General features: G+C 37.7%; 1 protein-coding gene across 1 annotated transcript; it reads left to right on the forward strand.

Annotated features, from left to right (window-relative positions):
• The first annotated feature begins 8,260 nt into the window (after positions 1 to 8,260).
• Positions 8,261 to 82,391, forward strand: ZNF365 (zinc finger protein 365). Its single transcript, XM_053691673.1, has 4 exons — positions 8,261 to 8,976; positions 36,097 to 36,277; positions 76,109 to 76,146; positions 82,139 to 82,391. The coding sequence occupies exons 1-4, from the start codon at positions 8,261 to 8,263 to the stop codon at positions 82,389 to 82,391; spliced, it is 1,188 nt and encodes a 395-aa protein (XP_053547648.1).
• The last annotated feature ends 61,788 nt before the right edge of the window (positions 82,392 to 144,179 follow it).

Here is a 144,179-nt window from a genome sequence, read left to right on the forward strand (position 1 = left end):
GCTGTTGAAGGAGAAAAGGGTGAATCTCCTTGCATGGCCTAGTCAGAGCCCAGACTTAAACCCAATTGAATATCTGTGGCATGACTTGAAGACTGCAGTCCACAAACGGTCACCATCAAATGTAATGGAACTGGAGCAGTTCTGCAAAGAATAGTGGGCAAATATTGCACAGTCTAGATGTGTAAAGTTAGTAGAGACATATCCCAACAGACTAAAGGCTGCAATTAAAGCAAAAGGTGGTTCAACAAAATACTGACACAAGGGGGTGATCCTTTTTCCAACTCAGTGATTCTGTTTTTAAATTGTCTTTATTTTTGCCTGACATGTTGGTGTTTTATCTTTCACTGAGATGTTATAAGTTGCACTGAGTAATTACAAATGGATAAACAAAAATTGTGTCTGTCTTTATTTCAGGCTGCAAAGCAACAAATGTGATTATTTTCAAAGGGGGGGGGGGGTATGATTCTTTTCAATACCCACTGTATATACATACATTACATACACATATGTAGACATGTATATGTATGTATCTCAATGTTAAAGCCTTTTGCAGACTTTTTTTTTCTAACATCTGGGACCTCATATCTTTGAGCCCTTATAACTTTTTTGTGCAATATTTTTTTATGAGGTTGTATGAGTATTATTGTACTTTGTAATGTATTTTTGATGTGTTTTGTGCCAATTTTTTATTTTGCAAAACAGTTAACCAGAGCTATGAGGTCACGCTATCCCTTTAATTCATCACATGTGTGCATTGAATGTGGGTAAATGTATCATTAGCATTAGGATGCTTTGTCTTATGAGAGAGTCCAGTGAATATAAAAGGGCTCCTTTTATGAAGCTCAGATGTGAGCTTGGGAGCGCCGTTGGCTGCGTCTTAACCCACTTTACCACATGTTCTGACCGGGGAGATATATCACCACCCTGAGAGGGAGGTTTTGAGAGGTATTTTGTACTTAGAGACTGGTAATCCATCGGAGCTACCTGTGCTCCTACATATATTACTAGCCTATTTTGTATATACCCAATGATACATTTTGGACTACGAACTTGCAGACTGGGGAGATGTCCCCTATTTTTTTAATCTATTTAATCTTTTTGATTTAAGTTGGATTGTATTGATACTGTTTTAACAGAAAGCTGAGACTTTAAAGTGATGTTAAACCCTGGCGCTTGTGAAGCGCTAGGATTTACCAGTGAAACAAATAAAGGGGACTTTCAGTCATGAAGTATAAAATACTTCATGCTGAAAGTTCTTTTATTTGTCTGAAGCGTTCGCCTCACTGAACTCCTTAGGCATCCCACGGCAGAACACTAATTTGCTGTGAGGGGATCTTAGCCAATAGCGTGGCTAAGAAGTGGAAATATCACCTAGTGTTCTACTGTGGGCTGTCTGAGGAGCTCAGTGCGGCAAATGCTTCAGACAAATAAAGGAACTTTCAGCATGAAGTATTTTATACTTCATGACTGAAAGTCCCCTTTATTTCTTTCACTGGTAAATCCTAGCGTTTCACAAATGCTAGGATTTAATATAACTGTAAGATTTAATGTATTTTGAGTGTGCTTAAATATTTTTTGACTGGCCACATTTACGTTGACATTATATTTTAGCTGTAGAAGTGTATGGGCAATAGCGCCCTCCTTTTTTCTTTTTTAAGTGTATTGTTTTTTTTCCTATCTAGAAAGCAGATAGGTATCTGCGAGTGGCTTAAGAGTACTTTTTTGAGTTTTGCGCTACACTATCCACTTTTTCACCGGCCCGGGGAGATTGCCAGACGAAGAGCATGTGCAGGGGGTTGTGTTGCACACTAGCTTTAGGGGCTGATTTATCATCAGTCTGTACGACATGATACGCTCAGTGTATCATGTCCGACAGACATCGATGAATGGCGACAGCATACGCTGTCAGCATTTATCATTGCACAAGCATTTACTGCTGTTATATTGAGGTGTATACCTCTCCAGTCTATTTGTTTGTATTTTTTTCTTTCTATTTTTGTATGTCTCTAAGGAAATAGACACTATTTTAATAATTTAATGAAACCAGGCAATTATTGTGTTTGTTCAGATGTCAATCAGCCATTGGTTGGGTTGACAGCCCCCAAAAAAAACCTTCTGTGGTAAATCCGAGATATACAGTGTAAAAATAGCCAAAAACTGTTTTTAGTAGAGATAAAAGGTATTAAAAATTATTTTTAAAAAAAACAGATGATTTTTTTGATGGTTTGGAATAATGTTATTGAGCAAAGTATCTAATGCCAACAAACAGAAAAGTACCCAGTGCTTGTTAAATATGTCACACAAGTTCTCTGAACATGAATCAATTTGCCAAATTCCTAAAAGTGTATAAAATCAGCAGTGCCCTAAGGGATAAAGTGTGATCAACTCTGTATTTACTACAATGTATCTATACAATCTAACACCAAGATTACGAGTTTTGCGTTAGCCTTAAAAAGCAGCGTTGAGAGGTCCCAACACTGCTTTTTACCTAACGCTGGTATTACGAGTCTGACAGATAGAGGCTCACCGCTCACTTTTCTTCCGTGACTCGAGGCTACCGCAAATCTCCTTACGTCAATTGCGTATCCTATCTTTGTAATGGCATTTGCCTAAAGCTGGTATTACGAGTCTTGGAAGAAGTGAGCGGTAGACCCTCTCCTGTCAAGACTTCGACCGCATTTAAAAGTCAGTAGTTAAGAGTTTTATGGGCTAACGCCGGAACATAAAACTCTTAGCTAAAGTGCTAAAAAGTACACTAACACCCATAAACTACCTATTAACCCCTAAACCGAGGCCCCCCAACATCGCAAACACTATAATAAAAATGTTTAACCCCTAATCTGCCGACCAGACATCGCCGCCACCTACATTATACCTGTGAACCCCTAATCTGCTGCCCCTAACATCGCCGACACCTACATTATATTTATTAACCCCTAATCTGCTGCCCCCAACGTTGCCGACACCTACCTACATTTATTAACCCCTAATCTTCCGACCCCAACGTCGCCGCTACTATAATAAATTTATTAACCCCTAAACCTAAGTCTAACCCTAAATCTAACCCCCCCTAATTTAAATATAATTTAAATTAAACAAAATTAATTTAACATAATTAAATAAATTACTCCTATTTAAAACTAAATACCTATAAAATAAACCCTAAGCTAGCTACAATATAACTAATAGTTACATTGTAGCTAGCTTAGGATTTATATTTATTTTAACTAGGTACAATAGTTATTAAATAGTTGTTAACTATTTAATAACTACCTAGCTAAAATAAGTACACAATTACCTGTAAAATAAAACCTAACCTAAGTTACAATTACACCTAACACTACACTACCATTAAATAAATTCCCTTATTTTAGCTAGGTAGTTATTAAATAGTTAATAACTATTTAATAACTATTGTACCTAGTTAAAATAAATACAAAGTTGCCTGTAAAATAAATATAAATCCTAAACTAGCTACAATGTAACTATTAGTAATATTGTAGCTATCTTAGGGTTTATTTTATAGGTAAGTATTTAGTTTTAAATAAGAATAATTTAGTTAATTATGTTAAATTAATTTTGTTTATTTTAAATTATATTTAAGTTAGGGTGGGTTAGACTTAGGGTAGACTTAGGTTTAGGGGTTAATAAATTTATTATAGTAGCGGCAACGTTGGGGTCGGAAGATTAGGGGTTAATAATTGTAGGTAGGTGGCGGCGACGTTGGGGGGGCAGATTAGGGGTTAATACAATATAACTAGTGTTTGCGAGGCGGCAGTGCGGCGGTTTAGGGGTTAATACATTTATTAAAGTGGCGGCGATGTCCGGTCAGCAGATTAGGGGTTAATAATTGTAGGTAGGTGGCGGCGACGTTGGGGGCGGCAGATTAGGGGTTTATAAGTATAATGTAGGTTGCATCGACATTGGGGGGCGGCAGATTAGGGGTTAATAAATATAATGTAGGGTTTGGCGATGTTGGGGGCAGTAGATTAGGGGTTCATAGGGATTATGTAGGTGGCGGTGGTGTCCGGAGCAGCAGGTTAGGGGTTAATTATATAATGTAGGTGGCGATGATGTAGGGGCAGCAGATTAGGGGTTAATAAGTGTAATATTAGGGGTTTTTAGACTCAGGGTTCATGTTAGGGTGTTAGGTGTAGACATATTTTTTATTTCCCCATAGTAAACAATGGGGCTGCGTTAGGAGCTGGACCCTGATTTTTTGCAGGTGTTAGGTTTTTTTCCAGCCAGCTCAGCCCCATTGTTTTCTATGGGAAAATCATGCACAAGCACGTTTAGCCAGCTTACCGCTACCGTAGGCAACGCTGGTATTGAGGTGAGATGTGGATCTAAATTTTGCTCTACGCTCACCTTTTTGCGGCTAACGCCAGGTTTAAAAAAACCTGTAATACCAGCGTTGGCTTAAGGTAGCGTTAGAAAAAAAAGCCTTGTTAGAAACGCACCCCTGTTAACGCCAAACTCGTAATCTCGCCGTAAGTGTGTAACCATCTATAATCTATTACAATACAAGTTTTAGAATAAAAAAATAAAATCATTGTAAAATATGACATAAATCACAAATACAATTAACACATATTTGAATCTGTGTATTAGGAGTGCAAAATCCCATTGCTATTAATTCCTCTAAGAGTTAATCTCAAAGTTCATTAAGTGATTTCCAGGCTAAACGAACCTGATCTGGCCTTATGATATTTGGAAATGTAAATAGAATATTCAGAATGGTTGGATTAATTAGTTAGAAATCTGAATATTTTAAGTTACATGTGATGTACTTCTCATATCTTCACAAACAGTACATTTAAAAGCCCTCCGTATTTGGAAATAAAAATTCAGTGGCACTCGAAGAAATATTCATTTGTTTATGCAAGATAATGTAAGTGACAGTACTAAATTATTTGAGTGTTAAGGCAGCTGTCTTAGGTAACTGTATAATGAGCAACCTATTTTTTAGGTTATATCCTCTAAATCCTTTTGTGCTTCAAAAATAATTTACTTCATATTATTTGTCTGTTTTGGTATTTATTAATTTTTTAATTTCCATGAAATATATTTCAGGTTTTCAATAAGTAGATTCATGTCACTACTGATGCAGCCTTGCTTAGAATTCATTGTATATAAGTTATTTTCTGATTTATAAGATTTTATTTTGCCTAGTAAAATATCTCATTGGATTTATTAGAAAGTCTTTGTTCAGTTAAGTAAGCAATTTAATCTATACATTGTTATATCTGCTAAGATCATTAAAAATTATACTAAACCCAAATTTGTTCTTTCATCATTCAGATAGAGCATGCAATTTTAAGCAACTTTCTAATTTACTCCTATTATCAATTTTTATTTGTTCTCTTGCTATCTTTATTTGAAAAACCAGGAATCTAAGCGAATGAGCCAGCCCATTTTTGATTCAGCACCCTGGATAGCACTTGCTGATTGGTGTCTACATTTAGCCACCAATCAGCAAGCTCAACCTGAGTGCTGAATCAAAAATAGGCCGTCTCCTAAGATTACATTCTTGCTTTTCAAAAAAGATAGCAAGAGAATGATTATTTTTTTTGATAATAGGAGTAAATTAGAAAGTTGCTTAAAATTGCATGCTCTATCTGATCCATGAAAGAGAAAATGTGGGTTTAGTATCCCTTTAAACTCTTAACTAAGACTGGTAATGTATCTCAGAGTAGAGATAAAACAGATTAAAGCAGTGTTTACGTTTTTTCTAAATAATGCTTCATGATTTTAGTGTGTTGGTGTTGTCTTTATTACTTGTTTAAAGGACAGTAAACATCTTGTAATTGCAATACTTTTTTGTTATTGCTATAAAATAACAGATCAGTCCTGCCTGCACATTTTAAAAACAAATTAGCAACCTTGTTTGCATAGTCTTTTTTTAAATACCTGTTTTATGCCTGTCCCTAATTGTCCTCTGCAGGAAAATAGATAAGGAGAAATTTAAGTATAAACATGGCAGCCCCCATTACTTTATAACTAAAGTACTTTATATAACAAAACCTTATATCTTCAATATTTAAACAACTTATATAACTGTAAAACATACATCTACATATTAGTCTAAGGCTAATCTTTGCTTTAAATACATCATTATGTCTGACATGTAGTTATTGTTTTATATCTTGTTAAGAAAGAATATACTAGAAAAATACTTGCGTTTGAGTTAACAAGTTTACATTCCGACAGGGGCGTATTACTGCCTAGGCAAACTAGGCACGGGCCTAGGGCGGCAGCTTGGAGGGGGCGGCGATTTTTAGATCCACTGTGTAGTTTGTATGGAGTCTGTCATATTTCTAATACATTGCATGTGGTGTTTGTGCACTGATAACATTTAAACTACAAAACCACACCAAAGAGTGTTGTTTGTCTAGAGCACATAATCCGGTATGCATAGCATTACATTTACGGCTCTTTGACACGCCCCTCAAGCTGCAGTTGCACTGACTGATCATTTTTCAGCAACAGATGGACGCCGGAGTGAGCGCTAAAGCTGGAGGCGCAACCTGCTGAGGTAGGGGTCATTGTGGTGTATTTTGCGTTCTCGCAAGATCGTTGTGAGATTAGCCTGGTACAGGAGCACATTGCTAGCCATGTACTGTTTTATGGTGCTGATCGGGGTTCTGAGTGAGGCATGAGTTGATTAAGGTACCAGGGAAGGTAAAAAGCAGCTGCTTAGTCCTTTACATGGTCCCCAACCTTCTATATGCTTAAAACATTCGGTGACTGACCGCCTTTTAGTGGTCTGTCACTGAGCGTTTTAAGTATATAGAAGGTCGGGGACCATGTAAAGGACTAAGCAGCTGCTTCTTACCTTCCCGGTACCTTAATCAACTGCATGCCTCACTCAGAACCCTAATCAGCACAATAAAACAGCACAGGGCTTAGGGCTAGCAATGTGTTCCTGTACCTACCAGGCTAATCTCACAATGATCTTGCGAGAACGCAAAATACCCTTTACCTGCCTTCAATGCTGGGACACTCCTATCACGTGTTTCCTTTGTAATTGGAAATATCCCACTTGTTCCTTTGCCTGCCATACTGACCTGTTCCATATTTTTACCCCTCTCACTGAAACACCTCTGCCTAACTCACTTACTCCATGCTCCAATTTCTGACCCCCATATATTAACTTCTCCACTGACTATTTTACTGACGGCTGTCCCTGCCCTCATCCTCTCAATAACTCCTCCTCAGCCTGCCCACTCAGTGTAGCATTTTACTTATATATCTCAACCCAGTCCCCAAAAGCATTTGCTTACCCCATATAGTTAGCCTTTTACCTGCCCCAGAACATTCACAGTTCCTCTATATCTGCTCCCTCACTCACTAAACCTGTGTGTCTCATCACTCACACAGTCCATTCCTACACACTGTCCTCTTTACCTTCCCATTTCCACATACTGGCCTCCCTATTTAAAACAGCCCTATAAGCAGAGCTTCTGTTTCACCATTATATTTTTTAATGGTCTAGCCTGTAATTACCCCTAAACTAACGAGCATCGTAGTGGTAAGTGGGTTTATTTAAATAAATAATATTTATTTTTTCAAATAATATATATAAATATTTACTTTGGAAATGCAAAACAAAAAATAAAATATAAAAAAGTAATGTTACACCATGACCAAAAAACATTATGTCTAAAACATGTCCTAAAATCGTGGGGAGGCGAGGGGGGGGGGGGCAGCAGAATTTTAAATGCCTAGGGCAGCACTAAACCTTAATATGCCACAAATTCCAAGTAAATATTCTAATAGTGTGGGACACTCTTTTTAACCATCCATTTGTGCTTTAAAAATAATTTAGTTTAGAACACTTTATGCCAATGGACACAGTTGTTCTCAAACTACCCATCTATTTTTATGCTGCATAATGCTATACATTCTATGATGAAAACTACCTTAAATGACAACAACCAAACAAGGACCACTCAAGTTTACAAGAACCTACTATGCAAGGACTCATAACATATAGCATACCAGACTCTAGACCCTTAGACGCCCTCTATGGGATTTCCCCCAAAAATTACAATATACTTAATAAAGGACTACCCAATATCTGAGCATTATTTCCAAATTGTTGTTCTTCTTTTGTATTTTTACAGTTTTGTACTTACAATTTTTGTTTCAATAAAGCTTTTTTGAACAAAAAAAATTGTTTATATTATTCATTTTCTGACTATTTTGGTATTTATTAATTTTTTACTTTCCATCAAATATATTTCAGGTTTTCAAGGGGATGCAACACAAAGCTTTTGAAGGAAACAAGTCCACATGGCAGGACTCCTTAAGAAACAGTAACTCATATAAACCTTTTCGTTGCCCACAATGTGGGGAAAACACGCGCTTTAGGACCCTCTCCTCTTTAAGAGCACACTTAGACTACATGCACAGCTATGAGGAACGATATTTTTGGGGAAAATCGGGTGTTTTCTGTTCCATGAAGGAGATTGATCAGAAATTACTTCTAGAATCTCTTAATGATGACAACAATGACAATGCTTTGAAACGAAAATCATCTTCAACGTTTTGCGACCAAACAAACGAAAGAAAGATCAATAGTCCTATAGAAATATCATCTGATAGGCCTACATCTCTTATTAAAAGCCCATATTCTAATGATTCCAATGACATTCATAACTTTGTATCTGGATTTCCTATTACACGGACTAAGCTAAATTTAGATCCACAAAGAAAAGTAGTGTTCAATGAAATTTTAGAAACAGTGGACAAGACAATAGAAAAGAAAATTGATAAGTTAAACAAAGAGCTTTGCCAAAAAACGTCAGAGCTGCTGGAAGTCCGGGCGGCATTTTTTCAACTTTCCCAGAAAAAACAGGAAGTTCAACGTCGGGAAAGGGCCCTCAGTAGACAGGTGGATGTTGCTGTTGAATTGATTGCAGTACTTCGACAACGATTAACAGAGTCTGAGCAGGAACTTCAACGTAAAGAGGCGTAAGTACAAATTTGTCAAATTAAAGTATTTATCAAATTAAATTGGTTAACCCTTGATTTAAATGGATACTGTACTATAAATGTGTTCCCCCTTAATGTGTTGCAAATTATTTGTTATATCTTTTGCAGAGTATTAAATGTATGGGAAATGTTTCCATTATTTTTTTGTATTTGAAATAACTGTTTTTGTTTGTTAAAACTAACATCCATTGTTCTCAAGGACATGCCCATAAAAATGGACTGAGCCTGCAGGTAAAACAGACCTGCTAGTGTTATCTGTCTAAACACCAACCCCTGGGGCATGACAATTGACAATGAGCACAATCAGCTATTTCAGATACAAAAATTGATCTCTTTCTCCTGTTGTCTCCAGTTTATATAGCTTTTCTACACAGAATATGTTTGCTCTTCATATTTTCAGTATAGGTGGTGGTTTCTATGAGCAAAGTCAGTTGTTTCAAATAACAAAGAAAAAGTGAAGGATAATTGCAAACACTTAAATATAATCCAACAGGTAAAATGGACCATTGGGAACACATTAAAGGAGAAAACATTTTTAAATACAATGTCCCTTTCTGCCTATATTTTGGATATTATGAACTTCTCAACCAACTTTTAAACAATGCAAAATATATCAAAATTTTTATATAAGCATATATTTTTGTTTTGATTATACTTTGTTTAAAATGTGCTCCTCTGCCTTGCGTAGGATCAAATTTTCAATATGGTTTCCGACAACCCTAATATAGGAGATGACTAGGGCCACCCTTGCCAAGGCTACGGGCCCCAGGTATCAAGCTGCAGAGATTACAAATTGACAGCCCCTGCTTTCACAGGCTTAGGGCTCCATGTACTTAGTAGAATAAGCTGCTCCAGAGCCCTTGTGGGGAAGGTTTGCACATGTGAGTCTGCTTCCTGCAATGTAAGAAGCAGCGGTCCTTAGATGTCAGTAAAAAGTTGAGCTGAAAATGTGGATATTGTTTTTCATAGCCGTACATTTTTATGTGCCCTTAAAGGGACATGAATTACCACATTCTTCTTTCATGATTCAGATAGAGCATGCAATTTTAAACAACTTGCCAATTTACTTCTAGTATCAAATTTGCTTGATACTCTTGGTATCCTTTATTGAAAAAGCAGCAATGCATTGCTGTGAGTTAGCTGAACACATCTGTAAGACAATGACAAGAGGTATAAATGTGCAGCCACCAATCAGAAGCTAGCTCCAATCTCCTGAACCTTCCTAGGCATCCTTTTCAATGCAAATTAGATAATAGAAGTAAAATAGAAAGTTGTTTAAAATTGTATGCTGTATCTGAATCATAAAAGAACATTTTTCGGTTTTATGTCCCTTTACTGAACCCAATTTTTTTCTTTTGTGATTCAGATAGAGCATTCAATTTTAAGCAACTTTCTAATTTACTCCTATTATAAAATTTTCTTCATTCTCTTTATATCTTTATTTGAAATGCAAGAATGTAAGTTTAGATGCCGGCCCATTTTTGGTGAATAACTTGGGTTATTCTTGCTGATTGGTGGATAAATTCAATAAAAAAGTGCTGTCCAGAGTACTGAACCAAAAAAAGAAGCTTAGATGTCTTATTTTTCAAATAAAGATAGCAAGTGAACAAAGACAAATTGATAATAGGAGTAAATTAGAAAGTTGCTTAAAATTGCATGCTCTATCTGAATCACGAAAAAAAAAATTGGGTTCAGTGTCCTTTTAAGGTTTCTAGAATATTGATCTGTTACCCCATGTGTTAGGAAGTGTTAGGAGGTTTGCCATTTATGCCTTTAAGAATAAAATACATTAGCATAAAACAAAAGATTTAGAAACATATGTCATTCAAATATATACAGGAACAAACCCCTTTATGCAAACTCATTGGGTCTAGAAAAAGTTTGGATTTCTGAACATTTGTACATTTGTATCTATAAAATGGGAGAGCGGGTGGGACCAAGTATAAACAACAATATCTTATATCATTTAGTTTTATATCCTTTGTAATACATTTGTATACATAGTACAATCAGAAAGATCGCACAGTACTATAATCAGAAAGGTAGTAGTTGGAGGGAGCGCAAAAGAATAGGCTTAGGTGAGAGAGCTAATACTTATAAAACATATAGGTAATCCAAATTGATAAATTGGATATTAGAACTGCATAAAAATATATATATTTTATTAAGCATGTATGAAATACAAAAAATACAAATAACACAATAGGGTACCCTATAAAATATATATATAGAAAAATGAAAAATCGAAAAGTTATATAGTACAGAGCTAGTAGTTTTACACAAATTATGTTGTTTATTCATCCAAGTGATAATGATAAGTCCAGGTGATGATAATAAGTACCAGAAAAAAAGTGTATCCAGAAAATAATCAATAATTACTAATAAATAATCAATATTACTAATTAATTAATAAACTAATAATAAAGCAAGCCCTGGACGTCACCTATGCAGGGGAAGGGCAGTTGACCCCTGTATAGGTGAACAAGAGGGATAGGTTGGTGGGGTTAGGGGGAGGAGACAGGCGGGGCTTGAAGAAGAGGGATAAAAACGGTGGGGGTGGCCAATAAAGTGCGCCAAAAATAGTTGGAAAAGAGGGTAAGTTTGGAAGAAAGCTCCCTCCCTCCCCTATTTAAGGATTGGATGTGATTGTCGCAGCTATGTTGGCGGAGTGCTTGCTTGGTGGAATAGCATTTGTATGGGTACCTACTGATTTCAAGAGAGGAGTAGGTGGAAATTTTATCTGGTGGAAAATGTGGCTGCTATGGGGCAAGCACTAGTTGGGGTTTTAATATGTTCAGTTATTTATGGTTGTAATGTAATTGTTAAAGAAATAAAAGCTGAAGCCTTTGTAACCCAGATTTCGAGTTGTGTTTTTATTGGGAAAGTACCTATTAGAGGGGTCATGTCCCAAAATAAAATTCCCCAAAAAATGAAAATAAAATGTGTCTTTTGTCATTTATCACATCATTTGTGGAAAACTACTAGCTCTGTACTATATAACTTTTCGATTTTTCTATATATATATTTTTATAGGGTACCCTATTGTGTTATTTGTATTTTTGTATTTCATACATGCTTAATAAATTATATATATTTTTATGCAGTTATAATATCAAATTTAACAATTTGGATTACCTATATGTTTTATAAGTATTAGCTCTCATACCTTTGGTGCGCCCTCCATCTGTATCATTTTATGTCTAGATTTTTTAGGGAATCTGGGAGCTTGTGAGAGTTTGTAAGTGCAGGCGCTGTACTATTTTCTTTTCCTTAGAAAGGTAGTAGTTGTTTTAAATAAATACAGACTAGCATTTACATTTAATAACATGAAAAACAAACTTTTATGATTTTCTAGCGGGGAAATTGTATCTTTTTTTAAATATTAATGAAAACATTTGGCTTTCAGAATAATTCTGGATTTTTAGAATCCTGGATTTAGGAATATGTACCTGTATTTGTATGTATTTCTACATCTAACATCTATCATCTATCTATCTATCTATCATCTATCTATCTATCTATCTATCTATCTATCTATCTATCATGTATCTGCATACAAGAACACACAAACTCACACACGTTATATATAAATAAATATATGTTGTTTTGCTCCTCCTTTTTAAATTCAACATATTTTGTAGGTTTCATTTTAAGCTTTCCCAATAATAAAAATATTTTTGCTATAAATCAAAGCATTTCATTATACTGTTGTGGGTCATATAATTAATTTTTTTTTTTACCATTAATGTTGCCTAGCATGGTAAATTATTCTGATATGAATCACTGTTTTATGTGACTCTCTTGAAATGATTTTAAAGCACTTATAGAATATAAAGTGTGCTTGGTCTACAAACATATTATTTATGCTCTAAAACCTTTTAAAAGCAGAAATTGTTATTATGAAATTGCTTAGCATATGGAAAGAGACAACTGAAATTACAGCCGCTTTATGCTTACACAAACCAAAGCTTAAATGATTGTGAACTGAAGCCACTGAATCTATCTGATTAAGCAATTTGTAGTCCGTTGTACACATAAGCTTTTTATATTTATGCACTTATGAGTAAAGCTGAAGTTCAAGGTATTCATTTTATAAAAATAATAGATGGAAAGAGATTAAATAACGTATTGTACAATAGCATAACAAATGTTCTGACTTACTGTACTGAATATAATTAAATTACCTATATTTCTATATATTGCTGAGGTCAACATAAATCTTAATTAAATATTAAGGGCTATATTACGAGTGGAGCTCTATTTATTGCTCCCACTTGCGCACTAACTGCACTTCACTTCAGCTTTTTGTGTGCCTCAAGTAGCGATAGGGTTGCCACCTCAGCCATGTTTTCCTGGACAATTACGAGTTACACATGCTGCAGGGTGTGCAGGGAGGAACATATATTGTGTTTCTGGACAGAACTATTCATATTCCTCCCTGCAAACCTTGCAGCATGTGTAACTTATAAGTGTTCTGTATTTTAAGGGACGGGTGGCAACCCTAAGTGCGTGTATTACAAGTTGAAAGTAAAAAGTTTTCACTCGCGCCCTATAAGCCGATGTCCGCAAAAAGCCAAAGTTACAATATCGCAACCACGTTAATGTATTCTCCCACAGACAACACCCAACAAGTCATGCAAACCTGATCACATTTTCTTAAGTGTGCTAACTCAACACGAAATAATATTTCACATTCCAATATTTTTAACATAGCAGAATATGTTCTATTTATTCATAAATACATATTTCCACATATATATGATTTTTTTGGTACTATATATATATATATATATATATATATATATATATATAGATATAAACAAATATGTATATAGTAATATCTATTTAAAAATACTTAGAACATATTCCCCTATGTGAAGGACATTGGAATTTAAAATATGAATATTACATAAAAATGATTTTACATGTTTTGAGCTACTTAACTACGACGGGCTTTAATGCACTTTTTATAGGTCTATATATGTATACATTTGTATATATGTGTTTATATATAAATATATATATATATATATATATATATATATATATGTCTTTAAATACATATATAAACATATAAATACATAAATACATATATAAACATATAAATACATATGTACACACATATATACATATTGTGGGCTTGATTATAATTGGAATGCAAAAATATTAGCACAATCTTGCAATAACATTGCTCAAGTTAAATCAATACTTTTGTGCACATATTACAAGTTGAAAGTAATTTTTTTAGCGCTAGAGCAAAAGTCTACAACTTCTAGTTGTATAGGTTTTCTAAATCCCTCACATAATAGACTTTGATGCGGCTGCGTTGAAAAAATCATGTCGGCTATCAATTAAAGTGATGATAAACTTCAGACTATAATGAATGTTGCAATATTAGTTTGCAAGTAAAACCACTTTTTTTTTTTAAAAGTGTATATATATTTTATAATAAAAGGTTTAGAATCCTAATTGGTATTGTCTGTTCCTCCGCCCCCTTCCTTTCCTCTTTTGGCTGGGCTGTGATCTAAAGAGCAGTCAAATCCACTTTCTACATAGGCTTTCTAAGGGCTTTAATGAGGCTGGACTTCAAGATTGTCAAATGACACACACGCTGATTGGATGTTCACTAGAATTGTCATTAAAAAACTTAGAACATATTCCCCTATGTGAAGGACATTGGAATTTAAAATATGAATATTACATAAAAATGATTTTACATGTTTTGAGCTACTTAACTACGACGGGCTTTAATGCACTTTTTATAGGTCTATATATGTATACATTTGTATATATGTGTTTATATATAAATATATATATATATATATATATATATATATATATATATATGTCTTTAAATACATATATAAACATATAAATACATAAATACATATATAAACATATAAATACATATGTACACACATATATACATATTGTGGGCTTGATTATAATTGGAATGCAAAAATATTAGCACAATCTTGCAATAACATTGCTCAAGTTAAATCAATACTTTTGTGCACATATTACAAGTTGAAAGTAATTTTTTTAGCGCTAGAGCAAAAGTCTACAACTTCTAGTTGTATAGGTTTTCTAAATCCCTCACATAATAGACTTTGATGCGGCTGCGTTGAAAAAATCATGTCGGCTATCAATTAAAGTGATGATAAACTTCAGACTATAATGAATGTTGCAATATTAGTTTGCAAGTAAAACCACTTTTTTTTTTTTAAAAGTGTATATATATTTTATAATAAAAGGTTTAGAATCCTAATTGGTATTGTCTGTTCCTCCGCCCCCTTCCTTTCCTCTTTTGGCTGGGCTGTGATCTAAAGAGCAGTCAAATCCACTTTCTACATAGGCTTTCTAAGGGCTTTAATGAGGCTGGACTTCAAGATTGTCAAATGACACACACGCTGATTGGATGTTCACTAGAATTGTCATTAAAAAACAAAAAAGTTCATCCATGTGGGCCGACATAACATTGCAATAGAAGCATTACTATGTGCACTAATTTAACTCTTTAACAGATGGATTAAAAAACAGAGAAGGTACATATATACTTAATTTATATGGCATTTGATTAGTGAAGGTTTACCATCACTTTAAGCACTAAGGCGAAGGTCAAACAGTGTAGTTCTTCACTTACTCTCAAACTGTTATTTTATATTATAATATATGTATATAAAACACTGGAAACATACATACATATGTACACACATATACACATACATACATGCACACATACACATACAACTTCAAGCCCTTTCTAGCCCATCACCTTGTAATATACTATACCCCTTTAAATTACTGTTAAAACATTTATTTCAATAATAAACCTTTATTTTACATGTAATATGTGTAGCTATGAGTGAAATACTTTATTTCAATACATTATGTATTTGTTTTGTATATAATTATATATATATATATATATATATATATATATATATATATATAAAAAAAGTTGGTGAAGTGAGCGCCTGAGTGAAGGCTAAGGTGAAGTGGTGATATATAGAAAATTATAGTTTTTATTCAATTATCATATAATCTAGATATAAAGTACATTAAAATTCTTACATTAAAATGGTAAAATCATGGATCCATGAGTTAGCATACAGACATATATAAAAAATACATTATATCACCAGCAATAGTTAAAATGCATATGTATTATAACAACGTGGTGATGATATTGGTGTATTCTCCTAAGGGACAGCCCCTTATTGTTGATACTGTTTAAGATGCTATTGAGATCTCCCTTAAAAATAATTTGTGCCCTAAGTGATATGTCCGACGTGCCCTTGGGCAAAAGAGTATCTACATGAATCAATGTGGGGATCCGGTGCAAGATGTGGAACTCTCCAAAAAACAATGAGGATGTTAAAAATGTGGAAAAAATAAAAAACAAAAATTAAAAATTAAAAAGTTGAAAAATTTAAGGGAAAAAACTTTCTGGAAAAAATGAAAACTGTGAAAAAGTATATAAATATAATCAAAATGAGTGAGAGGTTTCCAGAATGTAGTAATGGACCATAGGTCCTCCTGTGTATCCTGTTAGTAAATATCCATTTGTTGGTGAAAGAAATCCTAAATGTTCCTGTAAAAAACAAAAGAAACAATAGTGCAATACAGCTTAAACACCTAGGCCTAGATTTGGAGTTCGGCGGTAGCCGTCAAAACCAGCGTTAGAGGCTCCTAACGCTGGTTTTGGCCGCCCGCTGGTATTTGGAGTCAGTGATTAAAGGGTCTAACGCTCACTTTTCAGCCGCGACTTTTCCATACCGCAGATCCCCCTACGCCATTTGCGTATCCTATCTTTTCAATGGGATCTTTCTAACGCCGGTATTTAGAGTCGTTTCTGAAGTGAGCGTTAGAGCTCTAACGACAAAATTCCAGCCGCCTGAAAATAGCAGGAGTTAAGAGCTTTCTGGCTAACGCCGGTTCATAAAGCTCTTAACTACTGTACCCTAAAGTACACTAACACCCATAAACTACCTATGTACCCCTAAACCGAGCTCCCCCCACATCGCCGCCACTCGATTAAAATTTTTAACCCCTAATCTGCCGACCGCCACCTACGTTATACTTATGTACCCCTAATCTGCTGCCCCTAACCCCGCCGACCCCTGTATTACATTTATTAACCCCTAACCTGCCCCCCACAACGTCGCCGCCAGCTACTTAAAATAATTAACCCCTAATCTTCCGACCGCAAAGCGCCGCCACCTACGTTATCCCTATGTACCCCTAATCTGCTACCCCTAACACCGCCGACCCCTATATTATATTTATTAACCCCTAATCTGCCCCCCTCAACGTCGCCGACACCTGCCTACACTTATTAACCCCTAATCTGCCGAGCGGACCTGAGCGCTACTATAATAAAGTTATTAACCCCTAACCCGCCTCACTAACCCTATCATAAATAGTATTAACCCCTAATCTGCCCTCCCTAACATCGCTGACACCTACCTTCAATTATTAACCCCTAATCTGACGACCGGAGCTCACCGCTATTCTAATAAATTGATTAACCCCTAACGCTAAGTCTAACCCTAACACTAACACCCCCATAACTTAAATATAATTTAAATCTAACGAAATTAATTAACTCTTATTAAATAAATGATTCCTATTTAAAGCTAAATACTTACCTGTAAAATAAATCCTAATATAGCTACAATATAAATTATAATTACATTGTAGCTATTTTAGGATTAATATTTATTTTACAGGCAACTTTGTAATTATTTTAACTAGGTACAATAGCTATTAAATAGTTAAGAACTATTTAATAGCTACCTAGTTAAAATAATAACAAATTTACCTGTAAAATAAATCCTAACCTAAGATATAATTAAACCTAACACTACCCTATCAATAAAATAATTAAATAAACTACCTACAATTACCTACAATTAACCTAACACTACACTATCAATAAATTAATTAAACACAATTGCTACAAATAAATACAATTAAATAAACTAGCTAAAGTACAAAAAATAAAAAAGAACTAAGTTACAAAAAATAAAAAAATATTTACAAACATAAGAAAAATATTACAACAATTTTAAACTAATTACACCTACTCTAAGCCCCCTAATAAAATAACAAAGCCCCCCAAAATAAAAAATTCCCTACCCTATTCTAAATTAAAAAAGTTACAAGCTCTTTTACCTTACCAGCCCTGAACAGGGCCCTTTGCGGGGCATGCCCCAAGAATTTCAGCTCTTTTGCCTGTAAAAGAATAAATACAATACCCCCCCCCCCAACATTACAACCCACCACCCACATACCCCTAATCTAACCCAAACCCCCCTTAAATAAACCTAACACTAAGCCCCTGAAGATCTTCCTACCTTGTCTTCACCATACCAGGTTCACCGATCCGTCCTGGCTCCAACATCTTCATCCAACCCAAGCGGGGGTTGGCGATCCATCATCCGGTGGCTGAAGAGGTCCAGAAGAGGCTCCAAAGTCTTCCTCCTATCCGGCAAGAAGAGGACATCCGGACCGGCAAACATCTTCTCCAAGCGGCATCTTCGATCTTCTTCCATCCGGTGCGGAGCGGGTCCATCTTGAAGCAGGCGACGCGGATCCATCCTCTTCTTCCGTTGTCTCCCGACTAATGACGGTTCCTTTAAGGGACGTCATCCAAGATGGTGTCCCTCGAATTCCGATTGGCTGATAGGATTCTATCAGCCAATCGGAATTAAGGTAGGAATTTTCTGATTGGCTGATGGAATCAGCCAATCAGAATCAAGTTCAATCCGATTGGCTGATCCAATCAGCCAATCAGATTGCGCTCGCATTCTATTGGCTGTTCCGATCAGCCAATAGAATGCGAGCTCAATCTGATTGGCTGATTGGATCAGCCAATCGGATTGAACTTGATTCTGATTGGCTGATTCCATCAGCCAATCAGAAAATTCCTACCTTAATTCCGATTGGCTGATAGAATCCTATCAGCCAATCGGAATTCGAGGGACGCCATCTTGGATGACGTCCCTTAAAGGAACCGTCATTAGTCAGGAGACAACGGAAGAAGAGGATGGATCCGCGTCGCCTGCTTCAAGATGGACCCGCTCCGCACTGGATGGAAGAAGATCGAAGATGCCGCTTGGAGAAGATGTTTGCCGGTCCGGATGTCCTCTTCTTGCCGGATAGGAGGAAGACTTTGGAGCCTCTTCTGGACCTCTTCAGCACCGGATGATGGATCGCCAACCCCCGCTTGGGTTGGATGAAGATGTTGGAGCCAGGACGGATCGGTGAACCTGGTATGGTGAAGACAAGGTAGGAAGATCTTCAGGGGCTTAGTGTTAGGTTTATTTAAGGGGGGTTTGGGTTAGATTAGGGGTATGTGGGTGGTGGGTTGTAATGTTGGGGGGGGGGTATTGTATTTATTCTTTTACAGGCAAAAGAGCTGAAATTCTTGGGGCATGCCCCGCAAAGGGCCCTGTTCAGGGCTGGTAAGGTAAAAGAGCTTGTAACTTTTTTAATTTAGAATAGGGTAGGGAATTTTTTATTTTGGGGGGCTTTGTTATTTTATTAGGGGGCTTAGAGTAGGTGTAATTAGTTTAAAATTGTTGTAATATTTTTCTTATGTTTGTAAATATTTTTTTATTTTTTGTAACTTAGTTCTTTTTTATTTTTTGTACTTTAGCTAGTTTATTTAATTGTATTTATTTGTAGCAATTGTGTTTAATTAATTTATTGATAGTGTAGTGTTAGGTTAATTGTAGGTAATTGTAGGTAGTTTATTTAATTATTTTATTGATAGGGTAGTGTTAGGTTTAATTATATCTTAGGTTAGGATTTATTTTACAGGTAAATTTGTTATTATTTTAACTAGGTAGCTATTAAATAGTTCTTAACTATTTAATAGCTATTGTACCTAGTTAAAATAATTACAAAGTTGCCTGTAAAATAAATATTAATCCTAAAATAGCTACAATGTAATTATAATTTATATTGTAGCTATATTAGGATTTATTTTACAGGTAAGTATTTAGCTTTAAATAGGAATCATTTATTTAATAAGAGTTAATTAATTTTGTTAGATTTAAATTATATTTAAGTTATGGGGGTGTTAGTGTTAGGGTTAGACTTAGCGTTAGGGGTTAATCAATTTATTAGAATAGCGGTGAGCTCCGCTCGGAAGATTAGGGGTTAATAATTGAAGGTAGGTGTCGGCTATGTTAGGGAGGGCAGATTAGGGGTTAATACTATTTATGATAGGGTTAGTGAGGCGGATTATGGGTTAATAACTTTATTATAGTAGCGCTCAGGTCCGCTCGGCAGATTAGGGGTTAATAAGTGTAGGCAGGTGTCGGCGACGTTGAGGGGGGCAGATTAGGGGTTAATAAATATAATATAGGGGTCGGCGATGTTAGGGCAGCAGATTAGGGGTACATAGGGATAACGTAGGTTGCGGCGGTTTACGGAGCGGCAGATTAGGGGTTACAAAAAATATGCAGGTGTCAGCGATAGCGGGGGCGGCAGATTAGGGGTTAATAAGTGTAAGGCTAGGGGTGTTTAGACTCGGGGTACATGTTAGAGTGTTAGGTGCAGACGTAGGAAGTGTTTCCCCATAGGAAACAATGGGGCTGCGTTAGGAGCTGAACGCTGCTTTTTTGCAGGTGTTAGGTTTTTTTTCAGCTCAAACAGTCCCATTGTTTCCTATGGGGGAATCGTGCACGAGCACGTTTTTGAGGCTGGCCGCGTCCGTAAGCACCGCTGGTATCGAGAGTTGCATTTGCGGTAAAAATGCTATACGGTCCTTTTTTGGAGCCTAACGCAGCATTTGTTTGAACTCTCGATACCAGAGTTAATTTTATGGTGCGGCCAGAAAAAAGCCTGCGGAGCGTTAATAGCCCTTCTACCGCCAAACTCCAAATCTAGGCCCTAGTTAGGGTATTAGAAAGGAGCTTACCAGTTAAATGTCAACGTGTTTTGGCCTGTTAACAGGCCTTTATCAAGACTCAAATATATACATATATTTGAAATTAATGAAACAATGAACCAGGGGCGTCACTAGGGGGGTGCGGGCCGCACCTGGGTGACACCCCCCAGGGGGTGACAACAAAAAAAAAATTTTTTTTTTTTTTTTAATTTTAAGGAAATTCAAAGAAATACAATGTTGAGATGCATAGATTATTTTATTAGAGGGTCTGGCATTTGTGAACATCAGTGGGACTGGGGAAGTTGTAGACACACCATTTTTTTGCACTTGAGCCAGTGCTGCAATTTCAACAAATAGTTTTCCCAGCTGCTTTTGCTTGTTTGTACTTTGCTTCTCCCCTGCCCAATTTCACTATGAATGTTGTGGGCGTGCCGTGGGGCTTGCAAAGTTGCGCTGCTAGCCTAAACCTGCCTGCCTATCTGTGCTCACTGCTCAGTGACATGCGGCCCAGGGCTGGGCACTGACAGACTTGGAACAGGGTCAGAGAGCAGAATTTTCATAGTTTGCACGCCTAAACCTTTTCTTCAGTGATTTATTTTAGAGTGCTCTGTTTATCTTTCATTTGATGTTCTGCTGAGCCAGGGAGCAGCTCTAGGCATGAGCTTTATAATTAATGCAGTGCAGTTTACATATTTTGTATGTCTGTGTCTGAGTTTTTGTGTGTGTGTGTGTGTCTCAGTGTTTTTGTGTGAGTGTCTCAGTGTTTTTGTGAGTGTGTTTGAGTGTGTTTCCGAGTGTTTGTGTGTGCATCTGAGTATGTATTTAAGTGTGTCTGAGTGTTTGTTTGTGTGTGTCTACTTTCTGGGGGGGGTGACACCATAACTTACCGCACCGGGTGACACCAACCCTAGTGACGCCACTGCAATGAAAATATATTTTCAATTTAACAAAAAGAAAATTTTGGAATATGCATAATGTTTTCCTGTTGTTAGACCAAAAATGGCATAATTATTTTCTGTATATACAGATCGTCAGCCATTATCAGACGTTAAAAGTGTCTTTGTGGGGGAAATGGGGATCAAATATCATGGACCTTTATAAAAAAAAAATGTATAACATTGTTAAAGACAATTTGCAAAAAGTATGCCAAGTACTCCAGACGTGCATGCTTCAGAGCCTACCTACCTGCTTTTCTAAAAGGATACAAGAGAATTAATTCAGTTTGATATTAGAAGTAAAATTTTAAGTTTTTAAAATTGTGTAGTATGGGGTAGATTTATTAAAGGGTGAGAGGACATGATTTGCTGTAGCGAATCATGTCCGCTCGACCTCACTAAATGCCGACAGCATACGCTGTCTGCATTTAACATTGCACAAGCGTTTCTGGTGAATTTTCACTGCAGAGGTTTAGATACACTCTGCATAGGTTTAAATACAAGGTAATCACAGAGGTAAAAAGCATATTAATATAACTGTGTTGGTTATGCAAAACTGGTGAATGGGTAATAAAGGATTATCTATCTTTTTAAACTATCTAAATTCTGGATTCTGGATGTCTACCCACAGACATCTAAAAGCACACAGACAGGAATCCATTTACATTCACATGAAAATCCACAAATACACACACACAACCACCCATAGACATCCACATGCACATGAACATCCACATGGACAATTAATTGGACACACCAATTTTATTATTGTTTAAAAAGAAAGATAATCCCTTTATTACCCATTCCCCAGTTTTGCATAACCAACATGGTTATATTAATATACTTTTTTCCTCTGTGATTACTTTGTATCTAAGCCTATGCAGACTGCCCCCTTATTTAATTTCTTTTGACAGACATGCATTTTGTCCAATCAGTGCTGACTCATAAATAACTCCACGGGAGTAAGCTCAATGTTATCTATATGGCACACATGAACTAGCACTGTCTAACTGTGAAAAACTGTCAAAATGCATAAGAGGAGGCTTTCAAGGGCTTAGAAATTAGCTTATGAGCCTACCTAGGTTTAGCTTTCAACAAACAACACCAAGAGAAAAAAGCACATTTGATGATAAAAGTACATTGGAAAGTTGTTTAAAATTGCATGCCCTATCTGAATCATGAAAGTTTAATTTTGACTAGACTGTCCCTTTAAGCTCATAAACATACACACAGGCAACCACACATGTTAGAGATATAAGCTTTGAAATAAAGTGTTTTAGAATGATCATTATATTAAGGCCAGCAACTGTTAAATAAGAATAAAATTGTGATGTTGTTAATATCTGTTTTCAAACTCGAATTCTGTATATACAGATCGTCAGCCATTACCTTCTTCACAATAATTTTCATTTGACTTTGATACAGGTTCAACAATGCAGAAAACACTGCACTATCCCCCTGAGCTTTACAACATTTATTTTAAATATACACCAGCTCAACAATTTAGGATCCATTAAAAAGTACTAAAGAATGCCACAAATAAAAAACCCAAAATACCTAATATGTCCCCCAATAAACACCTAATATTTAATAAATGGGCACTTTAAATAGTATAAAATATATAATAAAAGTTGCTTTATTAACAGAGGTCCCTAATGAAAGCAACTTCATTAAGAAAAATATTGACAAAAGAGGCAATACAGTAATACCTACACTCCCTTCACTCTCCCAGCACAGATAATTATTTTTTTTAAATATTTGAAGCACTGTCATTTCTCCCTTCCTTAAAAAATATAGAGAGAGCAGTGATGTACAATTTCCATACTGCCATGACTGCCCTTACCTAACTTCTTTTATCAAAAAAGGTATAAATGCTCAATATCTTCATATTCCTTTTTGCTACCGTTTGTCTCTATAACAAACTACTTTATTCAATTACTCCTTCCCCCTCACCACCTGCAGTGTTCATTAGCCCATCTCTCTTAACCTCACCTTACTTTTGTATTCAGGAACTTCACACATTGCTAAAGACTCTCTTTCCCCCTTGCACCTCATCCCAAAAACATTACTGCAAATCTGCATCTCATCTCATGTCACTCTCCCTCTTGCGCATACTAGCTGCTGGTGACATCTCCCCTAATCCTGGTCCCCCACAACTTCCTTGCCCTGCACACCCATGTGTGCTTTTCAATAGACTTAAAAACAAAACGCTGGTAACCTTAATCTCATTCCTCTTGCATCTAAAGCCACCACCCCCTTCACTTGTGCACTCTGGAACTCTCGTTTTGTATGCAACAAGCTCACTTCTATCCATGACCTCTTTATCTCCCACTCTCTCAATCTTCTGGCTCTCACAGAAACCTGGCTGTCTCCTTCAGACACAACTTCCTCTGCTGCACTGTCAAATGGGGGTCTCTACTTCAGCCACACTCCTAGGTCTGGTAATAGACAAGGAGGTGGTGTTGAAATTTTACTTTCCTCTCGTTGCACCTTTCAACAAATACAGCCCTTCTCTTCCCTCACATTTTCTTTTTCATATACCGCCCCTGGCTCCTCAACTCTATTTCTAGATCACTTTGCCGCCTGGCTACCTTATTTCTTTTCCTCAGATACCCCTGCACTCATTCTTGGCAACTTCAACCTCCCTGTTGACAATCCCACTGCCTTCTCTACAAAACAACTTCTGCAACTCACTTCCTCTTTTAGCCTGTCACAATGGACTGACTCTCCCACTCACAAAGATGGTCACTCCCTTGATCTGATTTTCAGCTATCAATGCACTTTTCACGGTCCTGCCTGGATTTGAACCTGGGACTCCTGGTTCTCACGAGTAGGTAGAAGCTCCAGGTTCAGGTTCAGCTGTCCATATGAACAATCCCATAATGGTTGCAGCAATGCTACAATCAGGCAGCTTGAGACAAGATGCTTTACGTCACACTAGGCAGTAAGGAGCAGGCCAATCAGGGGTAAAGGCCAAGCAAGCCAACAAATAGTAGCAAGTGAAGAAAAATTGGCAGCACTCCAGGAATTCAATAGATAAAACTCAATCTATATTACGGCAATTGTGCATTGTGTGTATATTTTTTAATAAAACATAATAGAGATTGAGTTTTATCTATTGAATTCTGTGACTGATGCCAATTTTTCTTCACTTGCTACTCCTGATTCTCAGCCTGTTTCTCTTTTCCTGCGCCACCAGAGGTATTTGTTTATGTTTGCAGCCTATTGGAGACTTGTTGCCTGTTGTGGATTGCTCTCTGGCTCCACCTGCTTGTCAGCTGCAGGTAGTTTGTAATCAGCTCTGCTATAAAAGGATGCTTCACTATTCACTTCCTGCCTTGACATTGTGATTGATTTCCTTTGTTTGTGCCTCTGTCCATGCTTCCTGAATTCCTGTCTTGTTGGTGGATTCCTGGCTTCTGAACTCTGCTTGCTGATTGACCATTCTTCTGGATTCTCTTTTTGCTTTATGAAAGATTGGACTGCTTTCCTGGTTACAGACCTTTGGCTTGTATTTTGACAAATCTCTTGTATTCTGTGTTTTTAGCCTGTTACAGTAATTCCTCTTCTGTGAGTACCTGTATGCTTCCTGGCTGCTGAGTTTACCACCTCTGCTGTGAGAACTATATAATTACCTGGTTGCTGAGTCTAAACACCTTGCTGTGAGAACTGTATGTTTATCTGGTTGCTGAGTCTAAGCAACTCTACTGTGACTCTTGTGTATCCTGAAGCAAAGCGTCTCTGCTGTGAGACTAAACACCTCTTCTGTGGAGTACCTGTATACTTACTTGGCTACTGATACTAAACACCTCTGCTGTGAGAACTATATAATTACCTGGTTGCTGAGTCTAAACACCTTGCTGTGAGAACTGTATTTTTATCTGGCTGATGAGTCTAAGCAACTCTACTGTGACTCTTGTGTATCCTGAAGCCAAGGGTCTCTGCTGTGAGACCCTGTATAATTACTTGGCTACTGATACTAAACACCACTGCTATAAAAACTGTATGTTTATCTGGCTGCTGAGTTTAAACAACTCTACTGTGACACTTGTGTATCTTGAAACCAAGTTCTCTTGCTGTGATACTGGCATATGCTCAGCCTGTTCCTGAAACCAAGTTCCCTTGCTGTGATACTGGCGTACGCTCAGCTTGTTCCTGAAACCAAGTTCCCTTGCTGTGATACTGGTGTATGCTCAGCTTGTTCCTGAAGCCACGTTCCCTTGCTGTGATACTGGCATATGCTCAGCTTGTTTCTGAAAACATGTTCCTTTGCTGTGATACTGGGGTATGCTCATCTGATCCTGAAACCAAGTACCCATGATGTGATACCTGAGTATGCTCACCTGATCCTGAAACCAAGTACCCTTGATGTGATACCTGAGTATGCTCATCTTGATTCTGAAACCCAATTCCCTTGCTATGATTCCAGTGTATGCTCTCCTTTGATTCTGAAACCAACAGTGCCCGTAGGGGTAGTTTGTGTTTGTTGAAGAACTTTCACTAACAGTGCCCGCAGGGGTAATCTGTGTTTGTTAAAGGACTTCTGCTCAAAGTGTTCTTTTTCATAATACTTTTGTTTGTCTATCATCAGGTTGGATTATACCTCGTATTGTTTTGCCTCTTGTTTCCTTGCATTATTTTCAGGAAAGTTTGTTCTAGAAAATACTTTCTTTGCTCTGTGTTTCTATTCTGGTATACTGAATTCTACTTATCACATTGATAATGCTCCATTCCCCTAAACCTGCTCAGCTGAGTGTGACAGAACTATCTCAAACTTCACAAACTCCCCTTTTCCTCTTTCTGACCATCATCTCCTCACTTGTAACATCACTTCCCTCCCTACAACTCTCCCTCCTTCTACCCCTCACACCAAACTTCACAGAAGAATCAAGTCATTAGATCAACAACAGCTCGCTAGCTCTCTCAAACATCTCCTCTCTTCCATCCCCTCCTTTTCCTGCCCAGATGCATCTATCTGCCACTATAACTCCACCCTTACATCGTTCCTTGACAATCTGGCCCCACTTACTATAGCTCGGAAATCATACACTCATCCTGAGCCCTGGCATTCTCCTCTGACACGGTACCTATGCAGATGTTCCCATACTGCTGAGTGACACTGGAGAAAATCTCGGAGTTCAGCTGACTTTCTTCATTATAAGTTACTCTTGAACTCTTACTATTCTGCCCTTAATCTATATAAGCAACATTACTTCTCTACTCTTATCTCTATTCTTTCTTCAAACCCTAAACGTCTGTCTCCGCCCACCCCCACCTCCTACTACAACTTCTCTCTCAGCTCAAGATTTTGCCAGCTACTTCAACAACAAAATCAACTCCATCAGAAATGAAATAAGCTCTCAACATACTACCGGTCTCCCACCCCCTCAAAAGCTCACAATCATCCAAAACCCACATAGCCATAAATTTAATTTTCTTCCCTTATACTGTCCTCTCGCCTCACTACCTGTCCCCTCGACCCCATCCCCTCACAGCTGCTCCCCTAGCTCTCTTCTACTCTTACTTCTATACTCACACACATCTTCAACCTCTCCCTCAGCACTCGTATAGTTCCCTTATCTCTTAAACATGCACTGGTCACACTTATCCTTAAAAAAACCTTCTCTTGATCTAACTTCCCTATCCAACTACTGCCCTATTTCCCTACCCCTCTTGCCTCAAAGCTTCCTGAAAAGCTAGTATATGCACGTCTATCCCATTTCTTTACATTAAACTCCCTCGTTGACCCACTGCAATCTGGATTGCGCCCCCTTCACTCCACAGAGACAGCTATTATTAAGGATACCAACAACCTACTAACAGCAAAATCCAAAGGCCACTTCTCTCTGCTTATCCTACTTGATCTGTCTGCAGCCTTTGATATTGTCGACCACCATATTTTTCTCCAAACCCTCCAATCCTTCGGCATCTGTGACACAGCTCTCTCATGGTTCTCTTCCTATCTTTCTAACCGTAACTTTAGTGTAGACTTCTGTGGGGCATCCTCTGCGCTGTTACCACTTTCTGTTGGGGTACTGCAAGGATCTGTCCTCTGTCCCCTTTTCTTCCCAATCTACTTGTCATCATTAGGTTCCTTAATAAATTCTCATGGGTTTCAATATCATTTGTATGCCGAGGACACCCAAATCTACCTCTCTGCACCAGACCTATCTCCTTCCTTGCTAATACGTGTCACTAACTGTCTTTCTCATATCTCATCTTGGATGTCCTCTCACTACCTCAAACTTAATCTCTCCAAAACTGAGCTCCTTATTTTCCCCTCTTCTTCCAAAATCTCCACCCCCCCATTTCTCTATAACTGTTGATAACTCCATCATTACCAATAACCCACATGCCCGATGCCTTGGGGTCACACTTGACTCAGATCTTTCTTTCACTCCTCACATTCAGTCCTTGGCTAAAGCCTGCCTCTTCTACCTTAAAAACATCTCTAAAATTAGACATTTCCTTACACAAGACACAATTAAGGTTTTAATCCTCTCTCTCATCTTTTCCCGCCTCGACTACTGCAACTCCATCCTTTCTGGTCTCCCTAGCTGCCGCCTAGCTCCTTTACAATCCATAATAAATGCCTCTGCCAGGCTCATCTTCCTTACACATCGCTCTTCATCTGCTGCACCTCTCTGCCAATCCCTTCACTGGCTTCCTCTTGTCTCCAGGATTAAACATAAAATTCTCACTCTGACATATAAAGACCTCAACTGCACTGCTCCCCCTACATCTCAGACCTTGTCTCCAGATACTCTCCCTCGCATCCCCTTCACTCCGCTCATGATCTCCTACTCTCCTCCTCTCTTGTTATCTCCTCACATTCCCGTTTACAAGACTTCTCCAGACTGGCTCCCATCTTATGAAACTCCCTGCCTCGCTCCACAAAACTCTCTCCTAGTTTTGAAAGCTTCAAGTGCTCCGTAAAGACTCTATTATATAGGGATGCATACAACCTACACTAACCTACCTATCTCCACTGCTATCCCCTTGAACCCCTTAGCATGTAAGCCTATGAGCTCAGCTGTTTGTAGTTCACCTTCATAAGAGCCGACTACAACAATGCAACTCCCCACAGGGCCCTCTACCCATTTGATCCCTGTAAATGTTGTCTTGTATACCGCCTATGTTCATAGCACTGCAAAATCTGTTGGCGCTCTACAAATACCTGATAATAATAATAATCAAAAGCAGTCATATTTAACCCTTTAATGTTAGTTACATGCAAAAATCTGACCCCATGCATACTGATTTCCTTATACTACTTTATTATGAAGCCAAGGTATAGAACTATTCCCTTATATCGCATAATATGCTGATAATTAAACAATATTTTATCCCTATCCATTAAGCCTCTTTCTGTTCCCAAGGAATCCAGCCATTGCATAACAGAGGAAACATTGAACCCCAGAATATAAGCTAGTTAGATAGAATGAGCTTGAAAAATAATTATGGAGGCATAATGTTCACCTCCTGTATATAATAAAAATCTATATTATTTTGTCACACTTTTAACATAGACACCCCTTCTGCTAAATTAACTCCTTCTGCTCCATCCAGTGGGTCTTACACCTAGACTACCCACCCCTCAATGCCAGAGTTGGGCATAAGAGAGCATATGTAGTACTTCTGTCCCATGTATTGCACTACTGTCTTGTGTACCAGCCATATAATCACTAAGAAGTACCAGCCTGTCTGAAATGATTCTGCCTAAGGAGTAGTAAGGAACAACCAGCTTTTTCAAAATAAAATTTACATCAAATATAATAAATGAGCTACACCAACACTGTTAAAGAACAACACTATTTATTAATGGATAGTTTTTCCTTTAAGACTTAGCTTAAAAAGAGCCCACATAACACACTTGCAGGGACTTCACTTGCCCTGAAAGGCTTAATTTAATATAAACATCACTAAGCAGCCTTAAAATTCAGCTCTCCTTGCACTCCTATCCCTGTTTGTGGAAAGTCCAGCACAATGAAAGAACAGCCCACTGCCCAGCCTCTCTTGTAGTCAAAGTAGACTTGCGTAGCTCAGTGTTGTTAAAAAATAGCAGCCACTGCACAAACGTCTGCCTACAGTCTCACCCTCATATCAAAGCAAGACAGATGCTATCCTCACAGCTCATTGTTGTGTTAAGTTAGTCTACTCTTTCTCCTGCAACTAGGATGTCAGTGACACAGGCACTGCATAAATCAAGTTCTCCTGCTTTATTGAAGTACATGCTATATATGTGAAAGACATGCTATATCATCCAGATATATAGAAAAAAAGGTATCTAACATGGCTGGAGCATCACATAATCTAAATGGCTTAACAAGTTACTCAAAGTGTACATAATGAGGGTGAAAAGCTGTCTTCCACTCACACCCTCTCTAGTACACATTAATTTATATGCACCCCTCATATAAATCTTCATAAGAATTGAGGTCCGTTGATTCGGCCAGTATTTTAAGGATGAGTGGGAAAGGGTACCTGTTACAGGTAAAAATACTGCTGAGAGCTCTATAGTCCCCAGTCTTTCTTTTCTACAAAAATATTGCTGTCCCAGTTGGAGACGTAAAAAGACCTGATAAAATATTTTAGCCAACTTTTTTTAAATATATATATTTAGAGGAAAATTCTACCAAAAGGTATCAAAGCTCCTGGAACTAAATCAACAGGACAGCCATAAGGACAGCTAGGAGGAAGATTATCTGCCCCTTTTTTCTCAAACACTTCAGAAAAGTACCTATATTGGTCAGGTAAAGTCTCCAGAATACTCTGATGAACACTGAAAATCATAGCAGACTGGCACAAACAGGAAATTTAACAAAAGATGGAATCAAAGCTTATACTGCCAGTATCCCAATATATTGAAGACTTATGGATTCTTAACCAAAGCAAGCCCAACATTTGAGGAAATAAGGAAAAATCAACAACATCAAACTTTTAAGTCTCTTTATGTTCGGAACCCATCTTGGCAGTAAATCGCACAGACTTTTAAAACAGGACCATAATTCATCGGACTGCAATAAGATAAAAACAGTTTGATTGGAGAAATCTTTGATTGAATAGGGACATTAATATTACTTGCCAACGTACAGTCAGGGAAACAGCCACTAGCACTGGAATCCATAATTACATCAGTCTGTGTTACCCTTGTGGACCTCTGAAAGGAAAGGGGATCTGATAAATATGATGCAACAGGAACAGAGGAAGTATTAAAAATCTCAGCTGCAGAATCCATTTTTTACCTTCTCTTGGATCCTTCTTAGGCCTCACTGGAAATCTCTCAGAAAATGACCAGCCTTGTCACAGTAAAACATAGGTTCAGTTTTCTACACTTTAAAAGTTCAGAAGAGGAGATAGAGCTTTTGTTAAATCCAATTTGCATGGGTTCCTATAAGGACACAAGTTCAGCATCAGAAGTAGGTATCGATACCGAATGCATTTGCAAAGGAAGGGAATTTTGTGTAAAGTATCTCTTCTATTGTCTCTTTAATTCCCAATATGGTATAATAAAAAACAAGGAGTTCACTCCGAAGTTTGTCCACTGATATGACAGCAACACATTTTTACATATTGAAAGGCCCTGCAGTGCAGGTTAGAAAGGCACTTAGGGAAGTATAGCTCTTGGCAATTAGTCCTGTTCTCCTTGTGTGTTCAATAATTTTCTCTGACAGGAGTTTTAATGAGCTGGTGATGTGGTTGAGTAGGAAGCCCAGGAAGGTTATAGATTGGTACAGAACAAACTAATGTGTCACAGTCACAAAATGTAAACTCACCATAAGATAATTGGACTAAATTAAGTTAATGAAGAAGAAGATTTTGAGTATAATATCTAGATGAACAAGGAGATGGAGATCTGAGAGATTGTTTTTTATTGTTAGTTGTATTATTGCTGAAAAGCAGCACAGAGCCAAGAACATAAAGGATGGTGAGCATGAAAATTTAAATTGCTGGTCTTTCCAACTAAAGTGAAGGTGCAGCAGTTTGTGAAGATTGATGAGAACTGTAAAGTACACATCTTTCAGGACTTGATGTACCATCGTTTTGCTTAGGAGTCAGTAGTCTGGGTAATGAAAAACATAGAAATATAAAGCCACCTAAGGTCTCCAATGCCAAATGGTCAGAAGTTATATGAGGCCAGGGGGTCGATCCGATATAAATCGTCGCCCGCAAAAGCCGGCGACGCCAATATTTACGCTGGTTTGGTATCACATATACGGCGTAACCTAGAAGTTACGCGCGTATATTTCTGCCGTCGCCCGTAGTTTTTTGGGCTATAGGCAGGTATACCAAACCAGCGCAGTTTGGTATCCAATATGCAGCGTAAGGACTTACGTGGCGAAAATGGAGAAAACTTACTCCATTTTCACCTCGCCACAAAAAGCAGCCGTAAGAAGCCTTACGCTGACTATTGGAGCCCCGTAACTCCCTAAACTGGCTGCTAAAATAAACCTAACACCTAACGCATGCGCAATGTCTATCTCCCTGTCAACCGCGATCTTCTAAAATAAACCTAACACCTAACGCATGCGCAATGTCTATCTACCTGTCAACCGCGATCCCCCCCCCCCGAAATCCCTAATAAAGTTATTAACCCCTAAACCGCCGCTCCCGGACCCCGCCGCCATCTACATAAACTAACCCCCTACTGTGAGCCCCTAAAACCGCCGCCATCTACCTTATCTATCCCCTAATTAGAACCCCTTACACCGCTGTCATCTACCTTATCTATCCCCTAATCTGACCCCTTACACCGCCGCCACCTATATAAAAATTATTAACCCCTAATCTAATCCCCCTATACCGCCGCCAGCTATATTAATATTATTAACCCCTAATGTAAGCCACTTACACCGCCGCCATCTCTATTAAAATGATTAACCCCTTATTTAATCTACCTACCCCGCCGCCAGCTATATTATCTATATTAACCCTAAGTATATTATAGTTAATATAGGTATTACATTATATATATTAACAATATTAACCCTAATTATATTAGGGTTAATATAGTTAATATAGTTACTATAGTATTTATATTAACTATATTAACTCTATCTAACCCTAACACCCCTAACTAAATTTATATTAAATTAATCTAATTCATTTATAAACTAAAATGTTCCTATTTAAATCTAAATACTTACCTATAAAATAAACCCTAAGATAGCTACAATATAATTAATAATTACATTGTAGCTATGTTAGGGTTAATATTTATTTTACAGGTAAATTGTTAATTATTTTAACTAGGTATAATAGCTATTAAATAGTTATTAACTATTTAATATCTACCTAGTTAAAATAATTACCCAATTACCTGTAAAATAAATTCTAACCTAAGTTACAAATACACCTACACTATCAATAAATTAAATAAACTACAAACATCTATCTAAAAATACAATTAAATTAACTAAACTAAATTACAAAAAACAAACAAACACTAAATTACAAAAAATAAAAAAAGATTACAAGATTTTTAAGCTAATTACACCTATTCTAAGCCCCCTAATAAAATAATAAACCCCCAAAATAAAAAAATTCCCTGCCCTATTCTAAATTAAAAAAATTTAAAAGCTCTTTACCTTACCAGCCCTTAAAAGGGCCTTTTGTGGGGCATGCCCCAAAGAATTCAGCTCTTTTGCATACAAATACAATACCCCCCCCATTACAACCCACCACCCACATACCCCTATTCTAAAACCACCCAAACCCCCCTTAAAAAAGCCTAACACTACCCCCCTGAAGATCTCCCTACCTTGTCTTCACCACACCGGGCCGAACTCCTGATCCGATCCGGGCGATGTCTTCCTCCAAGCGGCAAAGAAGAATTCTTCCTCCGGCGATGTCTTTCTCCAAGCGGCAAAGAAGAATTCTTCCTCCGGCGACGTCTTCCTCCAAGCGGCAGCAAAGTCTTCATTCTTCCGGCGGCATCTTCAATCTTCTTTCTTCGCTCCGCCGCCGCGGAGCATCCATCCCGGCCGACTACTGAACTACGAATGAGGTACCTTTAAATGACATCATCCAAGATGGCGTCCGCCGAATTCCGATTGGCTGATAGGATTCTATCAGCCAATCGGAATTAAGTTAAAAAAATCTGATTGGCTGATTGAATCAGCCAATCAGATTCAAGTTCAATCCGATTGGCTGATCCAATCAGCCAATCAGATTGAGCTCGCATTCTATTGGCTGATCGGAACAGCCAATAGAATGCGAGCTCAATCTGTTTGTAGTTTATTTAATTTATTGATAGTGTAGGTGTATTTGTAACTTAGGTTAGGATTTATTTTACAGGTAATTGGGTAATTATTTTAACTAGGTAGATATTAAATAGTTAATAACTATTTAATAGCTATTATACCTAGTTAAAATAATTAACAATTTACCTGTAAAATAAATATTAACCCTAACATAGCTACAATGTAATTATTAATTATATTGTAGCTATCTTAGGGTTTATTTTATAGGTAAGTATTTAGATTTAAATAGGAATATTTTAGTTTATAATATGAATTAGATTTATTTAATAAGAATTTAGTTAGGGGTGTTAGGGTTAGATAGAGTTAATATAGTTAATATAAATACTATAGTAACTATATTAACTATATTAACCCTAATATAATTAGGGTTAATATAGTTAATATATATAATGTAATACCTATATTAACTATAATATACTTAGGGTTAATATAGATAATATAGCTGGCGGCGGGGTAGGTAGATTAAATTAGGGGTTAATCATTTTAATAGAGATGGCGGCGGTGTAAGGGGCTTACATTAGGGGTTAATAATTTTAATATAGATGGCGGCGGTGTTAGGGGCTCACTTTAGGGGGTTATAGATATAATATAGCTGGCGGCGGGGTACGGGAGCGGCGGTTTAGGGGTTAATAGCTTTTTTATTGTTAGGATAGTGAGGGGGGATAGCGGATAGAGGGTTAGACGTGTCGGGCTTTGTTAGGGAGGCGTGTTAGACGTGTCGGGCTATGTTTAGGAGGCGTGTTAGACAGTGCGGGTGTTTTAGACTTTAGTCAGGTTTTATAGGCGCCGGCAGTTTCTAACGTGCCGCAAATTTGTACTTGCGCAGATTTCTGGTTGCGAGCTGAAACTGCGGGCGACGCCGGTTCCCTCGCTTGCGCCGCAAACTGCGATCTATATCGGATCGCGCCCCTGGTACTTCTGCAGTAAGACATTTTACCCCCAATGTCTTTTTGGTAAAAAGGGATAAAAGGAAAGAAAAGTGTATCTGATCTGTGGAAATAGAAGCTCATTTGGACCTTGAACGGGGCTCAGAGTAAAATCCTGAACAACTAATGTAATGGCCAGGAAAATAGCCTAATCATTTACAGGCTTTATGAAAAACCTGGTCCCTAAACACTCACTTTTTGTTTGTTCTAGCTTTGTCTCAGCTGAACAAATGGTGGAAGTAAAGCAATTGCCTAGAAAGCAACCACATCCTTTACTTTTCATAATAAAAAAAGGTCCCTGAAGACCAAATTTATATTGGTACTAGCCTTATCCAAGTTGGTAAAATGGAGACATACTGGTTAACCTTCATGATAAAAGAGTTATCATTAATCTCATATGCACCCTCCATCCACAATCCGAGCTGCAGTTTGGATTACTACAAAGTTTTCTGACTTGCGTACACAGGACCACTAAACGCAAAATCACAAAATGCATATACGTATATACTGTGAATCATGTACATGCTGAGAAGGAGCTGGTGCCTCAGAAAGTGTGCACATAAAAATAATGTTTATATTTAGATAATAGATGTGAAATGGAAAGTTGTTTAAAATTGCCTGCTCTATCTGAATCATGAAAGTTTAATTTTGACTTTACTGTCCCTTTAAGTATGGATTTATTTCAGTAAATGGCCACAGCCCCATTGTCATTTACGTCTAACATAATGCCACACAGTGGTGGAGGATAGCACAAAGGGCAAGAAGATGGTATCTTTTAAAGATTATGGCACAAATATGAAGAATGTAAAACATTGTTGAGGGTGTAGATATTTTACAATCAGCCTTTAGTCCATACAGAAGGTAAAATATTTAATAATTTCAGGCAGAAGGTTAATGAACTTTTGGCATGAGAAACCTTCAATGGAGGGGGTTCAGGATGTGCATAAGTGTTTTTTTTAAGTATTATTAAGCCTAAACTTCAAGAAATGTGTTAGACTATATAGGCCTCCTTTTTTAAAATGTATTTGTTCCATTTTTTTTAATGTATACTTAACATCTTCTGTTTCTTGCAGAGAAGTGGTTACCATCAACCATTTCCTGGAAGCAGCAGCTGAGAAGGAGTTTCATGGTAAAAGACGGCTCCAACAGTTTATTGAAAATCTCCTTCAAAGAGTGGAACTTGCTGAGAAACAATTAGAATATTACCAAAACCGACAGATCAAGAACAACCATATGGCACTTGGTGAAATTGTGGTAAGAAAAAAATAAATTTGAGATAAATCCTCAAAAATATTGTAGAACAGATAGGAAAATATTGAAAATGCATAGGAGCACCCTTTCTCATAGGTATCTCGTCATGGCTGATCAAGTGATAAATCTTTGAATATACCCACTATTATCTTAAATTCTTAATTTACTACACTTAGCATTCAAGAACAACCAATCAGAAACTGTACTAGGGAATGCATAGGATCTTAAAGGGACATACAACTTAAATTCAATTTTGAATAGAAGCTTTTTTTCAACAGATATATTTATAAAAATGCCTCTAGTAAAAGTTTTCATTGTAGTAGTGCCAACTTTTTTGCTTTGCATGGGGCATATTTAGCTATGTCATCTGTACCTGCATTCAAACACTGTACTTTCTCAGAGATATATAGGGTTGCCACCTCAGCCATGTTTTCCTCAACACTTATGAGTTACACATACTGCAGGGAGGAACATGTATTGTGTGTCTGGACAGCACTATTCATATTCCTCCCTGCACACCCTGCAGCATGTGTAACTTATAAGTGTTCTGTATTTTAAGGGACGGGTGGCAACCCTAGAGATATAGTATATTGTATTGAGAGTGGCCTATATTCAAAGACACTTGTGAGGTTTCAGAGCGGCCTCTTTGAAACACAAGATCATGTATGAAATTCATTGAGCGTTACTTTACCTTTCTTTTCCAGCATTTTGTTAGTCGGCATTCCTGCCATCAACATTAAAAGTTGCAGGAGATGCCCAATAAATGGTTTCTAGCAATGTGAAACACACTTGAAAAACAGTCGTCTAGATTACGAGTCTTGCGTTAGGGTTAAAAAGCAGCGTTGAGAGGTCCCAATGCTGCTTTTTAACGCCCGCTGGTATTACGAGTCTGGCAGGTACAGGTGTACCGCTCACTTTTTTTCCGCGACTTGAGCATACCGCAAATCCACTTACGTCAATTGCGTATCCTATCTTTTGTAATGGGATTTGCCTAATGCCGGTATTATGAGTCTTGGAGAAAATGAGCGGTACACCCTCTCCTGTCAAGACTCCTAACGCATTTAAAAGTCAGTAGTTAAGAGTTTTATGGGCTAACATAAAACTCTTAACTAAAGTGCTAAAAAGTACACTAACACCCATAAACTACCTATTAACGCCTAAAAGGAGGCCCCCCCCCGCACATCGCAAACACTTAAATACATTTTTTAACTCCTAATCTGCCCACCGGACATCGCCGCCACTGTAATAAATATATTAACCCCTAAACCGCCACACTCCCGCATCGCAAACACTAGTTAAATTTTATTAACCCCTAATCTGCCATCCCTATCATCGCCGACACCTACCTACATTTATTAACCCCTAATCTGCCGCCCCCAACGTCGCTGCCACTATATTAAATATATTAACCCCTAAACCTAAGTCTAACCCTAACCCCCCCTAACTTAAATATAATTTAAAATAATCGAAAAATGACTACAATTAAATAAATAATTCCTATTTAAAACTAAATACTTACCTATAGAATAAACCCTAAGATAGCTACAATATAACTAATAGTTACATTGTATCTAGCTTAGGGTTTATTTTTTATTTTACAGGCAAGTTTGTATTTATTTTAACTAGGTAGAATAGTTATTAAATAGTTATTAACTATTTAATAACTTCCTAGTTAAAATAAATACAAAAGTACCTGTAAAATAAAACCTAACCTATGTTACAATTACACCTAACACTACACTATAATTAAATGAATTCCCTAAACTAACTACAATTAATTACAATTAAATTATGTACGAAAAAAACAAACACTAAATTACAGAAAATAAAAAAATAATTACAAGATTTTTAAACTAATTACACCTAATCTAATCCCCCTAATAAAATAAAAAAGCCCCCCCAAAATAATAAAAATCCCTACCCTATACTAAATTACAAATAGCCCTTAAAAGGGCCTTTTGCAGGGCATTGCGCCAAAGTAATCAGCTCTATTACCTGTAAAAAAAATACAATACCCCACCAACATTAAAATCTACCACCAACACACACCAAACCCTACTCTAAAACCCACCCAATCCCCCTTAATAAAACCTAACACTAACCCCTTGAAGATCACCCTACCTTGAGACGTCTTCACCCAGCTGGGCACAAGTGGTCCTCCAGAGGGGCAGAAGTCTTCATCTGATCCGGGCAGAAGAGGTCCTCCAGAGGGGCAGAAGTCTTCATCCAGACGGCATCTTCTATCTTCATCCATCCGGAGCGGGTCCATCTTCAAGCCATCGGACGCGGAGCATCCTCTTCCATCCGACGACTAACACCAAATGACGGTACCTTTAAGTGACTTCATCCAAGATGGCGTCCCTTCAATTCCGATTGGCTGATAGAATTCTATCAGCCAATCGGAATTAAGGTAGAAAAAATCCTATTGGCTGATGCAATCAGCCAATAGGATTGAAGTTCAATCCTATTGGCTGATCCAATCAGCCAATAGGATTGAGCTTGCATTCTATTGGCTGATTGGAACAATAAAGAAATGTGTGAGAAGTAATGGAAAAAAATGGTGGTCATTTAAAACTCAAGTTTATAAGCATTGTGTCTTTGAAGTGATTGTTTTGTGTTTTTTTTTACTTTTTCAGCTATTATCAAATCTGCATTTTCTTGTTATCTATCTACTTTAGTAAAAACCTCTGTAGTGTGCACTTTTCTTGAGAACTATATGGTAGCACTTTTTGAAGAATGTTATCCATTTGCAATAGTGCTCAATGGCAGCCCTATTTCCTAACATATAGTGATCCAGAGTCTACCTAGGTATCTCTTCAACAAAGAATGAAACAAATTTGAATCAACTCAAAAAATAAAAAAAATAATGCTATGCCTTGGCTGAATCACAAAATACACATGAACAGATTGACATTTAGAAAAGAAGCATTCTTATATTTTTTATTAATAAAGCTACTTGTAATAAAAGTTATGTCAGTTTCATTGATAGCTTTTACTGTGCATCGAGCATATGTTGGATACCTGTCAGTCCGTTTAATCACTTCAAAGACACAATGCTTATAAACTTGAGTTTTAAATGACCACCATTTTTTTTCCCATTACTTCTCACACATTTCTTTATTATATAAGACACAGGGGTCTATGAGCAGGTAATAGAAAAAATATATATGGTGTGTGACCCATTATCAGGACACACACTTTAAAAGTGCATTTTCCAGTGAGATAATGGTTTGTTGCTCGAGCACTGACTGGAGAAAAATTTAAAGGTGCCTAAAGGGGATAGCGTTAATTTGATAATATTTCCAACAGCTCATACATTTGTTATTATCAATATTAAAAGAATACTATTTTATTCATTTAGTATCAAGTAAGGTCTAAGATGTATTTGCAACAGCACAATGTATTAAATGCTTTTTATTGGAGGTTTATATATATATATATTATTTTTAGTTATTTAAATATGTGCTTCAATTTTTCTTACTCAAGCATGTAGAGTTTATTTTATAAGCCATCAAACTATTTTATAAGACAAAGACACACTGCTGCAAAAACTGTGTATTTGAGCCATAAGACATGTAATTACTTCCAGCTGTGTGCAACCAAAACAGACAGTTATATTTTTACAAATCGGTTTATAGTCTCGCATGTATTGTTGCCACAACCTAGTTATCTACAGGAATCAAATTGTTGCAAAGTTCTTACTGGTAACACTCTAATATCCGGGTACATGTAGAGTGTTAACTGTGTATATCTTCAGCTGAGTGAGTTTTACACATACATTATTGGGTATTATATTTCTCCTTTGTAGGTGAATATACGTTCAAATAACCTCCAAAACTTTCAGTATTCCAGTATATTATATTGTATCACAGGTAAATAACATGAAAATATATATTGGTGGTCTCGAGCTGACTTTATGCAGTGGTGAAAACATCAACCCAGGTTACTCACGGTTATCCGGCCCCACTATGCGGGTAGTTAGAAAGTGTCCAGGCACTCCTCCTTCTCACCAGACAGCCGTTATCCAGTATAGAACTAGTTGCTTAAAAGATCTCTGCGGTGTATCTCACACACCAAAAAGGATCCAATATTACCACAATTGCGAAGAAATAAGCATTCACAGACCGAGCTAAATCAACACTGTGTATTTATTGTCACATCGAAAAAACAAAGGTTCCACCACTCCACACACATCAGCTACATCCAACGCGTTTCCTGCTGCTAAACAGCACTTCGTCCCTGACCAATTGTGGTAATATTTTATAAGACCATCACTGCCAATACCCATATATGTGTAGCTCAAGCTTTTATGTTAATAGTAAATGTTGTGCGGTTGATATTTTCCTAATGTAATAATAAATAATTCTAAAGAAAGATAGGATTCATATCTAGATAGGCTCAGTAGCTGCTGATTGGTGGCTTCACAAAGATGCCTCGTGTCTGGTTGCCCCTTTTCCCCATAGGGAGACAAAATACACATAGAGAGAAGCACAGTTACAGGAATGAACAACTATCTCAAACCCATATATTTAGTGTATATATATATATATATATATATATATATATATATATTTAGTGTGTATATATATATATATATTTATATTTTAATATTTGTATTTCAAAATGTTTTCTTGTGTTTTAAAGTATAAAGTATATACCCCACATTCTCAGGGAATAGATAAAACCTTTACAAAACCTCTGTTACAAAGAAATGCTCAGACGTTTTGTATTTTATTAATTAAAATAATACTAATTTATTCAGCCAGTATCAAAAAAGGTCTAAAATGTATTGTTACCAGCACAATGTATTAAATGCATTTAATTTAAGATGTATTCCATGCACTTTTATGTGAAAAGCAAAGAATAAGCCATATTTCACTTTTTACCTCAGGCTGTGAACAATGCCATATCTGACATAAAATGGAAGCTTATCACAATTTTTTTTTTTTTTTAAATTGACATATATTTTGAACTCCAAATGTTTTTATAAATCAAATATGACTTTTTATGAGACATCCACTATGTTAGATTGATCTGACATTGGGGGGGGGGGGGGGATTTTTTTTGTATTTGTTACTACTGTAATATTTGTTTTAGCTCCAACAAAGGCTAACTCAACCACATTTGTGTTTTTTCCCAATACACTTTTATTTACTATAACTAGGCCTTTCTTTTTTAAATGATATTTACTAAATAAACAATTTAAAGGGACATTATACACTCATTTTTTCTTTGCATAAATATTTTGTAGATGATCTATTTATATAGCCCAAAAAGTTTTTTTTAAAAAATAAATGTATAGTTTTGCTTATTTTTAAATAACATTGCTCTGATTTTCAGACTCCTAACCAAACCCCAAAGTTTTATGTGAATACCGTCAGCTACCTTCTCCAGCTTGCTCCTGTTTGTGTAACGGGTCTTTTCATATGCAAAAGAAGGGGGAGGGGGGAGTGTCTTATTTGCCACTTGCAGTGGGCTTTCCAGCTACCTTTTCAACAGAGCCAAACTGACAGCTTCTAAGTAAGTTTTTAAACAGTTTTATACTGGATTTTTATATCAATATCTGTGCATCTTATTCTTTATAGTAGTGTCTATTACATGCAGTTATATGAAAATGAGTGTATACTGTCCCTTTAAGGAGAATGTATCTGAACTCTAATAACCCTTTGCACGACTAAAAAAAGGCTTTTCAGGCCTATACAATACTCACTGTAGACATGTGCCAGTTAATCCCTGAAACTCACAGGTAACCAGAAATGTACATCTAATTGGGGGAGGGTGTGTTCTGCCTGTTACAGGCAAAGCTAACTTTTGTGCTAACTGTACATAAAATCCAGTTTGACCAAACACTTTTTTTTTAAATAATATATTTAGTATATGCAAAGGCTAACTCAACCACACTTGTGCTTTAACCCAATACACTGTTATTTACTATAACTAGGCCTTTCTTTTTTAAATGATATTTACTAAATACTCCTTTAATTTGTTATTTAGTAAATAAAGCTCATGTATAAGTGCTGGCTTGGGAAAGTCTATGGTTAAAACAGGGATTTTACACCATAAAATATGGCTCCCCTATTGTTGGTAGCCCTTATTTAAAACCCCTATAACATTTTTGGAAGTAAAATAATGTTAATAAGTTATCGCCTTATCTTTGAGAGAATGTAAAATAGTTTCATACCAACAACTATCCCTTTAAGGGGTTCAACTTATTGCATTGCAAAGTATTGCTGGCCTCTGGCACACAATTGGTTTGAAGGGATATGAAACCCAACATTTTTCTTTCATGTTTTAGAGAGAACATACAATTTGAAACAACTTTACAATTAATTTCAATGATCAAATTTGCTTCATTCCTTTGGTACTCTTTGTTGAAGGAGCAGCATTGCACTGCAGGAAGCTAGCTGAACACATTGGATGAACCAATGACAAGAGGATATTTGTGCAGCCAACAATCAGCTTCTAGCTCCTGGCAGGGCACGACTGCTCTCAGCCTACCTAGGTATGCTTTTCAACAAAGGATACCAAGAGGACGAAACAAAATAGATAATAGAAGTAAATTAGAAAGTTGTTTAAAATTGTATGCTATATCTGAAACATGAAAATAAATTGCATTTAAGAGAATAACCATTTAGGGACACACTCCCTGACTCACATGCGCTCCATAGACATACCCTTACTCACATTTCAATAAGAATGTAATTGTAACTGGAGAAGCCATTACAGTTTTGGTGACTTACACAGACACACATTTAGAGTCAAACATGTACACAGGTTCAAGATCACTCAGTCACCCTCTGTCAATCATCTTTTCTTATTTGCACAGTCAGAAATATTAACCCTTTACAGACATGCCAACAGTCCCTGAAGTTCAGGGAGTCTCCCTGATTGTAATAGCAGCTCCCTGATGCCAGCAAATGGAATGCAATCTCCCTGAAACTCCAAGTACCATGATCCAATGTGGCCCAAATCCGGAAAAGTGTTTCTTTAAGGAATGCCTTTAGTTTCTGGGACGTTATAGAACCCTCAAAGCATCAGTAACAAAAAAGCCCCCACTGATTTTAATAAAATATAACACAAATGCTACCTTATTTACTGCACGTAATTAAACTTTGTATTCTAAAATATTTAAGCATTCAACAAGCGTACGATCACTAGAAAATAGGTTTGTTGTATGTGGTTGTGCAATAAAGCTACTTTTTTTAATGGGACTTTAGTGGGAAGCTACTTTAATGATAAGTTTCTATCTTATTTAGGGTTTCAAGGTGTCCAATATATAACTGAGGGGGGGTGGGGGGTGGCGGCGCAGTAGCGGGTGAAGCCACCTCCCTGTAATGAGTTTCTGTAAGTTGGGTTTTTATTGGAGGTTTATATATATATTATTTTTAGTTATTTAAAGGGACACTATACCCAAACATTTTCTTTCATGATTCAGGTAGCGAATACAATTTTAAACAACATTCCAATTTACTTCTATTACCTAATTTGCTTAATTCTTTAGATATACTTTAATGAAGAAATAGCAATGCACACGGTGAACCAATCACAGGAGGCATCTATGTGCAGCTATCAATCAGCAGCTACTAAGCATATCTAGATATGCTTTTCAGCAAAGAATATCAAGAGAATGAAGCAAAATAGATAATAGAAGTAAATGAGAAAGTTGTTTATAATTGTATGCTCTTTCTAAATCGTGAAAGAAAAAAATTGGGTTTCATGTCCCTTTAAATATGTGCTTCAATTTTTGTTATTCAAGCATGTAGAGTTTATTTTATAAGGCCATCAAACTATTTTATAAGACCATCACTGCCAATACCCATATATGTGTAGCTCAAGCTTTTATGTTAATAGTAAATGTTGTGCGGTTGATATTTTCCTAATGTAATAATAAATAATTCTAAAGAAAGATAGGATTAATATCTAGATAGGCTCAGTAGCTGCTGATTGGTGGCTGCACAAAGATGCCTCGTGTTATTGGCTCCCCCAGGCAATTCCTCTCTGAAGAAGGAACACAGCAACCCCAGACAATCATTTTGGCCTTCATTAGGCCTCTTCAGTGAGGTGTAGCCATATTCCTCTAAGCACACTGAGCAAGAAGTCTATATCTGGTTGCCCTTTTCCCCATAGGGAGACGAAATACACATAGAGAGAAGCACAGTTACAGGAATGAACAACTATCTCAAACCCATATATTTAGTGTATATATATATATATATATATATATATATTTATTTTAATATTTGTATTTAAAAAAAAATTCTTGTGTTTTAAAGTGTAAAGTATATGCCCCACATTCTCAGGGAATAGATAAAACCTTTACAAAACCTCTGTTACAAAGAAATGCTCAGACGTTTTGTATTTTATTAATTAAAATAATACTAATTTATTCAGCCAGTATCAAAAAAGGTCTAAAATGTATTGTTACCAGCACAATGTATTAAACGCATTTAATTTAAGATGTATTCCATGCACTTTTATGTGAAAAGCAAAGAATAAGCCATATTTCACTTTTTACCTCAGGCTGTGAACAATGCCATATCTGACATAAAATGGAAGCTTATCACGAAATTCACTATTTTTTTTTTTTTTAAATTGACATATATTTTGAACTCCAAGTGTTTTTATAAATCAAATATGACTTTTTATGAGACATCCACTATGTTAGATTGATCTGACATTGGGGGGGGGGGATTTTTTTTGTATTTGTTACTACTGTAATATTTGTTTTAGCTCCAACAAAGGCTAACTCAACCACATTTGTGTTTTTTCCCAATACACTTTTATTTACTATAACTAGGCCTTTCTTTTTTAAATGATATTTACTAAATAAACAATTTAAAGGGATATTATACACTCATTAAAGTTGGGTTTTCTGCCTTTACATTCTCAAGATCACTCAGTCACCCTCTGTCAATCTGTCAATCATCTTTTCTTATTTGTACAATCAGAATTATTAACCCTATACATTCTGAAGATCACTCAGTCACCCTCTGTCAATCATCTTTTCTTATTTGCACAGTCAGAAATATTTAGGCTTTACATTGTGTCATACATTTACAGACTCACAAAAGAGATAACTTCTCCCCCCTCAGATTGTTACACAGTTAAGGGACTGCCTGAACTTGGTGACTGAGTATAAGTAAGGGATTAATCGTTATGAAAGTCATTGCAGCCGTTGTATGGTGGTGTACAGATTGTTTAACCCATCTGGCGCACTTTCTGGTTACAAAATCCGATGACATACAGCTTTTTCCGTCTGACTTTGCAACCAGTAACGTGCGCTCAGGAATGTGGTGGCATATATTTCCTCTACCCGTGTAAATCAGATGTTTGTAGGAGGTTGGGCCTCTAGCGCATGCGCAGTGAGCGCCACAAACCTCCAGCAGCTAATTACACGTCACCGGAAGTGACGTGGTGGACACATTCCTATGGTAGACGGATTATTTTAGAGCACCGGTGTTCAGATATTCTTAAATACTTGTAAAAGTTCCCAATACAGAGGTCAATTGCTGATATATACTATACACATATACAATTACTTTAATATCTATTTACGCACCTTTAGTTTTATTAGGACAAAAAAGAGAAGGATTGGGTTAAAATTATCTAAACTCAGATAAACACACTTTACCTAGATCACATTGTATAGCAATCCCGATCAAGACTTCGTGACAATCAGACCCATGTAGTATGAAATGTTATCAAAATTATAATAACCCAATGTTGCAGCCTTTTTTGGAAGCTAAGGGGTTAAAATCACTCAATAGTCGCTTGTACATAATACACTGTATACTACACACACTGTACAGTACATAATATGCTGTATACTACACACTGTACAGTACATAATACACTGTATACTACACACACTGTACAGTACAGGATACACGCTATACTACACACACTGTACAGTACATAATACACGTATCAAGCAATGCACTTAGATTTTACCAAATGAGGTCACATATTAGCTATTTATAAATATGAAGGAAAAAGCACAGCTCCAATCAAAAGTTACCATTAGCCTATACAACAACTAAGTATCCAAAATGCACAATCATATATAGTCGTATTATGAGCTCTCTATGTGCAAGCCAGTGCTAGATAAGTCATTAGTACAAATGTCATAAGCCACCAATAATAACTTTATTAAAAATGATTCTGTTTGACAAAAGTTATAATGCATGTAAAACTATCAGGCCTTGAACTAGTAAAAGGTGACCATTATGTGGTGGTGTACATATTCTGCAACCCTTTCTGGTTACAAAATCGAATGACAGACCGCTTGTTCAGTGTGATTTTGTAACCAGTAACGTGCACGTGCCATATAATTGCTCGTATTCTCATCAGCTGTTTAAAGGAGTTTGGGCCTCTAGCGCATGCGCAGTGAGCGCCACAAACCTCCACCAGCTGATTATACGTCACCGGAAGTGACGTAGTATACGCATTCCTATGGTAGACGGATTACTTTAGGACACCAGTAGCACAATTGTTTATTTTAGATAACATTCATGTAGTTCCGTGTCAGGATGAGAGAGTGGGACATTCCTTCACGCAACTGCTGTACACCTCCTGTCAACAAGAAATACTGCTTTGCAAATTTTTGTGTAGCTGGACCCGGAGACTGCTTATTTCCCCACACACTGACTAACACATAATACAAAAAGGGGGCATGTCTTCAAACAGAAAAAAAAGACTTTAGCGAGACCAAAACTATGTATCCTCACAGGGGGTGTTGAAGGCAGGCCAGCAGCACAGATGTTAGTCACTAAAGATTTTTTGAGCATGTGTTGCATTGCAGAGCTGTTCTGTCACAACACACTTTATTAAGAGCTACTGGAATTGGGTATGCGCTCATGAATATGCTAATGCTAATGAATATGCAGAAGCTCATTATAGGGTAATATGTGATTGGTGAAACAATTTTGCTGACACTCCTACATTAATGAAGAATTGCTTGGTTCATACGTCAGAGCAGTAAAATAAGAAACTGGGGTAATATTTGTTAAAAATTACAATATTTAAAAAAAAAAAAAATTACATTATGCTTATTTAACTTTAAATTGTAAAACAAAACATTTTCATGACTAGCATTTGAAAAGTTTACTGATCCTTTAAGTAGTAAACACATTGTGACCAGTTGTTACACTCAAAGAGGCACCATGGGTCATCTTGACCCTATGTCTGTTTTAGTGAAAGCTTCAATTAGAATTTGACCTTATTTATCCAATTTTCACTTTAGGGAGAAAATGAGCTAAGCATACCTTATTCAAAGTGCTATCTTTTTATATTTCATACCTTACCTCCAAAGCTATTACCTAACAAGCTTAAGCAGTGTTAGTAACTTATCATAGCCCGGTGGGATACTTAGGTAATCAACATTGTTAGCTAATCCCATGTTTAAAGTAATCTTCCATCAGGAAGCTAAAATGGTGAGCAAACCTTAAGCTATAAATATAATTCAGAGTATATCAATCTAGGAAATAAACACTAGCAATGACCCCTCTAGATTGGATCTAGCAATATTTTAAAACAGTGAAGTGTTATGCATCAACCTTTACATTATTATAAACAATTCCTGAGTATAACAAATCTTACAGTAAAAAGATGTCTAACTGTAGAAGTAACAATATGATGTAGGTTTTAACCTCTGTAGATTCGGATTGATGACGGGTCACTACAAGTTGCCCCCTCCATTTGTGAAGGGTCAAAGTCTTGTTTTTTCCTTTGAGGCATAGGATCCCATTTGGCTGCTGAGGTCCTCATCGGAGCTTGAAAAGAATATGGACGTGGGTGAACTTGAATATTAGATGAGGGTAAGGGTCTCCTCTGTACTTCCGTAGAGGAGGTTTCTGCCTATTGCTCCTGATTGAGGATGCTCAGTTTCCCAGGTCTTAAGGAGGGCAAGTCCTTGAGAAGTCGAAGTGATAGTGTAGGTATGGTTGTTCCTGGTGACAAACAATTAGGTGGGAAATCCCCACCGATATTTAATATTGTTTTGACAGAGGGTCTTGGTTATTTCTGTGAAAGTTCTCCTTTGCTGTAAGGTTTGAGGTGAAAGGTCAGCGAAGATCCACATTGCGTACTACTGCTTTTTGGAGGCGTTCCTTGTAAGTATAAAAGTGCAGTCTTACTATTACATCTCTGGGTTGCTCTGCCGGGAGGCCTCTGGGTCTCAATGATCTGTGAGCTCTATCTATGAGGTTATCCATTGTAGACTGAGGTTTGGCTAGAAGAGTAAAATATTCAGTTAAAAATGGCAATAGTTCGGCGTTAGATACCTCCTCCGAAATTTCCTTATTCTCAAATTGTTTTGGCGGGACCTGTTTTCCAGGTCCACAATCTTGTCTTCCAGCTCAGTTATGTTGCCTGCTAGGTTTTGAGCAAAACTGAGTAAATTTGAGTGTTCTACAACCTTTTCCTCCTGTTTGCGCTCAATTGTATCCAGCCTCTCAGTTGTAGAGTGAAGGTCTTTTTTTAAGTCAGCGATAGCGGACTCTAACTTTTCTGTGAAGGATGCATGGTGGGTATCAAGAAGCGATTTCAGAGAATTCAAGATGAATGTAGGTGAAACTTAACCTTATCTCCTGATTGCAAATCTTGAAATGCAGCCCTAGATAAAGGTGACAGTTCAGGACTGGACAGAGGAGATTATGTGGTTTCCAAAGAATGCTCAGCATGGACTTGTGGGCCATCACCTAGTGTACCAAAATGATCCGCCACAGTATGTTTCACTCCTGCAGAAGGCTTATTCTTCTTCCTCTGTGAATGAGACATTGTAGTTGTAGAATATAATTTATGCGTTTCAGAGTGATGGTAGTTGAGGCAGGACCCTGCGACAAGTTGGTTATAAATTTAGAGCAATACAGTAATTTCTATGTTCCAAATGCTGGTGACCAGTTTTATGATTGCGCGGGGCCTCTCATCCCCCTCCAGCAATTAAAGCTATTTAGTTGGTCATGTCAGGGTGGTACTGAGTGTATAATTATTTGAAAACTATGCGGGCTAGCCAGGTGTACCGATTTTTCTAGGTTCAAGTTGTTTTATGCAGAAAGTATACTTGCGTCTAGGGTCACCTTCAATTCAGGCACTGCAAAATCCACTACACCCTGTTTAGGGATCTTATTTGCTTTCCTATGCTTATAGGTGCTTTTCTGTGGCCTAAACTGTAAACAAGGAATGCAGCTCACTTATCTCTCCCCTGGGGAGTTGCCCCCTAAGAGCGCTGTGAGAGAGGGTATTTGGATATGACCCGCAGGCAAACTGCGCCGGTGGGAAAGGTAGGGGAGAGATTATTTGTTTGCAGACCTCCTATTAATAACCACCAATGTACAACAGTTTTGCCTTTAGAGGTTTGTGTCATTAGCTTCAGGATAAGTGGATATAAATGTTATAATGGTACAGCTTTGAGTCTGGGTAGGCCATGTAGGTTACAGATCACAGATAGGTGTTTAAGGCCTTGTATATGCGGCTTCTAAGCCTTATTATGTGTCCCAACAGTGTCTGGTGTCTTATAAGTACTTACAGTAGCCTTCAGATGAGCCCAGGCTGTCCGGTTCCAAAACTAAACAGACCGAAGGTGCCGGCAATAGAAAGTGCTCCAGACGAAGAAGGTGGTTTTTTGCGCACCTCCAGCACTAGTATTTTTCACTGTCTTTGTCCCTATTCCACCCTCTGATGAATTGCAGGGCACAGTTTCCCTCTGAAAAGTATAATGGTGGCTTGAATGGACTCCGGACTTTATTCCGGTGATCTGGATCAACTAGAGCAGTTCCTTTTAGCAGGACCCCTGCCTACGGTCAGGACCAAAATATCTTTACTGTCCAGTTTCTGCAGGTTTCATCCGTGGTCACATAGGTGTCAGATACACTAGAGTCGGTCAGCAGCTGTTATGTGCTGTTGTAAATTAATTTTTTAGCTGGCAATATACACTCTCGGCAGCAGAGATATGCTATGCTTCATCCGTTCACTTTCCTGGCTACCTCCGCCCCTTCATGATATCTTTTAATAAATTATAACCAATATTTTATATATAAAGGGTCACTAAAGTCAAAATTAAAATTTCATGATTTAGATAAAGAGTGCAATTTAAAAAAAACAACTTTCCAATATAATTGGGATTTACCCTAGAATCACTACCATGATTTCAGAGCTGTGGTTAACTGTTACTCTAGTCAAAATAGTGTCACAAAACACATCACAAATCCATTACAAAGTACAGTTACAGTCATAATAACACTATGTAATATATATATATATATATATATATATATATATTTTAAAATTGCACACAAAAGTTATAAGGGCTCAAAGATTTGAGGGGGCCGGAGCTTGATGCCCCTATTTCCGTGCCAGCCTTCAGGCTCTCCGGAAACAGAAGTTATGAAGCAGAGGTCTAAAGACCGCTACTCCATAACTTGTCCACCTGCTCTGAGGCTGCGGACATCAATCCGCCCAATCCTATTCGTTTGGGCTGATTGACACCCTCTGCTCTGCAGTGGGCGGTTTGCACAAGCAGTTCACAAGAACTGCTTGTGCAATGATAAATGCAGACAGCGTATGCTGTCGGCATTTATCGATGTGCGGCGGACATGATACGCTACATCATATCATGTCTTTTCGCACTTTAATAAATTGGCCCCATAGTCTCAGGTGTTAGAAAAAGAAAGGCAGGCAAAGGACTTTAACATTGAGATACATACATATACATGTCTAAAGATGAACATGTATGTATATGTATATATATATATATATATATATATATAAAAAAATATATAGCTATATATGTGTACATATGTATTTATTTGTGTATATACGTATTTGCAGACATATATATATATACACATAAAAACATAAATACATATGTACACACATAAGACATATATATCCATATATATAAAATGCACTCGGGTACGCACATATAAAAATATGCGACCGTAGTTTTTTCCACTTTTTTTCTCCATTGATTTTTATGGGGGAATAGGTTATTGTTTGTGCAACAGTCTAATTGCGCTAGAAGTAAGCTGTTTGCGCTCGTCAGGTAAGTGCGAGAGGGATAACTTTTAACTTTCAACTCATAATACCTGCGCAATCCGATGAGCGCAAAAAGTTTAATTCTAGCATAATTAGCGCTCTAGCGGAAGCTCAAAATACCACTCCTCTTGTAATCTAGCCCTATATACGTATATGCATTTTGTGATTTGCTGATAGCTGTCACATGATACAGGGGAGTGGGGGGAATTAACTTTGATATTTGCCAGAAAATATTCTACTGCTCATTTTAAATTTAAAGTAAGTGATATTGAGTTATATTTTTATTGTGTATTTGTCAATAATTCACTTCTACTGTATTAAGTGGTCCTTTAATATGTTACATTTCCACTACCCTTGCATTAGAGGGTTTGCTGGTTGTATCTGGTGCAGACACTTTACTCTTTTTTAACTGTAGCCACCAACCACCCATTGTTGTTCCTTATCCTACCTAGGTAGGTTTTACAATAAGTGTTATGACTCCAGGTTACCATGACACTGTTTTGATGCCAGGTTGCTCTGTCTCGCGTCACTCTCGACGCATAGTGTCATCTGTGACGCCTTACGCTGGTTTTCCGATTCGCGACACTTTCGACGCGTCGCGTCATCTTTGGCACACTTTTTCCTTTAAATGCCATTCAGTTTATCTGTCTCATTGCCCTAGTATTGGGTGTATCTCGTGGGTGTGCCTTGAACTATATTTTTGGATATCGAATTCTGGCTTGTGACCGGGACCTTCTTTTGGACCATTCTTTTGCCTGCTGATTCCACTCTGTTTTTTGCTCGATTGGATTTCCCTGACTAAGCTTTTGGACTCTGATTCTGTTTCCCATGACTGTTTGGTTTGATCCCTGGCCTGTCGACTCTGCTTTGACCTCCCCGGTCACTTCCTGGTATTTAGCTCCTTGCTATGCTCCTGATATTAGACATCCTTCTCCTGGGTCCTTCCGCTACTATCCCAGATTATTCGTTATGACTCCACTTGACGCCGGGATAACAAGACTATTGGCCAGGATTGGTTTGATAGCGAAATATCTGAAGGATTCTAACAATAAGGGAGAACAAAGTTAATATTATTATAGAAGTAAATTGACTACTAGGACTACGGTCTTTGTGACCGAAACAGGTCAGACTTTTTTTATGTTGTTTTTCTAGCTCAAACCCTTTTTTGATGTTGGAGTCTGCCTTCTTTTTAATGCATATTAATAAAGACTTTTTTACGTTTTACCTATTTGGAACACACTGGATTTATTTCATTTTTTCCTATATATGCTCTCCTCTTAAGACGAAGTGGGACTGCTTTTACTAAATAGAAAAGACTTAGGGCCCGATGATCTAAAGTTCACCGGATCAGATGTGGTTTTTCTCGCCGACCCTCACAGGGGCTGCCCGTGAGGAATTATCTTTAAAAAGGGGCAGTTATTGCAAGTGGCAAAAAGTTTCCTATAGAAAGTAATGGAACTTGCTGGAAAGGGAAACTTTGCTGGGTAGAGCGAAGTAAGCAGTGAGCAGGGGCACACTTTAAAAATGAAATCCTGCATCAAAAACAAATCACATTGCGCTGCTTTCTACCTATAGTATCTTACAATTGCCTCTATTTTCATATGCATGTGTTTTTCTATTAGGGCTTTAAGTATTTTATGTTTTTTTAACAACTTCATCAGTTTTTAGTTTGCAAGAAAAAACAGAGAGATCTGTTGGGCGGAAATGCTTAGATAATTATGCTGGGATGTTCACAAGAACGGCTGGTGCAATGATAAATGCTGACAGCGCATGCTGTCGGCATTTATCGATGTGCGGCGGACATGATACGCTACATCATATCATGTCCATCCGCACAATAATAAATAGACCCCAGAGTATGCAATTTTAAGCAACTTTCTAATTTACTCCTATTAACAATTTTAGCCACCAATCAGCAAACGCTACCCAGGTGCTGAACTAAAAATGGGCCTGCTCCTAAGCTTGCATTCCTGCTTTTCAATTAAAGATACGAAGAGAACAAAGAAAAATGATAATAGGAATAAATTAGAAAGTTGCTTAAAATTGTATGCTCTATCTGAATCACGAATGAAAAAATGGGGGTTTCAAATCCCTTTAAATTATAATTTAAGCTTTGAATAGTTAATATTATTTATTCATGTCTAATTTACATACACATTTTACGTTGGGAAGGTTTTTAAATTACGATTTTCATTGTGCACTTTTGTAATGTATGCATCTCCTTCCCATATAAAAATGTAGTATACGCCCAGGGCCAGGTCAAGATATTGTGCTGCCTGGGTCAGAAAATACAATGATGCCCCTCTCAGTAGTAACATTACTGATTAGCATATCAATCTACTAGTCTGGCCACTGACCTTAGTAAGCCTGAGCAAAATAAACATATATTTTATTTTTAAAAAAGCCAGCTTTTTTCCTTTCCTGATCGTTGTTTTTTGTGAAATCACCTGCTGTTTTTTTTGTGATATTACCTGTGGAGCTGTTTGCCTGATTTCATTCTGTGAGTATACTGCACTAATATATTAAGGTGCACAGACATACTATGTCAATGTGATATTCTTTGAACACAGATAAGATTGTGGGAAGATTGTGAAATCACCTGTGGAGCCTTTTGTCTGACGACATTCTATACAGACAGAATTCTTCTGGGAAAATTGTGAAACATAGAGAAAAATCCTTTGGAGATCCCTTAGAACCAGCGCCTCTATCTGCCAATATACATCGTTTGTACAACTTTGAGAGAGACTGTTTGGAAGGCAGCGGTTCTAACTAAAGGGAAGTAACTATCCTATTGTAGACTCTTTTTTGTTCTTACTAAGCCTGCCTACCTGCATACAACCATTGCTTATGCACAACTGCGCAATAAGTTGGAAGGAAGTTAGGGAAGAGATGCATTTATCCCACCTTGAATGTCGCCCCGTGACCGGTTCTGTGTCTTTGTGCAAGATGAGGTTATGCTGCTGGGAGCCTATAACTTCCCTCACAGAGGACTGGAGTTGTCAGGGTCTGACAGTTACTGACTCAGTCACTGAAATGCCACCCCTTTTCAAGTGCTGCCTGGGTCCATTGGACCCACTTGGTCCCATGGTTGAGCCAGCCCTATATAAACCCCTTAGTGAGACATTCTGTTTTCAAGGTAAAAATAGTCTTTAGATCATTTCAGAAGGGAAGCATTCTTAAATAATCTTGCCAGCCCAGAGAACTTTAGATCATAGGGCCCTAATATACATAGTAACATAGAAGATGAGGTTGAAAAAAGACCATCGAGTTCAACCTATACAAATCTAATATACTTACAAAAAGCTCCAGTTGAGCTTAAATTAATCCCACTAAAAGGTGACCCATTTAATACAAGCAATCATATCCATTAATTTTATTTCTAGCCAGAAATGTATCTAAACCATTTTTAAATGTATCTAGGATATTGGCATTCACTACCTCCTTTGGTAATGATTTCCACAATTTTATTGCTCTTACAGTGAAAAAATGTTTTTGTTGCAGGAGATTAAGGGGCATATTTATCAAGCTCCGTATGGAGCTTGATGCCCCGTGTTTCTCGCGAGCCTTCAGGCTCGCCGGAAACAGAAGTTATGAAGCAGCGGTCTAAAGACCACTGCTCCATAACCTGTCCGTCTGCTCTGAGACGGCGGACAAAAATCCACAGAAATCAACCCGATCGAAAACGAATGACACCCCCTGCTAGGGGCCGGTAAAATGCCGAGAGCATATGCTGTCGGCATTTATCGATGTGCAGCGGACATGATTCACAATATCGGATCATGTCTGCTCGGACAATAATAAATAGGCCCCTATATCTCCTTTCCTCCAAATTTAAATTGTGACCTCTTGTCACAAACAGTTTTCTTGGAATAAACAGAGCTTTTGCCATCTCTGTATTGACCTTGTATATATTTATATAAAGTAGTCATGTCACCTCTCAAGCGCCTTTATTCTAGAGAAAACAGACAGTTTGGCTAGCCTCTCCTCATAGCTTAAATTCTCCATTCCCCCTATTAGCTTTGTGGCCCTTCTCTGAACTTTTTCTACTTTTTTGCGATCAGTCCCCAGAACTGCACTCCATACTCAAGGTGAGGCCTTACCAGGGATTTATATAGTGACAGACTTATGCTTTCCTCCCTTGAATCAATGCCTCTTTTAATACATGCTAGTATCTTATTAGCCTTTGATGCTGCTGCCCTGCTTTTTGCACCCATCTTTAGCTTGTTATCTATAACAACTCCCAAATCCCTTTCCTCCTCTGTTTGGCTAAGTTTTGTCCCATTTAAATAATACATTGCCTGTTTATTTTTACTTCCAAAATTTAGAACCTTGAATTTTCCCGTATTAAATCTCATTTTCCATTTACCTGCCCATACTTCTAATTTTTGCAGAACCCTTTGTAACAAAAGTTCATCCTGCTCTGACCTAATGACCTTACTTAACTTAGTATCATCTGCAAAAATAGAGATGTCACTATTTAATCCTTGCTTCAAGTCATTAATAAAAAATATTAAAAAGAACAGGGCCCAGTACTGATCCCTGGGGGACTCCACTGATTACCTTTGTCCAATCTAAGTATGACCCATTCACTACTACTCCTTGCTCCCTATCTTTTATCCAGTTATTTATCCATGAGCTAACATTTTCAGCTATTCCCAGTCCCTTAATTTTGTGCATTAATCTCTCATGTGGCTTTGTATCAAAAGCCTTTTTCAAAATCTAAGTATATCACATAAACTGATTCACCTTTATCTATATTTTTACTTACTTCCTCATAGAATCTAATTAGATTAGTTTGACATGATCTATTTCTCATAAAACCATGCTGATTTGAACTCATAATCTTGTTTACACGAATATGCTCATCAATATAATCCCTTCAAATATCTTCCCCACTATTGATGTAAGACTAACTGGTCTATAGCTTCCTGGATCATCCCTGCTTCCCTTTTTGAAGCATTGCACCACATCAGCTTTACGCCATTCCTGGGGTACTATGCCTGAGGATAATGAAACTTGAAAAATTAAGATTAATGGTTTGTCTATAACAGTGCGACCTTCCCGTAACACTCTTAGGTGTATTCCATCTGGGCCTGGAGTTTTATTTACCTTAATATTATCCAGTTTTTTTCCTGATATCCTCTAAACATAACCCTGTTAATGGTATGGGCTGGCATGTTCTAGTTTGTTCCAAAGTATCCTCCATTGGTTCCTTTATTGTGTATACTGAAGAAAAGAACTGTTTTAGTACCTCACCCTTCTCCCTGTCACTGTTAATCATGCTACCCTCCACGCATTTTAATGTACCTATATTGTCCTTCTTAGATTTTTTGCTATTTATGTACTTAAATAACCTTTTAGGGTTAGACTTAGAATCCTTTGCAATACATTTTTCATTTTCAATTTTGGCTAATTTGATTGCTTTTTTGCATGCTTTGTTACATTCCTTATAAATATGGTATGTTGAGTCAGTACTATTCTCTTAAATGCCCTACGTTTTTTCCTAATTTCACTTAACACATTTTTATTTAGCCACATTGGCTTGGATTTTTTTTTATAAATATATGGTATTTGTTTATATGTATATTTATTTAACAAAGTTTTACATTTTATCCATTTCTCCTCTGTATTTCTATTAGAGAATACTTTGTCCCAATTTATGTTATTTAATGATTTCTTTAAATTGTTGAATTTTGCTTTCTTAAAATTAAAAGTCTTAGCTAAACCTTTAAGACACTGCTTATGAAAAGAGATTTCAAATGTGACTGTGCACTGAAATCCAATATAGCATTACTCCTAGTTGGCTGCTCTATTAATTGTGACAAGAAGTTATCCCTGAGAACATTTAAAAAATCGTTCCCTCTTAGCCGAATTACTAGTTTCGTTGGCCCAGTTTATATCAGGGTAGTTAAAATCTCCCATAATTACAGCACTTATTAGCAGCCTTACCTATTTGAATTAATAGTTGAGTTTCCTACATGTCACTAATGTTGGGGGCTTGTCTTGTAGCATGTTCTTAATAAACTTAATACATTGTATAACTCGTTCTGCCGCTTTGTGCTACAATGTAACTACACGCTAAAAGAACTAAACTGGCTGTCGCTGGAATCCAGACGCACCCTTCATCTTTCCTGCCTTGTGTTTAAGAGCCTTTCTGGGAAGCTCCCACCCTACCTGAGCAGTATGCTCTCACCGGTTATTCCCACCTCCTATAACCTCCGATCCAGTACCAGCACATTATTTAGCTTGCCTCAATACAAAAAGAAAGCAGCTCGATCCTCCTTTTCCTACAGAGCGCCACAGTTATGGAATGACCTCCCTCATACTTTCAAACCTTCCCCAAGCCTAATATCCTTTAAGAGATCCCTCTCTATATATCTCAAAACAGAATGCACCTGTCATGGTTGATTATATATTTCTTACCTGTTCTATGTAAAATTTTTGCATCCATTGTGTATTATTGTTTTTGAATTTTATTGTACCCTATTGTATCAATGCAATATTTTGTGGACCCAGGACATACTTGAAAACGAGAGAAATCTCAATGTATCCTTCCTGGTAAAATATTTTATAAATAAATAAATGTTCCAAGTAATATTTTTTTAAGATTTCCCCCCCCCCGCTCTTTATTTCAACCCACAGGGTCTCTACATTGTCACCTGTATCATCATAAATATATTCCCTTATTGTAGGTTTAAGGTTAGGTTTAATATACATGCAGATTCCTCCACCCCTTTTAATTTTTCTGTCCCTCCTAAATAAAGTATAACCCTCTAAGTTAACTGCCCAGTCATGTGAATCATCCCACCAAGTTTCAGTTAAACTGATAATATCATAGCCCTATATTAATCTTTATTGCATGTCCTTTTATTTTATAATTTTTTTAAACAGAGCAGTGATCTGTTTTATTAAAATGCTTGAATAATTTAAAATGAAATGACTTGAGACATGAACATATCATTTCTTGAATTAGCTAACAAGTCATGTAATTATGCATCATTTTTATTTCTTTCTCCCTGTAACTTATGTGCTGTGTACTGCATGTAAAGGGATACTAAACCCACAATTATTCTTTCATGATTCGGATTGAGCATGCAATTTTAAGCAACTTTCTAATTTACTCCTATTATCAATTTTTCTTCGTTCTCTTGCTATCTCTATTTAAAAAGCTTAGGAGCCAGCCCATTTTAGGTTCAGCACCATGGATAGCGCTTGCTTATTGGTGACTGACATTTAGCCACCAATAAGCAAGCATAACTAAGGTTCTCAAACAAAAAATGGTCCGGCTCCTATGCTTTACATTCCTGCTTTTTAAATAAAGATAGCAAGAGAACAAAAAAAATTGATAATAGGATTTAATTAGCTCTGAATCATTAAAGAAAAACATTTGGGTATAGTATCCCTTTAAAGACTACCTTTGACCTTTAAAAATGAACATGTAAAAAAGAAAGAATTTAGTCTATCTGAAATTCCTATCAGATGGACATGTTTAAGGAAGCTTAAAATGTTTTTTTACCATTATATTTTAGTTTTCATTGTTCATCTGGTTTACTTGCATTACTATCATTAAATCTTGCGTGTTTATACAATAATAAGTGGCAGTTACATATTAAACTGTGCTGAAAATAGCAGCAAATAATTCAAGCCCCCAAGTAAATAAAATATCTTGCTGAAAGGTTCTGATTCCTTACTTCTGCAATACATTGAAAATGAAATTAAAATTTAAACGACATACTGGAAAGAGGAAATTAATTGTGCTAAATGGAGTATAATCATTAATATTAGAGCTTTTCAGCAGTAAGGCTTCTACCGTTGCTTTTACCATTTCTATAAAAAAAAATACAATATTTCCTTTCCATAACAAAATGCTGTTTTATTTAAAGGGACACTGAACCCAATTTTTTTTTCTTTTGTGATTCAGATAGAGCATGGAATTTTAAGCAACTTTCTAATTTACTCCTATTATCAAATTTTCTTCATTCTCTTGGTATCTTTATTTGAAATGCAAGAATGTAAGTTTAGATGCCGGCCCATTTTTGGTGAACAACCTGGGTTGTTCTTGCTGATTGGTGGATAAATTCATCCACCAATAAAAAAGTGCTGTCCAGAGTACTGAACCAAAAAAACCCCTTAGATGTCTTCTTTTTCAAATAAAGATAGCAAGAGAACGAAGAAAAATTGATAAGAGGAGTAATTTAGAATGTTGCTTAAAATTGCATGCTCTAAATCACGAAACAAAACATTTGGGTTAAGTGTCTCTTTAAGAGGAATCAGCTACCAGCAGATCATCTGGTATAACTAGAATTTCTTCTAGTTACATTTTTAATTGCTGTATAACAAGTATCATATGTGTGTGCGCACCCCGTGTATTTAATATGACTTTAACACATGCCATATTTTGAAAGCAGAATAAAGATATACATATACAATAATTATTCAAAGGTTTACTCTGAACTATGGTCTCAGATGCATGTCACTTTGGGGCCAATTCTAAAAAGAAATTAGCCGTATAAATGTGGTTTTCCACGTCAACACTCGCAGAAGCAGTCCTCATTGAATTCTATAAAAAAAGGATCTGTCCCGGTGAGTGTCAAGATATCGCCCATAGAAATAATGAGAGCTCTTTGCTATGTAAAAGTTTGTTATGGAGGACGAAGTACACAGGGAGAACCTGGGCTATGTTTAAACGTTAATATTATGCCTAAAATAAAATTACGTTTTTTTAAGTACACTGTTCCTTAAAATTACTGGGGGGTTTTCTTCGTATTTATAGATTTTTCCTTTAAAAGTAATTTGTTTTTTGATTATTTTGATAAAAGTTTGCCACCTTTTGATTTGCAAGAATAAACAGTGAGATCTGTAGGGGGGTTTAGATTATTATACTTGGATTTGAGAGACAATGTCGTATATGCCCATGTTCAGTCCAATTTATGAAAAAACAACAATTACACTTTGTATTTTGTACTAAGTACAAACCACTATGTGTTTTTTGCACATCCAATGTACTTAAATTATGGTTTATTTTCATAAGATTTATTCCTGCATATTTTACATACAAATGTATGTTTTTGATAAAATACAATTTTTGGTGAACAATTTTGTTATGATTTTTGAAGCACCTTAACAATACATTTTTTCCCTGACTATTTTTGTATGAATGGTTCAATTATTCGCTTTGTATGATTTTTAAATGACAATTTTCATTGTGCTCTTTTTTAGTGTATGCATCTCCTTCCCATACAAAAAATGCACAATACGCCCATTAGCGAGACACCCTATAAAATGGCTTTATAGAATTTCACCAGGCAAATAGAAGTACTTGCAAGCATTCTTATAGAAACTCACCAGCCCAGAGACTTTTACAGAATCTGGTACTTAGTTTGTACATATCATTATTTTCTTTTGTGGTTCTTTTGAGAAATAATATGCATGAGCTAAACTTCTAACAGTTTCATTCATGCTATAAGTAATTTGCCTGCTGTTTATATTTAAATGGACACAAAATCAGTACCATAAAATTTAACATAAGGGTTCTTTATATACTTACCTATGAAAAGCTGTAAGGGGGAAAACGTCAATTTGAAATTTTTATGTAAGCAAAAATCTTTGAAATAGTATTACCTGTCTCATTCTCCTCCACCTTTGTCCAGTAATATGGCTTAACACTGTGTACAGCCCACTTAGAATAGGCTGTGCAGCAGAGAGGGCTTTTGCTTGTAGAGACCCAAGAAGGTAAATAGTAGGAGACTCCCTGTGCCATTACTCCACAATTAAAAAAGTTCTCTTCATATCAGCTGATTGAAGAACTGCTGACAGGCACTACGTCCCCTCTGCGACCTGAAGAGTCACGTGGTCTGTAAGCCTGTAGAAAGGTGCTCAGGATAAATAGAACAGCTCAATGCAAACAAAAAGTAAAGCGGCCAGAACGTCTTCCACAAAAAAACTCCAATTCTTTATTGTCACATGATAAAAAAACATAGTAGAGAAATCACATTTCATGTGCTTTGTCTAAACATCTTACTCATAGATGTGACAATTAAATTTTTTTGCCGGCCATTTTACTTTTTGTTTGCATGGTACAGTAGGGACCCATGCTACTGATAATATTGAGTCAGACTTGGTAACCTGTGATAAGGATAGAGCTATTGAAGCTTTAAAAATGGGAAATTATCTTGCCACAGAATTGGTGCGAAAGCCTGCACAAAAAAAATACAAATTTAAAATATTTTAAAAAATAAAATAAATCATAAAGCAAACATGCCTAGTATACCCATGATGCCCCCTATATACAAATGGCATTTAGATTGTTTAACACTTGTTTGAGTTTTTCATCCGAATAAAAGGAACTCCAAGCAATTGTTATTACAGGTTACTGATCAGTATTCAAAAAATGTTGTATATTATACCTTCAAACCTGTGTTATTGTGTATCTTGTGTCCTAAAATTATATGTCTTCATGGTTAAAAATAGAAGATATCTAACTTAGTATTGATGAAGTCTAATGGGTTTGAAATCAGATTTTAACACTTAAATTGTGTGGGAAATAACAATGTCATATAATTATGCTTAATCATGGGAATTTTTGAGGATCATATTTAAGTTACATAAAAAAATAATAGTTTAAATTGTGATTTCAGTTATATTTCTAAATGTTTTAAACTAAAATCAATCATGTTTTTATAAAACAAGGAAACTATCATGCATAAAATTAAAACAACCAATCTATGTTTTAAGCATCCAAGACTGTTGCATAACATTAATCCAAAAATGATATACCACGCAAAGAGAGTTTTATGATTAATTGGAATACTGGTGGTGATAGTACCTCACAGGTTTTCAATGTATAACAAAATACAGATTTTCCTATAGACTAGGGTGGTTTTTAAAGGGCCATGATACCCAAATGTTGAAACACTTGAAAGTGATGCTGCATAGCTGTAAAAAGCTGACTACAGTACAAAATATCACCTGAGCAAAGATATTTTACCTCAAAATGTCCTAACTTTTCACACCCCATTGTAAAGGACTTTAAGCAGCAAATCAGTATACAGTACCTGCTCGGGACCTGCAAGGGAGTGAGTCTTGTGTACACTCATGTTATTTCCTTATTCAGTTTAAGGAAGTTTTCTATGAAATCTCATGAGAGATAAGTGAAATCTCATCAGATCACAGTAAAAGAGTTCATGACCTCAGCACTGCTGATGCTGATTGGCTGCTTATTTTTTACTTTTTTTTTTTTATCTGCAGCTGGGCAGTAACTGAAAGATAACTTTTTACACAGAACTTACTCTGCTGAGCTGAGGAAGTTGTGAGGTACAATATCTTCCTTTTTTACATAGAGATGCTCAGGTGATATTTTCCTGTCAGCTTTTTACAGTTATGCTGCATCACTTTCAAGTGATTTAGCATATGAGTATTATGTCCCTTTAAGTTGAAAACTTCCAGACATAGACACTGGTTTCCAGTTTATTTAGTTCTGTGAATTCTCCTTGATGTATTCATCACCGTAAATAATAATACTTAACTTAAAGGGACATGAAACCCAATTTTTTTTCTTTCATGATTCAGATAGAGAATACAATTTTAAACAACTTTCCAATTTACTTATATTATTTAATTTGTTTCCTTCTCTTGTTATCCTTTGCTTAAAGGGACACTGTATCCAAAACATTTCTTTCGTGATTCAGATTGAGCATGAAATTTTAAGCAACTTTCTAATTTACTCTTATTATCAAATTTTCTTCATTCTCTTGGTATCTTTATTTAAAATGCAAGAATGTAAGTTTAGATGCCGGCCCATTTTTGGTGAACAACCTGGGTTGTTCTTGCTGATTGGTGGATAAATTCATCCACCAATAAAAAAGTGCTGTCCAGAGTACTGAACCAAAAAAAAAGCTTAGATGCCTTCTTTTTCAAATAAAGATAGCAAGAGAACGAAGAAAAATTGATAACAGGAGTAAATTAGAAAGTTGCTTAAAATTGCATGCTCTATCTAAATCACGAAATAAAACATTTGGGTTAAGTGTCTCTTTAAGAGGAATCAGCTACCAGCAGATCATCTGGTATAACTAGAATTTCTTCTAGTTACATTTTTAATTGCTGTATAACAAGTATCATATGTGTGTGCACACCCCGTGTATTTAATATGACTTTAACACATGTCATATTTTGAAAGCAGAATAAAGATATACATATACAATAATTATTCAAAGGTTTACTCTGAACTATGGTCTCAGATGCATGTCACTTTGGGGCCAATTCTAAAAAGAAATTACCCGTCTAAATGTGGTTTTCCACGTCAACACTCGCAGGGGCAGTCCTCATTGAATTCTATTAAAAAAGGATCTGTCCCGGTGAGTGGCAAGATATCGCCCATAGAAATAATGAGAGCTCTTTGCTTTGTAAAAGTTTGTTATGGAGGACAAAGTACACAGGGAGAACCTGGGCTATGTTTAAACGTTAATATTATGCCTAAAATCAAATTACGTATTTTTCAGTACACTGTTCCTTAAAACTACTGGGTTTTTTTCTTCGTATTTATAGGTTTTTCCTTTCAAAGTAATTTGTTTTTTGATTATTTTGATAAAAGTTTGCCACCTTTTGATTTGCAAGAATAAACAGTGAGATCTGTAGGGGGCGAAAATGTTTAGATTATTATACTTGGATTTGAGAGACAATGTCGTATATGCCCATGTTCAGTCTAATTTATGAAAAAACAACAATTACGCTTTGTATTTTGTACTAAGTACAAACCACTATGGGTTTTTTGCACATCCAATGTACTTAAATTATGGTTTATTTTCATAAGATTTATTCCTGCATATTTTACATACAAATTTATGTTTTTGATAAAATACAATTTTTGGTGAACAATTTTGTTATGATTTTTGAAGCACCTAAACAATACATTTTTTCCCTGACTATTTTTGTATGAATGGTTCAATTATTCGTTTTGTATGATTTTTAAATGACAATTTTCAATGTGCTCTTTTTTAGTGTATGCATCTCCTTCCCATACAAAAATGCACAATACGCCCATTAGCGAGACACCCTATAAAATGGCTTTATAGAATTTCACCAGGCAAATAGAAGTACTTGCAAGCATTCTTATAGAAACTCACCAGCCAAACTCACCAGCCCAGAGACTTTTACAGAATCTGGTACTTAGTTTGTACATATCATTTTTTTCTTTTGTGGTTCTTTTGAGAAATAATATGCATGAGCTAAACTTCTAACAGTTTCATTCATGCTATAAGTAATTTGCCTGCTGTTTATATTTAAATGGACACAAAATCAGTACCATAAAATTTAACATAAGGGTTCTTTATATACTTACCTATGAAAAGCTGTAAGGGGGAAAACGTCAATTTGAAATTTTTATGTAAGCAAAAATCTTTGAAATAGTATTACCTGTCTCATTCTCCTCCACCTTTGTCCAGTAATATGGCTTAACACTGTGTACAGCCCACTTAGAATAGGCTGTGCAGCAGAGAGGGCTTTTGCTTGTAGAGACCCAAGAAGGTAAATAGTAGGAGACTCCCTGTGCCATCACTCCATAATTAAAAAAGTTCTCTTCATATCAGCTGATTGAAGAACTGCTGACAGACACAACGTCCCCTCTGCGACCTGAAGAGTCACGTGGTCTGTAAGCCTGTAGAAAGGTGCTCAGGATAAATAGAACAGCTCAATGCAAACAAAAAGTAAAGCGGCCAGAACGTCTTCCACAAAAAAACTCCAATTCTTTATTGTCACATGATAAAAAAACATAGTAGAGAAATCACATTGCATGTGCTTTGTCTAAACATCTTACTCATAGATGTGACAATTAAATTTTTTTGCCGGCCATTTTACTTTTTGTTTGCATGGTACAGTAGGGACCCATGCTACTGATAATATTGAGTCAGACTTGGTAACCTGTGATAAGGATAGAGCTATTGAAGCTTTAAAAATGGGAAATTATCTTGCCACAGAATTGGTGCGAAAGCCTGCACAAAAAAAATACAAATTTAAAATATTTTAAAAAATAAAACAAATCATAAAGCAAACATGCCTAGTATACCCATGATGCCCCCTATATACAAATGGCATTTAGATTGTTTAACACTTGTTTGAGTTTTTCATCCGAATAAAAGGAACTCCAAGCAATTGTTATTACAGGTTACTGATCAGTATTCAAAAAATGTTGTATATTATACCTTCAAACCTGTGTTATTGTGTATCTTGTGTCTTAAAATTATATGTCTGCATGGTTAAAAATAGAAGATATCTAACTTAGTATTGATGAAGTCTAATGGGTTTGAAATCAGATTTTAACACTTAAATTGTGTGGGAAATAACAATGTCATATAATTATGCTTAATCATGGGAATTTTTTTTTTTTTTTTTTTTTTTTAAATATATTTTTATTGAGGCAATAACAAAATCCAATATACAAACATTGCAATAAAAACAGTGTCATATAGAGCAAACATTGCAATAAAAACAGTGTCATATAGAGTAGTACAAGTCGGTAACTTCCCGAGAGTACTTACAATCTCTGACTAACGGTGAGCCCGGGGAGTGGACCCTAATGCTGCCTCATTTAGTACAATAATAAACCGAACGTACATATGTCAACTATATCAAATAGATCCACTCATGGGATCTGTAGTCTGGTTCCTGCAGGAGACTCGACATTCACAATCATAAGTGCTTATTGGGAATCACATAGAATAAGGAATGGTTGTTGTGCGAATGGAGCCGTCTAAGATATGTTGGGATTGAGTTTATGAACTACTGAGTGTAAACCACCCAATGAACACAGTGTGGGAGTAGGGAGAAGTTAGGGGATCCGAAGAACTGATGGCAGAGATGGGGATGGGTAAGAAGTAGAAGAAAGGGTGAGAGAGAAGAGAGAAAGAAAAAAAAAAAAGGGGGGGGGGGAGGGAGAGCAGCCAGATCGCCCAATTAAGTTTCACCACAGTCTGTTTTACAATCTGGTGGATGGCCTTATCATTAGGGCCTTTTGTCCTCCTGTATTCCTCCCAAGGGAGCCAAATTGAGCAGTAAAGGTCATAGCGACCCTCGACCCTCAGCGCGTACTCCTCCATTTTCTGAATATAGTCTAGGGACTCCAGCAGGACAGGGGTATGCTTTGCCCACTGTCTAGCGATAGTGAGTTTCGCTGCCAACAGGATAGTAACTCCAAGTAAGCGGGATGATTTTGGAAGATTCTGTAGTCCAAGGTGGAAAAGTGCCGTTTCGCTTGTGAGGGTGTCAAGAAGGCCCAGCCTCTGCAGTAAAACTGTCACCTGGGCCCAGAAGCACCCCAATTTGGGGCATTCCCACCAAATGTGCAGATGGGTGCCCCGTCTGTTGCATCCCCTCCAGCAGTCTACCGTTCGGGTGGGATACATTTTGTGTAACCTGGTCGGTACCCAATGCCACCGGAGCAGAAGTTTGAGATAGAGTTCAAACAAATTGGAGCATCGCACTGCTGCAATAACATCTTGGAGGGCGCGTTGCCAACTTCCATCTGGGGTCACCGTCCCCATGTCCCTCTCCCAGGCCACCACCGACTGAGTTTTCATGAAATGGGGCGAGTTAAGGAGAGTTTTATAGTGGAACGACAGGGTGCCTCTTAGGGGTCTTCCCCCCAACCATCTCCTCTCCCATTTGGTGAGGGTTCTCAAGCTTGATTTCCGAAATCCCCAGGACAGGAGAAGTGATAACAAGCGGAGGTATTCGAAGCGTAACTCCCGTGGGAAGTCTTACAACGGGTAAGTGTGAGGGGGCATAGCCAGTACGCCTCCTTGATATAGGTCTGAGATTAGTCTAATCTCCAAAACCTCCCATCTTCCAGGATGGGATTCCGGGAGGCAGTGTAAAAGAGCTCGGACAGAATGTATTGGAGAAGGATGCAGAGCAACCTGTTCAGAGGATCTTAATTCCCTCCAGAGTTTCAGACAAGTCTTAATTATGCGATTATGAATTTCATTCAATACATCGGCGTGGTCTGGGATCCAGATAAGGTCGGCCAGGGCCACGCCCGCAGGTAACGATCCCTGCTCTAGCCGAGACCACCCTGAGGAGGGATCCTTGACTCCCCAGGCCGAGATATGAGAGAGCATGGCAGCTTTGTAAATATAGGGAGACATTGGGGACCGACATGCCCCCACACCTTTTAGGTTTCTGTAGCTGAGCCAGTGGGAGTCTCACATGACCTCCTTTCCATATGTATTTTGTGAAAATGGACTGGAAATGGTTGAGCAAGTACGCTGGGACGATAACCGGAAGGCACCTGAAAAAGTAGATTAATTTGGGTAACAGAAGCATTTTCACGGCAGCGACTCTACCCGTCCAGGAACCCTCCGCGACTCTCCAACCCGTGATCGTTTGTTGGAATTCTGTGAGGAGGGATTCATAGTTAGCGGTTACAATCCGTTTAGGGTCGTGGGAGAGGACAACCCCCAGATGTTTGAGACTATCCCTGGACCATTTGAACGGGTATGCCCCCCTCAAAGTGTCAAATGTGGGCTCAGAGAAGCCGAGGGCGTAGGCCTCAGTTTTGGTGTAGTTAAGCTTGTAGTACGTCAGGTTGGCAAACTGTGACAGGATCTTAAATAGTTCAGGGAGTGATTCCTCCGGTTCAGTCAGAAAGATCATCAAGTCGTCAGCAAATAATGCTAGAACTTGCGGAATGTCATGCAGTACCAGAGGGTGAATAGTAGGGGTCGCTCGGAGTTTGGCAGCCAGAGGTTCCATCATCAGAGCGAATAGGAGTGGGGACAGGGGACATCCCTGTCTCGTACCATTCTTAATGTCAAAAGATCTAGATACGAATCCCAGTCCCCTCACCCTAGCAGATGGGTCTGAGTAAAGAGCCATGACCGCTTTAGTGAAGGCGTGGGGAAAACCAAAGGATCGCAAGACCTCCACCATGTATTCCCACCGGACCCTGTCGAACGCTTTTTCAGCGTCGAGCGACAGGGTAACCAGTGGGATCTCGAGAGCGGCAGTCTCAAAGAAGATGTTCAATAGGCGCCGGGTGTTGTCCGAGCCCTGACGTCCCGGGGTGAACCCCACCTGGTCCGGATGCACCAGAGCTGGGAGAATTTTGTTTAATCGAGACGCCAACATTTTTGCGTATAGTTTCACATTACCGTTGATGAGAGATATAGGACGATAACTCTCGCAGAACTCAGGGTTCTTTCCTGGCTTATAAATGGTTACAATTGACGCCTCCAAAAACTCTCGAGGGAACCCACCCGCAGTCGCTGCTTCCCCAAACACCCGGGCAAGGAGGGGGCCCAGCTGGCCCACAAATTTTTTATAAAACATAGCCTCAAACCCATCGGGCCCTGGAGATTTATGAGCCTTAAGATTCTTTATTGTCGTTGCAATCTCTTCCACCGTTATAGGTGCGGTAAGAGAATCCATCCTATCTTCAGGGACCTTCGGCAGCCGAAGGTCACGAAGGAACTCCGAAATGGCCGACACCGGAGCAAAATTCGCGGAGGGATCATTGGAGATCTGATAGAGTTCACTGTAGTAGTCAGCGAAGGCTTCTCCAATGTCATTAGGAGAGTAAAATTTTTTATTATTTCTCGTGATGTATGCTATTTTACTTATTAAAATTCTTTGTTGGAGTTTATGGGCTAGGAGCTTGTCCGCCCTGTCTCCCTTGTGATAATACCTCTGCTTCAGATAGTAGAGCCCTCTCTGGACCCTCTCCAGTTCCCGGGTCTCTATCTGTTTTTTAAGTGCTTGAACTTTCCTTACCAAGGACTCCGATCTAGATCCTCTGAGCTGATTTCTGGCCAGAGTATAATCGTGATAGAGGTGAGCTAGGCTGGCTCCTCTGAGCCGTTTGGCTTCCGACGCTTTTTGAATAAAAAGTCCGCGGAGATAGGCCTTAAGCGTTGCCCACAAGGATAGTGCTGATATGGACCCAGTGTCATTAACATAGAGGAACTCCTCAATTTCCCGCTGCCAGAGAGGAATCTGTGGATCCGCGAGGAGATATTCCGGGAGACACCAGGAGGGTCCACCGCCTCCCGAGGGAGATAAAGTAATACTCACGACCACTGCGTCATGGTCTGACCATGCGCAAGGTACGATCCTCGCCTCCTCAACCGATTGTAACGACCTTGCATGACAAAAGACATAGTCGAGCCTCGAGAAAGACCGAGAGGGGGCCGAATAGTGAGTATAATCATCCACGTCCGGATGCAGAGCTCTCCAGACGTCGATACGAGTATCGAGTAACGGCATTTCTAAAGAGATTGAAGGGTTCCGTTTCTGCGACTTTCTGTCCCTGCTCGGGTCCCAGACTAGGTTACAGTCTCCACCTATGATAATCTGCCCCTCCCCCAATCGATTTACCTTTCCAAGAAGATGGTTGAGGAATCTGGTCTGTTTGACATTAGGGGAGTACAGGGCTACCAAAGTAAGTAGGATGTTATCAAGCCGGCAAACACAGATAATATATATACCCGAGGGGTCAGACTCCAGATATATTGGTTCATAGGAGACTTGTTTGCCAATTAGGATAGTAACTCCCCTAGCCTTTTTATGGAAGGTTGAAGATTGGCAGATTGGGAAGTCCTTGGGGCGAAACACAGCCGCCCTTGGCCCCGTCCAGTGGGTTTCCTGAATGTACACGACATCCAGTCGTTGTGTTTTTAGGAATTTGAGAAGGAGACTCCGTTTAGTAGGAGAATTAAGACCCCAGACATTTAATGTGGCAAGTCTCATGGCTAAGTGGAGAGGAGAAAAAAAAAAAAAAAAAAAAAAAGGGGGGGGGAAGGAGGGGGGGAATTAGTGAGAATAGGCAAGATAAAAGAGGGTATAGGGATGGGACACTGTGATGTGCTAGGTTCTTCGGACTGGGTAGAGACTACTTCACTCTACCAAATAAGGGGTACGGAGGATAGTATTGTTTATCCCTAACCGTACCAAATAAGTTAGTCCCCGGTTGGGGGAAGGGAAGGTCAGTGAAGAGGGGGACCAAAGGGCTCCCCTCCACCACCGGTGCACAGTGTATAGGTATTTAACTACTTGTTAAAAGAGCTGTGGTCAGGTAGCCTATAGGGCTAATGCGAGGGGAAAAGGGAGCAGGAGAGTATGGGAGGTTAGAACTAAGGGTTGTAGACAAGAAGGGTGTAGTGGGTAATCCTGTGTCATATTCTATGCTTTTTGTCATGTTGGATGCATATCGGATTTGACTAGACATAGACCTGTGATTCCCAAGAGCAAACCTGCATAGGTAGGTTATACATCAATTAGTGCATATAGGTCGTAACGAATAAACATATAAAACAATAATAGGCATATTTAAAACATAGGAAATGTAGAAAGTCACATAGTATGTAAAATTTTAGACATAATAACATACATTTCAACAAGAAAGGTCACATATTTGTATATAGACTCAGGGGAATGGTGCATCTTAACCCATTTGCCGCCTCAATAGCTGCAAGGGGAAACATAAGACCATATCAGAGAGCAGGACCTAGGAATGGGTTAGGGAGGAGGGCTTAGGTAGGGTGGAGAGGAGCTGGAAGTCATCACGGAGGAGAGTGAAGGAAATAGTTCTAGTAGGAGATGGGAAGGCAAGGAAGGGAGGTTAAAGGGGAAGGGATCAGAGGGAAGGGGGAGTGGCTAATGCGAGGGGGAAAGGGAGTAGGAGAGTATGGGAGGTTAGAACCAAGGGTTGTAGACAAGAAGGGTGTAGTGGATAATCCTGTGTCATATTCTATGTTTTTTGTCATGTTGGGTGTATATCGGGTTAGACTAAACATACACTTGTGTTTCCCAAGAGCAAACCTGAATTTAGAGAGTAAACTAGAGTCCCAGGGTGAGAGCACAATATAGGCGCCCCTGCAAATGATCAGGAATATCAGCTGGAGTCAGTTCGCAACGTGCCTACACTGCAACATCTCACCAACCCCCAGATATCATCAGGGATTTAGGATAGCCGTAGATTCCAAGGGAAATTAACTTGCATAGGTAGGTTATACATCGATTAGTGCATATAGGTCTTAATGAATAAACATATAAAACAATAATAGGCATATTTAAAACATAGGAAATGTAGAAAGACACCTAGTATGTAAAATTTTAGACATAATAACATACATTTCAACAAGAAAGATCACATATTTGTATATAGACTCAGGGGAAGGGGTTCATCTTAACCCATTCGCCGCTTCAATAGCTGCAAGGGGAAACATAAGACCATATCAGAGAGCAGGACCTAGGACTGGGTTAGGGAGGAGGGCTTAGGTAGGGTGAAGAGGAGCTGGAAGTCACCAGGGCGGAGAGTGAAGGAAATAGTTCTAGTGGGAGATAAGAAGGCAAGGGAGGGGGGTTAAAGGGGAGGGATCCGGAGGAAGGAGGGGTGGCGAGGGTAGAGCTAAGGCAAGGTAAGCGAATAATTAGGAGGGGTGGCCTGCTGTGAGATCATGCAGTGAAGATGATATAGCCCCCCAAACTAACCTCTGCAGTATGCAGGCCACAGGAGGCAATAAACGTCAACCAGTAGGTAATTAGCAAGTGGGGGGAGTAGACTATGGCGATTGGCCAACTGGGTGGGGTACTAAGGGCAGTAGGAGTATGGGTAGGGGGCCAGAGAGAGGCGGATGAAGAAAGGGAAAGGAGAAGCCAGCAGAAAAGAGGGCGTAAGGGAGGAAGAGAGGAGTGGTTACAGATAGCCAGAGTATAGAGTGATCCTTATCAGCTACACTAATTAATGGGAAAAAGTAGCACCCAGAGAAAACAGTTGCCCCACTCGAGGCACCTACAAACAGAATAAACAGTAAACAACAGATAATTAACCATTGGTACAGTTTTTAGTACATTACCAGTCCATTTAGTCACTTTAAGGCATTGGGGACAGCCTCAGTCTTCAAATAAGTTGGCCAACAAGGGTTAGCCTGGAACACGGCCAACAAGGGCCCAGTTGTAAGTGTGAGATAGTCCATGACAGATGGAGTAGTAAACTGTATCATCGAACTGGAAGTTGTTGGGCCAGCTCCTGCCTGCCTGGATTCCAGGCCTGTGCCCCTGGTCTCAGCGGGGGACCCACTCTATGTGGGCGGGGGGTCACCATCCATATTTCCAGCGGGTAGATTCCAAACCCGCAGAAGGTCCTGAGCCTGTCGCGGGGTGAGAGCTGTGTGCTGAGTTCCATATTTAGTTATGATGAGTTTCGTGGGAAATCCCCACCTGTACCGGATTTGATGTAGGCGTAGGGTTCTCGTGGATTCATTAAAAAGTCGTCTTTGTTGCAGGGTAAAGGAGGATAAATCTGGGTACAGTGATACTTCTTGAAATTGTTCTGGAAGCTGGGGTTGCCTAAGGGTCACTTTCATGAGCCTATCCTTGGAGGAGTAATAGTGAAGTCTGGCTATGGTATCTCGGGGCTTGTACATAGTGAGATTTTGTGGTCTAGCCGCCCTATGTATTCTGTCAATTCTCACATCATGTTCTCCTGTAGGTCCCAAAATAGCTCTGAATAGCGCCTGGGCATATTTTTCTAGCTCATGGGGGCCCACAGATTCAGGTATTCCACGTATTCTAACATTGTTCCGCCTGGAGCGGTCCTCCAAGTCTGCTAATTTCGCCTCTAGAGATGATACTTGGTCTGCTAGATTTTGAGTGTAGCTAACCCAATTCGTATGGTCAACAAGTAAATCTTCTTGTTTGCGTTCAATTATATCTGTCCTCTCATTGACTGTGACAATGTCTTTCCTCAGATCATCAAAAGACCTCTCCAATTTGTCAAATCTTTTCGCAAAAGATTGAGATTGTTGATCGAATAACAATTTTATAGAGTCAATGGTGACTGTTTCAGACTGTGTGTGAGAGGGTGGAGAACTTCTCACACTGGCCCTCCCTTCAGATAAAGGAGGAGAGATGGATCTGTCATCATCAGAGATGTCTGGTATATGATCTCTAATAGGCTGGAAATGGTCTCGGACCGTGTGCTTTGAGGATTGGGGGCCTTTAGGCTTCCTTTTGGCTTGTTGTGACATTGTGTAGCAGGGTCCCTGGAAACAGGGGTATCTGTAGTCAAGAGTAGGATCTCAACTGGGGAGGCCTAGTGCACACAGCTGTTTCGCACCAGTGGGGAGGGGTGCCGCAGAATTTAGCACATCATTGCCAGGTTGGACAAGGTGAGTAAGTGAGAACTGTCCTCAATATAGACTGTTGCACTTGTGAGTATAGAACTGTTCAGCAGGTGGATGAGCGAAGGGTAGCTGCAGGAACTGGTAACCCAAAGATAAATGTGTCTCTCCCCAGGGAAAGTGCCACCACTGGGCTCAGACGGAAAAGGGAACTGGGTTATGACCTGCCCCAGGTAGGAGCAGGAAAGGAGAGGGAGAGACACAGCAGTAATGCCCTTCTCTGTGTTGTTATTATATGCAGAGGATATGTCTTTTAGTAAATAACAGGAATGACAGAGTAAGGTGTAGCGGTGTTACTAATCTCCTGTATCTGGAGCACCACACTGTGTCAGGGGGATGAGACCACGTGATACTGCAATGGTCAGAGTATAGCCAGTATGCGTAGTTGAATGGGATCCAGCTATTTAAGGCTTAGTGCACTGACTACTGTGGGATGAGAAAAATGTCTAATTAGTATTCAGAATGCCAGGCCCGAAAAACAGTAGCAGGGTTCCAACTGCAGGTGAGTTCAGCAGGGTATGTGTAAGGTAGGAGTACTGGGGTCTTAAACTGAGGGCCGAGCAGGTGCAGTCAAGTAGTGGGCCTGGGGAGAAGGCGAGTCTGATAAGTCACTTGAGGCAAGGCAGTTTAGGGAGACTCAGGTGGATGTTACTATTGCCCGGTTATCCAAAACAGTGACAGAGTAAGCAGGTGTGCACCGGAGCGGAGCTCCGACCCTCCGGCGCACAGTGGTTGCAGAGATCGCGCTAGGTTGTTGCGCTCTTATCCTCCCCCAGGTCTAGCCCGCTGTACTCACACAGAAGCGTCACGTAGTCGGCTCACAGTACTCGGTTCCTTGTCCTCCGCTTGGTAGTTGGCGTCTGCACGGGCCTTTCACTCTGTCTCTGGCCGATGACGTCAGTGAGTAATGGCGATCCTTCGCGCCTTTTTTTTTCTCCCGATAGGACCTCTTATTCCTTGTAGCGTGAGTTATAGGTCTATGTAGGTAGGTGTCCGGAGGGGTATTTTCAATTACCCGATGTATGCTGCCCTGTCGCTTGCTGTCAGGTTCGTTTTTAGGGGTTCTCTCAGTGCCGTATATGGACCAGTCCTGCAGGAGATATACTATAACTTAATTTAAAGTTCTAACTTATAGTGATCAGCAGGATGTCCCTCCAGGGTATAGCAGCAATGAAATAAAGGGGAAAAAACAAAAAAAAGACAATATTTTAAAACTATTTTCCTTTCACTATTCAGGAGCTCTATACAAACACGTCTTCACAGCTCACAAGCTAGCTCCGCCCCCCTAATCATGGGAATTTTTGAGGATCATATTTAAGTTACATAAAAAAATAATAGTTTAAATTGTGATTTCAGCTATATTTCTAAATGTTTTAAACTAAAATCAATCATGTTTTTATTAAACAAGGAAACTATCTATCTCTATGTAAAAAAGAAAGATATTTTACCTCAAAATGTCCTAACTTTTCACACCCCATTGTAAAGGACTTTAAGCAGCAAATCAGTATGCCTGCCCGGGACCTGCAAGGGAGCGAGTCTCGTGTACACTGTACAATGTTATTTCCTTATTCAGTTTAAGGAAGTTTTATATGAAATCTCATGAGACTTAAGTGAAATCTCATGAGATCACAGTAAAAGAGTTCATGACCTCAGCACTGCTGATGCTGATTGGCTGCTTATTATTTTATTTTTTTTTAATCTGCAGCTGGGCAGTAACCGAAAGATAACTTTTTACACAGCACTTACTCTTGTGAGCTGAGGAAGTTGTGAGGTAAAATTTCTTCCTTTTTTTACATAGAGATGCTCAGGTGATATTTTCCTGTCAGCTTTTTACAGTTATGCTGCATCGCTTTCAAGTGATTTAGCATATGAGTATTATGTCCCTTTAAGTTGAAAACTTCCAGACATAGACACTGGTTTCCAAGCAAATCATGGTTGATTTAGTTCTGTGAATTCTCCTTGATGTATTCATCACCGTAAATAATAATACTTAACTTAAAGGGACATGAAACCCAATTTTTTTTCTTTCATGATTCAGATAGAGAATACAATTTTTAACAACTTTCCATTTTACTTATATTATTTAATTTGTTTCCTTCTCTTGTTATCCTTTGCTTAAGGATTTATCAAGGAAAGCCCAGGAGCAGCAAAGAACCTCGGTTCTAGCAGCTGATTGGTGGCTGCATATATATACTGCTTATCATTGGCCCACCCATGTGTTCAATCAGCAACTAGTATTGCATTGCTGCTAATTCAACAAAGCATACAAAGAGAACAAAGAACATTTGATAATAGGAGTATATTAGAAAGTTGTTAAAAATTGCATGCTATATCTGAATCATAAAAGAAAAAAATTGGGTTTCATAACCCTTTAACAACTTCAAACTACTCTTAGATCTAGCCAAAAAGATAATCCTACAGTTGAGGTAAACATTCTAAAATTTTGCATGGTGCACAAGAGACCCTTTCTATCGATACAATACTTTCTCTACCGGAAATATTCACAGCTTCTATAGACTTGCATTATATGCTGCATATTATAAATCATATATTCCCATACATAGTTCTTTCAGTTTCAGAAACGTATATATTAATGTATCTGCATATTTATATATTTTTGTTCCTTCTTTAGGTTGGACATATACCAGCAAGTAGGAAAAGCAAATGCCAGTAAGTAAAATAATCTAAATCTACAATTAACACACACTTTTGCCTACATTGAACAGATTGTTTGTGTTTTACTATAAATACTATGCAATACAATATCTTTTTTTTTTTTTTTACTTCTTTATGTTTATTTTTGTTTGTTTTGTTTTAATAAACAAAATCCAATAAAGGGATTTTGTGACACAGGTTGAGTACCATAATGAATTTAAATAAATCATAGAACGTTTTATGAAAAAAACCTTATTATTATTATTATAATAATAATTATTATTTATATATATATATATATATATATATATATATATATATATATATATATATATATATATATATATATATATATACTGTATATACAGTCATGGTCAAAAATAAAAAATATTGGCACCCCTGCATTTCTGTCAGATAATGCACCACTTCGCCCAGAAAGTTGTTGCAATTACAAATGTTTAGGCATTTTCATGTTTATTTCTATTTGTATGACACAGAAAAGTAGAGAAAAAAAAACAAATCTGATACATTCCACGAAAAACTCCTCAAATGGACTGGACACACTTATTGGCACATTCTCAAAATTGTAAGAAATAATTGCATTCCAAGTTTGTGATGCTCCTGTAATTTGTAAATTGAAGTCACCTGTATCAATTAACAGGTGCGGACAACATAGAAATCACACCGGCAACCAGTTAAAATGGTGAAAAATTGACACAACCTTTCTGTTGTATGTCTCTGTGTGCCATACTGAGCATAGAGAAGAGAAAGAGCAGCAAAGAATTGTCTGAGGATTTGAGAACAAAAATTGTGGAAAAGAATGAACAATCTCAAGGTTACAAGTCCATCTCCAGAGATCTTAATGTTCCTGTGTCCACTATGTGTAACATTGTCAAGAAGTTTACAGCTATGGCACTGTAGCTAATCTCCCTGGACGTGGACGAAAGAGAAAAATTGATCAAAGTTTGCAACGAAGGGTTGTTCAAATGGTGGCTAAAGAACCTAAATCAACTTCCAGACAAATTCAAGCTCACCTTCAGGCCCAGGGTACAAATGTGTCAGGTTGCACTATACGTTGCCATCTGAATGAAAAGGGACGCTATTGTAGGAGACCCAGGAGAAGCCCACTGCTGATACAGAAACATAAAAAGCCAGATTGTAGTTTGCCAAAAATGTACCTGAGGAAGCCAAAATCCTTTTGGGAGAATGTGCTGTGGACAGACAAAACAAAATTACAGCTTTTTGGTAAAAACCATCATTCTACTGTTCTCAGAAAAAGAAATGAGGCTTTTAAAGAAAAGAATACAGTCCCTACAGTCAAACATGGTGGAGGTTCACTGATGTTTTGGGTCTGCTTCGTTGCTTCAGGCACTGGATGTCTTGACTTGTGTGCATGGCATTATGAAATCTAAAGACTACCAAAGAATTCTGTGGTGCAATGTGGTGCAAAGTTGGGTCCCTGTCAGAGGTCATGGGTCTTACAGCAGGACAATGACCCAAAGCACACATCAAAAAGCACCCAGAAATGGTTTAAGATATAGCGCTGGAGAGTACTGAACTGGCCAGCAATCAGTCCATATCTAAATTCCATAGAGCACCTGTGGAGAGATCTCAAAACAGCAGTTGGGAAAAGGAACCCTTCCAATCTGGGAGACCTGGAGCAGTTGGCGATAAAAGAGTGGTCCAAAATACCAGTAGAGAGCTGTAAGAAATTCATTGATGGTTATTTTCAACCCCCACATTGATTTCAGTTATTTTTCCAAGAAGTTTGCTACCAAATATTAAATTGAGGGTGCCAATAATTTTGTCCAGTCCATTTTTGGAGTTTTGCGTGGAATGTCTCACATTTGGCTTTTTGTTCTCCACTTTTTGTGTCATAACAATACAAACAAAATAAATAATCATGAGAATGCCTAAACATTTGTAATTGCAACAATTTTTTGGGCGAAGCGGTGCATTATCTGACAGAAATGAAGTGGTGCCAATATTTTTGGCCGTGACTGTATCAGTATATATATAAAACAACCTATTATTAGTTTCCTTACAGCATTAAAGAAACTAAACAGTAATAGTATCCCAACTGCAATAAATATTGCAGTTATTTTGTAGACATAACTTGTGTAAGGTGAGGCAATCTCCACTTATCCTTTTGGTTTTAGAACTTCTTTGCTCCCAAGGAGTTAACCCCAACCTCAATCCCTCAACATAATTTCTAGATTTAAGCTTAACTGGAATCAGATCGTCATCCTTGACATTATTGCCACAAGATGTCAGGGTTGGTGAGATTTCTATTTCTGTGACTTTTCCACCAAACCATAATATTGTGGTTGGCTATTTCCTGGTTTCAACATTATTGACAGATTTCTATGTCATGGATTCAATCATGTTGTAAAGTACCAAATTTCTTGTCTTGTTTATGAGAAAAGGCAATGGCCTCTATTTAACAAAGGTCTTGTGGACCTGATCCGACAGTGCGGATCAGGTCCGCAAGACCTCGCTGAATGCGCAGAGCAATATGCTCTCCGTATTCAACATTGCACCAGCAGCTCACAAGAGCTGCTGGTGCAACGCCACCCTCTGCCGCCAGCAGGGAGGTGTCAATCAACCTGATCGTACTCGATCGGGTTGAATTCCGGCGATGTCTGTCCACCTGCTCAGAGCAGGCGGACAGGGTTATGGAGCAGCGGTCTTTGTGACCGCTGCTTCATAACTGCTGTTTCTGGCAAGTCTGCAGGCTTGCCAGAAACACGGGGCCTCAAGCTCCTTTTGGAGCTTGATAGATAGGCCCCAATGTGGCTTCCTACAGAATATGTGAGCAGAATGTGCGTCTGACCTCTCCACAGTTTCTTTCTGTTGGACTAATGCATTTACAGTAAAGTAAAAGCTGTGAGACTGTACTGTTCTAAATGTATATTTTATTTATCTATCTATCTATCATCTATCTATCTATCTATCTGTGTGTCTGCCTGTCTGTTTGCCTATCTATCTATGTGTCTGTCTGTGTGTCTACCTGCCTGTCTGTCTATCAATCTATTTGATATGGTAATTTTGGGGACCTTTTGCTAAATGTAACTGTTCATACCAAGCTTTAAATCCAACCTTATCCAGGCATGATCAAATTGCTTGTGGCAATATATGACCTATGCCTTTTATTTTTACATTATTACAAATTGTTACAATATTATTTCCCAGCTATTTAAAAACACATGATATAAAATGTTTTTTTATACATGACCATAAATTTTTGGATGCACATTTTCTTGGTGTTATTTTATATTATTCTTTATTAATCATTTTGAGGCATTGGCATCTGTGTTTTCAGTTAGTTTTTAAAGTCACCTGAAATGAAACTAATTGGGTTTATTTAATTGTTTTTCGCATCCTCACAGTAATGTTGGCTGCACGAGGCAGCCAAAAGAATCCATCTCGCTGCATCCAGGTAGATTCTTTTACCACCCTGACATTTTTGGAATCCATCTGGATGCAGCGTAGGCAAACCCGAAGCATTAAAAAAAAATACACGCAACCGCACGCACAAAATAACTAAAAAACATGTAACTGCCCGCAAGAAATAAAAATAAAAACAGGTAACCGCCCGCACGAAGTGTAACAAAAAAAAACTAATCTCCCGCACAAAGTTTTAACAAACACCTGTCAACCCCCACATTGCAAAACAATAAAGTAATCAACCCCTAATCCGCAAATAAAACAATACTAGGATTCTTGGATCCTATGGAGGTGCGCTGATGTGATAATGAAACTGATGGTAGTCAAAATTAGGCAGCACTCTTGATCGTATCCGTGAAGTCAGAGTCCTAAAATAATTGAGAATAAAAGAGGCACAACATAGGGTAATAATGTAGAGAACAAGAAAATCTGTGATGCAGTACCCCCCTCCAGGAACACTACTCACAAATGAGGCGGCACAACCAAGGTGCCTATCCAGGCAGCACGGGACCAAACAGTCGCCCGAAAGACTTAGGTAAGATGCCTAGAAACCAGTGCCAACGTCCGGAGACTGTTGTATCCTCCCACGTAACCTGACGTTGGCGCCGGTTTCTAGGCATCTTACCTAAGTCTCTCGGGCGACTGTTTGGTCCTGTGCTGCCTGGATAGGCACCTTGGTTGTGCCGCCTCATTTGTGAGTAGTTTTCCTGGAGGGGGTTTTTCTTGTTCTCGACGTTATTACCCTATGTTGCACCTCTTTTATTCTCAACTAATCTGCAAATAACATAATAAATATTAATTAAAATATTAACCCCTAACTGCCAACCCCCCACATCACAATAAACCTAATTAACCTATTAACCCCTAAACCCCCAAGCCCCCACATCGCAATAACCCTAATTAACCTATTAACCGCTAAACCGCCAAACCCCCACATCGCAATAACCCTATTTAACCTATAAACCCCTAAACCGCCAAACCCCCACATCGGAATAACACTAATATATTAACCCCTATACCGCAAACCCCCCAGAACACAAATAACTAATTTAATTACTAAGCCCCTTAACCTAACACCCCCTAAATTAACCCCAATTACTACTAAATTACAATAAAAATAAAAATAACTAATATTAAGTTACCCTTAAAAGGGTCTTTTGTAGGGCATTGCCCTAAGTTAAACAGCTCTTTTACTTCTAAAAAATACTAAGTCCCCCTTAACAGTAAAAACCACCCACCCACCAAACCCCCCAAAATAAAAAACCTAACACTAAAAAAAAAACTAAATTACCCATTGCCTCTAAAGGGGCATTTGAATGGGCATTGCCCTTAAATGGGCATTCAACTCTTTTTCAAGACCAAAAAAACCCTAATCTAAAAAAAAAACACCCCAAAAATTAAAATAAAAAAGCCTAAACCTAAGCCCCAAATAGGTACTCACTGTTCCTGAAGTTCGGCGGAGGTCTTCTTCCAACAAATCCATCATCTTCTATCTTCATCCGGAGTGAAGGCGGCGCAGACCGGAGGTGCGGAGCTGTGCTCTCGACGCCTGGATCCTTAACGGCGGTGATCCTCGGCACGGAGCAGAGGTGCAGAGCTGTGTTCCCGATGTCTGGATCCTCAGCGGTGGCGGTCCTCGGTGGCTTGGAGGCTCCTCTTCATGCGATCGTTCATTGCACACTGAAGAATGAATGCAAGGTATCCCATATGTATTGGGGTACCTTGCATTCCTATTGGCTGAAAATTTGAAATCAGCCAATAGGATGAGATCTACTGAAATCTTATTGGCTGATTTGAACAGCCAATAGGATTTCAGTAGCTCTAATCCTGTTGGCTGATTTCAAATTTCAGCCAATAGAAATGCAAGGTACCCCAAATTGATTGCGGTACCTTGCATTCAATCTATCGTGTACAACGAACATCAGATGAAGAGGAGCCTCCATGCCGCCGAGGAATGCCACCATTGAGGACCGCCGCTGAGGATCCAGGCATCGGGAACACAGCTCAGCACCTCCGTGCCGCATTCACTCCGGATGAAGATAGAAGATGATGGATCCGTCTGGAAGAAGACCTTTTCTGCTGGACTTCAGGAACAGTAAGTACCTATTTGGGGCTTAGGTTTAGGATTTTCTTTTTAATTTTTTGGGTGTTTTTTTTAGATAAGGGTTTTTTGGGGCTTGAAAAAGAGCTGATTGCCCTTTAGGGGCAGCAAAGAGCTGATTGCCCTTTAGGGGCAGCAATGGGCAGTTTAGTTTTTTTTAGTATTAGTTTTTTTTTTGTGGGGGGGTTTGGTGTTTTTTTTAATTTTTATAGGGGTATTAGTTCAGGTTTAATTTTTTTTATTTTGAATATCTTTGTTTATTTTTTTCTGTAATTTTACTTTTTTGATTTTTTGTAACTTTAGCTTGCAGGTTTGTATTTTTTAAACATAGACTGCCCTCTGGGCAGGCTTATCGCCTAGTTTATAATTAATGTGTTTTGCACACTGTTGATAGCAACTTTAAATATCAAAATTGTTATTCATATACATTTTAACTTTTTACCTTTATGGCATTTCCAGGAATCGTTTAAGCCATTACCCAGTTAATATAAAACATGACAGCCAGCCTCAGTCTGTTCAGAAAGCGAGAACCTATATTAATCGAGTTGGGATACAGCCCATGAAACTGCTGTACGAGTCTTCTGATTGTGCTAGAGATCTCTGGAAGTTGCAGAAGAAAGGTGACCAGACAAGCGCCAACAGAAAAGTTCACAGCAAATCAAAAACTGGAAAAAAAATTGTCATAGGTAACAATGTATATAAACCGCACTAAATTATCTATTTTTGTAATATTTTGTCACTTTGTGTGCAAAGAATTGGTACAGATCTGTAAAACTTGTAAGAAATTATCAGTTGTAAAAGCAAATGGTTTGTTTGCTCCTGCTTTGTCTGTTTATTTCTGAAAAACATACACTTATATATAATGTCTATATAAACTTCATACTGCCTATTTTTTATGATGGCTGAATAAACAATCTACATTACGCACACTCAGACAGACACATATATGTTTATTTAAAAGTATATATATATATATATATATATATATATATATATATATATATATATATATATATATATATATATACAGGGCTCAATATATCCACTTGGGGTGAGTAAAAGGAGATAAATGCTGCCTATACACTGTGAAATAGGACCAGCAAATGCAGATATTTGTAATAATTGTATAAAGAGGACTTCATTTGTTATGGTTTAAAATATGAAAAATTACTGCACAATAAAAGGTTTCACAATGAATAAACATATGCAAAGAGGGTTGTGGTATAGGTTGTGGTGTGGGCAAGTGATGGGTGAGATCAGAAGTAGCGAGTGACATTTTTGCCTGGCTAGTAGCTTAGGACTTTTGAGCCCTGTATATATAGTGTGTATATATATATATATATATATATATATATATATATATATATATATATATATATATCAAAATAACAAGAGTATTGCATTGAGCAATGATACTTTTTTTATTGGACTAACTATACATTTATAAGTTGACAAGCTTTCGGAAGAGTTCCTTCCTTTATCAAGTCTAAAGCAATACTAACCAATTTAATGGAATTTACAGATTATATCTTAAAACACAGAATAGCTAAGAAGACAGAAAGTGCAGGGAGAGGAGGAGGTGTCTTAGCTATTCTGTGTTTTAAGATATAATCTGTAAATTCCATTGAATTGATCAGTATTGCTTTAGACTTGATAAAGGAAGGAACTCTTCCGAAAGCTTGTCAACTTATAAATGTATAGTTAGTCCAATAAAAAAAGTATCATTGCTCAATGCAATACTCTTGTTATTTTTATATCTAAATCTCTGGACTAACACGGCTACTCCAATCAACGTGACTATATATATATATATATATATATATATATATATATATATATGTATCACAGAGTATTAACTCTATCTGGTCTTGTTTTCTAACATTTTATAATTGTTACATGCTAGATTTTTAGGAACATTGCATGTTATATGGAAAATATTACGTCTTTCTTCAGATTTTTGGTATTGTAAATAATATACATTGTTTCACCAGTCATTTCTCAGTTATAAAATCTATTTTGTGGTGTATGAGACATAACTATATAACTTTTATTCTACTGGCAGCTGCCAAAGAAGCCTGCAACTTATTTCTGTGCTTTAGAAAATGTTATGATTTTGTTAGTGGAACTTGTCACTGAAAGGAACTTTTCTACCAAAATATTTATTTATGCACATTAGACACTGAATTTTACAATTTACAATATAACAAGAAGGGTTCAAACAGTTTTTAAAGTTATTTAAATTGTGTATTTGTGAAAATAAGTTTACATTGAAGGTCTATGATTTGAGACTTTTTAGAATTAACTTTAGTCACATTAACTTGTGTAGCCAGGTTTAGACCACACCAGATCATTTTTCTGTGTTATCAGTTTTTGTTTTTTATCAGAAAAGATATGAGGGGAAGAAAAAATATGTTAGTATCACAAAGCTCATAACAAAATATGTCAATACAGGCAAGTTTACACTCAATTGTAACTACTTTATCAGCAACATTTTTAATACATATATAATACAAAATGACAATTTAAGTCATTCCTTTTTTAAATATTGTACTTTGCTTGCTGACTAAAGTGTCCCTTTAAGAGAAAATATATATTTTTTACGGAGCAATTTCCCTTTAATATGGATAATCTTTTACATCTTGAATATAATATGCTCCCTTAAGGATCATATGTTTATAAGAGGACATTGTTAAAGGAACAATAAACACCTTGTAATTACAAGACATTACTGTTGTGTTACTATAGAATAACATAGTCTAAAAGTATTTAAAACCAAACTCCACTTATAATTTGCCTTATTTGGAAAAGCCAATCTGGTCTGTAATCAACAGACAACAAAGCTAGCCACTGTCATAAAGTTAGTATACAGGGAATTGTTGTGTAGGTGTTAGCTGATAAAGACACTTAGGGGCAGATATGTAGCAGGGTTGGTCTTGAGAAGTCAGCAGAGTGCATTTCAAGTTTTGAGAAATAGAAATTGCTCAATTGTCAGAAGTAGAAACATAAATAATGAAAAAATACGTCAAAGTTGTTTCATTATGCATAACAACATTATCACAATGTGTTTAGTGTCCATTTCTGAAAAACCAGAAGTCTCATATAAGAATAACATAACTGGCATTTACTGTCAAACTGCCAGTGTCATTATATACTATAATTAACAAAAGCCTAGATTCCTCAATTAATTACAATTACTGTACTTTCTATGGGAGTCCCAAAAACCATATATTCTGGATGTTATAAACTTGTTGCAGTTGATTACTACTATTTAGTAAGCAGTTGATAATTTATTTTTCTAAAGCAGTAGATCAGAGCTGCTGATACAATATATTAGCAGGCTGAATTAGTATTTCAAGAGTAGACATGCAAAAGTGTGGACTATATTTGTTTTGCAAATATTTATTTAGTGCCACTCCAAATATCTTTATTTTCAGTCTATTATAGGCTGTGTCTGATGTAAACAAATGCTGAAAACAGAGAATAACTCAGTTGTTTGTTTGCAAAATAAATAACGAAGTTTGAAATTTCGCATATCTACTACCAAGACATTTTGCCAGGGTAATCTTATCAAATAGTTGCCGCCCTAGATTGTATAAGACAAGCTAAAATGAGCGTGCATTAAAAAATACAGGCTCCTTTTTATTAGCAAGTCTCATTTACCCAACATAGTGCAAAATTACAAGTGGCACGCTAACTGTTGCGCGTGAGCGATATCGTCGGTTTGCGTGCATTCATAATAGCGTGCTTATTACAGGTTGAAAAATTGACATTGTTCTATATGTAAAGAACATTAGAATGTGCAATATTCATAACTCCTGTTATGTTAGCATGAGCAATCCATTGAATTCTATAGGGAGAGTATGTTAACGTGGACATGAGATTTAGTTGGCTCATGTCGAATGTCCCTCCCGCACAAACTTTTTAGTTTCAACTTGTACAACAAGTGCAAAAAGATTACTTTTAGCGAAGTTTACGCTCAAGCAAAAGTTCTAAATATCACGACACTTGTAATCGAACCCATATTTCACTATAGCCAGGAATTTTTAATTATAGCAGATGTAAACTATGGGTAGATTTTAGTAGGTGTATAAGTATTGTCTCCCTGACTGACTGGAGGGAACTAGTAATATTAACATCTATACCAGTTGGTAATGTTTGCATGACAACACCTATTCAGTAAATAAATTATGTTAAGTACTGTTAAATTATTAAAAAATATAAAAACTAACAATAAAAGCTTATTATGCACTTTAAAAAATATTAGGCTGCTTATAATTAAAGGTACCCTAAAGGAAGACGCTTTGCATAATGACCAATATGACCCATAAATGCATAAAAAATCAAATATTTATTTATTTAAAAATATAATACATTAATATTTTTATTTTTATAATGTTTAATTATAAATGTTACCATTTTAAGAAAATTTAAAGGGATACTAAACCTAAATTTGTTCTTTCATGATTCAAATAGAGCATGCAATTTTAAGCAACTTTCTAATTTACTCCTATTATCAATTTTTCTTCGTTCTCTTGCAATCTTTATTTGAAAAAGAAGGCATCTAAGCTAAGGAGCCAGCCCATTTTTGGTTTAGAATACTGGACAGCATTTAGCCACCAATCAGAAAGCACAACCCAGGTTGTGAACCAAAAATGGGCCGGCTTCTAAACTTACATTCTTGCTTTTCAAATAAAGATAGCAAGAGAATGAAGAAAAATTGATAATAGGAGTAAAGTAGAAAGTTGCTTAAAATTGCATGTTCTGTCTGAATCATGAAAGATAAAATTTGGGTTCAGTGTCCCTTTAAGTATTAACAATAAAAGTGTTTTCATGCACTTTTAAAAACATTAAGTTGCCTAGAATTAAAGATATCCAAATTTAGCTGCATACTTTGTATAATTACTAACTAATGTGACGCACTATTTAAAGAGACACACATATTTTTATTTTTTGGTTATTATTAAATTGTAAATTGATATTTTTTATTTTTTTATAATATTTTATTTTATTTTTGAAGGGTAGTGGCAGGTAATAAAGAATTTAACCTAGCTTTGTACGAGGTAGCAGGGGTTAGCATAAGTAACCAAAAGTTAGTTAATTAAAGTGCAAAAAAAATCATTGCATTATTGCTTGTATTTAACTGTGTGTTTTTACCACCTGCAAATTGATTAAACGCATAGTTAAAATTTAGTTCCCAAACAGTAGTGTTGGATATGTAAAAATCTAACAAAGGAGAGTGAAGAGTATACAGTAAATATTATAGAAGTACATTTAAAAGTATCTTAAAATTGCATACTCTGAAATTTTGACTTTTCTATCCCTTTAATACCAATTGGAACCTGCTGCTTGTACTAGGATTTTATTGGCACATAGACATTATTATTATAAGAAGGGTTTTGATATTTGATGGTTAAACCTTAAGGGGACACAAAACCCCAAAATGTTCTTTCGTGTTTGGATAGAACATACCATTTTAATCAACTTTCCAATTTACTTCTGTTATCAAATTTGCTTCATTCACTTGTTATCTTTTGCTGAAGGAACATTGGCAGCTGGCTGAATACATCTAGTTAGCCAATCACAAGAGACAAATGTGTGCAGGCACCAATCAGCAACTAACTCCCACTAGTGTAGGATATGTGCGTATTCTTTTTCAACATGGGATACTAAGAGGAAAAAGCACATTTGAAAATAGAAGTGAATTTAATAGTGTCTTAAAATTACATGCTCTATCTGAATCATGAAGGTTTAATTTTGACTTTTCTATCCCTTTAATTCATTGTGTCTGTATTGTTCTCTTGCCAGAATTGCTACGGGTAAACTGCCAGAGGTCATATAGGTGATGACATTAATAACACATTTTTATGAAGCTTGGAACCATCCAGAATATTTAGAAGTGATATTATTATTATTTTTTTATTATCCATGAATGAGTTTTATATGAAGAATAATCCAAAAGGTGGAAGTCATTTTAAGTTCCTCAATTTACAGAATTTGTTAAGCCCTGACTTTGTGATGAAGGTAATGTTGATAGGAAATACCACAGGAAACTTCTCGACAAATATGTATTGCATGTTTCTATGTTCCGTGATGTGGTTTTATTGTGGTTTGGTAGTTTAATCCTGATAATTTTTAGGTTGGGTTTATTAACTATTTTTATGCAGGTTTTAGTATTTCATTTATTTGTCTTGTGAAGGCAGTAGCCCCAAAATGTTCACCATAAATACTTGTTCAATGATAAATCTGTTGGCATTTAGCGGTGGGGGGGGGGGGGGGGGGAGCCGACATGATTTGCTGTCTGCTCGACTTTTAATAAATCTATCCCTTAGTCTTAACTAAAAAAAATACAATGTGAAATGAGTATGACACCCACATTAGGCATTTACTCTGTTATAACAATAACACACAGAGGGGCCGTATTATCATTGTGCGAGCGGAAATTATCCGATGTTGCGGATTATGTCTGCTGCACATCGATAAATGCCGACAGCATACGCTCTTGGCATTTATCATTGCACCAGCAGTTCTTGTGAACTGCTGGTGTAATACCGCCCCCTGCAGATTCGTGGCCAATCGGCCGCTAGCAGGGGGTGTCAATCAACCTGATCGTATTCGATTGGGTTGATTTCTGTCCACCGCTTCACAGCAGGTGGACAGGTTATGGAGCAGCGGTATTTAAATCTCTGCTTCAAAGGCTCGCCAGAAACACGAGGCATCAAGCTTCATACAGAGCTTGATTAATATGTCCCAGAGACTAAAGGTGGGGAGTAAAAGACGCAGCCCACATTTGTTAAACTTATACATTAACCAAATATACAGGGAGTGCAGAATTATTAGGCAAATGAGTATTTTGACCACATCATCCTCTTTATGCATGTTGTCTTACTCCAAGCTGTATAGGCTCGAAAGCCTACTACCAATTAAGCATATTAGGTGATGTGCATCTCTGTAATGAGAAGGGGTGTGGTCTAATGACATCAACACCCTATATCAGGTGTGCATAATTATTAGGCAACTTCCTTTCCTTTGGCAAAATGGGTCAAAAGAAGGACTTGACAGGCTCAGAAAAGTCAAAAATAGTGAGATATCTTGCAGAGGGATGCAGCACTCTTAAAATTGCAAAGCTTCTGAAGCGTGATCATCGAACAATCAAGCGTTTCATTCAAAATAGTCAACAGGGTCGCAAGAAGCGTGTGGAAAAACCAAGGCGCAAAATAACTGCCCATGAACTGAGAAAAGTCAAGCGTGCAGCTGCCAAGATGCCACTTGCCACCAGTTTGGCCATATTTCAGAGCTGCAACATCACTGGAGTGCCCAAAAGCACAAGGTGTGCAATACTCAGAGACATGGCCAAGGTAAGAAAGGCTGAAAGACGACCACCACTGAACAAGACACACAAGCTGAAACATCAAGACTGGGCCAAGAAATATCTCAAGACTGATTTTTCTAAGGTTTTATGGACTGATGAAATGATAGTGAGTCTTGATGGGCCAGATGGATGGGCCCGTGGCTGGATTGGTAAAGGGCAGAGAGCTCCAGTCCTACTCAGACGCCAGCAAGGTGGAGGTGGAGTACTGGTTTGGGCTGGTATCATCAAAGATGAGCTTGTGTGGCCTTTTCGGGTTGAGGATGGAGTCAAGCTCAACTCCCAGTCCTACTGCCAGTTTCTGGAAGACACCTTCTTCAAGCAGTGGTACAGGAAGAAGTCTGCATCCTTCAAGAAAAACATGATTTTCATGCAGGACAATGCTCCATCACACGCGTCCAAGTACTCCACAGCGTGGCTGGCAAGAAAGGGTATAAAAGAAGAAAATCTAATGACATGGCCTCCTTGTTCACCTGATCTGAACCCCATTGAGAACCTGTGGTCCATCATCAAATGTGAGATTTACAAGGAGGGAAAACAGTACACCTCTCTGAACAGTGTCTGGGAGGCTGTGGTTGCTGCTGCACGCAATGTTGATGGTGAACAGATCAAAACACTGACAGAATCCATGGATGGCAGGCTTTTGAGTGTCCTTGCAAAGAAAGGTGGCTATATTGGTCACTGATTGGTTTTTGTTTTGTTTTTGAATGTCAGAAATGTATATTTGTGAATGTTGAGATGTTATATTGGTTTCACTGGTAAAAATAAATAATTGAAATGGGTATATATTTGTTTTTTGTTAAGTTGCCTAATAATTATGCACAGTAATAGTCACCTGCACACACAGATATCCCCCTAAAATAGCTATAACTAAAAACAAACTAAAAACTACTTCCAAAACTATTCAGCTTTGATATTAATGAGTTTTTTGGGTTCATTGAGAACATGGTTGTTGTTCAATAATAAAATGAATCCTCAAAAATACAACTTGCCTAATAATTCTGCACTCCCTGTATTTTAATACGCCCAGGGTTGCCCCCATTTAACATCACGTGCCTGCCAATTTACTTCAAGCTACGAATTTCTCTCCCCTGCAACAAATTTCTCTCCCCCAGGGTTGTCCCCATTTAACATCACGTGCCTGCCATTTTACTTCAAGCTACGAATTTCTCTCCCCTGCAACAGGAATGTACCAGCTTGATTCAATTTAAAGCCACTCACGAGGCCAGCATCCCGCCACCGCTGGGTTTATAAAAAGGAATCCTAATATTATTTCAGGGCTTGACAAATCCTGAGAGACAAGAAGCCATGACTTGGCAGTCTAGTTCCAACTCCTAACATTTTAAATTCTTCTACGCACTTCATTTTCTGGCTGCTAAATTATTGGCTGAGTATTTTGGATGGCAGTTAAGTTGAACAATTTGCTTGAAACTTCTGTTTTTTTTAAATTTGCCTCTAGCACTTTTTTGTGTAAAGACAATCTGATAATTCTATGGTGTCCTTTTATTAAGCAGCGGATGCTGCTTTGGAACCCCATCTTTCTGGTCCGCCTGAAACGGAAGTTAAGAAGCAGCGGTCGTAAGATCGCTGCTCCTTAACTTCTCCGCCACCTTTTAGGTGGCAGACTGAAATCATCCTGATTGATGGCCCCTGCTAGCAGCCGATTGGCCGCCAGTGAGACGGGGGCAGCATTGCACAAGCATTTCACCAGAAATGCTTGTGCAATGTTAAATACAGACAGCTCTTAATAAATCTACCCCTAAGGATTTTATTCTTTACATTAACTGATATGTTCTAAATGGTACTAGAAATGAACTTTGTTAAAGGACTCAGGGCTGGGTCTATTCTGGGACAGTGAAGCTAGAAGACTTACACGTGAGGATAAATTACAATGTTATTATTTATGATGAAATATGTCTAGAATGATAGAATGACATGTATAACAATGCTTTATCAACTTTGACCTCATTTAAAAATTCAAAAGTCCAAACACAAAGGTCCAATGATCTAAAGTTCTCCTCTCTGGTGAGATTATCTAAGTAGTCTCGTCATTACTGTGAGGTCTGTCAATGAATTTTAGAAAGGCAAATAGTAGCATGAAAACTGTTTAGCTATCTAGGTAGAGTGCTCGGTGTGAAGGAGAGACCATGGCCTATAGTTATCAAGGTCTGGCGGACCTGATCCGACACTGCGGATCAGGTCAGCCAGACCTTGCTGAATACGGCGAGCAATACGCTTGCCGTATTCAGCATTGCACCAGCAGCTCACAAGAGCTACTGGTGCAATGCCACCCCCTGCAGACTCGCGGCCAATCGTACTCGATCGGGTTGATTTCCGGCGATGTCTGTCCGCCTGCTCAGAGCAGGCGGACAGGTTATGGAGCAGCAGTCTTTGTGACTGCTGCTTCATAACTGCTGTTTCTGATGACTCGCCAGAAACACGGGGTATCAAGCTCCATTCGGAGCTTGATACATATGCCCCCATATGTTGCAATAGATAAAACTCTGCAAACAAACAAGTGGACGCCTCATGTTTGTATTAGTAGTTTTGTTAAACCCGATCAAAGTGATATAAATGCAATAAATTCACATGTGCTTTTAAATTAAGCCTTGTTGTCCCATTTTGCTACCGGTTTGCTGAACTGATTACAACAGTTCCAGTCAGCCTGGAAATAGTGAGCTGAAGCACTGCAAATCTTCAGCGTCTATAAGCAAATCAAGGTGCTGCAACTAAATGTGAGTACTGTGGTTGGTTTTGAAGAAACTACTGATACACACATGGGGCTCCATGTACTAAGCGGCAGGCGGACAGCTTCTCAACTTGCGAAGCTGTCTGCCCGCCTTCGCTACACACGGGCAGCGGATCTGTTGATCCGCTTGCCTGTATGTTTCATTACACTCTCATCGGAATGTGTAATGCCCACCCCCTTCATTTGCATGACCAATCACGCGAATGAAGGGGCTGTCAATCACCGAGAGCGAGCGAGCTCTCTGTGATTTTCCCTCGCCACCTTAGAGGTGGCGTAGGGTGTAAGAAGCAGCGGGTTAATGACTGCTGCTTCTTACATTGCAGGCTTGCATATGCGAACCTGCCCCGCAAAGGACATGGAGCCCATGATGCCCTGCCCCGCAAAGGACATGTACATGGAGCCCATGATGTGCTCCTTTTGTTTGTTTGCAGAGTTTTCTGAATTCCACCATTTGAGGTTGAAAAGAGGAGCTACCTACACCATTAGCATATTCACTATAGACTTGTATATATAAATAAGCAAGGACAGAGAGTGCACTCACCAGGACTTATCACAAGATTTATTACTTGAAATAATAATAATAATAATAATTGTGAAATCTTGTGACAAGTCCTGGTGAGTGCACTCTCTGTCCTTGCTTATGTACTCTTTCTGTTGCACCCTGGGCATTGGAACTGGAGTCTGGAGTGCTTGTCTCTTCTGATATATATATATATATATATATATATATATATATATATATATATATATATATATATATATATATATATATATATATATATATACAATTTCTTTCATCATTTTGGACTTTATATTTTGTGTGGTTTTGCTTGTTTGCTGCTGTTTTTACATATTTGTATATTTTTATATAATTATTTTTGTCCCCATATTATTGCTTGGGGTTTGAATAGTATAGTATCTTCCTAGGTTTTTATTAACCCTTGTTTCCACTAACATAGCGCCACCTAGTGCTCTTGAGGAGCAATTTAGTTTGCTATGTTGCAATACAGTGCTCTTGACAGAAAATGTTGCCAGCCAGGTGGCATTATATAACAGCAGGGTAATACTTTGCAATATTTTAAAATTTTCTGTTATTTATAAATGTAACTTAAAATGATGGTAAACTTTACATGCTTTAAAATCATGCCCAGAATCTAAGCAATATTTTAGATGGACTTTAATTGATCACTTCTAATATGCTGTAACTTACTTTTTAATCTAACTGTGACATTCTAATACCCCATGCTCCAAAACCACTTCAAAACATTTTTTATTTATTTATGAGCTAACGGTTTGAACTGTTCTCCAATCGGTGCTCTAGCTGTACGGCACTTTTTGTTTTGTATGTAGAGCACCAATTAAAGAACAGTTCAAACCGTTAGCTCCAAATAAATATGAGTTTTGAAGTGGGGGGCCGGAGCACGTGATATTAGAATGGCACAGCTAGATTATAAAGTAAATAACAACGCATCTTTATTAGAAGTGATCAGTTAAAGTCCCTGTAAAATATTGCTTAGATTCCGGACCTGATTTTAAAACATGTAACGTTTACAATCACTTTAAGTTATCCAAAGTACAAACTAATTGCATAATTTAACATAAATTAATTTAATGATAATCTGTGCAACAAAATTGTACTGACCACCTGTCTAAAACATAAGACAATATTAAGTTAATATTCAATTGTTTCAATCAGGTGGGTGGTTCACCCATTAAAAAAGTTCCTGATTCCTGATGTTGGGTTTTTGATAATGTGATACATCAAAGTTGTTGTTTTTTTCATAATGTTTGCATGCGAGACAATTAAGCTATTTCTCTATATATCATTCATATTGGATTATATTAAAAGCTTTTTATACATTGAAAATATTCTAGTATATCATATTTAGCACTGACACCCACATAACCCTTTTTATTCTAAGTTCCATTTAAGCATTTACCCTTGCTCTGCAACAGTTGTCTTAAAGGAACAGGAAACCCAATTTTTTTTCTCATGATTGAGATAGAGCATGGAATTTTAACCCCTTAATGACAAGGATGTCACGTGTAATTAGGATTTTTGGCACTATAATGGTGCTGGTCTCGAGACGTGCTATTACAACATATATCATGGAGGCATCAGGCCACACTATTTAACGCCTTCAAAGGAAATCTACAGCTGATGTACAGGCTACTTTGGCTGTTGTTAAACAACTTTCCAGTTTACTTCTATTATGTTATCCTTTGTTGAGGGAGTAGCAATGCACTACTGGGAGCTAGCTGAACTCATCAGGTGAACCAATGACAAGAGGTATATATATGCAGCCACCAGTCAGCAGCTAGTTCCCAATTGTACATTTCTGCTCCTGAAGCTACCTAATTATGCTTTTCAACATGAAGAACAATGCAAATCAGATAATGGTAGACAACTGAAAACATTGTTTACAATTGCATCTGAATCATGAAATTAATTCTGACTTTACTGTCTCTTTAATTATACCATATTAGTGGTGATAAAACTTCTTGGGGTCAATTTATTAAATGCCGCCCAGCATTGCTAAATGCCGACAGCATACGTTGTCGGCATTTAGCATTGCACAAGCATTTCTTGTGAAATGCTTGTGCAATGCCGCCCCCTGCCCATTCGCGACCACTAGCAGGGGGTGTAAATCATCCGGATCTGATTGGATCGGGATCATTGCAGTCAAGTTAAGGAGCAGTGGTCTTAACGGACGTTGCTTTTAACTTATGTTTCTGGCGAGCCGCACACTACCGGGGAAGATAGCAGCATCCGCTGCTTGTTAAATCTACCCCATTATCTTAATGTTGCAAGCATCTTTCAGCAAGATTCAAAAAGATCTGCTTTGTGAGTACAAACATAATTTTTCTACAAGTACCATAGGGATCAATCTATATGTTTATTTTATGTTTATTCAAAAACAAATGCAACAAGTCACTGCAACCCACAATTCACATAGGGGAAGGTGTTAAAAATGGCAAGCCTACATTGTTTCCTGTACTAATTACCATGTCTGTGGAAGTGTTCCATGAGAACATATGCCAAAAAACTTGATTACGCAGGTGCCTGAATATCTTGCATTTTTCATACATATTTTTAACATTTTAATAAAACCAAGAAACCATTTTCTTGTTAATATATGAGCTGAGTATGTAAGTAAAAAAACAACAACAAATGCCGTACAAAACAAGCAAAAATTCGTTTTAAGGGGACTTTTTCCAAATATCATGCATAATTCGTATACAACAAATAAATTAATTATTGAAATAAAAATATTCAATAAAAAATGTAATTGTTTAAGCACATTAAAAATTGGAATGAATCAGTGTGAATTTCATATTTATAATTTCTTTACCAGGTGTGGTGTATTCTCTAAACATCCCTCTGCACATATTTCTGTTTTTTCTCGTAAATTAAAACGTGGTGAGATTGTATAATATACAGAATACGTTTTACTCTCATAGAAAAACATGTGCATACGAAATTAGAGGCGATTGTAAGAATATTTACACTAAAAGCAGAGTAATCTGATATGTATTGGGTGTGGTAAATCGTCATAGAACAATCTAACAAGTAATTGAGCTGGTTGTTTGTTCCTGAGAGTGCGCTTCTCTCTGTGCGCTTTAATTGATTTCAAATTGAGAAAACTTATTATTGTGGCTTGGAATGGTTTCAGATTTTAAAAATGGCTAATTGCGTTTGTAACAGAGTCTAGTGATATGAAAGGGTTAATTGCACAAAATTGAGTTTATTATGAAATTTAAAGTTATATTAAATAAACTCATCTTGCTTTTGTGTAAACTCAACAATTTTGGTTAACCTGAAAATGCTGCTAATGGCCTAAACGAATGATTCATTTGCAGTATTTTGAAAAAAAAAAAACTTAGGTTACCGAATTTGAGTTTTGGCCTCTCCATGGAATGTGGGACAATTACAATATTTACACAAATGCAAGTCGCGCTTAATGTCTTTTTAAATTATTAAGCACCCTAGGCTGTAATCATTTTGTAATCAATTTGAGCACGACATTTTGCTTTTCCATCTAATGCATGGTTTTTGTTACGGGATGGTCTGTTTAAAAAGCTGCAAAACCTAATCTTGCATGCACCGCGAGTTTTATATTTACTGATACACTTCTAATGGAACCTTAAAGTATATTTTTTTTTGTGTGTGTGTCATTTTATAGTGTAGTAAATAATTTGTGTCATTATTTTGTAAACTTTTCAACCAAACTTTTTATGGTTCTGTATTTAACATCAATTCAACTTCATAAAACATACACATGCATGATTATTTACCTACATTTTACCTACAAAATTTAGCATTTTACTCATTTTTACCAGCTAGATATACATTATATAACTTTATAACATTAGACTTGCACAACATTTTGATTTGGGTAACTTAAAGGGACATCAAACTGCTGAGCACAACTCTAAAAGAACAATAACTACTTGCTATGTTATTAAATTCTATCCTGCTCCTGCAGATCTTTACAAATCAGTTTTCCTGTTTTAATAGTTTAAAGTTACCAGATACTGAAGCTCCACCTCTTCATACTGGGCGCCGCCATCTTGGAGCTGAAGTATTCTCACAGACTGTGACAGAAGCAGTGTGCATTTACATATCAATGAGGTTGTCAACTTTTTTACAACTGTATAAAGTGCTTCAGCTTAGGGTGCATAATACAGAGTCGGAGCTGTATATTTTTGCAGCGGCTGCTTTGTAGTATATATTATTGTTGAGTGCTTTTTTAAATATATTTTGTGTAACTGTAAAACTTTGTAAAAACGCAAAAATGTAAATCTCCCATGATGTATCATGCAGACAAAATTTAAGAAAACAATACAGCTGTAAAAATGTGGGCAATATCACTGATCTGTGAGTGTGCACTGCTTCTGTCACAAGCTGTGAGAATACCTGAGCTCCAAGATGGTGACACCCAGTATGAAGAAAACTGATTTGAAAAGAGCTGCAGGAACAGGATGAAATGCAAATGATTGCCACAAGACCACTAAATTCAAAGAAGATGATCTCCTATTTCAAATGAGGGATCTTGTCTTTGTAGTCTATAGGCGAGGACACCATGCTGTTGTTCTTACCTAAGTTGGTAAATATAAATTATATTAATCAGTTATATGTAGATTATTTATTTTAAGTATTTCCCACAGAAACAACTAGAACTTTGCTACTTAAAAAAAAAAATTCTATTAATTTTTTATTTTTTTTAAGAAATTACATAGTGAGGGGTACTGAGACTGCTTCCAGGTATGACAATCTATTTTGACTGAATACAAAGATAATTATATTTTGCAAACAAATTATTGCTAGCTTGAAAACCTCTCATTTTCTATTTATAGAAAACATCTACTTTATTTGGGGAGCAAGTAATTCATTGGATGTATTTATTTTCTTAAACACAGATGATTGGTGAATTAAGTTGATTAGTGCCTATAGTAAAGTGCCATATAGCTGTTTTTTTTTTTAGATATTTATGTTAAGAATATTATGAATTAAAATGGGAACTTTTTAAACTTATGAACACTCATAGTTACAGATTGTATTACAAAATATATAAAAACAGCTTAGAATTACTAGTAGAACAGTGTTTTCAATTATTGATGTATTCACAAAATGAAGTCAATTAATCAGAGTTTTGTAAAAAAAAAGTTTTAAGACAATACCTGATGAAATAATAAATTTATAAAAATATTTTTTTAAACGAAAGTTTTAATAATAGAAAGTTCCTTAATAAATTTGTTTTAACAAATATTTATAGTTTAAAAGAAAAACGATATTCTTTATGAAATAGTCCTGTTTAAACTGATTATCTTTAGAAATGCACCCAATTAATGGGACATAATACCCATATCCTAAATCACTTGAAAGTAATGCAGCATAACTGCAAAAAGCTTACAAGAAAATATCACCTGAATATCGTTATGTAAAAAAGAACAATATTTTACCTCAAATTCTCTTTGTTCACAGAGCACTTATTATTGTGAGCTTGTTATAATTCGGCTGCAAGTTGAAAAACCCCCAAAACAATTATAGCTAATTAGCTTCATCAGTGCTGAGTTCATGCTTTTTTTTCTGTGATCTTATGAGGTTTCACTGAAATCTTGGGGGAATTCATAGTCAACTTCCTTAAACTGATTAGGGAAATAACATGACCTTGCCTGCACATGCTAGACACACGCTCCCTAGCAAGTCCTGGGACTAGCATACTGATTGGCTATGTAAAGTCCATTTACAATGGGATATGGTTACTGAGAACATTTGGAGGTAAAATATATTGACTTTTTTTTACATAGATGTTCAGGTAATATTTTCTAGTCAGCTTTTTATTACAGATATGCTGCATCACTTTCAAGTGCTTCAAAGTTTAGGTATCAAGTTACTTTAAATTAACTAGGAGTTTTGAAAGAAAGAAAAAGATTCATCATCTTGGAAAAAGACCTATAAGCTTTTTATAAACCGTTCTTTGTGTTTTTCTGTTTAAATGTACAGGTGGCCCTCGGTTTACGCCGGTTCAATTTGCACCGTTTCAGAATAACAACCTTTTTTTTTCAGTCATGTGACTGCTATTGAAAAGCAGTGCACTAATTAAAATAGCCAGTAGGTGGAGCTGTCCGCCTGTGTTGCAGAAAAGTAATGCAAGCTTAGCAGACTTAAATTAATCTGTGTACACAGAACAGACCTTAGCTATCGAGCAACAAGATCTAGCAGCCACTTCCCTATTATCTTCCTTTCCAGCTTCTATGAGGTGAGGGTACCTAACTGCCTATTAATCACTCCAGATTGTAATGCATAGAATAGGTGCAGACCCAAAATTATCTAACATGCTAACAATGAAGAGAACTGTTTGCAGACTAATGCAAGTAAAAAAATGTTTTTGATCATTAAACTTAGTTTGATGATGATACAGTCTGTTGTGTGATTATTTAATTAGGTTTATAATGCTGTTTAGCATTTAAAGTCTTCATTTCAAAGCTTTAAAAATAATGTATTAGGTGTTACTTATGTCAATTTTGAGAGGGGCCTGAAACCTAACTCCCTCACTTCCCATTGACTTGCATTATAAACTGGGTTTCAATTTACAACGGTTTTGATTTACAACCATTCCTTCTGGAACCTAACCCCGGCATAAACTGAGGGCTACCTGTATTAGGCTTGTGGCCAGTTTCATTTCAATATGCGGTTACAGATAAACAGTATACATATTACCTGTTTTTCTACTAATGTTACTAAACTTTTGACATGTTCATACAATCAGCAATAAATAGGAAACATGACGTATTCCTTAGAATATTATAGCACAAAAATAATAACGTGGACAGAAGAATATATATCTAATGTTTAAGGACCACTAAAGTCAAAATTAAACTTTCATAATTCAGACAGAGAAAACAATTTAACAACTTCCCATCAGCCAATCACAAAATGTATATACATTTATCATGTGAATCTTGCACATGCTCAGTATGAGCTGGTGCCTCAGAAAGTGTGCATATTTAGATAATTGATGTGAATTGGAAAGTTGTTTAAAATCGTGTGAGCAATCTAAATCATGAAAGTTTAATTTTGACTTTAGTGGCCCTTTAAGTTATATACCTTACTAATGTTAATCTGCATTGCAGAAAGAAAAAAAAAATTTAGACACAATATTTGCAATTTATTATTCCAGAGGAGATTTTGTTAAAATGATAGGGAGGATAAAAAGTAAGTGTTTCTGAATTAAAAATATTAAACCCACAGTTATATTGTTGAAGAATCAAAATATATTCTTAATATGCATTTATTTTTGGAAATAAAACTCTATTTGGTCTAGAAGCCCCTAAGCCCTATGGCCCTGCAAAATTTCAAATCAAAATTTGTAAAATCTAAGGCTAAAGTTGTTTAAATAAATCTATGTTAAATATAGATGCCCTATTTATGGAAAATGCTGTGCTTACAATGTAAATGTTTACACTCATTGCTAAAACAAAACGAACTGTTATGGAATTTTGATTTGCAGATCCAAATGTATAAGCACTTAAAAAAGTTAAATTTATATTATAACTGGTGTTCCAACAGTGTTTTAAATATGGCTGCAATACATAGTGATGTATATTAGACACAATAATCAACCAGCTTTTGCATTTAAAAAATGTGAGCATTTTGTGTTTACTGTTAAAGAATTGTTGCCTGCATTCAACACTTTCAACACTTAATTACTATATATATTTGTTAAGGAAAAATATTCTAATTCTTATGTTTCTTTTTGTATTATATCTTCCCAAACTCCCAAATTATTTAAATTATTACATTAAAGAAGATAAAACTGTGTTTATTTAATAATGAAAACAAATAATATAATTTAAAAAATAGAGCCAACAATGCTGTGATACTATTATGGGGCAGTTTAAGGGTATGCATTGTATTGAATGTACCATTGAATAAAGGTTATTGTCACCATAATTTGTAATGAAAGACAAAAAAAATATAGCTATTTTTGTAATAGTTAATGTATATTTTCCTTAAAATATTATTTTGCAGCTCTTTTCCTGACATAATCTCAACAGGCCAGAATTTAAAAGGTATTTCTGCTTTAATATAAATGATGTGGCTAAGGTGCTAATTATGTACCTCAACAGAAGTGTGTATTATTATTATTATTATTAGTTATTTGTAGAGCCCCAACAGATTCTGTAGTGCTATAAACATAGGTATGATATGCAAAAGTACCATTTATAGGGAACTACTGGGTAGAGGCCACTGTCAAGAGTTGCACAATTGCAAATCCGCTCTCATGAAGGTGATCTACAAACAGCTGGGCTTGTAGGCTTACATGCTAAGGGGGGGCAAGGAGAGGAATTGACGTTAGAAAAGGGATAACATATTATGGGGTCTATCTATCAAGCTCCGAAAGGAGCTTGACGGCCCGTGTTTCTGGCGAGTCTTCAGACTCGCCAGAAACAGCAGTTATGAAGCAGCTGTCATAAAGAGCGCTGCTCCATAACCTGTCTGCCTGCTCTGAGCAGGCGGACAGACATCGCCGGAAATCAACCCGATCGAGTACGATCGGGTTGATTGACACCTCCCTGCTGGCGGCCGATTGGCCGCGAGTCTGCATGGGGCGTCGTTGCACCAGCAGCTCTTGTGAGCTGCTGGTGCAAGCTGAATACAGAGAGCGTTTGCTCTCCGCATTCTGCGAGGTCTGGCGGACCTGATCCGCATTGCTGAACAGTAGAATCTTAAAAGAGCTCTTGACATTTTCTAAACTAGGGGAGAATCTTGTGGAACGAGGCAGAGAGTTCCACAAAAAGGGTCCGTTCTGGAGAAGTCTTGTAGTGGCGAATTTGAATAGGTAATGAGGAGAGGAGGAGGTCATGTATAGAGCGAAGGAGCGTGGGAGGAAGGGCTCCTTTAATCCTGGCCTTTAGGGAAGTCCAAAGGACAAGAGCCAAGAAACACTGCTTTAAATGGGAAAGATATTGTATTGATAGAGTAAAATTTAACTTCACATTGTATTCAATTTGTGCTCATATCAAGCTTTTTCTTTGGCACAGACGATTGCAAACTGTTTAGTTGTTATGGAATGTAACACATGCTGTGATTAAAAGTTTAAATTGCTTGAAATAAACTATTTTATAAAACCTCTTGTATCTGTTTTCTTTTATGTATGGCTTTGTTTGGTACTTATCAGCCAGTTTTATTGGGTAATCCAGTTTCTTGTAATGAGGAATACACAACATGTATGTGTCATATCTGATCATGCAGAGATTATCATAGTTGCAAGAACCTTTAGATCAATCTTGGAAATTTATAAGCTTCTGTGATTAGTCGCTTCACTTGTTTCTAATTAACAACTTTGTAACTAGCACAGCAAATAAATAATTATATATGGAGGAGGTCAAGGATGGCACCGCGGTAAAGCAGACTAGGCCCAGGGGTAAGTGTAACTAAAGCTTAACATTTGTGCTTGTTTTCTCCCACCCTTCCACTTTACTCTCCACTCATTCTGCTTTCTCTCCTCCCTGTCTTCCCTCTCTCTCTCTCTCTCTCTCTCTCTCTCTCTCTCTCTCTCTCTCTCTCTCTCTCTCTCTCTCTCTCTCACTCTTCTTTCTCTATTCTCTCCACTCTTTCTCTCTTCTGTCTCTTCCCACTCTATTTCCAATCACTCTCTCTTCTCCCTCTTTTTTCTATCTCACCCATCCTCCCACCTCTCTCTCTTCTCTGACACTCTCACCTATTCCCTCTCTCTTCCTTTCCCATCCGTATCTCCACTCCATTCCACTGTCTTTCTGTCTCTTCTCATTTGGTGCACAAGAACTCTGTAAATAATATGAATGAATAAAAACGGCAAAGTCTTCTAAACAAACATCCATAATGATATAATTAACCCTGTGGCTGCCACTGGGTAAGCAGCTTTCTTGGAAAGTAATTAGCATTAGGACATAAAGAGATAACTATTATTAAATAACTAACAATGCACTAGCATATAAAGAGACAAAGACAGCTATTTCAAATGACAAGGTAAGAGGTGCTATTTGTAAACAATTTAATACACATCAGCAGGTTAAATGGACCATTGGAAGAGGAAGTTTATAGTACACTGTCCCTTTAACCCCTTGAGTGCTAACGACGGTTCTGAGCAGTCGCAGAGTTTCCCACTCTGGTGCTAACGACGGCTCAGAGCCATCGCTAGCACTCTCCCACTTTGAGGGAGATCTGGGGGCTCCCACCTGCTCCTACCTCGGCAATCAGGCCTGCATAGTGACAGGCATCGCCAGGGCTTCCCGTTATGTGTGGTGACGTCACGCGCAATGGCGTGATGTCATCACCGTGCAACTTTATTTATACTTAACAATGTTAAGTATAGGAGCAGGGGGCATGCTGCTTAGAAGCCTGTATCTCAGACATCTAAGCAGCTACATACCCCCAAGACCCACCGTTGGAAAGGTAATCGCCTACCCTTTCCAACAGTGTAAGTCTTGGGGATCTGAAAAAAAGTTACATTTTTTTAAAAATAAAATAAAAAAAAACAACTTAAAAAAGCTTAGCACCCAGGTGGGAAAGTTCTTAGCACTCAAAGGGTTAAAGTAAATATGTTTTCTTTACTTGGACACAACTTCAAGCTTGACATGCACTATCAGCAGAGAGCTTCTTAAAGCAGAAAACTCCCACCTATGTTGCCTGGCCGTCAGCTACCTCTTCTCTGATCCTGATGTTATGCACCATTGTCTCCAAGTAAAATTTCAATTTTTAGGAACTCAAGAACTCCTATAGTAGTGTAATCACACTATGGCAGCCGTGCCAAGTATAAATACAGGGGCTATTTGTGTTTTACACTCTTACCATATTTAAGGGCTTGTTCCGCGTAACTTGAAATAAGTAAAAGATCTGCCATATCATTACATATACACACAAAGTGCAACATAATTACCTTTAAGGTTGCTGGGCTGAATAGATGCAGGTAAGTGGCATATTGGTGTTTAAAGGAACATTAAATTGCAGGGTACAATTACAGTAGCGAGTTTACTACTCACCATGCTATTGATGTCCCTCCTTGTGCCAGCAGCTCTCTTTAAATCTGTTTTATTACTTTAATCCCTTTGGTAAAGCTCTGCGTCTTAATACTGGATGGCGCCATCTTGTGCGCACATTTTGTTGCATTCTTTGGCAGTGCTTTCACAGATTAGAGCATTACAGTTTTTTACACAGTTTAAAAGTTAAGTAAGAAATATAAAAAAATCTCTCAGAAATAATATAGAGAAATAATCAAAATGTAAAAGGTATACTGAAGTCAAAATTGAATTTTCATGATTCAGATACAGCTTGCAGTTTAAAAAAACATTTAAATATTCTTACATTATTAAGACTTGCACATTCTTTATATATATATATATATATATATATATATATATATACACACACACACTTTCTTAGGCTCCAACTCGTACTAAGAGGGCATAGTATATACATATCTGCATTTTGTGATAGGCTAATGGCTGTCACGTGATACAGGAGGATGGAAAATTGAAAACTGAATAAATATTCTACTGCTCATTTCAATTTCAAAGTAAGTGCTATTGCGTTGTCTTTTTATTGTGTATTTGTCAATTATTTAAAGGGACAGTCAAGTCCAAAAAAAACTTTCATGTTTCAAATAGGGCATATAATTTTAAACAACTTTCCAATTTACTTTTATCACCAATTTTGCTTTGTTCTCTTGGTATTCTTAGTTGAAAGCTAAACCTAGGAGGTTTATATCAGTGACGTGCAGTCATAGGAGGAAGGTGAGGCAGCGCCTCACCTGTCCTATGTGTGTATTACACTTTTTAAATAATCTTTAATAAAAAAATAAACAAATATTTTTTTAAGTTTTTAAAAAAAAAATTGTATACCAAGGTTACCCCCCCACCCCCTGCCGTCGCTACTGCCACCATGAAATTGCAAAATAAAACTTACAACTAGCTTAGCGTCATCCATCCATATTGTGCAAGGAAGGAGAGGCTGTGAGCCCTTCCTTTGCGCAATATGGATGCATTAGAGCAGATTAGCCGCTAGAGACTGCCACCCAGTGGCGCTTAACGCTCAAGTCTCTAGTTCGTGGCCAATACTGCTCTGAATAGAGGCTGCTCTCTAAAAGCCTCAGGAATCGGGAACCAATCAGCGTTCCAGTGCTGGATACACGTGACTGTGAGTCTGTCACTGTTTCTCTTCTCTCTCTGCTGGGTCTGGGCGGGAACCGGAAAGAGAGCCGACAGCCGAGTCAAGTTGTGAGCCAGTGTGAGGAGAGCTGCTGCCGGTGAGAAAGGTAAGTTAATTTTAGTTTTTTCTTTGATAGATATATGCCGGTGTTACTGGGTCCTCTGTCCTGACTGACTCCTGGCTCATAGCAGCAACGCTTCGCTCTGTCACCCAGTACAAAATAGTAGAGAGAGTTGTAAAGCTGGGCCCTCCGGATGTGGCTGGTGGTCTGTTTCAGCACTGTTCTTGATACCGGAATCTTGGTGCTGACCGAGTGGTTACTAAATCCATGAGATTGTATTTTACACACAGAGATGAGAGATGACTATATACATGGTGCTTTGAAGTCTTGGCTATAGTGTTATGTGGGCTTGAGAGTGAGAGAACCATTTAGTCACTGTTTCAGTGGGTCCTATTTGAACCTTGCAACGTGGTAATTTCACAGCATAATATATTAATTAGTACATCCATATATAAAAGAAGGGGTACAGTAATGAATAATCCAGCAGTATAATAACTAACAACGGTTCACAATAAAATAAAAGACATAAAAAATCTAGAATTTTGAAAAAAGCTTATATGTATATAAGAAATTAAAACTTAATGTGGTTTTATTTTCAACATTAAAACATTGCTGTGTCTGTGCATAGCAAACATAAAATAGTTATTAATTTATGCTGCAGAATATCTGGCCATGATCTTTATAAAATTATAATAATTCAAGGCCTCTACTAAAAACTCATCAACTCTGTAGAATGGCTGCACTTCTTTGTGGTACTGGATTTTAAACCAGATTATTTATAAATCTAATTTTATTATTTATAATGTATGCCTTATATGAGATATACACAGCATATATAAAGTTAAAACAGAATGGCTATACTATAATACTATCTATCCATGATGATTAGTTTATTAATAATTGAATGAATGTGTCTTCTAACCAGGAGTTTGGGAGTTTAGGCTAGGCTAAGGCAGCAAGGCTTGGCTTAGCTTTTATGTTCCTTACCCCAACATGGAATATGGATGACTGTCTGTCAGTCATCCATATTCCATGTTGGGGCAAGGAACATAAAAAGGTAATGTGTATGGTGTCATTTTGTTACTATTGAAAAAATGCATAGAACAGACAGAATTCTAATCAGTGAGCTGAATTTAATATGGGGTGGTGCAATGTTTCAGAAAGCCTTACAAAAACAAAAAACTTTTTAAAGAAAGTCAACAGTCACATTGACACTTCAGTTTTGCTTAGAACTAGCATAGCATAAGCAATGTGTTTCAATCAAAGGAAGACTAGTTTTTGAATGGAATCTACTACTTGATAAATTTATATTAATTTCATAAGGTCAGTCACTGACCTTATGAAATTAATATAAATTTATCAAGTAGTAGATTCCATCCAGAAACTAGTCTTCCTTTGATTGAAACACATTGCTTATGCTATGCTAGTTCTAAGCAAAACTGAAGTGTCACTGTGACTGTTGCCTTTCTACAAAAAGTTGTTTTTTTTTTATGTTTTTTTTAAGGGTTTCTGGAACATTGCACCACCCCATATTAAATTCAGCTCACTGATTAGAATTCTGTTCTATACATTTTTGTTCAGTAGTAAGGGGCTGTACATATGTCTTCAGAACTTTATGGCAACAATCTATAGCACATCATGGACAAGGCACTGGCAGATAGTGACCGCAACTGTAACTGAAGCTTTCAATGTCTTCTAGGAATTGAGTACTGGACTGGCAGTCTTAAAATATGGGTTACAAAGTAAAAACTGAAATCTGATATAGGCTGCTCTGCTGCTGATTCTCCAAGAGCTGTCGATTTAAACTATGCAGGTTATTAATCACAGAAAGTTATAGTTGTTTGGAAATGCATGTCAGTTCTCTTTATTTATCTTAAAGGGACACTGAACCCAATTTTTTTCTTTCGTGATTCAGATAGAGCATGCCATTTTAAGCAACTTTCTAATTTACTCCTTTTATCAATCTTTCTTCATTCTCTTGGTATGTTTATTTGAAAGGCAAGAATGTCAGTTTAGATGCCAGCCCATTTTTGGTGAACAACTTGGGTTGTCCTTGCTGATTGGACAGCACCAATAAACAAGTGCTGTCTATGGTTGTGAGCCCAAAAATTAAATTAGAAAATTGCTTAAAATTGCATGCTCTATGTGAATCAGGAAAGAAAAAATTTGGGTTCAGTGTTCCTTTAAATACAGATTTCACACGTTAGCCTTGTGATTTATGTCTGTGTGTTTTGATGGGAATTTCTGCTAACTCCTGTCAGAAGAGTCATTTTAACACTCATCACAAAAACAACAAACATGGAAAGTGTTTAGGATTTTTATTGAACTGGGATATATTCAGCAGAACACAACATTTTTCTTTTATGTTTCAGATAGAACATACAATATTAAAAACTTTTACATTTTACTTATGTTATTTGCTTTTTTCTTTTAGTATCCTTTGAAAAGCATACCTAGGTAGACTAAGGAGCAGCAATGCACTACTGGGAGCAGCTGGTGATTGGTAGTTGCGCATATATGCCTCTTGTCATTGGCTCATTTAATATGTTCAGTTAGCACCCAGTTGTGCATTGCTGCATTTCTGCATATCCTTTAACAAAAGATAACAAGAGAATGAAGCAACTTTATTAATAGCCTCACCAGCCTCTGATCTCACCGCACGTCACTGGTTTATATGCTAATTTTTTTAGACCTTGAAGGCCGCCTCTAATCTAAAGGCATTTCTACCCTTTAAAATCCTTACACAAATGAAAAAATAATTTAAATTATTATACATTAATGTATCTGAAAAAACTCAGGCTACCACAGACTTGAAGGCAAAATAATCTATAAAGAACACTTTTAGAACATTAAACAAATTTGTCACAAAGAAAGATTGTTGGAAACCAATATATTAAAAATAAAAACAAAAACTACTTTACCCCATTTAGCCTATGATTATTTTTAGAAAACCGTACATCAAAAAGTGTAACAGGGAAGATTTATGTATTTTTTAATTCAGTAAAGCTGGATTTTTAAATATCTACAGACATAAGGTCCCGTTTATTAAGCTCTTGAACCTTGGCCGTCTGGCTATTAATAAATGGGGTTGAAAGGCCTAGATTACAAGTGGTGCACAAAAATATTAGGTTTGTTGAGCACTAACACCGTTCAAGTTAAATCAATAGAGCTCTTTTTCTTAAGCTGACATTAGTGAAAGCCTGAAAGGGACAGTCTACTCCAGAATTTAGATAATTCCTTTATTATCCATTCCCCAGTTTTGCATAATCAACACGGTTATATTAATACACTTTTTACCTCTGTGATTACCTTGTATCTAAGTCTCTGCAGACTGCCACCTTTTCTCAGTTCTTTTGACGGACTTGCATTTTAACCAATCAGTGTTAACTCCACGTGAGTGAACACAATGTTATCTATATGGCACACATGAACTAGTGCTGTCTAGCTGTGAAAAACTGTTAAAATGCACTGTGAAAAGTGACGGCCTTCAAGGGCTTTGAAATTAGCATATGAGCCTACCTAGGTTAAGCTTTCAACAAAGAATACCAAGAGAACAAAGCAAAGTTGATGATAAAAGTAAATGGGAAAATTGTTTAAAATGGTATGCCCTATCTGAATCATGAAAGTTTAATTTTGACTGGACTGTCCCTTTAAGAGCGAAAACCTGAAGGTGCACTAAAGGCAAAGATGAATTAAGAGATAGTTGAAATACATTTGTTCTTCGTTTAAATAAAATGTTATTTTGTGCATAACACATAAGTGATAACTTGCAAATATGAAACAAAACATAAATATTTTAAAAATGCGATTCCTAAACAAAATGTCTAGATGTTGTGGTCGTGATTTCTGTTTTATCATGTTATCTGCATATCTCTTTTGTTGTACGAAATATCACGTTTATGTCTATTAAATATATATACATGCAAATGTCTGCCCCATCCACTATTACGGGATTATAAAATATTGATGAAAATATGTTTAATGAATCTAGACTATTTATTATATATACATCTTAAATGGTTTTTGTAGCAATTTCAGATTGTAGTGCATAATAATAATTGCAAGTATTCCACGATGACTTGGAATAATTATAACATGTCAAAAAGGCCAATTTAACACTTTATCAAGTGTTGAATTTGATGTGTCCATTTTGTTGTCGATATTTAGTTGATAACGTGGTCAGGTGGATTGTTATCACCAAAGACAGTGTTGTCCATGCTTTGTATGGGTGAATTTTACTATATCCGCTCTTCGATCAGATATTTTTCCAATATGGAAATTGTAATATTGTTTGAATTGGGATCACTCCAACGTTGAGAAAAGAATATTGAAGTCATTCAACAGCTGTTAAAAATGATCAACAAGATTAGAATTGACCCTAATGTTGGTTTTGCAACTCTGATTGCCTTTACCAACACAGGGCCAGATTAGAAGTGGAGCGCTATTTAACGTATTTAAGCGTTAATTGCACTAGAAGTAAGATTGTTGCGCTTGTATGATGTGTTGAAAGTAAACTGTTTTCGCTCTCACGCTAACCCAACGAGCGCAAAAAGTCCAACTTAGAATATTGCGTGCACATTCACGTATTCCCCCATAGAAGTTAAAGGAGAAAAATAGTTGAAAAACACCCTACTCTCGCTCAAACCTGATTGCATATTCTCATGTGCGTTAACCCGGCATAAAAATATGAATATTTCACATTTCATTGTTCTTCACATAGAAGAATATGTTCTATTTAAAATACATATAACATATTCTGCTATGTGCAGAACATTGGAATGTTAAATATGTACAGTAGATATAAACTATAAAACTTTATTAAATATGAATATTGCATAAATATGTTTTCATCTACTTCACTGCCAAGAGTTCCAATTCACTTATAAAGATATATATATATATATATATACATATATATATATATATTTTGCATACAAAGATAGAAGCGCTCTACCAGGAACGAACAACAGCTCATCAGCTAGATCTATGGCGATTTACCACCCAGGAGCAGCCTCTTTTAGACCAGTGTGCTTTTCACAGAGGAAAACTTTCCTGAAGTATATCAGTCTTATCCCGCCAAGTAAGGTCAGTCCAGCCCCAAAATACCAGGCAATTCTCCTCTGAACATGGAACATGATAACCCCAGACGATCGTTTTGGCCTCCTATGGGCCTCGTCAGTGAGGTGCAGCCACATTCCTCTAAGCACACTGGGCAAGGAGTCCACGTCTGGTTTCCCCCATCACCCATAGGAAGACTTCCCCAGGGTCATATTAATTTGCATACGAAGAGAGAAGCGCTCTACCAGGAACGAACAACAGCTCATTAGCTAGTTCTATGGCGATTTACCACCCAGAAGCAGACTCTTTTAGACCAGTGTGCTTTTCACAGAGGAAAACTTTCCTGAAGTATATCAGTCTGATCCCGCCAAGTAAGGTCAGTTCAGCCCCCAAATACCAGGCAATTCTCCTCTGAACAAGAAACATGACAACCCCAGATGATCGTTTCGGCATCCTATGGGCCTCGTCAGTGTGGTGCAGCCACATTCCTCTAAGCACACTGGGCAAGGAGTCCACATCTGGTTTCCCCCATCACCCATAGGGAGACTTCCCCAGGGTCATATTAATTTGCATACGAAGAGAGAAGCGCTCTACCAAGAATGAACAACAGCTCATCAGCTAGTTCTATGGCCATTTACCACCCAGAAGCAGCCTCTTTTAGACCAGTGTGCTTTTCACAGAGGAAAACTTTCCTGAAGTATATCAGTCTGATCCCGCCAAGTAAGGTCAGTTCAGCCCCAAAACACCAGGCAATTCTCCTCTGAACAAGGAACATGACAACCCCAGACAATCATTTTGGCCTCCCATGGGCCTCGTCAATGAGGTGCAGCCACATTCCTCTAAGCACACTGAGCAAGGAATCCACATCTGGTTTCCCCCAGGGTCATATTAATTTGCATACGAAGAGAGAAGCGCTCTACCAGGAACGAACAGCATCTCAACATCTAGTTCTATGGTGATTTACCACCTGGAAGCAGCTTCTTTTAGACCAGTGTGCTTTTCACAGAGGAAAACTTTCCTGAAGTATATCAGTCTGATCCCGTCAAGTAAGGTCAGTCCAGCCCCGAAATACCAGGCAATTCTTCTCTGAACAAGGAACATGACAACCCCAGATGATCGTTTCGGCCTCCTATGGGCCTCGTCAGTGAGGTGCAGCCACATTCATCTAAGCACACTGGGCAAGGAGTCCACATCTGGTTTCCCCCATCACCCATAGGGAGACTTCCCCAGGGCCATATTAATTTGCATACAAAGAGAGAAGCGCTCTACCAGGAACGAACAACAGCTCATCAGCTAGTTCTATGGCGATTTACCACCCAGAAGCAGACTCTTTTAGACCAGTGTGCTTTTCACAGAGGAAAACTTTCCTGAAGTATATCAGTCTGATCCCGCCAAGTAAGGTCAGTTCAGCCCCCAAATACCAGGCAATTCTCCTCTGAACAAGAAACATGACAACCCCAGATGATCGTTTCGGCATCCTATGGGCCTCGTCAGTGTGGTGCAGCCACATTCCTCTAAGCACACTGGGCAAGGAGTCCACATCTGGTTTCCCCCATCACCCATAGGGAGACTTCCCCAGGGTCATATTAATTTGCATACGAAGAGAGAAGCGCTCTACCAAGAATGAACAACAGCTCATCAGCTAGTTCTATGGCCATTTACCACCCAGAAGCAGCCTCTTTTAGACCAGTGTGCTTTTCACAGAGGAAAATTTTCCTGAAGTATATCAGTCTGATCCCGCCAAGTAAGGTCAGTTCAGCCCCAAAATACCAGGCAATTCTCCTCTGAACAAGGAACATGACAACCCCAGACAATAATTTTGGCCTCCCATGGGCCTCGTCAGTGAGGTGCAGCCACATTCCTCTAAGCACACTGGGCAAGGAATCCACATCTGGTTTCCCCCATCACCCATAGGGAGACTTCCCCAGGGTCATATTAATTTGCATACGAAGAGAGAAGCGCTCTACCAGGAACGAACAACAGCTCAACATCTAGTTCTATGGTGATTTACCACCCAGAAGCAGCTTCTTTTAGACCAGTGTGCTTTTCACAGAGGAAAACTTTCCTGAAGTATATCAGTCTGATCCCGTCAAGTAAGGTCAGTCCAGCCCCGAAATACCAGGCAATTCTTCTCTGAACAAGGAACATAACAACCCCAGATGATCGTTTCGGCCTCCTATGGGCCTCGTCAGTGAGGTGCAGCCACATTCCTCTAAGCACACTGGGCAAGGAGTCCACATCTGGTTTCCCCCATCACCCATAGGGAGACTTCCCCAGGGCCATATTAATTTGCATACAAAGAGAGAAGCGCTCTACCAGCTCATCAGCTAGTTCTATGGCGATTTACCACCCTAAAGCAGCCTATTTTAGACCAGTTGTTCATCTGGGGTTGTCATGTTCCTTGTTCAGAGGAGAATTGCCTGGTATTTTGGGGCTGGACTGACCTTACTTGGAAGGATCAGACTGATATACTACAGGAAAGTTTTCCTCTGTGAAAAGCACACTGGTCTAAAAGAGACTTCTCCTGGGTGGTAAATCCCCATAGAACTAGCTGATGAAGTGTTGTTCGTTCCTGGTAGAGCGCTTCTCTCTTTGTATGCATATATATATATATATATATATATATATATTTGTGTACATATGTATGTGTTTATATCTGTATATATGTCTGTAAATACATATTTACACATATAAATACATACATATGTACACATATATAGACATTTATATATATATATATATATATATATATATATATATATATACAGTATATATATATATATATATATATATATATATATATATGTATACACACATACATAGAAGAAGAAGGATGGAGTCCCAGGTTATAATAAAACAAATTCTTTTATTCGATTCTTTTAAAAGTAGAAGTGAGACGCAGCTCACACAGACACAACATCAGCCAGAAGGTGAGTGGAGAGATGAGCGTAGCACCAGTGGCTTACATGTTTCGGCGAAATGCCGTAATCATAGCCTAAGGTGCTATACCTGTGCAGTGTTTAAAAAGGAGGTGTGAAGTGATTCAATTGGCTAAAAACACTTTCAAAGAAAAAACAACAAACGCCCATTTCAACACATTTAGCATGAACATAAAAGTTAACCCTATACATGTCAGAATATATTTTAGAGCAAGGGGGTAGGTAAAAGAAAGCAGACATATATGATGTATAAGTAAGGAGAAAAAGGATATGAAGAGAAGAGAGAAAGTGAAAAATCAGCAAATGGATAGAGGGAACAGAGAAGCAGCAATATTGGACACTTAAAGTGTTCACATAGAAAAAAGTATATAGTCACAATATATGTAAGATAGTATGCAAGATACTAACTGTTATTAAATAATTGCCAACTAGACAAAGCGTGGACATAAGCGATAATATCGATATAATGATTTAAACACGCAATGTCGCTATGCAAGAGAAAAGAAGAGAGAAAGGGAAGAATAGAGAATAGAAAGGGGGGGGGGGGGGGGAGGGGGAAAATGAAAGAGGAGAGAAAGAAAGAGGAAAGAATAGAGAGACTGAAAAGAAGAAAGAGGGAAAAATAGTGGGGGCTAATGAATACACATATAGCACATAAGAGTATATGTGTATGATACCGCATACACCCTATACAAATTATGGTGCTGTATATAATCTAATAAAGACAGAAAGAAAAATGTAGTGTACACAAACTGTAATGCTATATTTTAGTATATATATAGTATATTAGATTAAAGGTTATGTCAGAAGAATATAAAGGAACCACAGCAGATTCTAAGTATAGATGAATTGCAGCTATGAATCACACTATATGAGACATATGGTACATGCGATATGAGCACTATAAACATGAATTAAATGAACAGCAATATATTGAAGAATAAAAAGTACATTGAGTATACATGTATTAACAATTAGTCCCTAATGAAAATTGTCAGGGTTAAGGACTACGGACATATGTACTTGAATATGAATAGGACAGTAGAGGAAGATTGATTTGTCAAAATATATATTATAAATTGACCTATACATTGACATATAGACATCTACTCCCAAAAATTGATCAAATCAAATTTGGAGTTAAGCCCTTGAGGAAGTCTGGTTTTTAATTGGAAAATCCAAAAGGTTTCACGTTTCGCTAGAACTTTGTCTATATCTCCCCCTCTCATAGGGACTTTGGCTTTTTCAATGGCTGCCCATCTAAACGAATTAAGGCAACAGTTATGTTTGGTGGCAAAATGTTGCACTAAAGGAGTTGTAGCCGTACCCCTAGTCAGGGAGGAGATATGTTCTCTTATTCTAGAGTTAACGTCCCTAGACGTGAGACCAACATATTGAATATTGCAAAGGATGCAAGTGACAAGATATATGACATTGGTGCTGGTACAGTTTAGACAGGATTTTATAGGATAGATGGTCCCAGTTACAGTGGATCTAAATTCTGTCGTAATTTGAGCATAGTCACATGGCTTGCACTTTTTATGACCACATCTATACATGCCCTGATGTCTCAACCAAGAGCTACTAGGTTGTGTTGTAGATCTAAGTTGTGTAGGTGATAGAATTGAAGCCAAAGTGGCACATTTTTTGTAAGAGCATCTGATGCCATTTTTCACTACATCTGTGAGCTTATCGTCTGCAATTAGAAGAGGAAAATGTCTTTTGATAATGTTGCAGACCTCGGTGTATTGAGCACTGTACTCTGTGACAAAGTGAATACCCTGAAAATTGCTTGTTGTATTCTTGTATTTATCAAGTAGCATTGACTCTCTGGGGATGAGGTTAACTTGTTGTCTTGCCTGTTTTATTTGTCTTTTAGGATATTTTCGCAATTTTAGTCTGTTTTCCAATAGATTAGCTTCATGTTCAAAATCTTCCTCCCTACTACAATTTCTTTTAATGCGCATAAATTGGCCTTTGGCCACAGCAAAAGCAGTATTTGTGGGATGACAAGATGTAGCATGTAAAAGTGTATTGCCTGATATTGGTTTACGGAAGACCTTGGTGGAAATGGTGCCATTACAGTTACCAGTAAGTGTGAGATCAAGATAATCTATATTGACTGGATCAGAGGTGAAAGTAAAACTGAGGTTCAACTCATTCTGATTCAGCCAAGAAATGAATTTGGGCACATCTTCTGAAGGACCTGACCAAATACATAGCAGGTCATCTATATATCTTTTATAAAAATATATAGAGGACCTGTAGGGATTGATGTCTCCATAGATGTAATAAATCTCCCAAAAGCCTAAGTAGAGATTAGCATATGAGGGGGCAAATTTTGCCCCCATAGCTGTACCCCTTTTCTGAAGATAGAAATTGGACTCAAAACAAAAGAAATTGTGAGTGAGTAAAAATTCCAATACACGAATTATGAAGTTTTGAAAGTCCTCAGTGTACTCTGTATAATTAGCTAAGAAGAATTTTATAGCCATGATACCTTCTGTGTGGGGTATGGAAGAATACAGGGAGACTGCATCTATTGTCACCCATACAAAGTTGTCATTCCACTTGTGTTTAGCCAATAAGTTGATAATATGTTTTGTGTCCTTGGTAAAGGATGGTAAGGTGTTCACCAAAGGCTGTAGAATACTATCAAGCCAGGATGAAAGTCTTTCTAGTAGGGAATCAACCCCACTAACAATGGGGCGACCCTTAACATTAATAAGGGATTTGTGGACTTTTGGAAAAAGGTGGAACATGGGTATCTTAGGATGTTGAACATATAAGAATGAAGCAGTTTGCTCATTAAGAAACCCATGTTCAACACCGTCATCCAAAATTCCAAGAAGATCCTTTTTAAATCTAGCTGTTGGATTTGTCGTAAGGGGAGTGTACTCTTGAGGATTATTCAATTGGCGATGGGCTTCTGCCACATAGTCCGATCTATTTAGAACAACAATGCTGCCACCTTTATCAGCCGGGCGTATGACAATATTAGTGTTATTTTGTAGTGTACTCATAGCCTTTTTTAGTCTAATAGGCAAATTGTGGGTGTAACCTGTAGAATTATCATTGAGAATCTGTAGATCTCGTTCCACCCGAGAGTGAAAAGTCTCTATAATTTGTCCTCTGGACTGGATGGGATAGAATTTAGACTTATCCTTAAAGGTGGAAACATTGTTGATGGTGCCCTGACTTGAAGAAGATTCAGAGTATAGGTGTTCTAAATTAAGAACATCACAGGCCTCAGTAAAGGACTCCGTAATGTGTGAATTGAAAACTGTGTTGTCATTGTAAGAAATGCATTCAGAGGTGTTGGATGTAAAATGCTTTTTTAAAGTGATATTTCTGATGAGACGATTAACATCTATCATTGTCTGAAATAGGTCAAACTTAGTTGTAGGGGCAAAACCTAATCCTAGGCTAAGCAATTCTAGCTGATCTTTGTTAAGCTGAAGGGAAGATAGATTGATAACTGAATCTACTTGTATTTCGTTTGAGTGCGATTGCCTCTCACTGGGTACCTGTCTTGGTTTTGTAGATTGGAGTGTCGTGAAACCCCTATCCCCTGTGGCATCTGCCCTAAGGGAAAAACCTGTTCCAAGGTTGATTGATCACACACATTATCATTAGTACTCATATGTGTGTAAGGAGTATATGAATGAATGCCTGTATTTGTATTGGTCGCAACATATTTAGTGTTGGATGCACCCATTTGTTTTTTGTCTATAGGGTTTGTGCCCTGTACGGTACCATTGATAAGAGAAGTATGTGGAGGAGCTGTTTTTAGTATAGTACTTGGCTGTTGATTGGTTATAGTATTAGTTCGTGTTAATATATCTACCTCTTCCTCACTAGCAGAGAGATTTTCATCAGACGATTTGTCTGATCTATCTGTATCGCTGTCTGTAAAAGTTACAGATTTGTGGTGTCTATTGCGATTTCTGCGTTTATTTTTCTGTTTATTGGATTTAGGTGTATTGCGTCTATATTCCCTACGTTGTTTCTTATTCCAGAGGTAAACCGAATCTTTAGAGTAGTCAGTTTTGTCCCTAATAAATTTAACATGTTTGTTTTCCATTATCACTTGTTTACCCTTAGCTAAAGATGTTTGTAAAATAGCATCAAATCTAGAGAAGTCAGGGTCTGTACTGCGTTTGTTAAGTTCAAGTTGTAATGTATCTATCTCACTTTTTATGTCGTTAAGATGTTGTGTTCTGATTTGTATTAATAATTGCATAAGCTGTAATGAACAATCTGTTAGTACATTATTCCATGCATTCACAAAATCTTTATCATTTATATCAACTTCAAAAGTAGGAAACTTTAAAATGCGCAGACCCCTTGGGATCATTTTGGCTTTTATATAGGATTGGAATGTCCAAATGTCCCATTGTGCTTTGATTTCCTTAAATAGGAGATTTTCCAGGGATTCAAACAATGTAGATAAGGATAAAGTCCCTTGATCATCAGAAAATATCTTAGCACATTCAGTCTCTGTATGCACCCTTGCTGAAGCTGACATGAGGGAATAAAACTGTGGCTGAGTGGTGCCTTCCATGTTCTATGTTATATGGAACAAGGGAGAAATTGAGAACTCCTCAAATTAGTGTCTCAGTGTACAAATGTCCATCAAGTAGATAGAGGAGTGTAACCGCTGGTATTAATCACACATAAGGCTTGAAGTAACAACCTGGGTATCACCAGTTAATACCCATAAATAAGCAAAGGCAAGGAAAAGTAGTTGTACTTTGACCATGTGTAGACAAAGATTGCCAAGCCAGGCACCGGGACTTAGGTCGATAAACACCCCCCCAGAAAACAGTACATATGAGCCAATATAAGAGGTGTACCTTGTGCACTGAAGGGAGAAATCCTGTATATATGCGGAACGATATCCGATGACAGCGTGTCTGCCGACTTCTCTTACTTCCGCCTCTATGCAAAACCCGGTCTGCAGCTCAATGAACGTCACCGCGTGACGTCAGGAGGGGGTGTGTATGTAGGCAAACTGTATATTCACCCGGCCCAGCGGTTATGAGGAGTGTTAGCCTGGACTCGAAAGCTGGTCAAATCATCACAGAAGAAGAAGGATGGAGTCCCAGGTTATAATAAAACAAATTCTTTTATTCGATTCTTTTAAAAGTAGAAGTGAGACGCAGCTCACACAGACACAACATCAGCCAGAAGGTGAGTGGAGAGATGAGCGTAGCACCAGTGGCTTACATGTTTCGGCGAAATGCCGTAATCATAGCCTAAGGTGCTATACCTGTGCAGTGTTTAAAAAGGAGGTGTGAAGTGATTCAATTGGCTAAAAACACTTTCAAAGAAAAAACAACAAACGCCCATTTCAACACATTTAGCATGAACATAAAAGTTAACCCTATACATGTCAGAATATATTTTAGAGCAAGGGGGTAGGTAAAAGAAAGCAGACATATATGATGTATAAGTAAGGAGAAAAAGGATATGAAGAGAAGAGAGAAAGTGAAAAATCAGCAAATGGATAGAGGGAACAGAGAAGCAGCAATATTGGACACTTAAAGTGTTCACATAGAAAAAAGTATATAGTCACAATATATGTAAGATCTCCTCCCCCTCCTGACGTCACGCGGTGACGTTCATTGAGCTGCAGACCGGGTTTTGCATAGAGGCGGAAGTAAGAGAAGTCGGCAGACACGCTGTCATCGGATATCGTTCCGCATATATACAGGATTTCTCCCTTCAGTGCACAAGGTACACCTCTTATATTGGCTCATATGTACTGTTTTCTGGGGGGGTGTTTATCGACCTAAGTCCCGGTGCCTGGCTTGGCAATCTTTGTCTACACATGGTCAAAGTACAACTACTTTTCCTTGCCTTTGCTTATTTATGGGTATTAACTGGTGATACCCAGGTTGTTACTTCAAGCCTTATGTGTGATTAATACCAGCGGTTACACTCCTCTATCTACTTGATGGACATTTGTACACTGAGACACTAATTTGAGGAGTTCTCAATTTCTCCCTTGTTCCATATAACATAGAACATGGAAGGCACCACTCAGCCACAGTTTTATTCCCTCATGTCAGCTTCAGCAAGGGTGCATACAGAGACTGAATGTGCTAAGATATTTTCTGATGATCAAGGGACTTTATCCTTATCTACATTGTTTGAATCCCTGGAAAATCTCCTATTTAAGGAAATCAAAGCACAATGGGACATTTGGACATTCCAATCCTATATAAAAGCCAAAATGATCCCAAGGGGTCTGCGCATTTTAAAGTTTCCTACTTTTGAAGTTGATATAAATGATAAAGATTTTGTGAATGCATGGAATAATGTACTAACAGATTGTTCATTACAGCTTATGCAATTATTAATACAAATCAGAACACAACATCTTAACGACATAAAAAGTGAGATAGATACATTACAACTTGAACTTAACAAACGCAGTACAGACCCTGACTTCTCTAGATTTGATGCTATTTTACAAACATCTTTAGCTAAGGGTAAACAAGTGATAATGGAAAACAAACATGTTAAATTTATTAGGGACAAAACTGACTACTCTAAAGATTCGGTTTACCTCTGGAATAAGAAACAACGTAGGGAATATAGACGCAATACACCTAAATCCAATAAACAGAAAAATAAACGCAGAAATCGCAATAGACACCACAAATCTGTAACTTTTACAGACAGCGATACAGATAGATCAGACAAATCGTCTGATGAAAATCTCTCTGCTAGTGAGGAAGAGGTAGATATATTAACACGAACTAATACTATAACCAATCAACAGCCAAGTACTATACTAAAAACAGCTCCTCCACATACTTCTCTTATCAATGGTACCGTACAGGGCACAAACCCTATAGACAAAAAACAAATGGGTGCATCCAACACTAAATATGTTGCGACCAATACAAATACAGGCATTCATTCATATACTCCTTACACACATATGAGTACTAATGATAATGTGTGTGATCAATCAACCTTGGAACAGGTTTTTCCCTTAGGGCAGATGCCACAGGGGATAGGGGTTTCACGACACTCCAATCTACAAAACCAAGACAGGTACCCAGTGAGAGGCAATCGCACTCAAACGAAATACAAGTAGATTCAGTTATCAATCTATCTTCCCTTCAGCTTAACAAAGATCAGCTAGAATTGCTTAGCCTAGGATTAGGTTTTGCCCCTACAACTAAGTTTGACCTATTTCAGACAATGATAGATGTTAATCGTCTCATCAGAAATATCACTTTAAAAAAGCATTTTACATCCAACACCTCTGAATGCATTTCTTACAATGACAACACAGTTTTCAATTCACACATTACGGAGTCCTTTACTGAGGCCTGTGATGTTCTTAATTTAGAACACCTATACTCTGAATCTTCTTCAAGTCAGGGCACCATCAACAATGTTTCCACCTTTAAGGATAAGTCTAAATTCTATCCCATCCAGTCCAGAGGACAAATTATAGAGACTTTTCACTCTCGGGTGGAACGAGATCTACAGATTCTCAATGATAATTCTACAGGTTACACCCACAATTTGCCTATTAGACTAAAAAAGGCTATGAGTACACTACAAAATAACACTAATATTGTCATACGCCCGGCTGATAAAGGTGGCAGCATTGTTGTTCTAAATAGATCGGACTATGTGGCAGAAGCCCATCGCCAATTGAATAATCCTCAAGAGTACACTCCCCTTACGACAAATCCAACAGCTAGATTTAAAAAGGATCTTCTTGGAATTTTGGATGACGGTGTTGAACATGGGTTTCTTAATGAGCAAACTGCTTCATTCTTATATGTTCAACATCCTAAGATACCCATGTTCCACCTTTTTCCAAAAGTCCACAAATCCCTTATTAATGTTAAGGGTCGCCCCATTGTTAGTGGGGTTGATTCCCTACTAGAAAGACTTTCATCCTGGCTTGATAGTATTCTACAGCCTTTGGTGAACACCTTACCATCCTTTACCAAGGACACAAAACATATTATCAACTTATTGGCTAAACACAAGTGGAATGACAACTTTGTATGGGTGACAATAGATGCAGTCTCCCTGTATTCTTCCATACCCCACACAGAAGGTATCATGGCTATAAAATTCTTCTTAGCTAATTATACAGAGTACACTGAGGACTTTCAAAACTTCATAATTCGTGTATTGGAATTTTTACTCACTCACAATTTCTTTTGTTTTGAGTCCAATTTCTATCTTCAGAAAAGGGGTACAGCTATGGGGGCAAAATTTGCCCCCTCATATGCTAATCTCTACTTAGGCTTTTGGGAGATTTATTACATCTATGGAGACATCAATCCCTACAGGTCCTCTATATATTTTTATAAAAGATATATAGATGACCTGCTATGTATTTGGTCAGGTCCTTCAGAAGATGTGCCCAAATTCATTTCTTGGCTGAATCAGAATGAGTTGAACCTCAGTTTTACTTTCACCTCTGATCCAGTCAATATAGATTATCTTGATCTCACACTTACTGGTAACTGTAATGGCACCATTTCCACCAAGGTCTTCCGTAAACCAATATCAGGCAATACACTTTTACATGCTACATCTTGTCATCCCACAAATACTGCTTTTGCTGTGGCCAAAGGCCAATTTATGCGCATTAAAAGAAATTGTAGTAGGGAGGAAGATTTTGAACATGAAGCTAATCTATTGGAAAACAGACTAAAATTGCGAAAATATCCTAAAAGACAAATAAAACAGGCAAGACAACAAGTTAACCTCATCCCCAGAGAGTCAATGCTACTTGATAAATACAAGAATACAACAAGCAATTTTCAGGGTATTCACTTTGTCACAGAGTACAGTGCTCAATACACCGAGGTCTGCAACATTATCAAAAGACATTTTCCTCTTCTAATTGCAGACGATAAGCTCACAGATGTAGTGAAAAATGGCATCAGATGCTCTTACAAAAAATGTGCCACTTTGGCTTCAATTCTATCACCTACACAACTTAGATCTACAACACAACCTAGTAGCTCTTGGTTGAGACATCAGGGCATGTATAGATGTGGTCATAAAAAGTGCAAGCCATGTGACTATGCTCAAATTACGACAGAATTTAGATCCACTGTAACTGGGACCATCTATCCTATAAAATCCTGTCTAAACTGTACCAGCACCAATGTCATATATCTTGTCACTTGCATCCTTTGCAATATTCAATATGTTGGTCTCACGTCTAGGGACGTTAACTCTAGAATAAGAGAACATATCTCCTCCCTGACTAGGGGTACGGCTACAACTCCTTTAGTGCAACATTTTGCCACCAAACATAACTGTTGCCTTAATTCGTTTAGATGGGCAGCCATTGAAAAAGCCAAAGTCCCTATGAGAGGGGGAGATATAGACAAAGTTCTAGCGAAACGTGAAACCTTTTGGATTTTCCAATTAAAAACCAGACTTCCTCAAGGGCTTAACTCCAAATTTGATTTGATCAATTTTTGGGAGTAGATGTCTATATGTCAATGTATAGGTCAATTTATAATATATATTTTGACAAATCAATCTTCCTCTACTGTCCTATTCATATTCAAGTACATATGTCCGTAGTCCTTAACCCTGACAATTTTCATTAGGGACTAATTGTTAATACATGTATACTCAATGTACTTTTTATTCTTCAATATATTGCTGTTCATTTAATTCATGTTTATAGTGCTCATATCGCATGTACCATATGTCTCATATAGTGTGATTCATAGCTGCAATTCATCTATACTTAGAATCTGCTGTGGTTCCTTTATATTCTTCTGACATAACCTTTAATCTAATATACTATATATATACTAAAATATAGCATTACAGTTTGTGTACACTACATTTTTCTTTCTGTCTTTATTAGATTATATACAGCACCATAATTTGTATAGGGTGTATGCGGTATCATACACATATACTCTTATGTGCTATATGTGTATTCATTAGCCCCCACTATTTTTCCCTCTTTCTTCTTTTCAGTCTCTCTATTCTTTCCTCTTTCTTTCTCTCCTCTTTCATTTTCCCCCTCCCCCCCCCCCCCCCTTTCTATTCTCTATTCTTCCCTTTCTCTCTTCTTTTCTCTTGCATAGCGACATTGCGTGTTTAAATCATTATATCGATATTATCGCTTATGTCCACGCTTTGTCTAGTTGGCAATTATTTAATAACAGTTAGTATCTTGCATACTATCTTACATATATTGTGACTATATACTTTTTTCTATGTGAACACTTTAAGTGTCCAATATTGCTGCTTCTCTGTTCCCTCTATCCATTTGCTGATTTTTCACTTTCTCTCTTCTCTTCATATCCTTTTTCTCCTTACTTATACATCATATATGTCTGCTTTCTTTTACCTACCCCCTTGCTCTAAAATATATTCTGACATGTATAGGGTTAACTTTTATGTTCATGCTAAATGTGTTGAAATGGGCGTTTGTTGTTTTTTCTTTGAAAGTGTTTTTAGCCAATTGAATCACTTCACACCTCCTTTTTAAACACTGCACAGGTATAGCACCTTAGGCTATGATTACGGCATTTCGCCGAAACATGTAAGCCACTGGTGCTACGCTCATCTCTCCACTCACCTTCTGGCTGATGTTGTGTCTGTGTGAGCTGCGTCTCACTTCTACTTTTAAAAGAATCGAATAAAAGAATTTGTTTTATTATAACCTGGGACTCCATCCTTCTTCTTCTGTGATGATTTGACCAGCTTTCGAGTCCAGGCTAACACTCCTCATAACCGCTGGGCCGGGTGAATATACAGTTTGCCTACATACACACCCCCTCCTGACGTCACGCGGTGACGTTCATTGAGCTGCAGACCGGGTTTTGCATAGAGGCGGAAGTAAGAGAAGTCGGCAGACACGCTGTCATCGGATATCGTTCCGCATATATACAGGATTTCTCCCTTCAGTGCACAAGGTACACCTCTTATATTGGCTCATATGTACTGTTTTCTGGGGGGGTGTTTATCGACCTAAGTCCCGGTGCCTGGCTTGGCAATCTTTGTCTACACATGGTCAAAGTACAACTACTTTTCCTTGCCTACACACATACATAGACATCTTTATAGATGTATATGTATGTATCTCAATGTTAAAGCCCTTTGCCTGCCTTTTTTTTTCTAACACTTGAAACCTCATATATTTGAGCCCTTATAACATTTTTGTGCAATGTTTTATTTTAAAAAAAATTGTATTAGATAGTGTTATTGTTAGTGTAACTGTACTCTGTAATGTGTTTTGTGACACTTTTTAGTTTCGCAAAAGAGTTAAAGTTACAGTCTACTCCAGATTTTGTATTGTTTAAAAAAGATAGATAATCCCTTTATTACCCATTCCCTAGTTTTGCATAACTAACACAGTTATAATAATATACTTTTTACCTCTGTGATTACCCTGTATCTAAGCCACTGCAGACTGCACCCTTATCTCAGTTTTTTTGACAGACTTGCATTTTAGCCATTCAGTGTCCTATCATAAGTAACTCCACGGGCGTGAGCACAATGTTATCTACATAGCACACATGAACTAACGCCCTCTAGATGTGAAAAACTGTCAAATGCATTCTGTTAAGAGGAGGCCTTCAAGGGCTTAGAAATTAGCATATGAGCCTACTTAAGTTTAGCTTTCAACTAAGAATACCTAGAGAACAAAGCAAAGTTGATGATAAAAGTAAAATTTGCCTGCATGGAAAGAAATTACTCAGATTTTTTGGGGGCTTTTTTACCATTATATATAATGTATTTGTCTCTCCAATACATATATAACACTGCATAACAAGATAAATAGCTCTTAAGATGAAAAATGATATGAAATTATTTAAAGAACCTCCCCCCATTAATGAGACTTCTTAGACAATCTCACCAGAGCGGAGAACTTTAGATCATCAGCCTATAGTCATATGCAAGCAATAGTGAAACAGTAAAATACTCTAAAATACATTAAATGCATTTACCTTTACAGTTCTATGTCAATTTAAAAAACAAAAAAAAAATCAACTGCGCTTCTATACTATGTTTTTCTTTGCTATTCACACAGATTTAAATGGGGGCCTATTTTTTATACACCTGACACATTACCAATATATCTATCAACATGTGAAACTTAACCTATACAAAAAAACTCTATTGCTTCTAAATGTTGCTGGATTAAAGTTATTTTTTTACTATGTAACGAATTTGGATCCAGTTCTTCACTTGTGACTTTCCGGGCTGTGCTAGTCAGATCCTTGAATATACTTGAGTTCAATTCTACTGCTCTGTCCAATTATTGTACGTCACTGCTGCTTTTTTGCTCTTGCGTCAGTGTACTGTTGATTATTTCCATGCATCCTGTCTGAAGTGCTTGAAGTAGACTATTTTAGGGATTTGTGAGGAAACAGCATTTTTTTTTGTGAAAAATAAATTATACTGCTAGATAAACCTGTAAATAGATAACTTTTAACTAAACCTTTTATAAAATGTACACAGACACTGTCTACAGGATCTATCCTGCAAAGTCTGCTATAACTTTAATAACTATAGATAAATCGGAGTCCATAATATGCTAAAAACCAAATCTAAATTAAGCTATAGAAATAGTAACACCACTTTATATTTTTAGGAAAATATAATACAAATAAATATGTTTGAAAGGTATTCTAAAAATAGTTTTATTTTTTTTAAATGTATTTTTTTTTATTACATTTAAACAGCTATTTAAATATATTCTGCAATTTTATGGGTTTTCTAAAGTAAAAAGAACAAAAAAAAAAATGGAATATATTTGTGGAGCAAAAATGGGTGAGAGATAAACAAATGCCTTATGGGAGGACTGTCAAAGGATCCTCATGTCTGAAAAGAAATGTTAAAGGACCAGTCAATACAATATATTCACATAATCATCAAATACATGCTGAAAATATAATGCAATAGCTTATAGGGGCCGATTTATCAATGTTCGAGCGGACATGATCCATTGTAGCGAATCATGTCCGCCCCACATACGCTGTCGGCATTTATCATTGCACAAGCATTTCTTGTGAAATGCTTGTGCAGTGCTGCCTCCTGCACATTCGCCACTAGCAGGGGGTGTCAATCATCCAGATCGTATCTGATCGGGATGATTGCTGTCCGCCACCTCAGAGGTGGCGTATGAGTTAAGAAGCAGCGGTCTTAAGACCGTTGCTTCTTAACTTAAGTTTCCAACGAGCCTGAAGGCTCGAACAGAAACAGCTGCATTCGCAGCTACATAAATCTATCCCTTAGTCCGAACTTCAAATGAGTAGTAGATTTTTTTCTGACAAATTTAAAAGTTATGTCTATTTCCACTACCCCTCTACCCCTCTACCACATGACAGCCATTAGCCAATCACAAATGCATATACATATATTCTGTAACTTCTTGCACATACTCAGTAGAGTCTGATGACTCAAGAAGTGTAAACATATAAAGACTGTGCACATTTTGTTAATGTAAGTAAATTGGAAAGTTGTTTAAAATTGCATGTTCTAAATCATGAAGGTTTAATGGGACCTGAGTGTCCCTTTAATTTCTGTCTCACCATTCTCGCCATGTTCACACCAGGTGAAATATTCTAAAAAAGTTGGTTGTCCCTCACCGTACAGACAATTGCCGATATTGTTTCTATAGTAAAGTAGAGCTCTCGATACCTTAAAGCATTCAGAAATCTTCACTAAGAAATGTTAATGTCAGCAGCGTGGAGGGGGGGCATATTTTCAAAAGACGTATACATACAATATGATATGCATTTCGTAAATGTGAAAAAAAGTTATGTTTTGTTATATGTCAAATAATATGCAAACTCATTTTTACAGTAAATGATGCACGTTTCTTAAAAATTTAAAGGGTGGCGAGGATACGGTATGTATGTGAGAAAATGTTTGCGTGTATTGTTAAGAAAATATCTGCAAAGTTTCCTTATTGTTATATAGGTTATGCCCATAGAACGCCTATATATTTGCTATTTAGCTGGAGCTGGAGCATTATGGGTATTCTGTGCATGTGTGTATTATGTTATTTATATGCATTAGTCCCAACAACATAAAAAGATCCCCCTTAAAGAGAAAGTCTAGCAAAATTAAACTTTCATGATTCAGATAGGGTATGTAATTTTAAACAACTTTAAAATGTATTTTTATCATCAAATTTGCTTTGTTCTCTTCATATTCTTTGATGGAAGCTAAACCTAGGTAGGCACATATGCTAATTTCTAAGCACTTGAAGGCCACTTCTTATCTCAGTGCATTTTGACAGTTTTTCACTGCTTGACAGCGCTAGTTCATGTGTACTAAATAGATAACATTTGCTCACTCTCGTGGAGATATTTATGAGTCATCACTGATTGCCTAGCTAAAATGCAAGTCTGTCGAAAGAACTGAGATAAGGGGGCAGTCTGCAGAGGCATAGATTCAAGGTAATCACAAAGGTAAAAATGTATATTAAAATAACAGTGTTGGGTATGCAAAACTGGGGAGTGTGTAAAAAAGGGATTACCTATCTTTTTTAAACAATAAAAATTCTGGAGAGGACTTTACCTTTAAGCTCTAGCCCTAAAGTAAGAGACACTATACCAATGCCTGTCTCAATAATAGAGGGAAAAAACGAGCCACTAATATTTATTAGCCAGTGTTTGTGACGATATTATAAACAATTTAGCATATATGGGAACGTTGGGCAAATGGACCAATTAGGGCACACCATAAATACAATCATCAATCATAAGCTGTTTAGTATTCTCTATTTTAGTAGACTGAACTACTTCTAATCCCCCCCCCCCCGCAATTCTACTCCAGTTTCTAATTTTTCTATCACTGTTGGCAACACCACTATCTCTTTATCAACCCAAGTCCACTGCCTTGGAGTCACACTGGACTCAAATCTGTCCTTAATTCCCCACATCCAATTGCTCTCTTTATCCTGCTGCAACCACCTACGCCGTATCTCTGAAATTCAACCGTTTCTGAGCGCTGAAACTACTAAACAGCTAATCTCCTCCCTGGTAATTTCCCGACTTGACTACTGTAATAACCTACTAACTGGCCTACCTCTCTCCCACCTCTTCCCCCTTCAATTCCCCCTGTATTTGTCTGTAAAATGTTGTCTTATATTGTATTGTTTCACCGTTGTACTTATATCTTTGTACCCATGGTTGGCGCTTTATAAATAAAGAATAATAATAATAATCAAAAGCAACTACTTTTTCTAAATCAATTGTGTTAAATAAAATGCCCTGGTGGATTCAGTGTCAACTGGTCCAAAGACTGTGTGCTGAATTCTCAAATTTTCAGACGTGTCTCCTTCATGCCACTTGCTGCCAGCATCATCAGGAGCTCTTGATAGTCTCCACGTTTCTGAACCACCAAACATGGCCGGACTCTCCTGCTGACATTCGGCGTTCTGCTCCAGTAACTGCTCCCCACATGAAACGTCAAACGCTCTCTCCGGGAACTCCAGATTCGGGTCTGCCAGGCTAAAGTGTATAGGTGCATCAAATAAGAAATAAGCCGGCAACCTTAAAAGTCCACTAAAACATTATTAATCCAATTTAAAAATTACAAATCACACTGCTAAAGGCAAAGGTAAGTGCTGCCCATGTTACGCGTTTTGGAGCACATTATATTGTTCTCAATTTAAGACATCTGAAAAATGAATCAACATAAATAAAATACATTCACTAACACATCACATCCAATAAATTATAATTCTATGCTGTTGTTATTATATCCCCTACAGGGTAATTATAATAGAGAGTATGTTGTTCTCTGTGTTAAGGGGACATGAAACCCAAAATGTATCTTTCTTGATTCAGTTAGAGCGTACACGTTTAAACATCTTTCCGATTTACTTCTCTTATCAAATGTGCTTAGTTCTCTTAGTATCCTTTGTTAAAAGAGCAGCAATGTACTGCTGGGAGCTATCCAAGCATGTCAGGTGGGCCAAAAACAAAAGCCATATGTGTGTTGCCACCAATCAGCTGCTAGCTCCCAGCAGTGCATTGCTGCCCCAGAGCCTACCTAGGTATTCCTTTCAACAAAGGATACCAAGAGAATGAAGCCCATTAGATAACTGAATTCAGGTGAAAATTTGTTTAAAATTGCATGCTCTGTCTGAATCATGAAAGAAATTTTTTGGGGTTTCATGCCCCTTTAACCCCTTAATGACCGCAGCACTTTTCCATTTTCTGTCCGTTTGGGACCAAGGCTATTTTTACATTTTTGCTGTGTTTGTGTTTAGCTGTAATTTTCGTCTTACTCATTTACTGTACCCACACATATTATATACCATTTTTCTCGCCATTAAATGGACTTTCTAAAGATACCATTATTTTCATCATATCTTATAATTTACTATAAAAAAATTATAAAATATGAGGAAAAATTGAAAAAAAAAACACTTTTTCTAACTTTGACCCCCAAAATCTGTTACACATCTACAACCACCAAAAAACACCCATGCTAAATAGTTTCTAAATTTTTTCCTGAGTTTAGAAATACCCAATGTTTACATCTTCTTTGCTTTTTTGTAAGTTATAAGGCCATAAATACAAGTAGCACTTTGCTATTTCCAAACCATTTTTTTTTTTCAAAATTAGCGCTAGTTACATTAGAACACTGATATTTTTTAGGAATCTCTGAATATTCATTGACATGCATATATTTTTTTTTAGTAGACAACCCAAAGTATTGATCTAGGCCCATTTTGGTATATTTCATGCCACCATTTCACCGCCAAATGCGATCAAATAAAAAAAATCGTTCACTTTTTCACAAATTTTTTCACAAACTTTAGGTTTCTCACTGAAATTATTTACAAACAGTTTGTGCAATTATGGCACAAATGGTTGTAAATTCTTCTCTGTGATCCCCTTTGTTCAGAAATAGCAGACTTATATGGCTTTGGTGTTGCTTTTTGGTAATTAGAATGCCACTAAATGCCACTGCGCACCACACGTGTATTATGCCCAGCAGTGAAGGGGTTAATTAGGGAGCATGTAGGGAGCTTGTAGGGTTAATTTTAGCTTTAGTGTAGTGTAGTAGACAACCCCAAGTATTGATCTAGGCCCATTTTGGTATATTTCATGCCACCATTTCACCGCCAAATGCGATCAAATTAAAAAAAACGTAAAATTTTTCACAATTTTAGGTTTCTCACTGAAATAATTTACAAACAGCTTGTGCAGTTATGGCACAAATGGTTGTAAATGCTTCTCTGGGATCCCCTTTGTTCAGAAATAACAGACATATATGGCTTTGGCGTTGCTTTTTGGTATTTAGAAGGCCGCTAAATGCCGCTGCGCATCACACGTGTATTATGGCTAGCAGTGAAGGGGTTAATTAGGTAGCTTGTAGGGAGCTTGCAGGGTTAATATTAGATTTAGTGTAGAGCTCAGCCTCCCACCTGAAACATCAGACCCCCTGATCCCTCCCAAACAGCTCTCTTCCCTCCCCCACCCCACAATTGTCCCCGCCATCTTAAGTACTGGCAGAAAGTCTGCCAGTACTAAAATAAAAGCTATATATTTTTTTTTTTATGATTTTTTAAGCATATTTACATATGCTGCTGTGTACTATCCCCCCTTAGCCCCCAACCTCACTGATCCACCCCCAAACAGCTCTATCCCCTCCCACTCTAACTTAATGGGCGCCATCTTGGGTACTGGCAGCTGTCTGCCAGTACCCAGTTTAGAAGAAAAAATTGTTTTTTTTTTAAATTTGTTAAAAGTTTCTGTAGTGTAGCTTCCCCACACACAAAACCAACCCCCCCACCACTCCATGATCACTTTTTGTGCTTTTGCACAAACAAGATTAGGCCAGTTTTATTAAAACATTTTCCGTAGTGTAGCGGTTCCCACCCGCTCCCGCCCCGTGCACGCGCCCGCCCGCCACCCTCCGTGCACGCGCACGCGCCCGTGCGCACCCCCCGACGGTCCCGCCCCCGATCCCGCCCCCCTTGACGTCACGCGGCACACTGATGGCCGCCCACCCGCCTCCCAATTCGGCTCCCACCCACCAACGATACCGGCCATCGATGTCCGGTGCAGAGAGGGCCACAGAGTGGCTCTCTCTGCATCGGATGGCCATGTGAGGTTATTGCAGGATGCCTCCATATCGAGGCATCACTGCAATAACCGGAAAGCAGCTGGAAGCGAGCAGGATCGCTTCCAGCTGCTTTCCACACCGAGGACGTGCAGGGTACGTCCTCAGGCGTTAACTGCCTTTTTTTTGAGGACGTACCCTGCACGTCCTCGGTCATTAAGGGGTTAAACTTCTCTAAACCCCTATACATTACACCGTAAAAGTGTTTATTATATACTTTAACTAAGTTTATAATAAAAAAAAGTGTTATTTCATTTGGCATGGTTTTGGTTTAGAAACAAGATTAACAATGCAGGATATTAATATCTCACAGAAGAAAGTGGTTGCAACAGCCAACTGTAAGTTCTCTCTGTACAGTATGGGGTTTACTTGTAGGATCCTGTTCATTACAGTGAGAAAGATTGGAATTGATCCCATAATGTTTACAATAAACCACGGGTGCACGTGCGTGTTTAAACATTTTAAAAATCATTAACCCCTAGATACCCTTAAGACGTTCCATGGCGTCCTAAAAGCGCTGGGCTTAAACGCCTTTACAATATGGAACATCCTACTTTTTTTGGCGTCCTGCTCCCTCCTGGATTTAGTTAAAGGGACAGTCTACACCAGAATTTTTATTGTTTTAAAAGATAGATAATCCCTTTATTATCCATTCCCCAGTTTTGCATAACCAACACAGTTATGTTTATATATTTTTTACCTCTGTGATTATCTTGTATCTAAGCCTCTGCAAACTGCCCCTTTATTTCAGTTCTTTTGACAGACTTGCAGTTTAGCCAATCAGTGCTGGCTCCCAGATAACTCCACGTGCATGAGCACAGTGGTATCTATATGAAACACATGAACTAACACCCTCTAGTGGTGAAAAACTGTTAAAATGCATTCTGAAAAGAGGTGGCCTTCAAGGTCTAAGAAATTAGCATATGAACCTCCTAGGTTAAGCTTTCAACTAAGAATACCAAGAGAACAAAGCAAAATTGGTGATAAAAGTAAATTGGAAAATTGTTTAAAATTACACGCCCTATCTGATTCATGAAAGTTTATTTTGGACTAGACTGGCCCATTAATGAAAAATCTGACTGGGGGTGTGCGTAGCATGTAATTGGTTCAGATGTGGAGGTCACAAGTCCACACAATCATATTGCAATAACAATCACCTGAAAAAAAAAGAAAGACAAAGGATTTGGTGAACCCTTCAATTTCCATGCCACAAATCGAGTGAGATGTTTACCAAAGCAATGATGGAAAACGTAAAATGTTTGCATTGTTTCAGCAGTCTCTATATTCCCCTAACTATAAGCATATAATACCTGCACTATGGTCTATTTATGCTTAGGTGACCTCTTCATAAATTTCATTAAGATTAATGAATATGCAGGTTGTTGAAGAGCTAGCAACACTGTTCTGTTTGTTTTTTTTAGGTCCCTACAAAGGTATTTTTAAATGTAAATATACATAAAAAAGAAAACAGGATCTAGAAACAAAGGCATAGGAGCAATAACTTCCTGGCTTTCTGAATTTGGCATAGGGTAACTTGACTTAGACACTAGAGGTAGCCAGACTTGATCAGCAGCAGGTCACCCTGATGCTCCAAATAGTCAATTGTTCAATTTACATTTTAGAGAAACACAATTGCGCTTTTTATTTTTAAGTTAGTTAATTTATTAAATATTGTATGCGGTCTTGTATTTCTATTTTTACTAAGGGTGACCTTAGCCCAAGTCACCCACCTGGTCACCATATAGCTGCACCTCAGGCGGCAACAAGATAGGGTGAGAAGATCTGCTGCAAAATGCTACTCACTGCATTCTTTGTGCTTGACTGTGAAACATAAAGTTATTTGTTAACATATCCCTGCTGATCACTGCTCTGAAAGAGAAGAGGAGGATAATCACTGTTCTGTGTGTCAGTCTGAAAGAGGTTAATCACTGTTCTGTGTGTCAGTCTGAAAGAGGTTAATCACTGTTCTGTGTATCAGTCAGAAAGAGGTTAATCACTGTTCTGTGTGTCAGTCTGAAAGAGGTTAATCACTGTTCTGTGTGTCAGTCTGAAAGAGGTTAATCACTGTTCTGTGTATCAGTCAGAAAGAGGTTAATCACTGTTTCACTTAGATAGGGGCAGTTAAGAGAAGAGATGGAATGAGAAAAAAATGTAAGGTGTGTTTGCACCAAAAACAAACATTGGTTTTAGTGTTGTACAACAATAGTTTGATAAGTTCAATGAAAGTTTCCAATAACTATCTTTTATTTCAGAAGTGGAATTATTTATTTGGTATTACAGATGTGACTGGCAATCACTTATATTTCAATCAAGTACTTTTAGTTGTTTTAAAGATTTGTAAAGTTTAAAAAGTGTATTTACACTACACAAAAACAAATATTTATTAAATATAAAAAAACAACAACTAATAATTAGTTACTGACAGACAGGCTGCCAGTAACAAACATGGGGTGGGCAGAGGGAGCGGCTGGGGGGATCAGGGAGGTGGGATGGTGAGCAGGGACCCCAACACTACAGAAATAAATATACTTTAGAAAAAAATAAAAAAATACTAAACTGCATGCTGGCAGACAGTACCAAAGATGGTGGTGAACAGGGGAGGGGGGAGGAGGGTCCAGGTAAGGATCAGGGGGTGAGAGGGAAATCTCTACACTACAGCAAAAATTAACCTTACAAGCTGATTAACCTGTTCACTGCCAGGAATTTCAAAAGTGTGGTGCACAGCTACAATTAGCAGCCTTCAAATTGCCAAAAATCAATGGCAAAGCCATGGATGACTGCTGAGAACCTTTTACAACCATGTGTCTTTTGACCGCAGTAGTTGTGTGTACATAATTTCCGTGAGAAATTCAAAGTTTGGGAAAAGCTAACCATTTTTTTATATGATCATATCTGGCGGCCAAATAGTGACATCAAATATACCCAAATGGGCCTAGATCAATACCTTGTGTCGTCTACTTTAAAAATATATATAGTTTTCATAGGTAAATCAAAAAATCAAAAGCACTTTTTCTGTTTAAACAGAGTGATAGCAAAAATGTACTTTGGGCAAGATTTTCTCTGAAATTCCCGGTAGTAAAGGAGTTAAATATTTATTTTTGTTCAATTCACAATGAAACCTATTCTACTAGCCAAATGCTGATGTCAATGTGCAAAAAATTTACATCAACCCCAGCTGGGTGTAAAGGGAGACAATGCCATTTTCAACAATTATTATAGATTGAAAAACACCTTTAAAACATTCAAATAAATATTCATATGATTTTATAGAACATGTAAGTATGATGTTCAATCAAATGTTTTCTATAAAAAGTAGTTATATATATATATATATATATATATATATATATATATATATATATATATATATATATATATATAAAATAGTTTAATAAATATTTCTATAAATACTAATGATTTATTCAGTAATTACGTTATGATATATACTTCAGGTACAAATTCCCAAATTCAGAATCCCCAAATCCAAACTTTTTAATTAATAATTAAAAAAAAAAAATATATATATAAAATATTACTTTTTCCCCCCCATCTGTACATCACAATCATCTCTGCCCACGTCTTTGGTTTGATTTTTGTCTTCTAAAATACAAATAATAGTCCATATTTATTTAAAACAACAAATATTACTTTTCTAATTACAGTACTGTATGCTCGTTTCTATGGTACTATGTATACAAAAGTATTAAAAATGATACAAAACTACATTTATAAGCTGTATTGTGAATGTAAATTATTCCCTAAATTAAATAAGATATTGATTTTTACACTTCATTCCATCCCCTGTCCAAACTGTCCCCGTTTTCAAATGCAAATATTCCAAAATTTAAACTATTCTGAAATACAAACCTTTTCTGCTCCAAAGCAGTTTGGATAAACAGCTTTCTATCTGTACTCACCTTTATTGAGATTTTACTGAGACAGACCTGTGCTTACATCTTACCACTAGATGGTAATATATCCCCATAAATCATAGTTTAATGCCAGCAATATTATTCTACGCGAATATTTTTAAAAAAATCTGGAAATGCAACCCATAATATACAAATAATTTACTCTTGCTAGATATTAAATCTATTGTAACTTCTTAATAATTAAGTTCAAAGTTCCATTTTGCTATTTGACTTATTAAATAACCAATGTAATTTTTCTTTGCATAAATGTTTTATAGATGATCCATTTATATAGCCCATACAGTTTTTTTTTTTTAAATGTATATTTTTCCTTATTTTTGAATTACATTGCTCTGATTTTAAGTTTCCTAACCAAGCCCCAAAGTTTTAGTAGAATACCGACGTATACCTACTCCAGCTTGCTTCTGTTTGTGTAAAGGGTCTTTTCATATGCAAAGGAAGGGGGACGGGGGGAGTGTCTGCTATTTCCCACTTGCAGTGGGTGTTCCAGTAACCTTTTAAACAGAGCTAAACTGTAAGCTTCTAAGTAAGTTTTTTAAACGGTTTTATACTGGATTTTTAGATCAGTATCTGTGCATATTATACTATATAGTAGTGTCTATTACATGCAGTTATATGAACATTGGTGTATACTGTCCCTTTAAAATAAATTAACATTGGTTTTGCTTGTGCAATTTATCAGGTGTTATATATCAGTTCGGGAAACGGGGCCACATCAAGATGTAAAACATAAAATAACATAAAACATAAACATAAAATTAACATTGGATTTTAATTGCTTTCTTTTTAGTAGTATAATAATTATGTTTTTACGTTTTACTAAAAAAAAACTTGTGTACCAAAAATATTGGTTTAACACGTGCAAACTCAATTTATTGGATGTGTGATGCATTTAAATTCCTGAATAGAAAATGAAGAACAAATCTACTAGAATTATTTCTTTACAACATTGGAAAAGCGTCAATAATACCAGATAAATATGTTATATAGGTAAAGGGCTTTGCAAAGTTGTTTTATTATTATTATTTTTTATTAAGCACAATTAAACTTTGTATGGTAAATGTAATTTTGAGTTTAATGTCTCTTTAAGCCAGGGACACACTTGTCTTGTCTGACATTGCACCGCTATATTAAAGCAATTTCCATAGCTTTGTACAAAAGAGTTATCATTTTGTTGGTATTGTATAATATGTTTTAGAAGCCCTTCGTTTATTTATTAATATAGTAATACAATAATGCATAGATAAATGATAAGCATGTTTTATTATTTTGTAATTAGCTATTTATCTTACATATGACTTTAGAACTGGTTTAATTTAAAGACTTGCAGAATAAACAGAATTAACAGATATGTTAAAGGGACATGAAACCCAAAATGTTTATTTCATGATTCAGAGCATGCAGCTGCAAACAATTTAATGTTATTGCCAATTTTCTTCATTCTCTTGGTATGCTTTGTTAAAAGAGCAAAAATGCACTACTGGGAGCTAGCTGAATACTTTAGGTGAGCCTATATCAAGAAGCATATATTTGCTACCACCAATAGCATAGTGCATTGATGAGCCTACCTATGTATGCTTTTCAATAAAGGATAGCAAGGAAATTAAGAATATTAAATAGTAGAATTAAATTGGAAAGTTGATTCAAATTGCATGTTCTGTTTGAATCATGAAAGTTTCATTTTGGTGTTAAAGTTCCTTTAAGAAAAATCTGGGATGTCATAACTTAGTACACCTTCTTTTGTTTGCTAGGTCAGGAGATCTTTCTTTAAAAGATTCATTGACTTGTAAATTATTTCAGGTTAGGGGTTCCTGGTGTACTTTGAGAGTGGGTATCCTTTTGGGTGCTAGAGGGGGTTCATTCAGGCATAACAGGAAGTGTAACGCTTAAAGGGACATTATACACTAATTTTTTCTTTGCATAAATGTTTTGTAGATGATCTATTTATATAGCCCATAAAGTTTTTTTTTTTTTTAATTTATAGTTTTGCCTATTTTTAAATAAAATTGCTCTGATTTTAAGACGCCTAAACAAGCCCCAAAGTTTTAGGAGAATACCGACGTATACCTACTCCAGCTGGCTCCTGTTTGTGTAAAGGGTCTTTTCATATGCAAAAGAAGGGGGAGGGGGAGTGTCTTATTTCCCACTTGCAGTGGGCTTTCCAGCTACCTTTTCAACAGAGCTTCTAAGTAAGTTTTTAAAAAGTTTTATACTGGATTTTATATCAGTATCTGTGCATCTTATTCTTTATAGTAGTGTCTTTTACATGCAGATATATAAAAATGAGTGTATACTGTCCATTTAAGTTAGTTTCTATGAGGTCTCATGCACTGGTTGGTTAATAATGGCTGGTGGTTGAAATTAGGGTGAATTAAGGATTGGTGCCACACAGGTTATTTGCAGAGATGGATAGCTGTAAGGGGATACTCTTTCAGGGATATGAAACCAAAATTTGTTCTTTTGTGGTTTAGATAGAGCATGAAATTTTAAGCAACTTTCTAATTTACTCCTATTATAAAATGTTCTTCATTCTCTTGGTATCTTTATTTGAAAAGCAGGAATGTAAGCTTAGGAGACAGCCCATTTTTAATTCAACACCTGGGTAGCCTTGCTGATTGGTGGTTAAATGTAACCACCAATCAGCAAATGCTACCCAGGTCGCTAAACCAAAAATAAGTAGGCTCCTAAGCTTACATTCCTGCTTTTTCAAATAAAGATACCAAGAGAATAAAGAAAAAGTGTTAATAGGTGTAAATTAGATAGTTGCTGAAAATTGCCTGTTCTTTCTGAATCATGAAAGAAAAACTTTTAGTTTCATATATCTTTAAAGGTTATTATGAAATCTGCAAAGATAAAAACAATCACTATTTAGCAATGCATATATTTCAAACTCAAGGTGAATTGCAAATGCATGTTGAAGGATTTCCATAATAATATCCTCATTCTATTTTTCTTTCATAAAATAGTGAGAGACCACAAGCCATCGCATATGGGATTAATGTTCTCAGAAGCAAAACACCCCAATAAACAGTGCTTTAATTTCTTCCCCTTTAACGTGATTCCTTAGTAAATGTTTTGAAGTGCTGATCTACACGTTGATTTAAATGCATTGTCTAACCAATTTGAAACCTATTATCCTCCTCAGAGTACCTACACACAGGGCAGAGTATTGGACAGGAGTTCAGCCAAGTAGTGAAAATCTTCTCCCAGTGCAAAGATGCCACCAGCCTCCCAGGTGAACTATGGGCAATGCCCACCAATACCCTAGTCTACAATGTGCTGCTTTTACAGATCCCTGGTACCCTGCTTGCACTGCTTTGCATGAGCCTTAAAGCACATTTATGCAGCTAAGTTGACAAGTAAGTACCATGCCCCTTCATAGCCCACAGGCTATTGGCTTGAACATAAACATGTTTTACATAGCCTAGCGACATAGTTACATACACCCAGTGGCATATTTAGCTTTTGTGCTGCCCTAGGCAATTAAAAATTCTGCTGCCCCCCCCCCAAGGTTTTAGGCCATTTTTCCCCTTAATATATATTTTTTTTTTATTCATAACAATTCAAAAGAACATGGGCTTGCAAAACACTTGCATACAGGTGGGTTGAATTGCATGCATCTCATACCATTTTATCCCTGAGAGAAGTGAGAGAAAAGAAGGGGAGGAGAGAAACGAAGGGGAGGAGAGAAAAGAAGGGGAGGAGAGAAAAGAAGGAGAGGAGAGACAAGAAGGGGAGGGGACAATAGGGCGGGAAAGGAGGGAGGGAGAGAGAGAAGAGAAAAGTGGGGAGGGAGAGAAGAGAAAAGTGGGGAGGGAGAAGAGAAAAGGGGGGAGGGAGAGGAGAAAAGGGAGGAGTGAAAGAAAGGAGTGAAAGAAGGGAGCAAGGGAGGGAGTTGAGAGAAAGAAGGGAGTTGAGGGAGAGAAAGAAGGGAGGGAGTTGAGGGAGGAAGGGAGGGAGAGAAGGAAAGAAGGGAGAGAGGAAGGGAGGGAGAAAGGGATAGAAGGGAGAGAGGAAGGGAGGGAGAAAGGGAAGGGAGGGAGAAAGGGAAAGAAGGGAGAGAGGAAGGGAGGGAAAGATGAAAATACTTTGAAACAATCACTGCCCTTCACATGCAATAACATACAGTAATTACCATCATTCAAGTAATGAAACTTTTTAAGTGTCCGTTTACTATTTACTCCGTAGGTTCATGAATACAAAGAAAACTAGCTATTAGTAGCTAACATACATTAGCGCTGAGAGTTTATGATTAGACATCACATGAATGCAGAGAAAGCTAGCTATTAGTAGCTAACATACATTAGCGCTGAGAGTTTGATTAGACATCACATGTGTGATGAGAGCAGGATGTGATGTCACTAGCATGTGGGCAGGGCTTAGGTCCGGTGTCTGTGTCGCAATTAGTTTAGTACAATCAACCTGACTAGATGTGTATGGTTATGCTCTGTAATAAAATAGAGTTGTACCATCATTGCTGTGTCCTGCATATGTCCTGCATCTCATGACATGGTGTCAGAAGTTCTGGACTGCGCTTCTGTTCCTGATCGATTGCAATGTCAAAGTTTACCCCACCTGAGCCTTTTGACTTTTCTCAGCCTGCAGCTTGGCCCACATGGCGTCAGCGGTTTCAGCGCTTCAGGATTGCATCCAAACTGAACAAGGAGAGTGGTGAAGTACAAGTTAATTCTCTTTTATACTCCATGGGGAAAGATGTAGAGCCAGTGTTCAATGCTTTTACTTTCCAAGAAGGGGAAGAAGTTAACTTTGATATAGTTATGGATAAACTCAGTGCCCACTTTGTGCCCAAAAGAAATGTGATTCATGAGAGAGCTTGTTTTCACAAACATAATCAGCATGTGGGAGAATCTGTGGAGTCATTTGTGCGCAGCCTGTATGAATTAGCTGAATTCTGTGAGTTTGGTGTTGCTAAAGAAGAGCAAATCAGAGACAGAATAGTTATTGGAATTGCAGATGCTGAAGTCTCCCTGAAGCTGCAGTTCGAGCCTGATTTAACGTTAGACGGGGCTATTAGGATGGCCCGCCAGAGTGAACTGGTGAAAAAGCAAAGTGCTGATCTGAGGTCTGAGAGTATTGTGGATGAAGTGCAACAGTCTAGAAAAATTACTAGTGAAAGGCACAGTGTGAGCGGTAGATCAAAAGTACTGGAAAGGCCTAGAAGTGGATGGGCGCAACATGGCCGATGCACACGGTGCTACCGGGCTCATGATCAGAGTGCTATATGCCCGGCCAGAGATAAAAGATGCAGAAAATGTAACAGAATAGGCCATTTTGAAGTGGTGTGTAAAACTGAATACATTAAGGAGATGCAGGTGGAAAGTGATCAGGAGGGTCAGGAAGTGTCTTTTGTGGGGTCTGTTGTGGAACGGACAAGCTCAGAGGAAGATTGGAAAGTTACTTTTACTGTAATGGGAGCCAAAGTTGATTTTAAGATTGACACAGGAGCTGATATCACTGTAATGTCTTTTGCTGAATTTATGAAACTGCCTCGACAGCCCCAGCTGGCGAAGGTTACTACAAATGTCCATAGTCCTGGTGGCCGCATTGATTGTGTGGGGAAATTTCTTGCCAGCTGTGAGTACAAACAAAAAAAGTTCACCATGTGGGTGCATGTGATCCGAGGTCAGTGTGTTAACAGTTTATTGAGCAGAAAAGCAGCCTGTGACTTGGGCCTCGTGGCCAGAGTGAATGAGATCTCTGAAGATATGTTTGGCGAGTTGGGCCTACTGAACTGCAAACCTGTCCGTATAGCACTTAAAAGTGACGCAGTCCCATACAGTATTTCTACTCCTCGTAGAATTCCGTTCCCGCTCATGCCTCAAGTGGAGAAAGAGCTCATGCGCATGAAGTCTATGGGGGTTATTGAAGAGGTTGTTGAAGCAACTGATTGGTGTGCCCCCATTGTTCCAGTTGCAAAGAAAAACGGAAAGGTGCGCATCTGTGTGGACCTGAAAAGGTTGAATGAGGAAGTGAAGAGGGAGAGATTTGTGCTGCCGACATTGGAAGATATATCCCCGAAGTTGGCTGGGGCGAAGTTCTTTTCCACATTAGACGCTTCTAGCGGCTTTTGGCAGATCCCCCTGGATCCAAAGTGCCGCAAACTGACTACCTTTATCACACCGGTAGGTCGGTTCTGCTTCTGCAGACTCCCCTTTGGGATATCCTCCGCTCCTGAGATCTTTCAAAGGGAAATGAGTTCTCTCCTGAGTGGCCACGTGGGCACAGCAGTCGTCATGGACGACATTCTAGTGTATGGGTCTACAGTGGAGGAGCATGATCAGCGTTTCAGTTGTGTGCTGCAGGCTATCAAAGAGTCTGGGCTGAAGCTGAATAAAGAAAAATGTCATTTTAGGAAAACTGAATTATGCTACTTTGGGCATATCATCAACGGGGATGGCATCAAGCCGGACCCTGAGAAAATTCGGGCTATCGAACAGATGAAAAGCCCTTCTGATGTACATGAGCTGAGACAGATATTGGGCCTTGTAAATTACGTGGGCAAGTTTCTTCCAGATTTATCTACAGTTTTACACCCTATCACAGAGTTGCTTAAGAAAGATGTTGCCTGGGTCTGGGGACCCTCACAAGAAAAAGCGTTCCTGCATGCCAAGTCCCTGCTGGGGTCTGCCCCAGTGCTGGGGTTCTACGACCCTTCAAAAAAGACTGTGGTTAGTGCTGATGCAAGCAGTTATGGGTTGGGCACTGCACTCCTGCAGCTGAATGACAACAAACTACAGCCCATCGCCTACTGTTCCCGCACACTGACGGCTGCAGAGTCAAAATACGCTCAAATTGAGAAAGAGTGCCTGGCTGCAGTTTGGGCCTGTGAGCGCTTTCAGCGCTATCTAGTGGGTTTGGAGAAATTTAGTCTGGAAACTGACCACAAACCGCTAGTCCCTCTTATCAAATCTTATGACATTGACAAAACACCCTTGAGATGCCAGAGACTTTTAATGAGACTGCTCAGGTTCAATGTTCAGGCAGTGCATGTGCCGGGGAAGCAACTGGTTGTGGCAGATACACTGTCCAGGCTCCCGCTGGCTGCTGCTGAAGAATCCTCCACAGAGTCGGATGTGAAAGTGTATGTTGATTCAGTTCTGGCCTCTAAGTCCATTTCTTCAAGGAAACTGGAAGAGATAAAGAAAGAGACATATTTGGACACAGATCTGAAAGAAGTTATAAGGTACATAAAAGATGGCTGGCCCGAGAGCCGGGCAGCCTGGATGTCTTTAAATGCTTACCAGCCAGAGAGGTCACAGCTCACGGAGCTGGAGGGGTTGGTGCTGTTCCAAGACCGCATTGTAATTCCTGTCAGCATGAGGAAGGAGATGTTAAACAGGATTCACGATGGCCACTTAGGCATTACAAAGTGCAGAGAAAGGGCAGCTACAGCTGTGTGGTGGCCTGGGATCAGCTCCGACATTGCAAATCACGTGTCTAAATGTGCCTTTTGCCGGGAACGCCGGCCTACTCAGAGAAGGGAGCCCTTAATGTCTACTCCGCTGCCTGCGGGGCCGTGGCAGAAAATAGCTGCTGATTTGTGTGAACTGCACGGGAAAAAGTTTCTTGTTGTAATCGACTACTATTCCAGGTATTTGGAAATTGCACCCCTGAATGATATCACAAGTCAGGCTGTTATCATTCGCCTGAAGAGCTTGTTCGCCCGCTGGGGCATTCCAATGGAGCTAGTGAGTGATAATGGTATGCAATTCGCTTCTACAGAGTTCAGTGCTTTCAGCAGGGAATATGATTTTGTACATTCCACGTCAAGTCCACATTATCCGCAGGCCAACGGAATGGCTGAAAGGGCAGTTCCAACAACAAAATTCATTCTAAAGCAATCTGAGCCGTACCTAGCCCTCTTGTCGTACAGGGTGACGCCCATTCAAGCCACCGGGTTTAGCCCGGCACAGCTGATGCTAGGACGCCAGATTCGCACCACTTTACCCTCAGTGGGTGTCTTCAAGCCGCCTGGCCCTGTTCCTCGGGACGAAGTCCTTAGGAGGGATGAAGAGGCCAAAAAGGGTTATCGTTTCTTCTACGACAGGAGACATTCTGTCAGGCCTTTACAGGAACTGAAAGCGGGCCAAAGTGTCAGAATTAAACTGGATGATGAGAAGAAATGGAAGACGCCTGCTACGGTAGTGGGCCGCTCTTCAGAACCAAGGTCTTACACAGTCCTTACAGAGGGAGGGACGGTTACACGCCGTAACCGAAGACATCTTCAGCCTGTACCTGAGAGTCTGGAACCGGATACCTCAGTACCACCGCCGGTGGGATCCCCTGTTCTAAGAGAGGTGCCTTCCCCTCAGCAAGATCACAGCGGGGATATATCTTTGCCTCCAGCAGACTCTTGTTCACCATCTTCTGTATCAGAGGACAGTTCATGCAAAGTTACATCAAGCGGAAGAGTGGTGAAACTTCCGGCCCGTTACAGGGACTGACTTTAGCTAGAACAGTGACCGGAAGTATGGGCAGAATAATCCCATGGTCACTGTGGACTAGGGTAGTCTACCCCGATGTCCAAGTCAGGATGTAATTTATTTGTTTATGTTTTCTAATCTATCTGTTTTTATAATGTTCAAAAACAAAAATGTTGTTGTATACCCTGTTGGTGTACCTTGTTATTTATTATATGCAAATGTATGCTTTGCCTTTGAAAAAGGGGAAGATGTGATGAGAGCAGGATGTGATGTCACTAGCATGTGGGCGGGGCTTAGGTCCGGTGTCTGTGTCGCAGTTAGTTTAGTACAATCAACCTGACTAGATGTGTATTGTTATGCTCTGTAATAAAATAGAGTTGTACCATCATTGCTGTGTCCTGCATATGTCCTGCATCTCATGACAACATGAATGCAGAGAAAGCTAGTTATTAGTAGCTAACATACATTAGCACTGAGAGTTTATGATCAGACATCACATGAATGCAGAGAACGCTAGCTATTAGTAGCTAACATACATTAGCACTGAGAGTTTATGATCAGACATCACATGAATGCAGAGAAAGCAAGCTATTAGTAGCAAACATACATTAGTGCTGAGAGTTTATGATTAGACATCACATGAATGCAGTGAAAGCTAGCTATTAGTAGCTAACATACATTAGCGCTGAGAGTTTATGATTAGACATCACAAGGTGATCTAAGCAGTTCACAGATGCATCCAGTCTGTTAGCTGCTAAGACCTGCAATAAGCACTGTGCTCCCAGATCCACCACAACTGATAAGGTGAGGCAGCATATCGGCACAAGGTCTTCTCCTCCAGCCTCACCTTGTAAGCATATCCCCGGACAAGTTTCTCACCATGAACGCTTCCACTGCAAAAATGCAGGTGGCTCTAAATGAAGCAACGGTTTAAAGGAGCACTGCCTGTGAAAAGCGACCTTAATCAGCGCACGTGCCTTGTCTTCTCTGTAAAAGCCTGCACTTTATCGCTCACTGTACTGTGTGCTGGCTTTTAGAGAGAGGATAGGGCAGATGTGCTGCCCCTCCCAAATCTGCTGCCCTAGGCACCAGGCTTGTTGGCCTAGGCCATAATACGCCCCTGCATACACCAAATAAAAC

This window comes from Bombina bombina, chromosome 9 (assembly GCF_027579735.1).
Source record: "Bombina bombina isolate aBomBom1 chromosome 9, aBomBom1.pri, whole genome shotgun sequence".
NCBI lineage: Eukaryota > Metazoa > Chordata > Amphibia > Anura > Bombinatoridae > Bombina > Bombina bombina.

What these genes read in the sequence shown, in the direction of transcription:
- ZNF365 (XM_053691673.1), top strand. Translation starts at nt 8,261, where the DNA reads ATGCAACACAAAGCTTTTGAAGGAAACAAGTCCACATGGCAGGACTCC. An exon ending in GAACTTCAACGTAAAGAGGC is followed by an intron (nt 8,977 to 36,096) that starts GTAAGTACAAAT and finishes TGTTTCTTGCAG; the next exon opens with AGAAGTGGTTACCATCAACC. An exon ending in AGTAGGAAAAGCAAATGCCA is followed by an intron (nt 76,147 to 82,138) that starts GTAAGTAAAATA and finishes TGGCATTTCCAG; the next exon opens with GAATCGTTTAAGCCATTACC.